Genomic DNA, 144,179 nt, shown 5'->3' on the forward strand with positions numbered 1-144,179 from the left:
TGGGTGTCTGCCAAGTCAGCTGCCAGACGTCGGAGTTTCAACGTATCCATGCCCAGGGAAGTAAGACGTTCAGAATATAGCAAATGCCTGATGGAGGGTATTCTTTTGGTTGCACATCGCTGAACAGTTTCCAGACGATTAATATCCTGGGCAAGATAGGGATTCCAGACAAGTGATGCAAATTCCAGGTGAGGCTGCACCATAGCTATATAAAGCCTCAGATATATAAAGCCCAGAGAGTGGCTCACAAAGGACTTGGTAAGTGATGCCAAGACACCCTCACTCTATTTGACAAGATCAGGAATGATGAGATCCTCTGGAAACATCTTCACTGATAGAAATTTATGTTGGTCGGGACATGTGTACAGGATGGGCATCAAAAGACCTACCCACCCCACCAGACAAATCCTTTACTCCCAACAATGTAAGGGGAAAATAAATCAGGGAAAACCTAGACTGGGATTCAAAGGTACTGAAAAAAGGAATATGGGGACAGTGACAAGTGACTGAAGACCTGACAAGCCAAGTGAGATTGTAGTTATGGCTGGTGGTGGTGTTTCGGAACTGGCATCCATGCCAGTGGAACGTTAAAAAGCACCGACTACACTCTTGGAGTGGTTGGCATTGGGAAGGGCATCCAACTGTAGAAACCATACCGAGTCAGAATGGAACTTGGTGCAGCTCCCCAGTTTACTGGTTTTCAAACAGCCCAACCCATGAAGAAGAAGAAGAAGAAGAAGAAGGTGGTGGTGGTGGTGGAGGAGGGGTCGGAGGAAGAGGGGGCAGGAGTGAGGAGAGGAGGGGGTGTGAGGAGGAGGTGTGAGGAGGAAGAGGAGGAGGAAGAGGAGGCGGAGGGGGATGTGGTGGTGGAGGGGTGATGTGGTGGTGGAGGGGTGATGTGGTGGTGGGGGGGGCTGTTAGAAGGTGGAGGGGGGAGAGGAGGGTGGGGGCCTGAGGAGAGGAGGAGGAGGAGGAGGAGGAGTGGAAAGGAATTGATCAGAAGAAATGGCAAACTCGAGCAAAAAAAAACTGACCAGCATGGAGAAAGCTTATCAAGTCCTGCCAAAGCCATGAACAGTCATAATCACAATGATTGACTGCAGATCAATAGAGAGCGTTCAGATTATGCTGTCAAATGTACCACTTGTCTATTCTCATTAATTTGAATCAATCATCTCATAGCTTTGAGACTTCGATGATGTGATTGCTTATTCTGAGAATGATATTGTAGGGTAGGTGCAGAATGTTTAGGTATTCCCAATCATCTCTTTCATGATCATCATCACCATCATCATTTAACGTCTGCTTTCCATGCTAGCATGGGTTGGACGACTTTGACTGAGGACTGGCAAACCAGATGGCGCACCAGGATCAAATCTGATCTGGCAGAGTTTCTACAGCTGGATGCCCTTCCTAACGCCAACCACTCCGAGAGTGTAGTGGGTGCTTTTACGTGCCACCGGCATGAGGGCCAATCAAGCAGTAATGGCAACAGCCACGCTCAAATGGTGTTTTTTACATGCCACCAGCACAGGAGCTAGTCCAGCGGCACTGGCAACGACGTCGCTCGAATGTTTTTTTTCATATGCCACCGGCACAAGTGCCAGTAAGGCGACGCTGGTAATGATCATGCTCAAATGGTGCGTTTTACGTGCCACCGGCACGGAATGGAAATAAATGAAAGGAAAATATTAAACTGTTTTTTTACTTACAGTCCATGATTTTCCAAGTCCTTTCGCTGATTTGCAAGCACTCTTCCTTGCCCCTTCATCAACAAGGTTGCAAAGTATAACAGTCCTTCCTTTGACTGGACGCAGGTTATGGTTAGTAGCAAGCTTCATGGCCTTGTCAAGTGCTGCTTTGTAGGTATCTAAATTCTCCTTTGTATAATTAGTCCTGAAAGTAAAATATGCCAGCGGAAATGTTGAAAGGAAGATAAAGATTAAAATAATAAAAGACTATATTAAATGAAAAAAAAAAGGCATTGGAGGGACCATGCATTTACTGCATGCAGATAAATTTTTTTTGCAAATTATAGTGAGGCTTACAATGCTTTGCTTACCCAGGCTTTTTAATTGAACTGAATTGTTTCTTTTTTTTTAAGTATCACCATTATAAATGAAATTAAGAAATCAAATCTCTCTCTATATAAAGCTGAAGTTGTCTGTGTGTGGCAGGCTTGGTAGCCTTCAACTAACACTATCTCCTCCGAGACCCTGCGGCGCAAGTTGACCAAAATTGAGAGTATGATAGAAGAAGGCTTGCTCTTCCTTCCATAGAAAAAATTCAAATCAGACCATGTTAACACCAAAAGTTATTTACATCAAGAAGGTGCATTTTTTCTATGAAAATCCCTATTTTTTACGATTTTTTGACTACTGTGTCGCCATTTTTCAGTGTATTTCAACAAGAAAAATGTTCACTTAAAGAAGATAACAAGCTACATAATGCAAAATTTTTACTTTTCAAAAATTCTAATTCTAAAGGGTCGAAACAAACCTGAGCAACGCCAGGTGATACTGCTAGTTCTAAATAAATGAAACCCTCGAATCCATCTCTGTACATACATACACACACACACACACGTACAGTCACATGTCTATATGTATTTATGTATGTACGCACATTTGTCTACGTACATAGGTACACCATGATCTATACACATGCAGATGAGGGTCAATTCACATGAAAAAGAAAGTGAACAAAAATAATATGACCACTTGCTTATCGGGAAATTTGTAAGTTCGACTTTATTTTTTGTTTAAGATAATCAAACCAAATGTTCATCATTTTTGAGCCACTTGCCCAATGAGTATTTCTGCCAAATTTGGTGAAAATCCATTCAGCCGTTTTCCAGTAATTTTGCAAACACTCAGATAAACAGACAAAGACAAGTGATTACAATACCCTGCTTTCGTTTACACATGCAGGGTAATTAATTAATTAAAACTGAATAGAAAACTTATTAACAAATAATTACATATTTAACTCTTTAGCATTCAAACTGGTCGTATCAGGCCTAAATATTCTACCAGCTTTGTGTTTAAACTGGCCAGGTTTGGCCTCTTACACCTATCCTACAATGTTATTCTAAAAATAAACAATCACATCGTTGATATCTCAAAGCAATGGAGATAATTCATGATTAATTCAAAACAATGTGAATAAATAAGCAATACATTTGACAAAGTAATCTGAATGCTAAAGGGTTAAAAATATACAGTGTGTGTTTGTGTGTGTGTGTGTGTGTGTGTAAAGAGCTAAAAAGGCATAAAAAAAAATAAAACCAGAAGAGAGAGAAAAAAACAAAAATAATTTACTTACAAATACTTTTTCCGTTTTTTTTCAGGTGATACTCCTGTAAATTAAGAAAAAAAGTTTTTCACCATATGAAATCATCATTGACATCATCATATTTAACATCTGCTTTTCCATGCTGTCATGAGTTGGACAGTTTGACAGGAACTATAAAACTAGAAGATTGGGGGTGGAGGGGGGAAGGTGGTGGTGGTGAAGGCAGAGGAGGAGGGAGGATGTGAGGTGAGGAGGAGGAGGAAGACGAAAAGGTAGAGGAGGGGGAAGAGGAGGGGGAAGAGGAAGAGGAGGAGGGGTGAAGAGAGAAGGAGGGGAAGGGGTGGAAGGGAGGAGGGGTGAAGAAGAGGGGGGAGAAGAGGAGGAGGGTGACGAAGAGGAGGAGGGGTGAAGAAGAGGAGGAGGGGTGAAGAAGAGGAGGAGGGGTGAAGAAGAGGAGGAGGGGTGAAGAAGAGGAGGAGGGGGGTGAAGAAGAGGAAGAAGAAGAAGAGGAGGGGAAGGAGGAGGAAGAAGGAGGGAGGAGGACCAAGCCAGATTGAACATGCTGGCAGAAAATTATTTCCCTATGCAATCAAGACACACAGGAAGACCTAAGTTCAAGTAGGTTTGTTACAAGACTTCTGATCTGAAGTACAAGTTACAATCTTTGTCGAGATGTTTCTTACTGCGGTAACCCTATCCATGAGTCATGGTTTCTTCCCCACTTTTCATTCACCAGACTCAGAGGCCCTAGCAAAACTCACAGGCATAAGCTTATAGGGTGCAGGCAAAGTTGTGTGGTTAAGAAGATTGCTTTGCAACCATGTGGTTACAGGTTCAGTTCCACTGCACAGCACCATGGGCAAGTGTTTTTTACTATGGCCTCAGACTAAACAATGCCTTGTGAATAAATTTGATAGATGGAAACTGTGAGGAAGCCCAATGTATGTGTGTGTGTGTGTATGTATGTGTGTGTGTATGTGTATGTATGTGTGCATGTCTTTGTGGTTGTGTTTATCCACTATCACCACTTGGTAACCAGTGTTGGTTTGTTTGCATCTCCATAACTTTACAATTCAGTAAAAGAAACCAAACAGACAGGAACCAGACTTAAAATAAGAACAGGGGTTATCTTACAATCCTATATTTAAGAGATGAGGAATTATGTACATTATTTACATTAAATGGATATTTGTCCTCATCTTGTTTGTTGTTAACACAATGTTTCGGCTGATATACCCGCCAGCCTTCATCAGGTGTCTTGGGAAAATTTCGAACCTGGGTTCTCATTCCTAAGATATTTTTTGATGTTATTCAATAAAGCCATGGGCATGTGGCCTAGTGGTTAAGAGCACGGGCCACTAACCCCAAGATTCCGAGTTCAATTCCAGGCAGTGACCTGAATAATAATAATAATTATTATTATTGTTGTTGTTGTTGTTCAGGTCACTGCTTGGAATCAAACTTGGAATCTTAGGGTTAGTAGTCCGTGCTCTTAACCACTACGCCATATGACCATGGGCATATCCATCAAATGTAAATAATGTAAATAAGGAGTTGTCTTGTAAAACTAAAACCCTTCAAAGCAATGCCCCAGCATGGCCACAGTCCAATGACCGAAATAAGTAAAACAACAAAAGATTAAAGCTTACCATCTTCTGCTTTATCCAAATCCTTTCCATTTGTTCTAAGACAGCATAAGCACTGAAGGGTTGTCTTGTAAAACTAAAACCCTTCAAGCATGCCCCAGCATGGCCACAGTCCAATGCCATGACCGACATAAAGTTTAAACCACCAAAAGATTAAAGCTTACCATCTTCTGCTTATATCCAAATCCTTTTCCATTTGTTCTAAGACAGCATAAGCACTGAAGAACTGCGTTGGAAGCTGCTTACTGTGGATCACGTTATTCTAAAATAAAAACAGAAAAAAAAAGGGAAATTCCATTATTTTATGTGTTGCATCATCATCATCATCATCATCATCGTTTAACGTCCGCTTTCCATGCTAGCATGAGTTGGACGATTTTGACTGAGGGCTGGCGAACCAGATGGCTGCACCAGGCTCCAATCTTGAAATGGTAGAGTTTCTACAGCTGGATGCCCTTCCTAATGCCAACCACTCCGAGAGTATAGCAGGTGCTTTTATGTGCCACCGGCACGAGGGCCAGTCGGATGGTACTGGCAACAGCCACGCTCAAATGGTGTTTTTTACGTGCCACCTGCACAGGAGCCAGTCCAGCGGCACTGGCAACAACCTTGCTCGAATGTTTTTTCACGTGCCACCGGCACGCTCGAATGGTGCTTTTTACGTGCCACCGGCACGAAGCCAGTTAGCTCCTCTGGCAATGATCATGCTCACCCAAAACTATTATTATAATAGTTTTGGGTTTCTCAAGGACTCCTGTGCAGGTGACATTAGTCACTCTAGTGGATATTTAAAATGGTGCACAGAGAGTGTAGGTGGAACCTCTTCAGGAGGCATGAACAGGAGATATCAATAACAAAAAAAAAATTAATATTATGACAGAATTTCACAAAACAAAGAAGAATTTTAAAAACAACAAAGAAAAACAGATAACATTAAAATACAATAAAATGAAATAAAAATACCTCATCAGACAACTTTTGCAGTACGAGCCGTGTGTGTTTGCTCGAGATCTCTGCTGTAATCAAATTTCTGATATTCCTCAGCGTAGCCATATATGGTAATTTTCTATGATCTAATGAAATTTAAGAAGAAAGAGAAGATTGTTAATATATATATATACTGCTGAGACCCCCTTCGATCATGACTGACCATGGGATTGCACCTAGAAAGTTAACCTCTGAGGCACAAGTCCAGGCAAGGTTGTTTATGGAAGACCAGCAGTCGCCCATGCATACCAGCCTCCCCTTTCCATGCCACCGATGTTATCCAAAGGAGAGGCAAAGGGGGCGATACAGCTTGGCACCGGTGGCGTCGCAACTCATTTCTGCAGCTGAGTGAACTGGAGCAATGTGAAATAAAGCATCTTGCTCAAGAACACAACACGCAGCCCGGTCCGGGATTCGAACTCACAACCTCATGATAATAAGATCAACACTCTAACCACTGAGCCATGTGACTTCACATATATATATATATATATAAAACATTGCCATTTTAATGTCCACTTTTCCATGCTTTCATGAATCAGACAGAGTTTATTGAGGCAAATATTCTGTGGTTGATTCCCTTCTTGTTGTCAACCCTAACCTGTGCGTATATTTCTGTGTGTGTGTATGTGTGCACGCATATGCACATGCATGTGGGTGCATTTCTGTGTAGCTTTGTTTTGACATGATGCAATGATTGCAAATGAGCATCACCATCATACAAGCAATGGTTTTTGCTTCTAGTTTTCCATGGAAGACATGTCTGACCATGGGTGGATATTACCTTGCTTGAAAACAGGTGAGTGTTGGCAACAGCAAGGGTATCCAGCCATAGAATATCTGCTTCAGTGAATTCTGTCTGACCCATGCCAACATGGAAAAGTGGCATTTAATAATTTTGGCACTAGGAAGGACCTCTAGCCAAAGAAACCATGCCAAAACAGACATTTGGGGCCTGAGCAGCTCTCCGGCTGGCCAACCCCTGCCAAACTGTTCAACCCATGCCAACATGTCTTGTTCCTTCTCAAGCCATGCCTGTCTCATAAGGGCCGGTTTCCCAGTTTCCTTGGTGTATAGGTCCCCCACCTGGACAGGACGCCAATCCATTGCAGGTGAGCTGCAAAATGCAGGAGGAAAGAGTGAAAGTTGTGGCAAAAGTATCAGCAGAAGTTCACCATTAAGCTTCTGCCAGAGCCGCATGGAGCTTAGGTCATAAACACACACATCACCTGGTCTGAGATTCGAACCCGCAATCCCTCAACCGCAAGTCCGCTGCTCTAACCACTAGGCCATGTGCCTTCACAACTAAATGCGCCCTTTTAAAGCCTAGCCAGGCTCATGGGCCCGGTTTCCCGGTTTCTGTGGCGTATGTGTTCCCCAGCTGGACAGGACGCCAGTCCATCGCAGCGTTACTCATTTTTGCCAGCTGAGTGGACAGGAGCAACGTGAAATGAAGTGTTTTGCTCAAGAACACAACGCGTCGCCCGGTCCAGGAATCGAAACCACAATCTTACGATCATGATGCTGACACCCTAACCACTAACCAACGCACCTCCACACCATGCCAACATGGAAAAAGTGATGTTAAATGGTGGAGGTGATGTTGGCAATATAAATGAAAAGATGATCAAGCAATTTGTTCCCAGGTTAGAGAACAAACAGACCAGCAAACTTCAAAATACTCACCTATCAGGGATTGCCAAACACTAGCCTTGTTGCCATGTGAGGAAACTTGGGTCTCCCATGTTTCTGGGACTGGCAGTTTCATCCTCTTGCCAGCTCTTTTTTCATCAAAAGTACCATCCAATCGTGATTTATAAAATTCTTCAAGACTTTCTGGATACCTGAAAGAAAACAATAAGCAGAATATGAATATCCTGTTTAAAATGTTCCTGAAATGGTAAAAGAATAAAATGACTATGGATACTTTCAAAGGTTGTAGAATGGACATCATTGCTTTGGAGGTCTCTTCATTTTAATGGAAAATGAAAAGGGAGAGCAAGGAGAAATTAAAGAAGGAAATTAAAATTTTTAATATTATTTTTTATTTTATGTACCCAGGCCTATACCCTATTTTTTTTAGGAAGGGTTAGCCACAAGAAGACACACACCAGGCATTCCATTCGTTTCCTAGCTCAAAGAGGTGAACCCTGTTCTATGCTCGGGTCAAGGCATAGAACGCAACCCCCAATACTAGCAGCAGGGCCTGACAGCATATCCTGGTTCCATACTTCTTTAAGCAATATCAAATTCACTCATCCATCCACAAACACTGTGCGTGTGTGTGCAAAAGCACTATCCGAATCATGGCCGAAGCCAGTGCCGCCTCGACTGGCTTCCGTGCCGGTGGCACGTAAAATGCACCAATCCGACCGTGGCCGATGCCAGCCTCGCCTGGCACCAGTGCAGGTGGCACGTAAAAAGCACCCACTACACTCACGGAGTGGTTGGCGTTAGGAAGGGCATCCAGCTGTAGAAACATTGCCAGATAAGACCGGAGCCTGGTGCAACCTTCTGGCTTCCCAGCTCTCCGGTCGAACCATCCAACCCATGCTAGCATGGAGAACGGACGTTAAACGATGATGATATGATGTATATATATATATATATATATATATATATATATATATATATATATATATACGACAGGCTTCTTTCAGTTTCTGCCTATCAAATCCACTCACAAGGCTTTGGTCAGTCTGAGGCTATAGTAGAAGACATTTGGCCAAGGTTCCAGGCAGTGGGGCTGAACCTGGAACCATGTGATTGGGAAGCGAGCTTCTTACCACACAGCCACACCTGCACCTAATGGTAACACACTTTTAACACCATCATTGTGAGGTCAAGGTAAATAGACTGTAAAGTGCACACACACACAGTTGTCATGCTCAAACTATTAATATTCTCATAATGATGAACATATGAACATTTACATTATTTACATTATTTACATTCGACGGATATTTTTTCTCGTCTTGTTTGTTGTTAACACAATATTTCAGCTGATATACCCTCCAACTTTCTTCAGGTGTCATGGAGAAATTTCAAATGTAAATAATGTAAATAATGTACATAATTCCTCATCTCTTAGATATAGAACTATATGAAAATTTAATTTTCTTTAATTAATTAAATACATATGGAAAAAAAAAAAAAAAATGCTACTAACTTTTTACCAATTAGACACATTACATGATTAATTGGTTTGGCAATGTGAAGTTGTCTCACAAGCTGTTTCAGTGTGTACATCCGAGTACCATTCCTTTTGTGCATTTCACATCTGGTTGTCTGCAAAATTTATAAAACAAAAGCATATATACATATATCTATATAGATACACATATAATAATAATGAAATTATTGTATACAGTGCTCAGGTGCACCACAACTTGTCAAAAGTGTGTATAAAGCATATGCAGTAATGTACAAATGTCTGGAAAGTGAACAGTGTATGAATCAGATACATGCTTGCGTGTGTATGGAGGGGAGAAAATCAAGTGTAGTGTTGACGAATCTCAGGAAGCATGGAAGTTTTGAAGGATGCAGTGCTCCGACAACTAACAACTGATGCCGGCAGTTTGTTCCATGCACACATAAATCTTACTTGTGTAAATCTATAGATTCTAGCCATCACAAGAGTAAAACACAATGTAAGTTTATTAATGTTAATTCGATATATCTATTTCTATTTCTTTACTACTCACAAGGGGCTAAACACAGACGGGACAAACAAGGACAGACAAACGGATTGAGTTGATTACATCGACCCCAGTGTGTAACTGGTACTTATTTAATCGACCCCAAAAGGATGAAAAGCAAAGTCGATCTCGGTGGAATTTGAACTCAGAACATAACGGCAGATGAAATACTGCTAAGCATTTCGCTTGGCATGCTAACGTTTCTGCCAGATATCAGAGCTGTAAAGAGCGAGTATGTTTATACAAATTTTTACTCACTGTGGACATAAAAAGAGCATTCAGCTGAACCTTAATTTTTTTTTTTATTATTTTCCAATGGATTTTAATTAATTTACACATAAAATGATAGGATCTACCTCTCTTTAGCATAACACTGTTAATGCATTGATTACATTGCGCTAGTGCCAGGTAAAAAACACTGAGTCAACTCTGCAGAGTGGTTGGTGTTACGAAGGGCATTGAGCCGTAAAAACCTTGCCAAAACAGACACAGTAACCTCAGGTAGTCTTCTACCAGGCCAGCTCCTGTCAACCGTCCTACCCATGGATGCATAGAAGATGGACATTAAATTATGATGATGATGATGATGATATATAAACAGCTATGTACAATATAAAACCATAAAAGGAAATTTTAATTATCACTAATTGTGACTGACGGTGCTGAATAGCACCTATATTGCTAGAAATAGAAGTTAAAACAAGTGCACATATACATACATAGACAGGGGAGATAACCGCCCCTAAGCAAAGTTGGAAAACCACTGGACTAGACTAGTTTCATCTGTTAATTGCAGACTTGTCAGCAGTGTCTGTCCCCATTGCTTAGATGGTTAGCTAAAATCCTCTGCCTGTATATCTCTCTCTATATAAACGGCAGTTTGTCTGTGTGTGTTTCTGTGTGTCTGTTTGCTTGTACCCTCACCCTGACCACGGCTTTCAACCGATTCTGATGAAACTTGACACACACATAGCCCAATGTCATAATTCAAAACTAACGCAGCGAAAATTTTGAAAAGTTCCCCCAGTTCTGAAAAAAATCGATAAATTCGACATGGGGTCGAGAATCAGAAACACAAACCACAGACTGTCATGGGGACGCAACTCGACCTTTTTTAACTCAAAAAAAAATTTACCATCATTTTTTTCCATTTTTTTGCTATTTTTTGGCTATAACTCTCTAAAAATGCTTTATAGTTATTTCCCTTACAAACCTGAGCAACGCCGGGCGATACTGCTAGTATATATATATATATATATATATATCTTTTATTTTATTTGCTTCAGTTACCTGACTGTGGCCATGCTGGAGCACTGCATTTAGTCAAACACATCGACACCAGGACTTATTCTTTGTCAGCCTAGTACTTATTCTATCGCTCTCTTTTATCGAACCGCTAAGTTACAGGGACGTAAACACACCAGCATCGGTTGTCAAGCGTTTGTGGTCGAGGGATCATGGGTTCAAATCTCAGACCCGGCGATGTGTGTTTATGAGCGAAACACCTAAGCTCCACGCGGCTCTGGCAGAAGGTAATGGCGAAGTTCTGCTGACTCTTTCACCACAACTTTCTCTCACTCTTTCCTCCTGCATCGCAGCTTACCTGCGACGGACTGGCGTCCCATCCAGGTGGGGAACCTATATGCCAAGGATATATGAGCCAGGGATGGCTCGAGAAGGAACAAACTTCATCAGATCACCAGAATGTGTACATATACACACACATAGGCATAGGAGTGGCTGTGTGGTAAGTAGCTTGTTTATCAACCACATGGTTCCGGGTTCATCCCACTGTGTGGCACCTTGGGCAAGTGTCTTCTACTATAGCCTCGGGCCAACCAAAGCCTTGTGAGTAGATTTGGCAGGTGGAAACTGAAAGAAGCCCGTATATGTTTATATATGTGCGTGTGTATATGTTTGTGTGTCTGTGCTTGTCCCCCCAACATCGCTGGGACAAACCGATGCTGGTGTGTTTACGTCCCCGTAACTTAGCGGTTCAGCAAAAGAGACCGATAGAATAAGTACTAGGCTTACAAAGAATAAGTCCTGGAGTCAATTTGCTCGACTAAAGGCGGTGCTCCAGCATGGCCACAGTCAAATGACTGCAACAAGTAAAAGAGTAAAAGAGTAAAGAGAGAGTACATGTATAAAAAGGAGTAAATTCTCAAATGTTCTACTACTTAGAACCATACCTTATCAGGATATCCATCCGTGTTCTCTTTGTCCTCATCCTGATCTGTATTCTTTGATTTCTTGTCTTTCTTGTCTTTGTTGTATTTTGCTGAAACAGAAATGACATTGAAGAGAATAAATAAATATGCTATAGAAATGTAAAGAAATAAACTCTGCCATGGACACTAAACTCTGCTTGCGAAGACCTGTTGAGGCAAGTGAAATCGAAATCGAATTCGATGACTGGCATCCGTGCTAGTGGAGCGCTAAGAACACCATCCGAACATGATCGTTACCAGAGCAGCAAACTGGCTTCTGTGCAGGTGGCATGTAAAAAACACCATTTGAGTGTGGTTGTTAGCAGCGTCACCTTACTGGCACATGAAAAAAACATTCAAGCGATGTCGTTGCCAGTGCTGCTGGACTGGCTCGTGTGCAGGTGGCACATAAAAAACACCATTTGCAAGCGTGGCCATTGCCAGTACTGCCAGACTGGCCCTCGTGCTGGTGGCACATAAAAGCACCCACTACACTCTCAGAGTGGTTGACATTATGAAGGGCATCCAGCTGCAGAAATTCTGCCAGATCAGATTGGAGCCTGGTGCAGCCATCTGGTTCGCCAGTCCTCAATCAAATCATCCAACCCATGCTAGCATGGAAAGCGGACGTTAAATGATGATGATGATGAGGAGGAGGAATAAATGGAAACACTCGGGTATCTACAACAGTTCTCTTATGTTTATTACAACAATAACATTGTCAATATTGTTATAGGTGATCATCATCATCATTATCATCGTTTAACGTCTGTTTTCCATGCAGCATGGGTTGGACAGTTTGACCGGGCTCTAGGAAGCCAGGAGGCTGCACCAGGCTCCAGTCTGATCTGGCAGTTTTTCTACAGCTGGATGCCCTTCCTAACGCCAACCACTCCGTGAGTGTAGTGGGTGCTTTTTATGTGCCACCGGCACAGGAGCCAGATGAGGCTGGCAAACGGCCACGATTGGTTGGTGCTTTTATGTGTCACCAACACGGACACCAGTCAGGCGGCACTGGCAACTGCCACGTTCAGATGGTGTTTTTATGGCATGGGGGTCTTAACTACAATTTCCATTTGATTTTCGTTTTGATGTTGGTGTTAATGTACTTGACTCAATAGGTCTCCTATGTGAGGGAATTAATTATTCCTGTAAGCACTAATGAGGTTGCTATGCAGCTTGCAAGACTATGAACCCGAAGATGATGGCTTTATACTAGGAGACAAAGGGTTACAGTATGAGCGGAGCCTAAGCAGAACAGAGGAGCTGCATATCTACTCAGATTTCAGAAATAAGGACAGGAATGATTGGGTGTAGCTGGAAAGAGATGAAAAATAGGGGTGGTGAAATATGAGAGAGAACCCTCAAAGGACAAGATGGATAAAAGTGAGAGGGACAAAGTGACCAGGAGTGTGGGTGGGTGGTTGAGGATTGCAAAAGAGTTTGGGGGAGTGAGAAATGGGGAATGGGTGAGATGAGAGGAGCCAGGCAACCACTGTAAAGATTGGGTAGGATTCAAAGACGAATGAGGTGAATAGGGAAATGACCTAATCCTTTACTACCCACAAGGGGCTAAACACAGAGAGGACAAACAAGGACAGACAAATGGATTAAGTCGATTATATCGACCCCAGTGCGTAACTGGTACTTATTTAATCGACCCCAAAAGGATGAAAGGCAAAGTCAACCTCGGCGGAATTTGAACTCAGAATGTAGCAGCTGACCAATAATGCATCAGTTGAGAGAGGTGGGGAAATAAGAGATGAATGACAGAGCAGAGCAGCAGAATGGTAATGATAGTGCAGTAGACAGGAGAGACATAAAATATAAGAAAAATAATTACTCTAACAAATAAGACTGACATAGCTGCCGTTATTGTTTACATAATACAGGTACTCTAATAATTATATAAATAGTTAAGAAATATGTTCTCACCAAGTTGGTATTCATCAAAATCAGCGAATTTTTCAACCATTACTTTTCGTAAGGCAGATGGTAAAACACCAATAATAAAAGGCTTATTCAGAGTTTGGTACTAGAAATAAAGGGAATCAAAATAAATAGTTACTGTTGATTTATGAACACAAAAATGCTTCATAGTTACTATTAATTCATTAATTGTTTTCATTATTCATAGTATTCACAGCCTATTCAGGTAGGCATAGGAGTGGCTGTGTGGTAAGTAGCTTGGTTCTGGGTTAAGTCCCACTGTGTGGCACCTTTGGCAAATGTCTTCTACTATAGCCTTGGGCCGACCAAAGCCTTGTGAGTGGATTTGGTAGACGGAAACTGTAAGAAGCCCATCGTATGTATGTATGTATGTGTATATATATATATATACATATGTGCGTGTGTGTGTGTGTGTGTGTGTGTGTGCGCGTGTGTGTGTGCGCGTGTGTCTGTGTGTGCGCGTGTCTGTGTGTGTGTGTGTGTATGTTTGTGTGTCTGTGTTTGTCCCCCCACAACATCGCTTGACAACCGATGCTGGTGTGTTTATGTTCCTGTAACTTAGCAGTTCGGCAAAAGAGACCGATAGAATAAGCACTAAGCTTACAAAGAATAAGTCCTGGGGTCGACTTGCTCGACTAAAGGCAGTGCTCCAGCATGGCCACAGTCAAATGACTGAAACAAGTAAAAGAGTATAGAAATACAGTGAAGTTTGTGTGTTTCAGTGAAAAAGATGAAGACTAAAACAGGTCCATGAGAGAAATGCAGAAAAAGAAAAACATGAGAAATAATAGGCACAGGAGCAGCTGTGTGGTAAGAAGCTTGCTTCCCAACTACATGGTTCCAGGTTCAGACCCATTCCATGGCACTTTGGGTAAGTGTCTTCTAATATAGCCTCGAGCAGACCAAAGCCTTGTGAATGGATTTGGAAGACAGAAGCTGAAAGAAGCCCATTGTACGTGTGTGTGTGTATATATATATATATCGGTGGCACATAAAATACACCAATCCGACCGTGGCCGTTGCCAGCCTCGCCTGGCACCTGTGCAGGTGGCACGTAAAAAGCACCCACTACACTCACGGAGTGGTTGGCGTTAGGAAGGGCATCCAGCTGTAGAAACATTGCCAGATAAGACTGGAGCCTGGTGCAGCCTTCTGGCTTCCCAGATCCCCGGTCGAACCGTCCAACCCATGCTAGCATGGAGAACGGACGTTAAACGATGATGATGATATATATATATATATATATATATATATATATATATATATATATATATATATTTACAATTGAGGATAAAATCTTTATAAGAAATTATCAGTAGTTAGCGTGAAAAACTTCGTAAGAGAAAAAATCTGTAAATTTTTCCACTTTGAAAATATTTATTTATTATATTGAGGGTACTACTATTCGTAGATACCACACGCTAAGAGGGACCAATGCGGTCAAAACTATTAAAATAACAATAAATGTTGTTTATTTTTGTTTATTTTAGTAGTTTTGACCGCATTGGTCCCTCTTAGCGTGTGGTATCTACGAATAGTAGTACCCTCAATATAATATATCATCATCATCATTATCATCATCATCGTTTAGCGTCCGTTTTCCATGCTAGCATGGGTTGGACGGTTCAACTGGGGTCTGTGAAGCCAGAAGGCTTCATCAGGCCCAGTCAGATCTGGCAGTGTTTCTACGGCTGGATGCCCTTCCTAACGCCAACCACTCCGTGAGTGTAGTGGGTGCTTTTTACGTGCCACCCGCACAGGTGCCAGACAGAGCTGGAAAACGGCCATGAACGGATGGTGCTTTTTATGTGCCACCGGCACGGGGGCCAGGCGAGGCTGGCAACAGACACGAACGGATGGTGCTTTTTACATGCCACCGGCACGAGGCCAGTCGGGGCGGCGCTGGCAACGGTCGCGAACGGATGGTTCTCTTACATGCCACCGGCACTGGTAACACATCTGCAATTTCCATTTTGTTTTTCGATTTGGCATGCAAGATTCTTTATGCGAGTTCGTGTGTTGAAGCATATTCTGTTGTGTCTGGGGAGAGTCATTTTCTTTTCGTGCCTTATAATTTAACACACTCACCAGTAAAATTTCCACTTATTTCTTATTTTTATTTCCTAAAATTTTCGTTGTGTCTTGCAAGCTTTTCAATAGTCTTGACTCTCTTGAAAATGTTGCAAGACACAACGAAAATTTTAGGAAAATAAAAATAAGAAATAAGTGGAAATTTTACTGGTGAGTGTGTTAAATTATAAGGCACGAAAAGAAAATGACTCTCCCCAGACACAACAGTGTATATATATATATATATATATATATATATATATATATATTTAATAAAGAGAATGAAGAATTTGAACATTCAAACTTTATGTTCATTTCCAGTTAGTTTTTTCATAATAATTGTCCAACACGTGTTTTGATCACACTAACTGCATATTGTTGTATGCTTATATGCTTATATGCAGTGATTTATGCATTATTAGTACAATCTCTTCAGGGTATATAAGTACTCAGAGAAATTCGGTACCTGCCTGGATATTATATACTCCTTCTTACTCTGTGTGTGTGTGTGTGCGTGTGTGTGTGTGTGTGCGTGTTTGTGTGCATGGACATGTGTGTGTGCATGCGTGTGTCTTTGCTTTTGTGTTTGTTCCCCATCACCGCTTGACTACCGGTTTTGGTATGTTTACATCCATGCCATTTAGCAGTTCAGCAAAAGAGACTGATAGAATAAGTACCAGGCTTATAAAAAGAAAATAAGTATGGGATTGATTCATTCAATAAAAATTCTTCAAAGCATTTCCCCAATATAGCCACAGTCTAATGCCTGAAACAAGTAAGAGAAAAGCGCTTTTAAAATGAAAGAGAAATTAACCCTTTCGTTACTGTATTTCTGTTGAGATGCTCTGTGATTCTTTCAATTAATTTTAAATATAACAAAGAATTTAGTAAAATAACTTAGTTATCATTAAGATAGTGTTAGGAACATAAATTGTGACAAAGGTTTGGTGGAAGATTTTAATTCAAAACATATGAAAACAAGACATTTATACTGAAAGCAAGAGCTGGTTTCAGCCGGGTTGGTAATGAAAGAGAAATTAAAATATGGAAAATAAATGTAACTTACAGCACAGAATTCAGCAACTTCGATCCAGTCGGATGGTAACACCACAGTTCTCTTGTAGTATTTCTTCAAAAAATTCCGACAGTCAGAGTGCATAGATGCGAAAGCAAGAAGATAGTTGCTCGCACTACGGATATTGAGTTGCAGACGTGAATATAGTGCCACCTGGTGGTATTTTGAAACCAAAAGTTAGATTTTAGAGAATCATAAGAGAATATTTACCATACATATTATTAAAATATCTATATAGGTTTTATTTATGCCGGTGGCACGTAAGAGAACCATCCGAACGTGGCCGTTGCCAGCACCGCCCAGACTGGCCTCCGTGCCGGTGGCACGTAAGAAGCACCATCCAATTGTGGCTGTTGCCAGCCTCGCCTGGCCTCCGTGCCGGTGGCGTGTAAAAAGCACCATCTTATCGTGACCGTTTACCAGCCTCATCTGGCACATAAAAAGCACCCACTACACTCACAGAGTGGTTGGCGTTAGGAAGGGCATCCAGCTGTAGAAACATTGCCAGATCAGACTGGGCCTGGTGCAGCCTTCTGGCTTCGCAGACCCCAGTTGAACCGTCCAACCATGGAAAGCGGATGTTAAACGATGATGATGATTTAAAAGCAGCAGAAATATAACAAAAGCTGTTACTCAGAGTTTCACATTTCCGTTCCTCAGACAGTTTTGTTAAAATAGAACAGAAATAACGATATGATCAAACCAGTTAAAGGATACACCTTTAGAAATGGATTTGTTTCATTGGTCCTTTCAAATAACAGTCTTAAGCATGCGATAAATAAAGCATATTACTCTACCTCTGGTATTTGAGTACTCTTTTTTCCACTTGTTTCACATTTATGTGCTTACTCCGGAATATATATATATATAGGTGCAGGAGAAGCTGTGTGGTAAGTAGCTTGCTTACCAACCACATGGTTCTGGGTTCAGTCCCACTGTGTGACACCTTGAACAAGTGTCATCTATTATAGCCTCGGGCCGACCAAAGCCTTGTGAGTGGATTTGGTAGACGGAAACTGAAAGACATTTGCTGTGTGTGTGTGCGTGTATGTCTGTGTGTCTGTGTTTGTCCCCCCACCATTTCTTGACAACCAATGCTGGTGTGTTTACGTCTCCATAACTTAGCAGTTTGGCAAAAGACACCAATAGACTAAGTACTAGGCTTACAAAAAAATAAGTCCTGGGGTAAATCTGTTCAACTAAAAGTGGTGCTGCAGCATAGCCACAGTCAAATGACTGAAACAAATAAAAGAATAAAATAGTATATATTTTCTTCATTTTAATGTCTACTTCTCTATGTTTGCATGGGTCAGATGGAGTTTATTAAGACCGATTTTTCTACGGCTGGATGCCCTACCTGTCACCAACTCTCACCTGTTTCCAAGCAAGGTAATGCTTCACCATGGCCAGACAGGTTCTAGCTGAATAATGGAAATGAACGACACTGCTTATCTACATATGTATACACACAGGTGTGTGTGTGTGTGTGTTCTCAAAGAAGTCTCACCTTCAAAATAAATTCTGGGTCCACTTCAGCAATTTGCGTGCACAACTTTTCGATGAAGAGCTTTTCCTCACAATCAGAACTCTTGAACCTTGGTGAGGAAAGTAAAACTGCACCCATCACTCGAAGAAGTTTCTCCTGGAATATTTGAAATGTATAAACGTAAAATGTTAATTCAAAAGAGAAATTCTAATACTCGGTTAAAAGATAAAGTGTTCAATTATTGTTGTATGAATGCCCCCAGACGATGAAGTAGACTAGCCCTATACCTAGATATAGAGAGATGCTAGCACAGTAGTAGCAGTCGAAGTAGTAGAAGCGTAGTAGGGAGTCGAGAGTAGAGTTTAGTAGAAGGCGTCTGAACGTGCGACATAACAGTGGCAATGAGGATGAGATAGAACACACAGACACTGTGTAGTATTGTGATATAACAGTGGCGATAAGGTTTCGAATAGTACCAAAAGAGAAGAGTAGAGAGTAGGAGCAGAGCAGAGTAGTGTTGAGTTGAAGGCATCCGAATGTGTGACATAACAATTATGTATAATAAACCAGTGAGGGATACTACCTGCATAAAAGAACAACAGTTAAGTTAATAAAATGCACTAAAAAAATTCTAATTAAAATAATTACACTTTGAAAAAAAAACATCAGCTCAATGTCTAATATCATTTTAATAATTTTGGCAAAGATGGGAGACAACTCTAGGCATATTTAAGCCTTATTATACCTCCACAGTGAAGTAAAGATTTTGCAGAATTTTCCATATAGTGAATCACTATGTAGGTAAATAATACTGTAAATGAGCTGATATGAAAATAAGAAGCTTGCTTCCAAACCACACAGTTTCAAGTTCAGTTCCATTGCCTGTACAGGCAATGTCAAGTTGATGGAGGGAGTAAGCTAATACCAAGCCCAAACATTTGATAACTGTAAACAAATTCACCTGTGCAGGTTGTTCAGCAAGAAATTGCAAAACTGACATTCCCATCTCAGCCTCAAGAGACTACAATTAACACACAGCCAGACAGGGCAGTGCTTTGTGTTCTTGAGCAAATCACTTCATTTCTCATTACTCTGTGATTATCAGACACCTGACATGTACCACACCATGCACCCATACAGGTAGCTGTTCAAGAATTTGGACCTGGAGATCTCCATTTCCAGCGACTTCAAGGGCCACCTCCCAGTGGTGTTGGGCGTCAACGAAGAGCCCTCGACTACGACAAGACGACCAAAGTTTTTTTTCTTTTTCCCCAAGGTCTGGGGTCTCCTGCCCCTAAGCCCTAGACCATCACCTAATCACCCTTACCCGTCTTGTTGCTTAACAACAACAACAACAACAACCCATACAGGTAATGTTGATTTGATGGAAGAAGCGAGCTCATGTACAGCACATTCAATCACTATAACCAAAATCATCTGTGTGGTTCCATCAGCAAGAAAACTGCAGAATTGTCGGATCTTTACCTTTCAACCGACAGATTTAGAAAATAATTTTTTGTAACTAAACACTTTCAAACTTCAGACACTGGTAGAATGTGTCATATAAAACGGAGTGGTTGGCATTAGGAAGAGCATCCAGCTGTAGAAACACTGCCAGATCAGTCTGGGCCTGGTGCAGCCTCCTGACTTCCCAGACCCCAGTCGAACCGTCCAACCCATGCTAGCATGGAAAGCGGACGCTAAATGATGATGATGATGATGAAAACATCTTTTACTCTTAGCATTTTTGAGAAAAACTTATATTTAGGAAGTAATTTCACGTTAAAGTAAGTCCTATTTCGGTAATTTCAACCAATCAATGATGTGTATTCAGCTGAATAAAATTACTGCCATTGTTTGTCAATAAGAACTTCCGGCAGTGTATTTTTCATTTGTCACTGTTATTTATGACAACCCTTAACCCTAAAACCCTAACCCTAACCCTAAAACCTTAACCCTAACCCTAACACCCTAAAACGATAACTCAGGATGGTGAGCTGGCAGATTTGTTAGCAAGTTGGAATTTCATGTGGCTTTACATTGTGAGTTCAAACTCCACCAAAGTCAACTCTACCTGTTATACTTTCACTGGAGTTGATGCAATCGACTATCCTCCATCCCCTCCCCCCAACGTCTCCTAAAATTTCAGGCCTCATGCCAATAATAAAAATGGATTATTAAGTAAAGAATATTTACCTTTAACTGTTGAATATCTTTAAATGAGGACTCCTCACAGATTTCTGGTTCAGTGTCTTCTTGAGTAAATTTCAGTTTCTTCAGATAGTCATCTTTCTTGTTATCTCTTTCATAATTATCATCATCATCTTTGTCCATTTCTTCGTCAAAGACCAGTTCTTCATATTCATTCGAATACTGTTCGCTCACACTTTCCTTCTGTCTTTTCCTGACCACTTTACCTCTTAAATCCTTGAGTCCTGTTAAACTCCTTCTTTGTACCTTATTGAATCTCACTGGTGGTCTACATAAAAACAATTTAAATAAAAAACAATTAAATATTTCCATCAAATAACATCAAGCCAAGTGCTTCGTTTTGTTTCATTATGGCCACAGAAGACTAATGTGTTTGGGTTTCCTGTCATAGTTGTTAGGGCTTAAATAATCATACACAGGAGTGGCTATGTGGTAAGTAGCTTGCTTACCAATTACATGGTTCAGGATTCAGTCTGCTGAGATCCTAAACTCGGAGTTTTATCATGGCTACCGAATAATTATCAATTATTACATTTACAAATATATATACATCACACCACACTACACTACACCATACATTACACATCACATCACAACACATCACCCACAGCACACTGCCCATACACCCATCTACACATATATACACATATCACATCACAACACACCACCCATACACCCATCCCCACATCTCCACACCCACACATACATACACACACACGTCGAGACCACCAGCCCTCTTTCACACGCACATACATACTCTCTTATACACACACGCACCTTTGTGTTGGGGGCACCTTCGTTTTGGAAGTCACTTGACCCTGTTATCTCCCCTACTGTCCTTCTCGCGTCTGACCACTGTCCGAAGTCAGGACGCCATGATAGATTGTTAGCTCCTATGCGCATTTTTTTCTCTCCTTGTTTTTTTCTGTGTATCTTTCTGTCGAAGAGCGTAGGCTCGAAACATAAAAGACTTTTTCTATTTCTATTCCTGAGCACTATACTAATACATTTGTTTGTTTGTACTCCACCTGCCTTTGTCTTTTGTTTATTTTCGTAAACCTTCCCATTATATATATATATATATATATATGATGGGCTTCTTTCAGTTTCCATCTACCAAATCCACTCACAAGGCTTTGGTCGGTCCAAGGCTATAGTAGAAGACACTTGCCCAAGGTGCCACGCAGTGGGACTGAACCCAGATCTATGTGGTTGGGAAGCAAGCTTCTTACCACACAGCCATGTCTATACTTATACCTTATTTTCAGATATAACATATACATTACCTTATTATTTAGTGTGTTCTTCATTTTTAAGACAGCAGGTTATTATCTGAGTAAATTTTGGCAGCCATTTTTTGAAGATGAGAAGTCCACACAAAGACTCCTTTGTTGACATGTGTATGTTTAAATGTGTGTATATGTATGGTATGTGTGTATATATGTAAAGGCAGCGAGCTGGCAGAAGCATTAGCACGCCGGGTGAAATGCTTAGCAGTATTTCGTTTGCCGCGACGTTCTGAGTTCAAATTCCGCCGAGGTCGACTTTGCCTTTCATCCTTTCAGGGTCGATTAATCAACTTAATCCGTTTGTCTGTCCTTGTTTGTCCCCTCTATGTTTAGCCCCTTGTAGGTAATAAAGAAACAGATATTTCGTCTGCCGTTACGTTGTGAGTTCAAATTCTGCCGAGGTCGACTTTGCTTTTCATTCTTTCAGGGTCGATTATATAAGTACCAGTTATGCACTGGGGTCGATATAATCGACTTAATCCGTTTGTCTGTCCTTGTTCATCCCCTCTGTGTTTAGCCCCTCGTGGGTAGTAAAGAAATAGGTATGTGTATATATGTATATGAATTTAAGTGTGTGTAAGCATGTATATACAAACCTCTGTATGGGTCTGCATCGCTTCAAAGGACGCACAACCCTTGGCTTTGGTTTCTGCTGTGGTTTCCACACATGGGATGGTTGTGTTTCCATATCATCAGGTTCAATAGAGAATGGCATGACAGTGGAAGGCTCATTTTTCAGAAGAGTATTTTCCAAAGACAGACTTGGAATAGTTAGATTGCACGACAGATGTGCTTCATTCTCCAGATTCTTTAATAAGTTTTCATGTAATTTGGTTATTCTGTGATCAGAACCATAGTGTAAAGATGGCTTCTGTAATAAGGGATCCGTCAGATATTCTGTAACAAGAAATATTTCACAAAATTTTCAAACTAACATTACATTCAATCACATGATTAAATCATATAAATAATAATATATTAATAATATGGGGAGTGAGGAGGCACAGTGGCCCAGTGGTTAGGGCAGCGGACTCATGGTCGGAGGGTAGCGGTTTCAATTCCCAGACCAGGCATTGTGGCTGTTTATTGAGCAAAAACATCTCAAAGCACCATGAGGCTCCGGCAGGGGAACGGGGTGGCGACCCCTGTTGTATTCTTTTGCCACAACTTTCTCTCCCTCTCTCTTCCTGTTTCTTGAGTAACGCTGCGATGGACTGGCGTCCCGTCCAGCTGGGGGGAATACATACACCACAGAAACCAGGAAACCGGGCCCATGAGCCTGGCTAGGCTTGAAAAGGGCGAAAAAAAAAGAAAAAATATGGGAAGTACCCTGGTGGCCAGTAAACGTAGGGGAGATTATCAATTCTAGTTAATATTTGGTAGGATTAGAAGTTGGAATTTGAAATCAAGGAACAAGGAAAAAGGAAAAAGATACACATAATGTATATCTTTTATTTTTCCTTGCTCGAAAAGAGGATTTTAAAACTTCCAGTCTGAGGTAATTGCGTATTGAGCCATTTCATTCTTATTAGAAATCGTCAGCATGACAGAACTCAAAGTAAAAAAGAAATTAAGCATTTTACATAACAAGGCATTTAATAATTATACTGATTCCTAATTTTGGTATAAAGCCAAAATTAATTTAATCCCAGGAAGAGGTGGAGGGTGTATAGGAGGAAAAGGAGGAAGAAGGTTGTAGAGGAAGGGGGATTGAGGGGGAGGAGGAAGAAGACAGAGGAGGTAGAAGAGGAGTTAGCAGTGGGGGGTTGTTGTTTGTTGTTGGTGGTGGTGGTGGTGGTAGCGGAGGAGGAGGATAGCATGGAAGCTGCAAGTGTGAGCCTGGGTGAAGCTAAGAAATGGGTGCCAATCTCAATGGTAGCAGAAGATATTTGAGGAGATTGACAATTTCATCAATTTCTTACCTGAAGGAATTTCCAAGTCAGACTCCAAATTTCCCAGCAAAGGCATCTTGAATTTATTTTCTTTTTCTTTTTACCTTTTTCTGCAAAAGATACATATTTCCATACACTGTAAATTATCAACATGATTATTATTATTAGTATAAATTGACCAATTCTGAGGATACACCTGTAGTATAAAAAGGTATTATAAAAGGAGAAAGGGGCTCTCTACCCCACTTTTGACCAAGCTCCTGTGGCTTTTATGGGTTTTTCCATGAGTAACCTTTTGAAGCGCCTCCCTCTATTGGGAATTTCAATTGTTATATTTTCGTTGTTATCTCTGGAATTTTTACACTGTTTTTTTGCAAACGGACAAAACCCTTTGTAACTTTCGTCCTGTGTTTTGTCCCTTCATGTTTTAATTAATTTCTGTCAGCCCTTGTGGCCAATAAACGAATTAATTATTATTATTATTATTATTATATAAGAATACTGGACAAAATGCTTAGTGGCATTTTTGCTAACTTCACGTTCTAAGTTCAAATTCTATCAAGGTTAACTTTGCCTTTCATCCTTTTCAGGGGTCAATAAAATAAGTATCAGATGAACACTGGGGTCGATGTAATTGACTTATCCCCTACCCCGAAATTGCTGGCCTTGTGGCAAAATTTGAAACCATTATCATTATTAACCCTTTTGTTTCCATATTTCTGTTGAGGTGCTCTGTGTTTCTTTCACTTAATTTTAAATATAAAACATTTAGTAAAATAACCTAGTTTTAAGAACATAAATTGTGTCTAAGGTTTGGTGGAAGATTTTAATTCAGAACTTTTGAAAACAAGACATTTGTACTACAGATCCAGAGGCGGTTCCAGTCAGGTTGGTATCAAAAGGGTTAAAAGTATCATGGCGACTCTTACCCTTTTGTTACCATATTTCTGTTTAGGTGCCCTGTGTTTCTTTCAATTAATTTTAAATATAACAAAGAATTAAGTAAAATAACCTAGTTATTATTATTAAGCTAGTGTTAGGAACATAAATTGTGTCTAAGGTTTAGTGGAAGGTTTTAATTCAGAACTTTTGAAAACAAGACATTTGTACTACAGATCCAGAGGAGGTTCCAGTCAGGTTGGTATCAAAAGGGTTAAAAGTATCATGGCGACTCTTACCCTTTTGTTACCATATTTCTGTTTAGGTGCCCTGTGTTTCTTTCAATTAATTTTAAATATAACAAAGAATTAAGTAAAATAACCTAGTTATTATTATTAAGCTAGTGTTAGGAACATAAATTGTGTCTAAGGTTTAGTGGAAGGTTTTAATTCAGAACTTTTGAAAACAAGACATTTGTACTACAGATCCAGAGGCGGTTCCAGTCAGGTTGGTATCAAAAGGGTTAAAAGTATCATGGCGACTTTTACCCTTTTGTTACCATATTTCTGTTGAGGTGCTCTGTGTTTCTTTCAATTAATTTTAAATATAACAAAGAATTTAGTAAAATAACTTAGTTATCATTAAGCTAGTTTTAAGAACATAAATTGTGTCTAAGGTTTAGTGGAAGATTTTAATTCAGAACTTTTGAAAACAAGACATTTGTACTACAGAGCCAGAGGCAAGTCCAGTCAGGTTGGTATCAAAAGGGTTAAAAGTATCATGGTGACTCTTACCCTTTTGTTACCATATTTCTGTTTAGGTGCTCTGTGTTTCTTTCAATTAATTTTAAATATAACAAAGAATTTAGTAAAATAACTTAGTTATCATTAAGCTAGTTTTAAGAACATAAATTGTGACTAAGGTTTGGTGGAAGATTTTAATTCAGAACTTTTGAAAACAAGACATTTGTACCATAGAGCCATATATAAAATAAATTTTATATATAACAAAGAATTGAGTAAAAATAACTTAGTTATCATTAAGCTTTTGAACATGAATTGTGACTAAGGTTTGGAAGATTTTAATTCAGAACTCTTGACAACAAAACCTTTGTACTACAGAGCCAGTGCTAGTGTTAGGAACATAAATTGTGACTAAGGTTTGGAAGATTTTGATTCAGAACTTTTGAAAACAAGACATTTGTACCACACAGCTAGAAGCAGTTTCGGACAGGTTGGTATCAAAAGGGTTAAGAATTGTTTCTCTATTATATATTTTAACCCTTTTGTTACCATATTTCTGTTGAGATGCTGTGTTTCTTTCAATTAATTTTATATATAACAAAGAATTGAGTAAAAATAACTTAGTTATCATTAAACTTTTGAACATAAATTGTGACTAAGGTTTGGAAGATTTTAATTCAGAACTTTTGAAAACAAGACATTTGTACCACACAGCCAGAAGTAGTTTCAGGCAGGTTGGTATCAAAAGGGTTAAGAATTGTTTCTCTATTATATATTTTAACCCTTTTGTTACCATATTTCTGTTGAGATGCTGTGTTTCTTTCAATTAATTTTATATATAACAAAGAATTGAGTAAAAATAACTTAGTTATCATTAAACTTTTGAACATAAATTGCGACTAAGGTTTGGAAGATTTTAATTCAGAACTCTTGAAACAAGACTTTTGTACTACAGAGCCAGTGCTAGTGTTAGGAACATAAATTGTGGCTAAGGTTTGTGGCAGATTTTAATTCAGAATTTTTGAAAACATGCTAAGTGGAATTTCTCTCTGCTCTTTTCAATCAGAGTTCAAAAACTGGCAAAATTAGCTTTGTCTTTTATCCTTTGAAGGACAATAAAATCAGAAGACTCATCGAGCCAAGCGAAATCGTAGTTCCGTATTTTCTCTCCTTGTTTCTTTCTTTGTTCCTTTCTGTAGAAGAGCATAGGCTCAAAACGTTAAAGACTTTTTCACTTCCTGAGCGTTAAACTAATACATCTGTTTGTTGTCTACACCACCTGTCTTCAGCTTTTGTTGGGTTTTTTTTGTGAATTCTCCCTATATATATATATATATATATATATATATATGGCGTTAGGAAGGGCATCCAGCTGTAGAAACATTGCCAAATAAGACTGGAGCTTGGTGCAGCCTTCTGGCTTCCCAGATCCCCGGACTTCACCTAGCAAAATATTTTATTTGCTAAAAAATGTCTGAAACCATTAGTCCAGGTGTTGGATGGTAAATGTTTATATTTTTCATTCATTTCGAAATTTTATCCCTAATAGTGGTTTGGAATTTAACTGTTCTCTCTAGCATGCAAGGAATCCTATGATGGATGCCTCTTAAGTGTTTAAATGTACACTGTATATATATATATATATATATATATATAGTGAGAATTTACAAAAAAAAAAGACAAAGACAGGTGTGTAAACAACAAACGGATGTATTAGTTTAACGCTCGAGAAGTGATAAAGTTTTTTACACTTCGAGCCTAAGCTCTTCCGCAGAAAGGAACACAAAAATAAACAGGGAGAGAAAATAGAAAAAGGTTTAGTGGCTAACATTGTCACTTTGTAATATTGCACATTCTAAAACACTTGTATAACATTAATTTCTTTTAACCCATGCTTTTCAAATTCCTTAATCCCCTTCCCAGACCAAGATGGTAAGTGATACCCGACAGGGTTCTTGGCTGTTCCAACGCCTTAGCCTCGCCATCGCCCGCGATAATGCTGTTAGTGTTTTTGGCTTGCTTCAGTAGGTTCCGTTGAACCTTGTGGTGTGCAGACAATTAAAGTGTGGTACTACTTGAGAACAGTGGTCCCGGTGCGCGCACTCACGTAGTCGCGCATCCGCACTAGCTAGTCATGACTAGTCGATCCATACTTTGTGTTTTTGTGTGTTATTTACTTTTACTCTTTTACTTGTTTTAGTCATTTGACTGCAGCCATGCTGGAGCACCACCTTTAATCAAGCAACTCGACCCGGGACTTTGTAAGCCCAGTACTAATTCTATCGGTCTCTATTGCCGAACCGCTAAGTTACGGGGACAGAAACACACCAGCATCGGTTATCAAGCAATACTAGGGGGACAAACACAGACACACAAACACACACGCACATATATATATATATATATATATATATATATATATATATACATATATACGACGGGCTTCTTTCAGTTTCCGTCTACCAAATCCACTCACAAAGCTTTGGTCGGCCCGAGGCTATAGTAGAAGACACTTGCGCAAGATGCCACGCAGTGGGACTGAACCCGGAACCATGTGGTTGGTTAGCAAGCTACTTACCACACAGCCACTCCTGCGCCTATGCTATGTATGTAATTAATAAATTTTAGCATGATTTTATAATTAAAAGAAAAAAATGTAGACAATGATAATATATAAATGAAACTGCCACTCATGAAAAAAAAATTCTTATAAATTTCATTTTCGTTCTCGCCATCCACTCCCATCATCATCATTTTTATCTTTTCACTCGTTTTTCTTTCTTGCCACTAAAAAACGTCAAAATCGGAATCGAAATTGAACCAATCCTATGACTGGCACCCGGCAGATGCCAGGACCCCTGGACTGGTGGCACATAAAAAGCACTATCCGAATCGTGGCCGATGCCAGCTCCGCCTCGACTGGCTTCTGTGCTGGTGGCACATAAAATGCACCAATCCGACCGTGGCCGTTGCCAGCCTCACCCAGCTTCTGTGCCGGTGACACGTAAAATGCACCAATCCGAACGTGGCCGATGCCAGTGCCGCCTCGACCGGCTTCCGTGCCAGTGGCACGAAAATTGCACCAATCCGACCGTGGCCGTTGCCAGCCTCGCCTGGCACCTGTGCAGGTGGCACGTAAAAAGCACCCACTACACTCACGGAGTGGTTGGTGTTATGAAGGGCATCCAGCAGTAGAAACACTGCCAGATCAGACTGGAGCCTGGTGCAGCCTTCTGGCTTCCCAGATCCCCAGTCGAACCGTCCAACCCATGCTAGCATGGAGAACGGACGTTAAACGATGATGATGATGATGATGATACGTAAATCAAATGAATTTATTAAGCCACTCGTGGTTGCTGGAGCTGCTAAAAATAACAGCTGAACCATATTGCGCATTTATCACACATATACACACACACACAGACCACCCAATACCATCAAAGTTTTGGTGTTTTGATGGTGAAGTTGAACAATTCATGGCAGTAAGGCTTTTTTTTTTTTTTGGCCATTACAAGATGTACAGAGGAGGTTAACTTTGCCTTTCACCCTTTGCAGATTGATAAAAAAAATACCAGTAGATCATTGGTGGTCGATATAACTGGCTATACCGCACCTGCTCCTAAAATTGCTGGTCTTGTGCCAAAAAGTTGAAACTTTTAGACAAAGTACAGATCAAAATAAATAGAAATACCTATATAATTCCAATCAAATTGGATTATATATCCTATTTTTTCCATTTCCCAGACAAGACAAAATTATCCTTCTCATCAAGACATTAGCGATCAGCTGTTATCCTTCAGTCGAGAAATTCACTATTTCTTGTCAAGATTTCTATCCACTCCAAAGTAATATTCAGTTTAAAAAAACTTAGAGATAAAGCAATTAAGAAGTAAAATATGCCGTTAGAAAAAGTTGGTGCGACCACCTGTTGTTGCTGTGATAAAGAGAGGGGGAAACGACAGTATGTGTGTGTGGTCACTATATTTTTCCTTCAATATTCTGTAATCTTTTCTACATTTCTGACAAGTGAAATAAAATGATTTTATACGAGTGGCTGTGTGGTAAGTAGCTTGCTAACCAGCCACACGGTTCCGGGTTCAGTCCCACTGCATGGCACCTTGGGCAAGTGTCTTCTGTTATAGCCTCGGGCCAACCAAAGCCTTGTGAGTGGATTTGGTAGACGGAAACTGAAAAAAGCCTGTCGTATATATGTTTATATATATGTATGTATATGTGTGTGTATGTTTGTGTTTGTCCCTCTAGCATTGCTTGACAACCGATGCTGGTGTGTTTACGTCCCCGTCACTTAGCGGTTCGGCAAAAAAGACCGATAAAATAAGTACTGGGCTTACAAAGAATAAGTCCTGGGGTCGATTTGCTCGACTAAAAGGCGGTGCTCCAGCATGGCCGCAGTCAAATGACTGAAACAAGTAAAACAGTATACATCTTTGTCTTATTTTCTATAATAGCTCGTTATTAAAACGCAAGAAAAGTTTTAAGGTTTCGTTTCCTATATTTAGTAGAGATACTAAATAACATTTCGCTGTTTCAGTTTTTTTTTTTTTTGTTATTTTACTTCCATCCCACTGGTGCTCTAAAATGCTATTTAACCTCTGGCAGAATCGCTAGCACGCCAGGCGAAATGCTTAGCGGTATTTCGTCCGTCGCTACGTTCTGAGTTCAAATTCCGCCGAGGTCGACTTTGCCTTTCATCCTTTCGGGGTCGATAAATTAAGTACCAGTTACGCACTCTGGTCGATGTAATCGACTTAATACCTATGTCTGTCCTTGTTTGTCCCCTCTATGTTTAGCCCCTTGTGGGTAATAAAGAAATAGGTATTTCGTTTGTCGCTACGTTCTGAGTTCAAATTCAGCCGAGGTCGACTTTGCCTTTCATCCTTTCGGGGTCGATAAATTAAGTACCAGTTACGCACTCTGGTCGATGTAATCGACTTAATACCTATGTCTGTCCTTGTTTGTCCCCTCTATGTTTAGCCCCTTGTTGGCAGTTAAGAAATATATTTAGCCTCAATACTTCCTAACTGACCACATTTTGGCATGTTTATCTAGATTAATCAATAACCCTAGATTTACCAGAGTCGTGGAGAATTTCTAAATATTTTCTACTCGTTCACAAGAACACAATAGTATGAAAATCATGGTTGAATAAGCCAACATTTTTTCAATAGATCGATATAAAACCATAAAGCAATGAGGGCTTCATGACTGATAAACCTGTCTCTCTCTTCAGTATGCTTTGTTTACAGAAACTCACGCTTCCGTTAATAGTATCTAGCATGATGCTAACCTGATACAGACCGATTTTATTGGTTTTGTTTTATTAATAATGCAGCAGTAGCCGCCCCAGGATTGGACATTCTATCGATGATGAATTATACTCAACAATCAATACTGCATACACACAATGTGAGTATTTATAACTGCTTGTAACTATGTTGGTTTTCTTCTGTGGTAATTAAGGCGGCGAGCTGGCAGAAACGTTAGCACGCCGGTATTTCGTCTGCGTTACGTTGTGAGTTCGAATTCCGCCGAGGTCGACTTTGCCTTTCATCCTTTCGGGGTCGATAAATTAAGTACCAGTTACGCACTGGGGTTGATGTAATCGATTTAATACCTATGTCTGTCCTTGTTTGTCCCCTCTGTGTTTAGCCCCTTGTGTTTGAACTCAGAACGTAGCGACAAACGAAATACCTATTTCTTTATTAATAAAGAAATAGGTAATTATTTACGGTATACACAACCAACGTGTTCTGAGTAGAATATAAGATTAAATATCTGTTTCTTTATTACCCACAAGGGGCTAAACGTAGAGGGGACAAACAAGGACAGACAAACGGATTAAGTCGATTACATCGACTCCAGTGCGTAACTGGTACTTGATTTATCGACCCCGAAAGGATGAAAGGCAAAGTCGACCTCGGTGGAATTTAAACTCAGAACGGCTACGCATTTCGCCCGGCGTGCTAACGGTTCTGCCAGCTCGCCGCCTTACAAGATTAAATATCGGGCCCTCAGTAGTTTTTGAGGTTAAAATTGGGTCCTCACAAGTTTATCATTAACTGTCATATCCCCATTAGCAAATGAAATTAATATAATATAATACGGGTTCTCAGTAATATTTAAGGTTAATATCGGGCTCTCACTAATATATCAAGTTTATACTGGGCCCTCGGTGGAATACGAAGTTAATATCTTCTCTGCAAATTCGGTTCTGTTTAAACGGACTGGACTTATCAGACAGTTATTCACACTGCACTTTCATCCTTCAAACGTCGATAACTATGATGTACATTTAAACTTATAAGTACTTTAAGAAAATAGGTCGATATATGTTACGGTATATGTAATTTGAAATAAACTCACTTTCTAGTCGAAAGTCAGGTTCACCTAAAAACAATCCTACGACGATCGTATAATTAATAATCTTTTATTTCCACATAATTTGAACTCACAGTAGAGTAAATAAACTGTGAAGTAAGTAATATTTACTGTAAAACCTCGGACCTAGTTTTTGTTCCACGGTTGAAAGATTTTTACAAATGCCAACGAGAAAGGAATGTTACACAATCACATTTTAACTCTTATAATAAACTTTATGCATTGTAACTGCACTAAACTCAGACATACATACATACAGCTTCAATAAAAGTTTATTTCAATGGATAGAGTAATTTGATAGTATTTTTAGTTAATCACAAGACTACCCGTCCATTTCCATCTGATATAAACAAGATAACAGTTAATGTATTGCTGGCCGTCAGCCAAAATTACTGCAGCTTATTTTGGTCTGACACCAAAGTGTTAAAAACTTGGTGCAAAGCTCTAAAAGCAGATATTATAAAGAATATTACATAGAAGGAGTGTATATTTTTACCTCATAATTTTAAACACTGCTAAGAAAAAAACCATTGTTCTATATATATATATGTATATATATATATATATATAAATTAGAGATAAAACCACTATTATGCAACTCAAACAGTGATAGACATAAACCAATACTTAAGTAACCTATATATATATATATATATATATATATAAAATATATAACTTATAACTAGATCTCAAAAAGTATAAAATGAATGATAAATATATAATTATATATATATATATATATATATATATATATATATATATATATATTGATAAACAAAAAAATTGTCCAAACTAGTTTCTTCAAGACTATGAATAGTTTTCTGAACATTTATAAAGAGAAAGTCTTACAGCTGTTTTATATATCCCATCATCAGAGACGGTGCGAGAAAATGTTTTAAGTAATAGTTATTATAGAGAAGATATGAAATACAGAGTGAAGTGGAGGAATGCAAACAGACGTGAGATACGTAAGGATATATACACTTACACGTGTGTGTGTATACATACACTAGTCAGTCTGCTTTTCGGCGTGCCGTATCCGACACACCCTTACTGGGTCAGCGCAGTCAGTGCTTGTGCAACGAAATTACGCAATGATATAAAAATAATGATGATGATTTTAGCAGTGGCACCGGACAACACATTTGCCAGGATGCTGTTGTCAGTTAGATCGTCCTCGATACTTAATTGGTATTTTATTTTATCTATCCTAGAAGGATTAAAAAGCAAAGTTCACTTCGGTGCAATTTGAACTCGTAACGTAAAACAGCTGTAATGACAATAATTTACAAATAAAAAGTATTTTCTTGGGGATAAATCTACAATTGAATAAGATGGTTTGAATAATGTTTATGTTTTTGTCGAGTGAATTAGTTGACTTCAAATAAGAACTAAAACTTCTTTAAGGAAATGAACTAGAAGCAGTAGTGTTAAAACCTTGAGGTGGAAAGATAAATCCAGTATATGGCCGTATCGAACCTGTTAAGCATATAAGAAAGAGTTTGATTCTTTTCGACTTATCACATATTCGTCCATAAACCCATAACGCCTCTCAAGTTCTTTTAATATTCTATTAACCCTAAAGCCACGTCTAGACTGGTCTTCTACGATAAGCATGCAGATTAAACTTTTTCTTCTTCTTTGGTACCTTTATTTACCTATATTAACTACTACTATTTGTTGATTTAATAACCTGTTGTCAGTGTAAAAAAAAAAAACGAATAGAACACCGTCTCCACACTTAGAAATTGATACTTAAAACCATGTCAAACGCAGTGGTTTTTATTTAGTTCCCGGTCATCCCTGATTATAAAGACAGTTTAACCATGACAACTCCGTTTTTGTTTTTCTCTTTAATATTACACACCTAGAATTACATTACACAACGTATCTCTATCTTTTCAAAACAGCAGAGTGTAATATAAAGAGGATTTAACTGTTATTTCTAGCAGGACGTATCAAGTACCGATTAGAAGTAACGCCGCAAAATTATTAGTTCGCAATTTGATTTGTTTTGATTTTTTTTTCCTTCACGGATGAAACAAACCATGGAGATCACGAGTTAAATATATGTATATATAACAAGTAAAGAGTAAATATATATATAAAGTAATAACAAACCTGGCGTAGTTAATTAATCCAACATAGTCTCTGAAAGCAGTGTTTATGTTACAAGTATGTATGTTTCCGTAATACGGCTTAAGAGCTACAGTTGCTAGCACAAAGTAGCTAACAGAAAGTGAATCACTAACTAAACGATTGGTAGAGAAGTTGTTTTTCTTTTTTGTTATTAATATCTATTTTAGTAAAGGGAAGATAATTAACCAAAATTGAAGCCGGCAGAATTAATTGATCTATTTAAAAAAATCAAAGAATATTTTTTTTCTTTCTTTAATTATAAAGTTATTGATTGTGAGAAAGTGGGGTGGGATGAGAAATGGTTCAGAAAGAGGGTTAAAATTTCATAATCACAGTTGCGTGTTATTGCGTGGGCTTGGCCGCTCCTTCTTCCTTAAACTTAACATACTTTCGACTACATCTAACACCCATATATTAACCCAATGCTGTACTGTGTGCCAGATACAATAAACAGGACATCTTTGCGTGGTTTCCATGCATCATTTACGATACACGTCCCAATTTGGATCTTGTTAAATTTCTTCCAACCACTTGAAGTTTCACTTAATTATTTTTACGTAACTTTAAATGCTTCTAATTTCTTTATTAATTTCTAAAAAAAAAATAAATGCGATTTTCGTCATGGCATGCAAAATTATATCGGAACTATATTTTTTTGAAAATATTTTGGTGAAAAATTGAAATACTCCAAGTGGTTGAAAGAAATTTAACAAGATCCTCCAATTTTTTCCAACCACATGAATAACTTGAGATTTATGAAAGGAAAGCCTTCATAACTCAGAACGTATAAAACAAAGGCTAAGTCTAAAAATAAGTTTGGATGTTTAGGACAAACTTATGAAAACACTTTGGACAGACAAAGGAGTGATTCATAATTGAAGGGGGGGAAATGTTTCGTTAATGAAGATGTGAAAAAAATGTCTATGGAAAATAGTTTAGAAACAAAGTTATGATTTGGCATCGCATGGGGTTTTGGCCGCTCCTTTTTTGAATCTGATATAACTCTTTTACTCTTTTAGTTGTTTCAGTCATTTGACTGTGGCCATGCTGGAACACCGCCTTTAGTCGAGCAAATCGACCCCAGGACTTATTCTTTGTAAGCCTAGTACTTATGCTATCGGTATGTTTTGCCGAACCGCTAAGTTACAGAGACGTAAATACACCAGCATCGGTTGTCAAGCGATGTTGGGGAACAAACACAGACACACACACACACACACATATATATATATATATATATATATATATATATATATATATATATATATATATATATACGACGGGTTTCTTTCAGTTTCCGTCTACCAAATCCACTCACAAGGCTTTGGTCGACCCGAGGTAAATAGTAGAAGACACTTGCCTAAGGTGCCATGCAGTGGGACTGAACCCGGAACCATGTGTTTGGTTAGCAAGCTGCTTACCACACAGCCACTCCTAACTCCAACAAAAGCAGACAGACATATATTAAGTGGCTACCCAGAGCGGTCGCCAAATTGATGCCCCCTCACCCCACCTTCAATACACCGTATTTGATGATTCAAAAACAAAATGTTTCCAAAAAAAAAAAATTACACCAAGTTCACTGTACGAAGTTGGGCTTCCCATAAACTTTAACTCTCTAAAAACTTGAATACGCGCTACTTAAATTAAGATGCGTCTAAAATGCCATCAAAATACGGTACATAAAGTAACAACCTTATACAGAAGGCAAATTGCACCATTTCCGTCAGCACCACCTTCCTTCCTTAAACGCCACATACCTTTCACTACAGCAGTACCACTCCTCTCCATGTACGTAGCATCCCTTCCACTACAATTAACTCTTGAATATAATGTGGAAGCACTGTACAGTTCACACACACCGCGTTACCCCATTTAACTATTATTTCAGAAAAGGAATGAACACACCACAAAAAGAATGCTTAAATCATTTTATTTTCAGCTATCAGTATTAATTTCAAATTCGAGGGATGATATAACTCAATTACATCGAACCTGGTGTTCAATTGGTACTGATTCTATAGACCCTGAAAGGACCAAGGCTAAAAGCATTTTGTCCAGCATGCTAATGAAAGGGCCAGCTCAACATACATACCATAAAAAAGTGATTAAATCCTTTTTTTTTAATTTTTTTTTTTTAGCCATGAATATTAATGTATAATTCTCACTTGTTTTTCAACTTTTCTGAGGTTAATGAACAAAATACCAGTGATATGGTGGTGGGAATTTAATTGGTGGCCACTACATTCTTTCCCTACAAATTTGTGGCTTTGTGTCAGTGTGAGATGTCAACATTTTAAACTTTAAGAAAGTTATTGGATCTTTTCGGTTTGAACGGCAGTTTTTAACATAATTTCCTGGTAACTAAAAAATTTTAAACTTCGTATACTGGTAGAATGTGTTTATAAAACATCTTTTTCTCTTGGCTTTATTGAGAAAAGTCTATGGTTTGTAAGATATTTGTTGTTTTTTTTCTTCAATTTCTGCAATTTCAACCAATCAATGATGTCCATTGAGGTAAAAAAAACATTCTGTGCAGTATGAATATGTCCCTCATTTAAGAAACAGATTGGGTTTATTTACATTTCTGAAGAAAAAAAAGATACCCTTTCCCCCACCCCTAACTAACTCTAACCAACCCTAACACTAAAACAGATTGAAATGCAATAGATCGATACTAGGGTCATAATTATGGGTGACAATTTCATATGACACCGCTAGAAAAAACTGCCGTTCAAACCAAAAAGATCCAAGTTATATATTGGTAATGTGTGTGTGTTTCACTTGCGGAGGGCAGTGCCCTTGGCCTCCATAACCCCTCTGAAGTCAATGTGATCAATACTATTTATAATCTTCATCTGGAATACAATAAAGTTTGACATATGTAATATATTGAGTTCAAAAACATTGATCAGTTGTGATTATCCAGCTAATTAGTAGACACTCCTGGATACACGGTGAGATTTGGTTGTTATTCCTAGCAGCTTGAGTGACCGTTAGAGCAGGCCTGGCCAACTCAAATTACATTGTGGGCCACTTTAATCACAAAGTTTTTTTGAGGGCCGTTTGTCTACTTTATACACAAATAGTCAAGTAATCAAATTACAGAATCAAGAATTTTTCATACTTTTTGTTTGTTTAAAATTATAAAATTGTAGGCTATTGCTTTATTGCCAATTTTCATTACAATCTTTAATTTTTGATAAAATTTTTTAAATGTTTATCTAGGAGTAGCTGTGTGGTAAGTAGCTTGCTTACCAACCACATGGTTCCGAGTTCAGTCCCACTGCATGGCACCTTGGGCAAGTGTCTTCTACCATAGCCTCAGGCCGACCAAAGCCTTGTGAGTGGATCTGGTAGATGGAAACTGAAAGAAGCCCATAGTGTATATGTATATATATGTTTGTGTGTCTGTGATTGTCCCCCCAACATCGCTTGACAACCAGTGCTGGTCTGTTTACATCTCGGTAACTTCGTGGTTCGACAAAAGAGACTGATAGAATAAGTACTAGGCTTCCAAAGAATAAGTCCTGGAGTCAATTTGCTCAACTAAAGGTGATGCTCCAGTATGGCCGCAGTCAAATGATTGAAACAAGTAAAAGAGTGAATAAACCCATTTGAAGAAAGTATTGAGCAGGCCAAAAGATAAGTCTACAGGTCACATGTGGCCCGCAGGCCTCAGGTTGGTCAGCACTGATGTAGAATCTTCTTGGTTGTTCAACATGCGTATGCATATCGTGAGGGAGATGTGAATTGTAACATTTTTCTCAGGGCAATTTATCAATTGTTTTTTTCTTCTCTATAAGACGGGTCCTGTTTGAAACATTAGAACCCTACATAACACTGGTTTTCTTATTCTTCTTCTTCAAGCAGCCACAACTAAGATAATGATGATGCTGATAATCATCGACTGAGTGATTGATAACATTTTGAATTTTCTAGTTTCAGTTTTTGTAATACAAGAGCAGACAACTCAATATGTCAAGCAAGCAAACTAGCCTAACTAAACCTCGTTTTTTTGTTGTTGTTGTTGTTGTTGTTATTTTGTTTTTTCTTTTTGTGGTTGGACAATGTTAAATTGGTAATAAAATACAAAAATTTCCAGTACTGTAGTTGTGAACAAACTCGTAACCAAAAGGCAAAAACAAGAACAAGATGATAGTTAAGGAAGGAGATTTAAAAATCATAAAATCACAAATTATTGCAAATATTTTGAATTTTATTACAAAAGAAAGAAAAAAAAAGGAAAATGGAGTTATGGAGACTTGCAAACAGTTTTTCTCTCATATCTTTACATAAAGAAATAAAATGTTGTTTTTTTTTTTTTTGCTAAACCAATTAACTAAATAAAAAAAGCTCAGAAACGGCCAAAACTATGACATAGAAATAATTTTATGCTTATGTTTATGTAGAGTTTGACAGTTTTTAAGCAATGTTAAATAATCTCTTTTTACATAGAAAATTAGAAACTAAATTTAAATTTCTCATTAGAGATCTCTGTATTTTTTTTTTTGCTTTCAATTATATATATATATATATTTAATATCCCTTAAATGGTTATTTAACACCTAGCTAAATTATATATATATATATATATATATCAGGAATTACAATTCAATTCTTAAATGTATTTTGGGGGGTTCCAATTATATTTCTTTATATGCATGTATATATAGACACACGTGTGTGTGTATATATATCTATCTATATATATATATATATATATATATATATGACAAATATGTACTGATCCTATCTAAGTGATTTAAACAATGCATGAACTGAGTGAGTTAATATCTAATATCTGCATGGAATGAGTTAAATAGTGTAAGATTAACTTGAACTCTCTCTTGGAAAGTAAAGAAAAAGCTTGTCACCCCATCTACTAAAAGCAAATCAAAGGAGGGAAGACTTAATAAAGCATGCATAAGAAGTGTGGTTCACTTCAGAATTGAGACATGAGCTGTGAATACAGAGTATCAGATGATATTGGGGAATAATGAGTTGAGCGTGATCTGTTGGCAAGTTGAACTGAGTGCAAACGAAGAAGGAATGTAATTAGGTTTTAAAGGTGGTGGTAGCTAATTATACTTTTCAGGGATTGGTGTGTGGTGTGAATGAATGATGCAAATCTAGTGACTGAGGGTACAATGAGTTGGTGGAAGAAGGTGCCTATCGAAGAAGCAAACCAAGGAATTGGATGACAAGAGAATTGTGTTTCAGAGAAGAGAAGTGATATAGGTATGTGAAAGTCCACTGCTTGCATAGAAAAGCTGATAATACTTTTCAGCGGAGGTGTCCAAGCATGGCCGCGGACTAAAACATTTTTAAGGATTTATATATATATATAATAATTTTTTGCGTAATGAGATAAAAAGCCAAGGCTGTATAGATATTAGACCATTATCTATCTATAAATGCTCTAACATCTATACAGCCTTTGTTTTTTATCTCATTACGCAAAAAATTCTTATATACACACGCTGACATAGAACCAACCCTTTATTCGCAATATTACCGAATCTGGAACTTAACTATGGTCTGTCTATAGCACTTATTCAGCATTACCTGACACCTATGGGTCTCAATGACACCATTATCCCTTTTATATATATATATATATATATAGGTAGATATATATAAAAAGGAAGAAAATGGAGATTGTGAAGTTAATAAGAGTTTATTATCAACAACAAATTGATTATTATGCCTTACAGCTGTTTCGATTATACACAGTAAATTAATTGAATATTAAAGTCATACTTCTGAGCAGAAACTCTTCAGAGGGAAAAAAATATACCCTTAGATGTTTTGTATGTTTGTTTATAGATTCATCATAGCAGACAAATCTATAAACATACAAAATATCTAAGAGTATATTGTTTATCCTCTGAAGAGATTATTTTCAGAAATATGAACTTAATATTCAATTAATTCTGTGTATAATCGAAACAGCTGTAAAGGATAATAATCAATTTGTTGTTGATAATAAACTCATTAACTTCACAATCTCTACTGTCTTCTTTTATATGAATATAAACTACAGTTTATATACATACCTATTTAAGGAAATCAATTCCTCCCAAAATGTTAGGTATTGAACCAGTATTTCCTTGGCTGACACCATCCCTTCATGAGGCTAACATAACCTCTAATCTAAATAGATAGATAGATCATATAAAGTCCATTTTCCATGCTGGTATCGGTTGGACGGTTATATATATGTATGTGTGTGGCAACCAGACAAACAATGAAGAATTATATTCTTACATAACTTTATGTAAGAATATAATTCTTCCTTCTTTATCGCATTGCTGTTATACTCCGTGATTAATGTACCAACCTATTGAAGCTGCCCCGCTAATTTATTAAAATAAGTGACCCATTACCTGTTTTGGTGTTTATTATTTTTTTAAAATCCAAATGAGGACTTAATTAAAAAAAATTGTGTATGGTTTGTAAGCAGTCAAAAGAAAGTTTGCTATTTAGCAAGAGAAAAACACCAAATAAAATTGATGCATTGTTATTATCATTATTATTATTATTATTATAACATGTACCACAGTGTTTCCTTCACTAAAATCTCAATCAGAAATAAATATCCATATATTTGAGAAATTTTCTCTTTTCTTCCTCTTCCTCCTTGTTCTTTTTCTTCTTCTTCTTCATAATCATCTCACTCAGATATGTCTGGTAATTTTCCATAACAGTATCACCTCCATGAATGAAAAATAATGGCAATATTGACAGTTGTAAAAAAAAAAAAAAGAATTATTTTTTTTCTTTTAATAGAGGCTAACTTCCTGATTCTTTCATATTCGCCGTTTTTGAGTGCTTATGTACAGAACTGCAAATATAAGAAAAGTAAACAAAAAGAAAAAAAAAACATTTAGATTGATACTGACAAGCAACAAGGAGAAATATGGAAATATATTCATCAGAAGAAAGTCTGCAGAAATCATATCAATTAAGCCCATTGTCATTGTTTAATATCTGTATATATATATATATCTGCGTATATGTATATATACACTCACGGTGTGGTACTACACTCACGGTGTGGTACTACACTCACGGATTGGTTGGCGTTAGGAAGGGCATCCAGCAGTAGAAACACTGCCAGATCAGACTGGAAGCCTGGTGCAGCCTCCTGGCTTCCCAGACCCCAGTTGAACCGTCCAACCCATGCTAGCATGGAGAACGGACGTTAAACGATGATGATGATGATGATATATATATGTGTGTGTGTGTTTGTGTGTCTGTTTTTGTTCCCCCCAACGTCACTTGACAACCAGTGCTGGTGTGTTTACGTCTCCGTAACTTAGAGGTTCAGCAAAAGCGACCGATAGAATATGAGTGAAACAAGTAAAAGAGTAAATAAACTCATTTCAAGAAAGTATCGAGCAGGCCAAAAGATAAAGGTCTAGAGGCCACATGTGGCCCGCAGGCCTCAGGTTGGTCAGCCCTGATGTAGAATCTTCTTGGTTGTTCAACATACGTATACATATCGTTCCATGCTGGCATGAGTTGAATAGCTTGACAGAATCAGACAAGCCAGAGGGAGGGCTAAGTTGGATTCCATTGCTTGATTTGGCAAGATTCTATGGCTGGATGCCCTTCCAAACAAAACCCACTTAACAGCATCATAGATAAATGCAGTCCCAATAAACAAGGTATTTACTAGCAAATCAAAATTTTAAAAATGAATTATTTATGTAAAGAAACCAGTTAGTTTATTTCATGGGTATTTCATTATTACCAATATATTCATTTCATGCCTTTACATTCTCAGTTCAAATTCTGCCAACGTCTACCGTGCCTTTCATCCATTTGGAGGTCAACGAAATAAGTACCTGTTAAGCACTGGGGTCAACATAATTGATTAGCTCCTCTCCCAAAATTCTCAGCCTTGAGCTTGTTGTAGAAAGGATTATTACAACTATCATCATCATCGTTTAACGTCCGTTTTCCATGCTAGCATGGGTTGGACGGTTCAACCGGGGTCTGGGAAGCTAGGAGGCTGCTCCAGGCTCCAGTCTGATCTGGCAGTGTTTCTACAGCTGGATGCCCTTCCTAACGCCAACCACTCCGTGAGTGTAGTGGGTGCTTTTTACGTGCCACCGGTACAGGTGCCAGGGAAGGCTGGCAACGGCCACGATCGGTTGGTGCTTTTTACGTGCCACCGACACGAAAGCCAATCAAGGCGGCGCTGGCATCGGCCACGTTTGGATGGTGCTTTTTATGTGCCACCAGCACAAGTATCACAACTACAATTTCCATTTGATTTTTTGATGTTGATGTACTTGACTCAATAGGTCTCCTCAAGCACAGCAGGTTGCCCTACGATCCAAGGTAAGCACAGCAGGCCATCCTGCAATCCAAGGTACTTTGGATGGGCTGGGGCTTCTATGTGAAGCTGGTGCAGGAAACAGCCATGAACTCACGTTATTTGTTGGGTCTTTGCTGTCACAGAATATCTCTAGAGGTCTCGGTCTTTCGTCATTGCCTCTGTGAGGCGCAACGTTCAAAGGTCATGCTTGACCACCTCATCCCATGTCTTCCTGGGTCTATCTACCCCAGATTCCTTCAACTGTTTGGGAGTGGTATATTTAGTGTTAATAACAAGGCAGAACCAAGACAAATTGTTCTTATGCATTAACATATATTTGGACAAGGGTCCTCATCATTGTTCTTATAGTATCAACATTTTGGCCATTATGTTATCCAATGCCTGTTGTATCAGGTAATGTTCTTAGAATTTTGAACCAAACCATTCATTAAATCCATAGGGATTTATTGTCGACACTTGAGACATTCTTATGTTATTTATTCCACTTGTGATATTGTTTCCGTGTTCCATTTGAACCAGAGTTTATATTAGATTGACTGACCCAAGGATTGAACTCACATCCACCAGTTAAACTATTACACTATAATCATCGCTTATATTCACCATCCCATTGTGTCATCCATCACAAGGTATAAACCTAGTCATGGTATAGCGGCTTGTGTGCCTCAATGACCCTACGAGATCCTAGGGGTCAGAACCTTTCCTATTATCTCTATTTCTTTACTACCCACAAGGGGCTAAACATAGAGGGGACAAACAAAGACAGACAAACGGATTAAGTCGATTACATCGACCCTGGTGCGTATCTGGTACTTAATTTATCGACCCCGAAAGGATGAAAGGCAAAGTCGACCTTGGCGGAATTTGAACTCAGAACGTAACGGCAGACAAAATACGGCTACGCATTTCTCCCGGCATGCTAATGTTTCTGCCAGCTCGCCGCCTTTCCTATTATCATGTACTTGTCCATTATGTAACAGTACAACCTGTAGTCAACTAGTCTAGGGAGAGGCCTTCAAAATTTATGGCTACTAACCTCCTCTTGAATCAAACAAATCTTGATCTAGGAAAAACACAACAGCTAAAGTTCAATTTTAATTCATGACTATGATATCTTTAATCTTGCTCTTCTGCTCGAGAGCTTATGATTTAAGCAAATGAGGAAAGACTATTAGGCCATTTAGTCTACTAGAAACAACAACCAAATCTGTCTAAAATTACATCCTACCCTTTACATTTGATCATAGGCCTGCCCAATCAGAATTGAACTGACCTGTGGTTAAACAACAACAAAATAAATAACTGACTGTACCATTATTTCCACGGATGAAAGCATCACCGTATCTGTTCTTCAGTTGACCATTTACATATTCCTCTGTCTGCTCCAGAGCGATATTCATGTAACCATCCAGACAAGCCAAAACACCTGAAATATAATTACATACCTTTTTGATGATAAATTCTACATGTGAGCAAATAAAATAAAATAAAAAATAATGTAAATTTTGTTAGAGACATTATCAGCACCGTCTTCATTTTCATGTTTACCTCTCCCTGTTAACACAGACTGGACAGGCTGTCATGTTCCAAGTCAACTTTTAATTATTTTACCCTCTCTTCAATAGGCCAAGAACCACATTCTCACTTGTACATTTTTATTTCTTTATTGCCCACAAGGGACTAAACATAGAGGAGAGAAACAAGGACAGACAAAGGGATTAAGCCGATTATATCGACCCCACTGCGTAACTGGTACTTAATTTATCGACCCAGAAAGGATGAAAGGGTAAGTCGACCTTGGCAGAATTTGAACTCAGAACGTAGCGACAGACGAAATACTGCTACACATTTCGCCTGGCATGCTAACGTTTCTTATTTCTTTATTGCCCACAAGGGGCTAAATATAGAGGGGACAAACAAGGACAGACAAACGGATTAAGTTGATTACATCGACCCCAGTATGCAACTGGTACTTAATTTATCGACCCCGAAAGGATGAATGGCAAAGTCGACCTCAGCAGAATTTAAACTCAGAACGTAACAGCAGACGAAATACCACTAAGCATTTCACCTGGCATGCTAATGTTTCTGCCAGCTCGCCGCCTTCTCACTTGTACATTCTGTTTTATGGTCTGTACTGGATGCATTCTAATCTAACACCAGAGAGGCTGTCTTGTTTCCAACAAGACTAAAGAATTGTTTCTTCTTTACATTGGTGGTACGTGAAACATTCGAGCAAGGTCGTCGCCAGTGCCGCTGGGCTGGCTCCTGTGCAGGTGGCACATAAAAAGCACCATTTGGGCATGGCTATTGCCAGTACCACCAAACTGGCCCTCTTGCCGGTGGCACGTAAAAGCACCCACTACACTCTTGGATTGGTTGGTGTTAGGAAAGGCATCCAGCTGTAGAAACTCTGCCAGATCAGATTGGAGCCTGGTGCAGCCATCTGGTTTGCCAGACCTCAATAAAATCGTCCAACCGATGCTAGTATGGAAAACGAACGTTAAATGATGATGATGATGATGATGATGATGATTATCTCCTTTATTTGTTCACTAGTATCAAAGAGTTCTCATTAGATGATGGTAAGTAATTTCACACAAAAAGATAGACAAATGCATTCCTTTTACTTTTCTCTTATTTTACATATTTATTTCATTTGTTAGACTAAACAGTTTTATGCTTAGATACTCTCTTTACTCCTGAACCCTTTACTGTGCTGCATGGAATGGAGCTAATTTTTTTTATTCAACAAAGCAAAATGAAGAAAGCAGAATTAGGTACCTTACTCAGAGATACATAATGACAGCAGTAAGATCTGAGCAATGTGGAATTCAGAACTAATTTTACAGCCATCATATCTCATCTTTAAGTTTACAGTTGTCCTTGTTCCTCATTTATAATGGCATAACAACTATATTTTCCTTCCTCTAAAACAATTTTGGAGCTATAACCTCTTAAACAGAGATCATGTTCTCTCTAGGGATTATAAACCAAAATTATTTTAGATCAAATCTAGAAATAGTTTGTTGTTTCTTGGGAGGGTCATTGTGCCAATAATAAACATACACACTGGTTCTATTTCGTTTCTTTATTATTCATAATTTGGAGCCTGGTGTAGCCATCTGGTTCGCCAGTCCTCAGTCAAATTGTTCAACCCATGCTAGCATGGAAAGTGGACATTAAACGATGATGATGATGAGTTAACTATTTAACCAATTGACTAATTGGTTGATTGATTAATCAATCAGTCAGTTAGGTTTGTCAAAAACCTTTCATCAACACTTGCAGCCTCTTCAATGACATGCCCTCTCTACTTCAGGTCAGCTTCAGGTCTGTCTGTCACCTAATTTTAGATTCTATCATCATCATCATCATTTAACGTCCGTTTTCCATGCTAGCATGGGTTGGACGGTTCAACCGGGGTCTGGGAAGTCAGGAGGCTGCACCAGTCTCTAGTCTGATCTGGCAGTGTTTCTACAGCTGGATGCCCTTCCTAACGCCAGCCACTTCGTGAGTGTAGTGGGTGCTTTTTATGTGCCACATGCACAGGTGCCAGACGAGGCTGGCAAATGGCCACGATCGGTGGGTGCTTTTACGTGTCACTGACACAGACGCCAGTCAGGCAGCGCTGGCAACTGTCACGTTCGGACGGTGCTTTTAACGTGTCACTGGCACAGGTATATTTATATAAATTTTGATTAAAATGTTGAAATTTCATCACAAATTTCTCATCCACAATTTTAAGCATTTATAAGCTAATGAGTTTCATAAAGGCATACAAATTCAGTATAATAATAAATCTATATAGGAATCTTTTTACAAACCTCGATAATCCACACCAGAGTTCAATTTCACCACTACAGGACGCCCAATAATTTGCTTTAAAAAATCACTTGGTGTTTGCTTTCGACCAGACATTCTGAAAATAAACACATATATAAAAAAAATTAAAATATTAAATATCCAGATTGCTATAAAAATCCTATCAACATTGGCAATTATGTTTGAGGCCCCAAAACATCATAACCATTACTTACAAGTAAGTATGACTTGGTAGCAGGTACCGTCATCATCATCATCCTCATTTAACGTCCACTTTCCATTCTAGCATGGGTTGGACGATTTGACTGAGGACTGGCTAACCAGATGGCTGCACCAGGCTCCAATCTTGATCTGGCAGAGTTTCTACAGCTGGATGCCCTTCCTAACGCCAACCACTCCGAGAGTGTAGTGGGTGCTTTTACATGCCACCAGCATGAGGGCCAGTCAGGCAGTACTGGCAACGGCCCCACTCAAATGATGTTTTTTACATGCCACCTGCACAGGAGCCAGTCCAGCGGCACTGGCAACGACCTCAGTCGAAGCCATTTAGCCGCTCTGGCAACGATCACACTCAGATAGTGTTCTTAGCGCTCCACTAGCACAGGTACCGTGCTAGTAATTGAAAGAAACACAGAGCATCTCAACAGAAATACAGTAACGAAAGGATTAAATTATCGCACTCTTCCATATCCAGTTCGCTGATAATTCAACACCCTTAGTGCTCGAAGTCGTTTCCAATGTATATCGTCACCCTTAGCTTGTAACATAATTCTCCAAGGACCCATGGTTTAGATTAAGCTCATACATTTTATTTTCCTCATTTGTCAACTAACAAACTATTCAACATTGTAAACATCGTTATTTTCCGGATAAATAAATAATTGCTTTTTTGCTTTCGCCAAAAGAGAAAGAAATAAACAAACACTCTAAGGTACTTTTTGGAAAACAAAAGTATTTAATCAAAGCCTCGTGAATTTAACCGCTCGCTTTATACATGATTTTAATATAACATTTCTAAAGACTGTTGATCATAAACAGACATGCTAATGATGAAATTAGAATATCTTTACTTACCTCCTGTATTAAAACTGTAAACTATAATTAACAGGAATCACGTTGAGAACATATAAACAATAAGACAAGTCGATGTGATACTCAATTAGACTCAAACTCGAAAGTTACCGGGTTGAAGTTCTGGTCTTACAAAAGGCAAAATGTGAGGAGGAGTAAATTCCGTTTCGCTTAAAACAAAATCATAATTATAAAAATAAGAAAAACGTGGAAATTTTACCGGTGAGTGTGTTACATTATAAGGCACAAAAAGAAAATGACTCTCCCCAGAACACATTTAGAATATGCTTCAACACACGAACTCATATAAAGAATCTTGCAAACCAAATCCAAAAATGAAATATAATTATAACATTATTTATAAATGCAATTAATTTTTATTATCATTGAAAATGTTTTTAATTCTAAAATTATTGTAAACTATTTTGGCGAATAAAATTAGTTTATTAAATAATTTTTTTTTATTTATCAAAAGATATTTAATTCAGGTTTAGGTTTCTCGTCAGTGTCTTTCGTTTCAGCTATTACATTATCTGATTTATATGTTCGTTACTTCACCGGTTATTGTTGAGAGTTATTCCCTCTTTACGTATCCCTTTGTAATTAGATTCAAAATAAACGAACTGACTCTTCGATACGATTTCTGTATCAATTAGAATTCTCTCGCAACAAATATTCACTATAAGTAGCTCTAAGTTACTTATTTCTGGTACTACTTGAGAACAGTGGTCCCGGTGCGCGCATCGGCGCTAGCTAGTCGTGACTAGTCGATCCTACAACGACTACCTAGCAAAGTAAATAAAAAACAAAATAAATAATTTTTTTACACAAAGTAAATAATTTTTTTAAAACAAAGTAAATAAAACAAAAACACAGTAAGGATCGACTAGTCACGACTAGCTTGTGCGAATGCGCGCACCGGGACGACTCTTCTTAAGTAGTACCAGTGAAGACATTCTTTCTCTGAAAGTTCCACCCTCAAAAGACCAAAAAAAAAAATCAAGTGATCAGATTGACCTCACTTTTTCTCATATCAGAGATAACATCGTGTAATGTAGTCATTTTTTGCTTTTCAAAGTGAGTCTAAAATTGTATGTTTATCAGAAAAGGCACATTTTATATGGTATTTTCAAACCATCACCCCAAATGCCGAGCATTCCTATAGAATGGAGTCAGAAATTACCTAGTTCTCCAAAAATCGTAATTTCTTTAGATGTTTCAAGCATCGTTGATTACGATTCTGAAAGAAATTGTGTTGGTACCGTTCCCCAACCATTGTGACTCTTCTCTTATGCCCCCCGCTCCTTTTTTCTAGATCTGTGTTTTAAGTATGTAAGGTGTAACAATGCGTGACCACACATCATTGACAACAGATCAGGCAATTAGCAAATTGGGCTGGTCGGCTGTGTCCCCATCCACTGTACAGCCCAGATTTGGTGCCTTCCAACTTCAACTTGGTTCGGTTCAATGAAAGAAAGTCTTCTGCGACATCGATTTTATGACACAGATGAGGTAAAACTGGACACAACAGTGCACACGGGAATTTTTTCAAAGAGGAATCGAGAATGCATTTCAAAGATTGTGAAAATGAATCACATGTGATGGAGATTATGCTGACGAGTAATTTCTATGTATAAAAGGGTTACTTTGCTAATATGGGCAATTTAAATTGCCGAAATCTGTAAATAAAGGTGTTTAACCTGCTTTTACATTGCTTGTGTGTCACATGGTTTGATGGGTCATACATACTGTTGAAGTTCCGCGTTGTTTCCTAATATAAAAACCAAGTCACCATATTAAGTTTCCCATGAGTTACATTTTTTTTTTTACATAAAGACATGGATATTAAACGTCAAGAATGTTAAGCCAGGAATATATCTGTGCACAGTTAAAAGGATCTTTTCTGAAAAGATCCTTTGGTTAGGTGTAAGGTCGCTGTATTTTCGTGTTGGCGAGAGGCGGGGTAACTTCTGTGTACGTTGTAGACAAGGGGATTCTTTTTTACCCGAGGTCATGGCTTATCAAGAAACCTCTGCATTCGTCAACCTTCTCTCAAACATCAGTCTTGGTTGTCTCGTGCGTCTACATGTATGACCGTATTTTGGTGGGAAACTGCACGGAAATTTCCATTCAAATTACGCGATTACACGACAGCATCTCTCATATGATTAGTCGGAGTACATGAGGAAATCATCTGACATTTTGTGTCTGCTTTCTTGTTACTAAGTTGCATTGCTGGATAAAGAGTTTAATTTTATAGAAGTATTCTAGTAAGAAGAGAAGAGATGCTCGAGATGGTCTATAGTCCATCTCAAGCATCTCTTCTCTCCTTATAGGCACTGATTCGCAGTAGCCATTGGAAAATAAGTCCCTTGTGGTCAGGAAATCGTGGAGGAAAATAGCAACTTCCCTTTTTTCGGTTTGTGCAGTCTGTGCTACTAAGGGTAAAGTCTTTATTTTTGGCCTCTGTGCCTAAGTGACGACTGGGGTTACATTCAGTGCAGAAGTAAGGGACTGGGTGTAGTTTGGCAATTCAGCCCTTAATGTTTGGAATTTTTGAGCGCTGATATCTTGTACATTTAGCAGAATTGTCGTAGTCCACAACGTTAACCATACCACCTGAACAAATAGACCCAACAACACTAACATATTCCCCCACGGATGCCTCCATCTGCTTCATTGACAAAAACGAGATAGCTCACAGGCTTTCTTCAGTAGTTAAAATCTTTAAAAACAACAAGGGGGACTTTGTTTCTTCATCAAATTACTTTTCTACTCTAGGCACAAGGCCCGAAACTTTTGGTGAGGTGGCCAGTCGATTAGATCGGCCCTAGTACGTAACTGGTACTTAATTTATCGATCCTGAAAGGATGGAAGGCAAAGTCAACCTCGGCAGAATTTGAACTCAGAATGTAAAGACAGACGAAAGGCCACCTCTTATTACATCAATATAATGAGTGATGGAACATTGTTAATGTTTTTAATATTGCACTGGGACAGCTCTGATGGAGCAGACCAATATTTGAATAAACCAGACGTAGATTATGATCAGCAGATCTGTTGTTCCAGATGCACCATATTATTTACTGCTGTTACACATTCATATCTATGTGTATACGTATGTATGAAAGCATCCCCACTATTGGCACTATTTGTTAGTAAACAGTATGAGCTGCGTCTAAGGCGGATACGCACAACGTGTATCACTCTGCTGTATATTGACAGTTCGTAACAGGTTAAGCCAAATAAACACGTAAAACAATAACAATGCCTTCTTTGAGTTGTCTATCATCCCATCACGAACGAAAGAATGCATAACAACTACCTATATGAAGACTATGAATTTCAAGGTAAACGCCTGCTGTGTGACCGTCTGCACACGTAGCCACTCCGCTGATAATGTAGCTGTTTCTTTGTGTCATTCACATTGATGGGTCAGTACAGCAACAGTACAGTCTGAGAAGTCTTTTCTGGATTATCTTTGTCAGATTCTGTATGACTTAAAACAGAGTTCTCTTGGTTAGAGAATGGTTGGCAGCTGGTGTCACTCTAGTCATAGTTGCATAACCAAATATAGTTGCAATCGTTACTTTTTTCTCTCTGAATGCGAAGGAAACAGAACAGCAATGGTATAACAAAGGTTGGTGTTACTGTAACGGTTGGTCTTTGTACTAAGATAGACAACAGGTTTGATGAGGTTGAATTTAATGGAGAGCGGATATGTAACGATGTTGTTTTTGATGGTGGTACGGTATTGGTTAAGGCAGCGAGCTGGCAGAATCGTTAGTACGCCGGGCGAAATGCTTAGCGGTATTTCGTCTGCCGCTACGTTCTGAGTTCGAATTCCGTCGCGGTCGACTTTGCCTTTCATCCTTTCGAGGTCGATTAAACAAGTACCAGTTACGCACTGGGGTCGATATAATCGACTTAATCCGTTTGTCTGTCCTTGTTTGTCCTCTCTGTGTTTAGCCCCTTGTGGGTAGTAAAGAAATAGGTATAGTATTGGTTAGGGGTAAGCTACTTAACCGAGCGTCTAGCTCCTGGGAGGTAGACAAAGGGATAGTCATGTTGTACAAAATAGTGGCAAATTTGGTGATTCTGTTTTATTCGTGCGGGTCTGGGGCAATTGTTTCTTTAGGGAAGTTATCCCTGGTTAATTTGGTGGGAACATCTACTAAGATGTACTGTTGGATCGAGATGAAGGAAAATGTGATAGCTTCTTTCAAGTAGTAGTAGATGAGGATGAGTATATACAGTTTCGGTTGCCATGGTAGTAGGTGTGATAACTGAAGGGTGGAGACGATAGGCAGTAGCAGCAGTGAATCGACGGACACGCCTGAGTTCAATGAGGTCAGTATGTTGCTTCTACTGTCGTTGTTGCTGCTGATGAATTGCACCAAACAAATAGATTGAATGGAGTTTTCCGTATGCTTTTTTTTTTTACGCTGTCTGCTTTAGTTTATTTTCAATTTGTTTTGCTGATTGACTTTTCTAAGTAGGACAATTTTGATAGCAATGCCGGCACACATGGTAGAGACGTAACCCAATACCTCCCCACCATAATTTTAATAATTCTTTTTCTTTTTTTTACAGAAACCAACATTTACAGCTATGGAAATTCCGATTCTGAAAAAAAAAAAAAAAAAAAAAAGGCAAAAAATCGCAACTGTCAAGGGTAGCCTGTTTGAAGGCCGTAGAATCAGGCGGTTTTTTTCTTCTTTTTTTTTGAAAAATTGAAATTTTACAAACAATTTTTTTTTAAAGAAATAATCTCCATATTTTTCTATGCATTTCGCCAAAAAATGATTTCTGCAACAAGTGAAAAATGAAGAAATGGGTGGGGGATTGAAATTTTGAAGTTGCGATTTTTGCCAATTTTCTTTTTCAGAATCGGAATCTCCATAGCCGAAAACGTGGGTTTCCGTAAAAATAAATAAATAACGTAGGAGGGTGGGCTACGTCTCCGCCGTGTGCGTCACAATGTCAATATGTATATGTCTCACGAAGGCGGCGAGCTGGCAGAAATTTTAGCACGCCGGGCGAAATGTGTAGCCGTATTTCATCCTAAGTTCAAATTCCGCCGAGGTCGACTTTGCCTTTCATCCTTTCGGGGTCGATAAATTAAGTACCAGTTACGCACCGGGGTTGATGTAATTGACTTAATACCTATGTCTGTCCTTGTTTGTCCCTTCTGTGTTTAGCCCGTTGTGAGTTGTAAAGAAATAGGTATTTCGTCTGCCGTTACGTTCTGAGTTAAAATTCCGCCGAGGTCGACTTTACCTTTCATCCTTTCGGGGTCGATTAAATAAGTACCAGTTACGCACTGAGATCGATATAATCGACTTAAATCCGTTTGTCTGTCCTTGTTTGTCCTCCCTGTGTTTAGCTCCTTGTGGGCAGTAAAGAAATGAATATGTATATGTCCCAACACTTCTATTAGTATATATATTGCATTATGTGGGTATGAGTGTAAATACACACACAGTCTGATGACAGCAAGTAAGCCAAAACTTCAAAGTCACTGTCAGTCTTTTCCCTGTAAAAATAAATATGGCATTCAACTGAAAAGCATTGAGTGATCTTTCAGTTTAATGTTCATTTGGGATCTTTTCTGTTCAGCTGCCACTTTTCAATTTCTTCAATTTTTATTCCAATTGAGTTCATATTTGGTGTATTTGTGTAGTTTTGTAAAGTAATCACTGATTTGAAATTAATTTTTGCCATAAATCAATAAATAAATAATTGATAGCTTTTAAAGTTTGCAAATTTTGGGTAATTTTAGCCAAATACTCCAAATTTAGAAATTTTCACTAAATTTCAAAATTTCTACAGGTGTAGTCAAACAGAAAAAAATCAGAATTGTCTGTTTGATAACTACTAGTGTTGACGTTACAATCTCAAGACAGCAGTTGTAAGAATTTACATCACCCATTGATGACAACTACAATTCAGCCCACACAGCAATGACTACTATCATTACTTTATTGCCCACAAGGGGCTAAACACATAGGGGACAAACAAGGACAGACAAAGGGATTAAGTCGATTACATCGACCCCAGTGTGTAACTGTTGCATAATTTATCGATCCCGAGAGGATGAAAGGCAAAGTCGACCTCGGCAGAATTTGAACACAGAACGTAAAGGCAGACAAAATACTGCTAAGTGTTTCGGCGTGCTAACATTTCTTATTTCTTTATTGCCCACAAGGGACTAAAAATAGAGGGGACAAACAAGGACAGACAAATGGATCAAGTTGATTACACTGACCCCAGTGTGTAACTGGTACTTAATTTATCAACCTCGAAAGGATGAAAGGCAAAGTCGACCTCGGCGGAATTTGAACACAGAACGTAACGGCAGATGAAATACCTATTTCTTTACTACCTACAAGGGGCTAAACACAGAGGGAACAAACAAGGACAGACACACGGATTAAGCCGATTACATTGACCCCAGTGCGTAACTGGTACTTAATTTATCGACCCTGAAAGGATGAAAGGCAAAGTCAAGCTCAGAGGAATTTGAATTGAGAACGTAGCGGCAGATGAAATACCGCTAAGCATTTCGCCCAGAGTGCTAACGTTTCTGCCAGCTCGCTACCTACCATCATTACTGACACATCTTACACAAATTGCCAAACTGTGTAACTTGCAAATATCACTTCTATCCATTGGTTGTAAAGACGACACATTGTTTTGTTAATGGTAATAAATATTTTGTATTTGGTGCTTCACACAGACTTCTTGTATACCCCTCTCTTAACCACAGTACATCTTTGTGACAACCAAATACAAAATATAATTATCTTACTCAGGTGACCCCAAAAGAACATTATGCATCTCTGCAACACATCAAGCAAGATTAAAAACATGGTCGACATGACAGTATGTCAAGAACACTACACAGCTCCTCAACATCCTAAACAAATTCAAAAATACTCTTTTACTTGTTTCAGTCATTTGACTGTGGCCATGCTGGAGCACCACCTTTAGTCGAGCAAATCGACCCCAGGACTTATTCTTTGTAAGCCTAGTACTTACTCTATCAGTCTCTTTTGCCGAACTGCTAATTTACGGGGATGTAAATACACCAGCATTGGTTGTCAAGCGATGTTGGGGGGACAAACACAGACACACAAACATATATATATATATATGTACATATACATATATACGATGGGCTTCTTTCAGTTTCCGTCTACCAAATCTACCCCCAAGGCTTTAGCTGGCCCGAGGCTATAGTAGAAGACACTTGCTCAAGGTGCCACGCAGTGGGGCTGAGCCTGGAACCATGTTAGTTCGTAAGCAAGCTACTTACCACACAGCCACTCCTACACCTATACTGCCAATGTCAATCAAACTGTTTCTGAGAATCTCTTTTCTATGCTAAATTTTTCTGTCATCGTAGCCTCACCCAAATTGCCACCAGTCCCACTGTAGATACACTGATGATGTGTCTCAAATGGCAAAATAGCCTTCTACACAGTCTTTCAACAACATCAAGTGATTTCAAAACACCACTGAAATGTCAATATGCCACCACAAACACAACCAGTAAGTTCCTTACCATCTTGTTCTCTTTGTTGCTTATCTTCAAAACAGACTCAGTCAGCATCAACTGCCTAAAAACAGCTTACTTTGGGTCTCAAACAACATTAACCATACCACCTGAACAAATGGACACAACAACACTAACTCAAACTCCACCTGTCTAACACCCATGGACATGTTTACAAAGTCAGAAAACAGCACAGCTCCCATGACTTTCGGAAACATTTTTTCACGCTAAGAGTTACTGAAGCATGGAACAAACTGCCAGCATCAGTTGTTAGTTGTCGGAGCACTGCATCCTTCAAAACTTCCGTGCTTCCTGAGATTCACCAACACTACACCTGATTTTCTCCTCTCCATACACACGCTGCCAACCACTTTAGCCTTCATCACCATCCTTACTATCCGCTCCTCATCCATCCTCTCCATTCGTCTATCCAATTTGGTTGTTAGTTTTTCTTTCATTCCTGCTCATGTTTGCACCTCCTCATTCCTCATCCTGTCCATCCGTGTCACACCAACCACAGCCCTCATACATCTCATCTCAAACCCATCTAGTCCACAATAATAAGACAAAATAATATTTAACAGCAGTAAATTTTAGATGAAAAAAAAATTAAACTTTATTGAAAAAGAATTCACACATATATAAATATATATATACAATATTAACATTTGAATAGGAAATTAAGAAATTAGGATTCTTACTTTATTGCTTTACCTGTAAGCAGTAATAAAAACAAAGCATTTGGAAGATATTTTATTTTGATATTATAAAGAAGGGGTGGACTGTGATACAAAGGAAAATTATATCTGTTATGGCATTACAACACTTACTTGGTATTCAGTTGTGCCATTGTGGAAGGACAAAGAACAGCGGCTATATTTGAGGCTTCTAAAATAGCCTTCTAAACAGAATGATACACAAGGGGTAGTGGAGGTTATACAATGTGAACCTGATCATTGTTAAGTGTTTACAAGACATTCCAGTCTAATGATAGCCATGCATTTGTCTTGTTGGTAAGTAGAAAGATAGGCTAACCAACAAGAGAGCTCTCTACATAGTTGTTCATTCTTGACCCATTAGGAAAAGAAAAAGAAAAAAAAAAAAGACAGGATTGTCGTGGGTGGAATGTCATTCCTAATGAAGACTGACCAGTAGGAGCAGAGACTGGGTTGAATGACAATCACATGCAGGAGAAAAAAAAAAATTAAAATGGAAAATGGCTGCAGGAAGTAATTGGATTTAGATAAATAAATTAATGCTGATTTGAAGAATGATGTAAGCAAAAAAACAAAATAATATTATTAATAAATAAAATTTTCCTTTTGGTGGGAAAAAGAAAGTAAAAATCTAACGGTAATTGTGACCATCTAAGAAAAAGGGAAGTAACTTAAAGAAATTAAAAATGAATCTCTTTAAATTAATTTGCAAGCTTTTGATTAGGTGACAAGCATATATATATATATATATATACACACACACACACACAGATACACACACACATGCACAAACACACAGATACACACACACACACTTTATTTGGGAATTAAGGTTACCACTGGTTTCATGTTAAGGAGATGAACACCATTTTTCTGTGATAGGCTTGAATAATTGTTGAGATATTCTTTAACATGAAACCAAAGCAAACCTTAATTCATAAATAAAGAATCTTTATCCACCAATACAGTGTTGAGTACTCATTCACATTGTTTGAGATATATATATATATATATATATATAGCTCCAAGAAAGTTAGACGTTCTGAATTCAACCAACTAAGGGATAATATCTATCCAATATACTGCTGGTAGAATACCCAATTATTACTACACAAGTGTTTTTATTTTATTGCATTGCAATTACATTACCGAGTGTACTAAATGGGTGAAGGTAAAGAGATATTTTACCATTAATTTATATAGCAACAAGAAAATGGAGTGTATCAATAGGTAGTTCATCAACTTTTAGACATTATATTATGTTAACTTATTTATTTATTTACTAAACTGATAATTACAATAATATACATACATATATCATATTAAGCATTACATACAAGATATAAAATATAATAATATATAAGGATACCAGTAATTATTACAAAATAGCATTCCCAATTTATATTCATGTATGTTATTTTGTAATAATTACTGGTATCCTTATATATTAATATATTTTATACCTTATATGTAAAGCATAATGTTATACATGTATGTATATTATTGTAATTGTCAGTTTAGTAAATAAATAAGTTAACATAATATAATGTCTAAAAGTTGATGAAACAACTATTGATCCCCTCCATTTTCTTATTGATATATATATATGTATATATATATGACTAGTATAATTTGTGTAATAAAAAAAAAAACATCTTTATTGAGCTAAAAGGAAGCGATTCAAGTGTGCTATTGGCATGAATTAAGATGAGTTAAGAGGTGATGTGCTGTATGGCTTGAAATTTTTTTCATCTCCAAGAAAGAAAGAAAAAAATCCTGACCATTATATTTGTTAGTGACGCTCATAGAACTGGGAAGATAATTGTAAGAAATTAAGATCAAAATTTATTTAAATGCAGAGTATAAAATCTTTGGTAAAAAAAAAAAAAAGAACAAAAGAGGTTTTTTCAAGACAACCTAAGAAGCTTGGCATTTTGGCATTTCAAGCCAAGGACCAATCTAATGGTGGGGAAACCATCATAAGAATATTGGTCCTTTATGAAGCACTGCATATTTTATGCTCATCACCAAGATCATTGGAAAACAGAATTATTAGCTCCATTTCCAAAATGATGTTGGCACTGCCATAGAGACATATAATACATCACAGTTCAGATAAGTTCTCAGCTGAGCAGGTTAAAAAAAAAAAAAGGGTGGAGAAAACCCCACTGGGGCTGAAATAAGAAGTCCTCCTTTACAAGGGTTTTTTTCTTTCTTTTTTTTCTCACAAGCCACCAGCTTTTGATGACCATTTTAAAAGCAGGGTCAGCAGGACTTTACTGGTTGTTTCTTTGTTTCAAAACTTCTCAGTCAACTAATATTGAGTCACTCTCATCTGGCAAGAAAAAGGAAAACAAGAAAATTAAATATCATCATCATCATTTACCATTTGGGATTGGAAAGAAGGTGCATGTATTATCGAATGCACATATATTGGGTCGTCCGGAAAGTTCGTGCCGATTTTTAAAGGTCAGATAAAGGTCAATAAATACTTGCCATTACATTTTTAATCAAACAAATATGAACCATTTTGTAGCACAATGCGTCTCCATCTTTCCTTTAACTTGAAAATACCCTCTTCCCAGAATTGAGGAGGTTTCATGGCAAAGAATCCATCAAAGTATCTTTTTACGTCATCCAAGGAATTGAAATTTTTCCCATTAAAACTATTCTGCAGAGACCTGAATAAGCGGAAATCCGAAGGAACAATATCTGGTGAATATGGAGGGTGGGGTAACACATCCCAACCGAGCTGCAGCAATTTTTGTCTGGTTCCCAAAGCACCAAGTGCCGAAAATGAACTTTCTTATCTTCCATTTTAAAGGGTTACAGAATTAACACAGGTGATAGGAACATAAACCTTCTTCTATGAAAAGATAGCTTAAACTGTGCTCTAAATGGAGGTGTAGTCAAATCCTATTTTATGGACTCAACCATGCTCTAAAATAAGTCGAAATGTAAGCTACTGTAAATCGGCACGAACTTTCCGGACAATCCAATACAATATATATGCTTTGCTTGTTTGCTGGTTGGCTGCGAATAGATGCAGAGGAGATGACTCTCTCAAAGTGTTGGATGTTAAAACAACTGAAAGTCAGCCAAAGGCAAGTGAAACAACTCACCCCAAGTCCCTTTCAAGAGCGATGGACATTGATATTTCACCATTCTTGTGGCTTATCAACATCATGTACCTGAACCGAACCTGATGCAAATTGAATAGCCTATTTGTAAAATAGTGTAAAAACCATCTGCTGGTATGCCCCGATGATGTTTGCATAGGAATAAATTCAAATATGAATAAGAAGCTTGCGAAGGACCTGTTGGGGCAAGTGAAATCGAAATTGAACCAAATTCGATGACTGGCACCCGTGCCAGTGGAGCGCTAACAGCTCCATCCAAGCGGGATCACTGCCAGAGCAGCTGTCTGGCCCGTGAAGAGCACCATTTGAGCGTAATCATTGTCAGTGTCGCCTCACTGGCACTTGTGCCAGAGGCACGTGAACAAAACATTCAAGCGAGGTCGTTGCCAGTGCTGCTGGACTGACTCCTGTGCAGGTGGAACGTAAAAAACACCATTTTCGAGCGTGGCCGCTGCCAGTACCGTCTAACTGGCCCTCGTGCCGGTGGCACTTTAAAAGCACCCACTACACTCTTGGAGTGGTTGGCATTAGGAAGGGCATCCAGCTGTAGAAACTCTGCCAGATCAGATTGGAGCCTGGTGTAGCCATCTGGTTCGCCAGCCCTCAGTCAAAATTGTCCAACCCATGCTAGCATGGAAAGCGGATGTTAAACGATGATGAGGAGGATGATGATGCATGAGTGTTGTAACATTATTGAATTCCTCTAAGGGATTATCAGCAGACCTCTCACCCTGATTAAAATAACAGGGATCAATTTTGTGTGTCAAACTGTTGGCGAGTCAAATGAGACTCAAATTCATATTAGAGAATAAAAACTAAATACTTAGATGCATTTTGAGAGAAAAGAAAAAAAATCTCACCTTCTAGTGGTTTATCAGACAGTGATAAACGAAAACTTCTTTGTTCAGAACAAGTGGGGGTGGTTTCCACGGAGCCAGGCAATGATACTGAAAGAGAAGATTTTAAATTGAGGATTAATCAGAAGGTAGCAGCAGAGTTTCATTAACTCTTTAGCATTTAAACCAGCCAAGATATTCTACCTATTTAATGCTCAAATGGACCAGATCCAGCCTCTCATATCCACCCAGCAATGTCATTCTAATAATAAATAATATGTGCCAATCTCTGTGGAGGGAACCTGTGGAAGAAGTAGACCCAGGAAGACATGGGACAAGGTGGTGAAGCATTATTTTTGAGCATTAGGCCTCATGGAGGCAATGGCAAGTGACCAAGACCTTTGGCAATATGATGAGCTTGAGAAGACTCATCAAGCCAAGTGAAATCGTAGTTGTGGCCGATGCAGGTGTCACGTAACAGGCACCAGTGCCAGTGGCACATACAAAGCACCCTTCAAATGTTGGGTCTCATGGAGGCAATGTTAAGTGACTGAGACCTTTGGTGTGATCTGCTGTGCTTGAGAAGACTCATCAAGCCAAGTGAAATCGTAATTGTGGTCAATGCTGGTGTCATATAAAAAGCACCCATTACACTCTTGGTGTGGTTGGCATTAGGAAAGGCATCCAGCTGTAGAAACCACGCCGAGTCAGATTGGAACCTGGTGCAGCTATCCAGTTTATCAATTTCAGTCAAACCGTTTAACCCATGCCAACATAGAAAGCAGACGCTAAATGATGATGATGACGATCAATTCACAACAGTGTGAATAAACAAACATTAGATCTGACAGAGTAGTCTGAATGTTGAAAAGTTGAAGGTTTATTTCTGGGGACAAATATTTAAAACCCTCCACAGCTGTTGTTGCGTTGTTTAGCCTCTTTCAAACAATCAAACTATGACCATATTCTTTTCTATGCTAAGCACAAGGCCCAAAGTTTTGGGGGAGGAGGCCAGTCAATTAGATCAACCCCAGTACACAACTGGTACTTAATTTATCGACCCCAAAAGGATGAAAGGCAAAGTCGACCTCCATGGAACTTGAACTTAGAGCGTAAAGACAAACGAAATACCGCTAAGCATTTTGTCCAGCGTGCTAATATTTCTGCCAGCTTGCCGCCTTTAAATATTTTTATAGTTCATTCATTCATCCATTTTTGATGCAATTGGCATGAAGATCATCAAAATATAATGTAAAACAAACTTGCTACAACTATACATACATAGTAAGCAAAATACATACACACAAATACACTTTTACTTCTTTCAGTCATTTGACTGTGGCCATGCTAAAGCACTGCCTTTAGTCGATCGAGCAAATCGACCCCAGGACTTATTCTTTGTAAGCCTAGTACTTATTCTATTGGTCTCTTTTGCAGAACCGCAAAGTTATGGGGATGTAAACACACCAGCATCGGTTGTCAAGCGATGTTAGGGGGACAAACACAGACACACACATATATATATATATATATGTGTGTGTGTGTGTGTTTTGTATATAGACACATATATACGATGGGCTCCTTTCAGTTTCTGTCTACCAAATCCACTCACAAAGCTTTGGTTGGCCCGAGGCTATAGTAGAAGACACATGCCCAAGGTGCCACGCAGTGGAACTGAACCCGGAACCATGTGGTTCGTAAGCAAGCTACTACCACACAGCCACTCCTACGCCTTTATATAAACATACAAAAACTTTCTCAACAAATTCTGTCTGATCCCATGCAAGCATGGCAACACAAAGGGGCATCACACAACGATATTGGTGGATATAATTTTCGTGTATATGTATTTATAGGCGTTAGGAAGGGCATCCAACTATAGAAACCATGGCAAAGCTGACACAGCTCAATGCAGTTCTGCAGCCCACTGGATCTTGTCAAACCGTCCAACCCAAGTCAGCATAGAAAACGAATGCTAAATGATGATAAAGACGATAATGTATATATACAGAAATACATTTAATGTAAACATCATAAATGTTCCATTAATGTCATTGTCCATTTAGCTTCGTTTTCAAAAATAAATCTCTTACATCCAAGAAATTTCTAAGAGCAAATGTTTTGGCACAACAATTATTTTCCCAAGCCAACCCCCTTGCTTGCGAAGACATGTTGGGGCAAGCGAAATCGAAATCGAATTGAACCAGCCAGGATCCCTGGTCTGGTGGTACGTAAAAAAGCACTATCCGACTCGTGGCCGATGCCAGCGCCGCCTCCACTGGCTTCCGTGCCGGTGGCACGTAAAATACACCAATCTGACCGTACAACAGGCACCCATGCCAACCCCCTTGCTTGCAAAGACATGTTGGGGCAAGCGAAATCGAAATCGAATTGAACCAGCCAGGATCCCTGGTCTGGTGGTACGTAAAAGCACCATCCGACTCGTGGCCGATGCCAGCACCGCCTCGTCTGGCTTCCGTGCCGGTGGCACATAAAATACACCAATCCGACTGTGGCCGTTGCCAGCCTCGCCTGGCACCTGTGCAGGTGGCACATAAAAAGCACCCACTACACTCACGGAGTGGTTGGCGTAGGAAGGGCATCCAGCTGTAGAAACACTGCCAGATAAGACTGGAGCCTGGTGCAGCCTTCTGGCTTCCCAGATCCCCGGTCGAACCGTCCAACCCATGCTAGCATGGAGAACGGACGTTAAACGATGATGATGATGATCATTGTTTAACGTCCGTTTTTCCATGCTGGCATGAGTTGGATGGTTTGACCGAGGTCTGGCAAACCAGATGGCTGCACCAGGCTCCAATCTGATCTGGCAATGTTTCAACAGCTGGATGCCCTTCCTGACGCCAACCACTTCATGAGTGTAGTGGGTGCTTTTTATGTGCCACCGGTAGAGGAGCCAGTCAGGTGAGCCTGGCATCGATCACGTTCAGATAGTGCTTTTTATGTGCCATATTTATTAACTTATGTTCTATAGTTAGAAGCACAACACAAGTTTTGCATTCATGGCAACTTGACCACACTGAATGTATGACTCAAACAGAATATGAAAATTTACAGAAACATCAAACCCAAATTGACACAAAAGAACTAATTGGATTTACAGTTCTAAATTCCTTTTTAACTTATTCTCTGTTAAAAATAAGGCTGTGTGATAAGTAGCTTGCTTACCAACCACATGGTTCTGGGTTCGGTCTCACTGCGTGGCACCTTGGGCAAGTGTCTCCTACTATAGCCGCGGCCCGACCAAAGCCTTGTGAGTGGATTTGGCAGACGGAAACTGAAAGAAGCCCGTCGTGTGTATATGTGTGTGTGTGTGTATGTTTGTGTGTCTGTGTCCCCCACCCAACATCGCTTGACAACCGATGCTGGTGTGTTTACATCCCCATAACTTAGCAGTTTGGCAAAAGAGACCGACAGAATAAGTACTAGGCTTACAAACAATAAGTCCTGCGGTCGATTTGTTCGACTAAAGGCGGTGCTCCAGCATGGGGTCAACCAAATGATTGAAACAAGTAAAAGAATATTCATGTGTGTGTGTTTGTCCCATCACCACTTGATAAATGGCATTAGTTTGTTTCTGTCCTTGCATGTTAGTGGGTCATTAACAGCACTAGCATTCCATCAGATATGACGACGAGGGTTCCAGTTGATCTGATCATCAGAACAGCCTGCTCATGAAGTTAACATGCAAGAGGCTGCGCACTCCACAAATGCATGTACACTTAACGTAGTTCTCAGGGAGAGTCAGTGTGACACAGAGTGTGGCATGGCTGGCCCTTTGAAATACAGGTACTATTCATTCTTGCCAGCTGAATGAACTTGGAGCAATGTGAAAAAAGTGTCTTGCTCAAGGACACAATGCGATACCGAGAATTGAACTCACAACCTTATAATTGTGGTCTGAATACCCTAACCACTAAACCATGTGGCTTCACTAATAGGGACCAACGGAATAGGTATCAGACATTAATAAAAAAAAAAAAAAAGCACTAGGATTGATTGGTCAACTTTAAGGTGATGTCCCCAGCATGACACCAGTCAAATGACTGCAAAAAAAATAAATAAAATGAAATAAAAAAGAAAGGAAAGAAGGAAGGAAGAGAAAGAAGAACCCAGGCTGTCACAGGCAAATGGGTTTTAAATATTTTTTATGCTATTTTCTGTGTGTGTGTGTGTGAGAGAGAGAATGTGTAAAAGTTATGAACTTACTTTGGGAATTAGTTTGACAAAAATCTCGGTCTCCTGAATGGCCAATCAGATTAAGATCTTTCTTTAGAGGGATGTAATAATCTGATTGGTCAATCTCTTCACCGCTACTATTTGGGCTGCTAGGTTGGTCAAAACGGATGCTGGCATCATCCAAAATACAATCAAAGGGCTCAGCGTTTTCAGAAGAAGCTAATGAAGTGCATTTATTGTTTGGTAAGGTAAACAGTTCGGTCAAGTCATTTGGGCTGACCGATAGCAGTTTAAAAGATGAATTTGATCGGTTGATTTTGGATTGTGTAGTTGGAGTTTCGAGCAATGGAGAAGGTAGAAAGGATGCACTTGAATCAGCAGAACCAGATGAGACATGCGTTGGATTAAGCAAAGGAGAAGAACTTGGATCAGCACAATTTAAAGAATTTGGTGACAGCAGCGGAAATATGTCACTTTTAGATTCTTCTATGCCACTGTCTGGAAAAATAAAAAAAATTAAAACAATAAATAAATAAAGTGAAATTCCTCTCAGTGCTTATACCATTCCCCTGTTCTAAAACCTGAAGAAATATTAATTTCAAATTTTGGCACAAGGCCTGCAATTTTGCGGAGGGGGTAAATTGATTACATCAGCTCCAGTATTTAGGCGGTACTTATTTAAAATAAAATAAATGCGCCCTTTCAAAGCCAAGCCAGGCTCATGGGCCTGGCTTCCTGGTTTCTATGGTGTATGTGTTCCCCAGCTGGATGGGACGCTAGTCCATCGCAGCGTTACTCATTTTTGCCAGCTGAGTAGACTGGAGCAACGTGAAGTGAAGCATTTTGCAAAAGAACACAATGCATTGCCTGATCCAGGAATCGAAACCACAATCTTATGATCATGATGTCGACACCTTAACCACTAAGCCATGCGCCTCCACAGTACTTATTTTATTGACCCTGAAAAGATGAAAGGTAAAGTCTGTCTTGGTGGAATTTGAACTCAGAACGTAAAGACGGATAAAATGCCACCTAAGCATTTTACCCAGTGTGCTAAATATTAAAACCAAAATTAACAAAATAATTTAACTAAGTAGTTTACTGATAACTCAGCAGTTTGGCAAAAGAGACTGACATAATAAATACCAAAATCATCATTTAACATTTCTATGCAGGGCCAGCTCAAGGTACCAGCAACTCAGACAGTTTCCTGGGGTGCCATGTGCTAGGGGGCACCAAAGAGGGCGTGACAAAGACAAGGAAATTGCCACGACTGTCAGCTTGTACACGCCGAAGTTCAGCTTGCCTACGGTGCCAGCATCCCTAGGGCTGGCCCTGTTTCCATGTGGGCATGGGATTGACTACTTTGGTATTTCATCATCATCATCATCATCGTTTAACGTCCGCTTTCCATGCTGGCATGGGTTGGACGATTTGACTGAGGACTGGCGAACCAGATGGCTGCACCAGGCTCCAATCTGATCTGGCAGAGTTTCTACAGCTGGATGCCCTTCCTAATGCCAACCACTCCGAGAGTGTAGTGGGTGCTTTTACGTGCCACCGACACGAGGGTCAGTCAGGTGGTATTGGCAACGGCCACACTCAAATGGTGTCTTTTACGTGCCCCCTGCACATGATCAGTCCAGTGGCACTGGCAACGACCTCGCATGAATGTTTTTCACGTGCCACCGGCACAAGTGCCAGTAAGGCGACGCTAGTAACAATCACATTTGAATGGTGCTTTTTACGTGCCACTAGCACTTAAAAATAATAAACACTAAGGTCAATTTGTTTGATTAAAATCCTCCAAGGCAGTGCCCCAGTATGGCCAGAGTCCAGTGACTGAATGCAAAAATATTACTCTACATAAATGATCAGTTGTCTGAATGCATTTGTTGAGCTAATCACTTAAGTTCAAATCCTGCCAAACAATGCCTTTCGTCCCTCCAGGGGTCAATGAAATGAAATACCACTCAAATACTGGGGTGAATGTAATCAACTGTATCCCTCCCATTCAGAACTGCTGGCCTAGTATCTTAATCAGAAACCATTATGTGCTACATGTGTGTGTGTGTGTGTGTGTGTGTTTGTGTGTGCGTGAATCAATTTCTTTGGGTTTCATTTTAGTCTTACTTGTTTCAGTCATTTGACTGTGGCCATGCTGGAGCACTGCCTTTAGTCAAGCAAATCGACCCCAGGACTTATTCTTTGTAAGCCTAGTACTTATTCTATCGGACTCTTTTGACGAACCACTAAGTTTTCTGACTTTGTAAACATGTCCACGGGTGTTAGACAGGTGGAGTTTGAAAAGGTGCTCAGAGTTATTGTTTGTAAGATGGTTAATAATTTTATGGGTGTCTGCCAAGTCAGCTGCCAGACGTCGGAGTTTCAATGTGTCCATGCCCAGGGAAGTAAGGCGTTCAGAATATGGCAAATGCCTGATGGAGGGTAATCTCTTGGTTGCACGTCGCTGAACGGCTTCCAGAGGATTAATATCCTGGGCAAGATAGGGGTTCCAAACCGGTGATGCAAATTCCAGGTGAGGTCGTACCATAGCTATATAAAGCCGCAGATAGATAGCTGGAGAGCGGCTCACAAAGGACCAGGTGAGTGATGCCAAGACACCCTCAGCCTTCTTGGCAATTTTAGCGATGTGTTTTGTCAAACGCAAATCGCTGTTGACAATAACACCCAGGTCACGTTCACAAGAAGACTTTTTGAGATTAGTGTTGTGGAGGGAGTAAGTAGACACTGGGTTTTTCCTCCCAAAATGCATGGTGGTACATTTGTCCATAGCCAGCTTGAGTTGCCAGTACATGATCCACTGCTGCATTGTGTCCAGGTTTGATTGCGATAGAGAACTATAGTGTACAGGATCTGACCTCTTTATTTCCAGGTACAGCTTGATGTCATCTGCATATTTCAGCACTGAGGCATTCTTTAAGTTGGCATCTATGTCATTAACATATGCAACAAATAAAAGGGGGCCAAGAACAGATCCCTGTGGTACACCAGATGTCATCTCATAGGGTGAAGAGTGCTGTCCTAGAACTGTGACAACCTCTTTTCAGCCAATAATGAAGGACTTCAACTAGTTATAGAGATCATCTCTTACACCCATCGCAGAGAGTTTCACCATAAGTCTTTTGTGTGGCACAGAATTAAAAGCCTTAGCAAAGTCCAGGTAAATGACATCCACTCAGGATCCACGATCAGTGATTTTGGTAATGTCCTCAAGAAACTCGATGAGTTGATTACAGCTGCTGGAGATAGGAATAAAACCAAATTGTGATGGCTGGATGAGGCTGTGAGACTTCCAGAAATTCCAGAGGGTTTCCCTGACACAGGATTCCATCAGTTTGGTGATGCAGCTAGTAAGACTAATGGGGCGATACTTGACAGGTGATGCGCGGTCACCTTTTTTGAACAGAGGGATAACACTGGCAGTTTTCCACTCTGGAGTAATGCCGTTGCCAAGACAGAATTGGAAGAATAGTGAAAGTTGGTTTAGAAGAAAGTACCCAGCGCATTTGAGAAGTAGGTATGTAACACCATCGAGACCAGGAGTGGTATAGTTGCGTTTATTCTTAAGGTGGCATTGTAGCATTGCTGGTGTAAATTTCATAGTAGTTATGGAGTCTGGTGTCAGAGGTGATGGAGATGGAACATTTTGATCTTTGACAGTAAAGATGCCTGCATAGCATCCAGCAATGATTTCTGCACATTCTTTGGGATTGCCAGTAATCTGCCCTGCGTGGGGTTTGCGAAGGGGACCAACTGGAGAATGAGGTTTCTGCTTTGAGTGCACATACTTCCAGAACACTTTGCTGTCAGGATTGGTTGCAAATGCGTTGTTCAAATTCAAGCACTGCCTTTTTTGTCACCTGCTTGAGGTGGTTGGCTGACCTATTGCGCTTTTTCCTGTTGCTCTCTTATTTGTGCAATTTGTATTCCTGTTCAGCATTACGGCGTTCTTTCCTGGCAAGTCGGACTGCTGCAGTCTCCCAAATTGCACTACTGGGTGGTTTTTTGTGCTTGCGTGGTACCGATGCCGCACATATTGAATTTAGAATGTTCTGGAGTATAGTGTTCACATCTCCAGAGGCATAAAATACGAGCCAGTTTGGGCATCACAGCTTAGTACAATAAGAGCTCCAGTCCACTTTATTCCAGTCAAAGCGGGCAGTTTGAAGATGGTTGTAGTTTTTCTTACAACCAATCAATGGTATCACTGCTTGGAACTGCTTGAATGCTCCGAATGGTGCTCGAAAAATAAGCGGTGTTACCTTAGTTTAGTGGTAGTGAACAACTGACACTGTAGTACATCTCCAGCTTTAGAAGCTGTACAAAAACAATAAAATAATAATAATACCTTTAGGCAACATTAGCTTCTGGTGTTTTGGTGGCTTTACTGGACTGCGAGCTAATTTGTCTTTTGATTGGAAAGCATCCATAGCTGTAAAGAAAAGAAATAAATTAAAAATTATCGTTTGCATTTTATGTTTGTTTTTCTACGCTGGTATGGGTTGGACAGTTTTCCTGAGTCAGATTGCCCTTCTTGCAGTCAAACCTTTAGTCACGACTAATAACACACAGGGGATGCGGCGTACCTATTCTAGAACTGGGACACTACAAAGTAACTTAAAAAGGAAACCAAAGAAATAAAAACAAAAAATATTGTGGATCCACAGTAGTTTTCTGAGGGCCCCTGAAAAAATTTTGCTTTCGATATATGTATTGGTATGTATTGCAAGAAACAGCTAGGTTTCTTTCTCTAACATTTTTACATAGTTCAACCTACATAAGTTCCCTCTCTCTCTTTCGGAGAGGCACTGAGCAGCTATACGCACACATATACACACGGCAGTAACTTCCACCTACCGAATTCAATCACAGGTTAATGTGTGAAAAACAAAATAGGAATTTTGGAAGAAGCATCTATAAAACTAGTTTTTAAACATTGAATGGCTATGGGGACCCACCAGAATAAAATAGTAATCAGAGGGGTCCATAGATGAAAAATGGCTGAAATACATCATCATCATCGTTTAACGTCCGTTCTCCATGCTAGCATGGGTTGGACAGTTCGACTGGGGATCTGGGAAGCCAGAAGGCTGCACTAGGCTCCAGTCTTATCTGGCAATGTTTCTACAGCTGGATGCCCTTGGTCTAGAATTATGCTTAGTTGGTTGGCCGCCTGCTGTAAATAATTCTGCTCAGTCAAAGCCAACTGGCCTATAGCTACAAAACAATACCATTATTATAACAGAGAGGCAAGTGAAATCAAAATCAAATTCGATGACTGCCATCCATGCTAGCGGGGTGCAAAGAGCACCATACGAGGGTGATCGTTGACAGAGCAGCTATCCGGCTTCCGTGCCAGTGGCACATAAAAAGCCACCTTTTAAGTGTGATCGTTACCAGGATCGCCTTACTGGCACCTGTGCTGGTGGCATGTGTAAAAAGATTCGAGCGAGGTCTTTGCCAGTATCGCCTGACTGGCTCTGTGCTGGTGGCACGTAAAAAGCACCCACTACTTTCTTGGAGTGGTTGGTGTTAGGAAGGGCATCCAGCTGTAGAAACTCTGCCGGATCAAGATTGGAGCCTGGTGCGGCCGTCTGGTTCGCCAGCCCTCAGTCAAAATCGTCCAACCCATGCTAGCATGGAAAGCGGACGTTAAACGATGATGATGATGAGTGTTAGTAAGGAAATGTTAATGGTATACATACACAAAGCTTCTGTAACATCTTGAAGGTCAGCATTTCCACCAGTTTTGTAACAATCGACGACCTGTAACGAAATAAACAAAACAGATGACTTCTACCACCACCACCACCTACACAATTACAATTTGTTCAATCGTAGTGACAAGCCAGTATAATATTTAACGTTTTATCTACAATGGGAGTCCCTAGTAACTCACCATGCTATATTCCTAAGATACCATGGGGATCACTGGTGATTCTCAATGGTGACGATTTTTTTTGCAGTGGTTTAAACTACATCATCATCATCATCGTTTAACGTCCGTTTTCCGTGATAGCATGGGTTGGACGGTTCGACCGGGGTCTGGGAAGCCAGGAGGCCACACCAGGCTCCAGTCTGATCAGGCAGTGTTTCTACAGCTGGATGCCCTTCCTAACGCCAACCACTTCGTGAGTGTAGTGGGTGCTTTTTACGTGCCACCGCCACAGGTGCCAGGGGGGATCTGGCAGTGGCCACTCAAGGCGGCGCTGGCATCGGCCACGTTTGGATGGTGCCTTTTATGTGCCACCGGCACAGGTACCTCAGCTACAATTTCCATTTGATATTTATTTTGATGTTGATGTACTTGACTCAATAGGTCTCCTCAAGTACAGCAGGTGACATGCCACATTTTAGGAAATATACAAAAAAATGTTTCTTTGTATTTCTCAGAGGGGTTTCAATTTGAATCAATTAAGCTGGAGACATGGAATTCATCAAAAGATGAAGGGTCATGTTTAATATGAGAAGGGTGCAAGTTATGGTGGTTGCTATCATTGGAGCATTGCATTCCATAAGATAATTTTTGTGAAAAAGAAACCATTAAGACTCATACAATAATATAATCTGTAGAAAAAAAATTATAAAAGTGTTGTGTCTGGAGAGAGTCATTTTCTTTTTGTGCCTTATTATGTAACACACTCACCGGAAAAATTTCCACTATTTTTCTTATTTCTATTGTCCTAAAATTTTCGTTGTGTCTTGCAACCTTTTCAATAGTTTTGACTCTTTGAGAGTCAAAACTATTGAAAAGGTTGCAAGACGCAACGAAAATTTTAGGACAATAGAAATAAGAAAAATAGTGGAAATTTTTCCGGTGAGTGTGTTACATAATAAGGCACAAAAAGAAAATGACTCTCTCCAGACACAATAGTATATGCTTCAACACATGAACTCATATAAGGAATCTTGCAAACCAAATCCAAAAACGAAATTATAAAAGAAAATCGATAAATGGAAGTAAATGGACACTTTAACACATTTTGATATGTGCACCACTAGTGGTTTTTTAGGCACAGACTATAATATTTGCTATGTACTATAGGAACCACCAGTGATACCCATGCTATAAATCAATGTGGTAGTTTATATAGTGAACCAGAACATTCATCATTGAACATCCAAGTTCCATGCTGGCATGTGTTGGACAGTTTGACAAGGATCCAATGAGTTAAAGACTGTATCGTACTCTAGTGTCTGCTTTGGCATGGTTTCTAGAGATTGATGCCTTTCTTAATACCAAGCACTTTACATTGTGTACTGGGTGCATTTCTCACACCACTGGCATCATTGAAGTTACCATACAGTTTGCAAGTCAACAAACCCAGGAGGAAGGATATATATATATATATATATATCCTAATTTACACTAATTTACTAGTAAGAACTTGTAACTTTGGGAATTGATGTGATAGTTTATTTTTTAGAATGACATTGTAGGATAGGTGTGAGAGGCTGGATCTAGCTGGTTTTAATATAAAACAGGTAGAATATTTGGGTTGGATTTGGGTGGTTTAAATTAACTTACAGATGATACATAGTCTTTCATAGCCTTTTCATGACTGAGTTTTGCAGGGACCTTAATTCGAGTTGGTCTTCTTAATGAAGATGCCTTTGTGTTGTCAGTATTCTGAAATAGATGAAAAATATATAACAACAACGATAACAATAATGATAATAATAATAATAATAATAATAATGATGATAATAAAAATAATAATAATAATTATAAATTACCCTGATGCAGTACTAGGCAGTGGCTCGCATGGCTTCTCATCTTAACTGATTGGAAGTGCTATCATGTGTAAAAGATGGGCTACAGCAAATATTCTGCTCAATACCACAGATCTGCTCGTCAGTTGTTTGACCTTAACCAGTAGAGCATGTCCCTTAGTGGCTGACAATATGTGCATCTCTGATCAGGAGCAGAAGTAGTAGGGGAGTATCATAGTCGTGTGTTGAGAAGGATTCTTTGGGGTTTGAATCAAACTTCTTAACCACCACGGCCACCCCTGCAAACTTCTTAACCACCACAACCACCCCTGCAAACTTCTTAACCATCACGGCCACCCCTGCCCCTAAGCACAATCATTACAACAATTAACAATAAGACATGGGATCAATTATACCTTTTTGTTGACATCTTTATTGGTTTGGTTAATTGAACAATGAGCATCAAGAGAAAACTGACTGCTTGTTGGGTCGCTAAGTTTCAAAGATGGTTTAGTATGCTTGGTATTCTGTTTGGTAGCTTTCAAGGTGATAAGATCTTCAGAGAGCCTGCAATAAAGTTTAATAGGTATTTAAAAAACAAAACTTTGCATTTCAAGTTAAAAGTCATTTGAACCTTTAAGCATTTAAACCAGATACATCTGGCTGAAATATTTTACCTGTTTTACGCTTATACTGGCCATATCTGGCTTTTCACACTAACCCTACAATATCATTCTAAAAATGTAACAGTCATCTCGTCAAAATCTCGAAGCCACAAGATGATGCATGATTAATTTAAAACAATGAGAATAAATAAGCATTTTGTCCACTCTGCTGGGTGGTTGGTGTTAGGAAGGGCATTCAACTAGCCATAAAAACCATGCCAAAACAAGACACAGAAGTGCATATACATATATACAATGGGCTTCTTTCAGTTTCCGCCTACCAAATCCACTCACAAGGCTTTGGTTGGCCTGAGGCTATAGTAGAAGACACTTGCCCAAGGTGCCATACAGTAGGACTGAACCCAGAACCATGTGGTTGGTAAGCAAGCTACTTACCACACAGTGGGACTGAACCCGGAACCATGTGGTTCATAAGCAAGCTACTTACCACACAGTCACTCCTGCGCCTATAATTAATTGATAAATGATAATGAAAGAAAAAGATGGTAATGGTGATGAAGTGAAATGGAAAACACTCATCTGGTTAACTAACCATAGCTGGTGAGTGAATTTGAACTAATAACCTTTAGGATAGTAATTTAATGCTTTAATTGGCCTCTACACTATAGACAAATAATAATAATAATCCTTTATGCTATAGGCACAAGGTCTGGATTTTTTTGGTGGGGAGGGGGACAATCGATGACATCGACCCTGGTACTTGACTGGTACTTAATTTATTGACCCTGAAAGGTTGAAAGGCAAAGTCAACCTTGGCAGAATTTGAACTCAGAGCATAGCAACAGACAAAATACCATTAAGCATTTCACCCGGCATGCTAACGATTCTGCCACCTTACCATGTCTGACATCGTCATCGTTTAACGTCCGCTTTCCATGCTAGCATGGGTTGGACGAATGACTGAGGGCTGGCGAACCAGATGGCCGCACCAGGTTTCAATCTTGATCTGGCAGAGTTTCTGCAGCTGGATGCCCTTCCTAACGACATAATAGTAAGAAGAAGAATACAATATTTACATGCTATTTTTCTTAACTGTATCAATCAGATTTATTGGTTTCTGTTCTGTACAATTCTGAACAGCAATAGTAGCAGCTTCCAGAATCTTCTTAGCTTCTTCTTCAGAATTTAGAACTAAAGTCGATATAGTAAAAAAAAAAAAAAAGATAAACAAAATAGTTAAGACAAGCAACAATATAAGAAAACCAAAATACAAAATTAGAAAAAAAAAAAAGGTTTTACATTAAAGCATCAAGATTAATCTCAGTGTAATTGTAGAAATTAAATTTTCAGCAATGTATTGATTAAATTATTGACTTTATGGCTATACACTCGACTTACTTATTAATTACTGGTAGGAACACTGCATTTTGTTATGCAACTATAATATACTATTATGTTAAAGGCTTATAAGTCAACACTGTGTCCTACCTGTGTTAGCAGTGCAATATAATCACTTTTTTAGAGCTGTTGAGGCAAGTGAAATCGAAATCAAATTCGATGACTGGCATCCATGCTAGTGAAACGCTAAGAGTACCATATGAGTGAGATCGTTGCCAGAGCAACAAGCTGGCCTTCGTGCCGATGGCACGTTAAACACACCATTCGAGCATGATCGTTACCTGCATCGCCTTACTAGCACTTGTGCTGGTGGCACGTGAAAAAAACATTTGAGCGAGATTGTTGCCAGTGCCGCTGGACTGGCTTCTGTGCAGGTGGCACATAAAAAGCACCATTTGCTTGTGGCCGTTACCAGTACCACCTGACTGGCCCTCATGCCGGTGGCACGTAAAAGCACTCATTACACTTTCGGAGTGGTTGGCGTTGGGAAGGGGATCCAATCTGCCAGATCAGATTGGAGTCTGGTGCAGCCATCTGGTTCGCCAGACCTCAGTCAAATCGTCCAACCCATGCTAGCATGGAAAGTGGACGTTAAACGGTGATGATGACCACTACAGATATTCTATAGAAATTAAAGCCAGCACTGAAAGTTACATTTCATATCTGAATATGTCAATGTAAACAATGCGATCAAAGAAAGAGAAATAGGTAACTGGTGTACATGCATATTTCAAGAGTTATTATTCTTTCTTCAGTACCAAATTGAACCCATTAACCATCCATGTACAGATAACTTTAAAAATACTGCGGAGGCCAGTATGGACTATCCTTGCAGATTGGGACCATCAGTTCCCGACCTTCAAAACTATCTACAAAGTTCTCTACAGCCCCTCCCTTGAGATAAGACCACATATTCTTCATTATTTTCACTGGGAGGGGCCACAGCCTCCTCTGCCGGTGGCACAATTCCCACCAACTAAGTTTCAGGACATGCCAGCAGAGCATTGCAAACCACCGGCACTGTCCCATTCTTCTTACCATATAACCATACTTGCTACATGACATTGGTAATTAAGTTATTATAATTACCCAATATTGACCCTTTTAGCATTAAAACCAGCCATATCCAGCCCAAATATTCTACCTGTTTTGTGTTCAAGCTAGCCAGATCCAGCCTCTCACACCTACTCTACAATGTCATTCTAAAAATAAACTGTCACAGCATCAAAATCTTGAAGACAATGTAAGATTAATTCAAAATAATGTGAATAAATAAGTATTATATTTGACAGAAATCTGAATGCTAAATAGTTAAGAGTGGAGGCGCAATGACCCAGTGGTTAGGGCAGCGAAAACACCTAAAAGCTCCACAAGGCTCCGCCAGGTGGCGACCCCTGTTGTACTCTTTCACCCCAACTTTCTCTCACTCTTTCTTCCTGTTTCTTGAGTAACGCTCAGATGGACTGGCGTCCTGTCCAGCTTGTGGAAAACAAATATGCCATAGAAACCGGGAAACCAGGCCCATGAGCCTGGCTAGGCTTGAAAAGGGCGCATAAATAAAAAAAAAAAGGTTAAGAAATAGTTTGAGATATGCCAAGTATGAAATTATTATGACAAAAAAACAAGAAGCTATAAAGCAAGCAAGACAAAACAGCCATTTATCTAGCAAACCCACTTGTCGTAGAATCTAAAATAGATTTTCCAGATTGTGATAGATGCTCTTTCTTTCCAGGCATCAACAAAAAATTCTCGGGTGGTGGTGAATGTGGAATCATGACCTGAAAGAAAGAAAGAAAAAAAATAACTAAAATTAAATCGCAAAAACATCTTTGAAAATAGTATAACTTACACTGAAATAATCCTTTCTACTATAGGTACAGTGGAAGCACATGGCCTAGTGGTTAGAGCAGCAGACTTGCAGTGGAGGGATCGCAGGTTCGAATTTCAGACCGGGTGATGTGTGTGTTTATGAGCGAAACACCTAAGCTTCATGCAGCTCCGGCAGAAGGTAATGGCGAACTTCTGCTGACTCTTTTGCCACAACTTTCTCTCACTCTTTCCTCCTGCATCTAGCAGCTCACCTGCGATGGACCGGCGTCCAGTCCAGGTCGGGAAACTATATGCCAAGGAAACCGGGAAACCAGCCCTTATGAGCCAGGCATGGCTTGAGAAGGAACAAACAAAACAACTATAGGTACAAGGCCTGAAATCTTGAGGGAGGGGCCAGTCGCAGTACGCAACTGGTACTTAATTTATCGACCCTGAGAGGATGAAAGGCAAAGTCAACCTTGGCGGAATTTGAACTTTGAATATAACAATGGGCGAAATACCGCTAAGTGTTTTGTCCAGCAAGCTAATGATTCTGCCAGCTTGGAACTGAAATAATGACAAAAAATATGAGAAGAATCTAATTTGTGAGAACTATGAGGTGTAGACATGTCCGCAACCATGTGATTCCAGGTTCATTTCTATGCCATGGCACCTTGGGCAAGTGTCTTCTATTATGACCATGGGCTAATCAAAGACCTGCAAGTGGATTTCAAAGATGAAGCTAAAAGAAGTACATCATAACCACATTGTTTCTCTACAGCAATAAACCTGTTCTGACCTCTTCTCTCATATTTTAACTTCCTCATCTCCTACCATAAAACAACTGTCCTCTCAATTGTAGCCACCCCACTCAGTTGAAAAGGATCTCAATCTTATAAGCTGCATGACAACCTCACTAATGGTGGTGCCACAAAAAACACCCCCCAAAAAAACAACTACAAAAACACTAAGTACACATGATAAAGTGATTAGTCATTAGGAAGGGCAATCCAGTTGTAGAAACCATGCCAAAGCAGATACTGGAGCATAGCGCAGCCCTCAAACTTGATGGTGGTGATCCAACAGGGAGTCAGTCTGATGAACGAAACCCCCTAAAAGAATAACCTGGATGCCCTTCCTAACACTAACAACCCAGCAGAATGGACTTAGTGGTTTTTATGTGGCACAAGCACAGGCGAGGTCAGTTTTGGCAAGGTTTTTACAGCTGGACGCCCTTCTGAACGCCAACCACTTTATAGTATGGATTGGGTGTTTTTAAGTAGCAACTGCACTGACAGGGTCACCAAAAACTTACAAGACCCGCCCCCCCAAAAAAAAACAAATGTTAAACTGACGATAATAAAATCAATCTTTATCTTTTACTTGTTTTAGTCATGTGTGACTGTGGCCTTGCTGGAGCACCATAGCCAAGGGTTTAGTTAAGCAAATCAACCCCAGTGCTTACTTTCTAAGTTTAGTATTTATTCTATCAGTCTCTTTTGTTGAACCAAGTTACAGGAACATAAACAAACCAACACAGGTTGTCTAGCAGTGATGGGTGGGCAATCACAAACAACACATGATAGGCTTCCACACTCAGTTTCTGATCACCAAATTCACTTAGACAGGTATTGGTTGGCCCAGGGCTATAGTAGCAGACACTTGGCCAAGGTGCCATGCATTGGGACTGAACCCGAAACTATGTGGTTACAAAATGAGCTTCTAAACCACATAGCCATGCCTGAAACAGTAAAGGTAAACCATTACTCACCAAAGTCTTAGCGTCCACTTTATCACAATTATCACTAAGTTTTTCAGTCAGATAGTGCACAGAATCCTTTGACTCCTCTAAGACATCTGTTATTTCTTGTCTGAAAGTTAAGAAAAAAATTTAATGAGAAAACAAGAAATAAGCAAAAAAAAAAAAAAAAAAAAACTTACCCCCAAAAACTATAAAGAAAATAAAAGATAAAGTATTATAGCTTTAGTTCTTGTTTAAGCCTTTAACATTTAAACCAGCCATATCCAGTGCAAATATCCCACCTGCTTTTAAGTTAAACCTGGATAGATCCACCTTTCACACTTACTCTACAATGGTTACTGTGTCACGCAAATGGCACATGTGTCAGTGGCACATAAAAGCACCTGTCACACACTCAGAGTGGTTAGCGTTAGGAAGGGCATCCAGCCATAGAAACCATGCCAAATCAGACTGGAATCTGGTGCAGCTTTCCAGTTTGCCAGCCCTGGTCAAACCATCCAACCCATGCCAATAATGGATAACAGATGCTAAATGATGATGACGATGATGTTGTTAGAAAGTTATATAACAGTACAAAATGCTGAATGATCTAGATACATTTTTAAGCATGGGAATTTTATAATCACATATGTTTTACAAAAGCTGAAAAATTATTAGCTTTTGGTAGGCTAAATCCAACATACTTAAGCACTAAACTACTGATACAGCTAAAAGCATCAAGTCAGCAACACTTATGTAAATGCATCGTACAATCTACCTTTCACTCTGAGCGAGAGGCCCTTTGTCAGCAGTAGAGGTAGGAGCTTTCTGAACTTTGCCCAGGCTATTCTTATTCTAGTGGTAATGCTCTCTGAATATCTACCCCCACTACAGACTTGGTCACCTATGTAGCGGAAGCTATCAACAACATCTAGTTTCTCTCCTGGCATGTGATGGAATCTGTTTTCTGAACATCTGTGGTGTTTATTGCTCCTGTGCATCTGCCGCACATGAAAGCTATCTTCCTGGTTAACCTTCCTTTGATGTTACTGCACCTCTTATGCATCCACATCTTACACTGGGTACATCTTATTTCTTTATTGCCCACAAGGGGCTAAACACAGAGGGGATAAACAAGGACAGACAAGGGGATTAAGTCAATTACATCGACCCCAGTGCGTAACTGGTACTTAATTTATCAACCCCGAAAAGATGAAAGGCAAAGTTGACCTTGGCGAAATTTGAACTCAGAACGTAACGGCAGATGAAATCCCGCTAAGTATTTTGCCCGGTGTGCTAACGTTTCTGCCAGCTCGCCACCTTATGGAGTTTTATTCTCCACATAAATAGATTTTGAATTCTAAGAATCTATGATTTTCTTCCTTTCAAATCAAGCTGGTAACATTGGTGTAAATAGATATATTTTGGGATGACTGATTAAAATAGTTCTCCGAAAAAGTGTTCTAGAAGAATGGCAAACAAAAAGATGTGACACTGATTTGATTAAAAAGTTAAGAGAATCGAAAGAAACTACAGCAGAAAAAATTAGAGAACTGCATGGAGTAAAATCAAAAAGTGTGTAAACAAAAAAATTAAAAAAAAAACCCAAAAAACATACCTCATGGATTCAATGTTTTCAAGGTATTTACTGTGATTTTTGGACAGCGTTTCAAACTCACTGATGGTTTCTTTACAGTCAGAGACATTTACTAAATTGGAAAATAATCATATTGAAGGCTATGTTATTTTACACTTTCTCTGTTAATTCAAAATTAAAAAATTCATCTAGGTTCATTTGTATGAATATCATTAATTTTTAAACATGCATAAAGTTCAAAGCAAAATTACTAATTCTTACAAATTATTTAAGGGATGATGATGATGATGATGATGATTCTGTACCTATTTCATCATGTTAGAGCAGGTGGAATAAATATCTCAGGAGAAATTTTATGCCTTCTAAGTTGATTGGTGAAGATGCGTAGCCTGGAGGTTAGGGTTCTGCACTCGCAATCATAAGATTGCAGTTTCAATTCCTGGGCTGGGCAGTGCTTTGTGTTGTATTCTTGAGCAAAACACTTCATTTCACATTGCTTCACTTCAATCACTCATAAATGATTAACCCTGTGACAGACTGGGGTCCCTTTGTTGCCTTAATTGCTTATATGCCATGGAAACTGGGTAAAAGTCCCTTTTAGTCATAGGACCAACAATCCAACATACCTCCATCATCAGCTGCCCCGTGGATATCATTAGAGAGAGACATTATACATACATGTACATTATCAGTCATTTGACTGTGGCCATACTAGAGCACCACCTTTAGTCGAACAAACATGCCAGGACTTATTTTATCAGTCTCTTGACGAACTGCTAAATTATTGGAACGTAAACACACCAACATTGGTTGTCAAGCGATGGTAGGGGGACAAACACAATTCCCCCCCCCCATATATATATATACACAACGGGCTTTTTTCAGTTTCCATCTACTAAATCCACCCACAATGCTTTGGTCAACTTGAGGCTCTAATAGAAGTCACTTGCCCAAGGTGCTACACAGTGGGACTGAACCTGGAACCATGTGGTTGGGAAGCAAGCTTCTTACCACACAGCCATGCCTGCACCATATACACACACACACACACACACACATATAAAAAGAGAGAGAGAGAGTGACATATTGCATACATGTACATTATATATATATATATATATATATATATATCTCATCATCATCATCGTTTAACGTCCGTTTTCCGCGCTAGCACGGGTTGGATGGTTCGACCGGGGTCTGGGAAGCCAGGGGCTGCACCAGGCTCCAGTCTGATCTGGCAGAGTTTCTACAGCTGGATGCCCTTCCTAACGCCAACCACTCCGTGAGTGTAGTGGGTGCTTTTTACGTGCCACCTGCACAGGTGCCAGGGGGGTCCGGCATCGGCCACAATCGGTTGGAGCTTGAGAGAGAGAGAGAGTCATCATCATCATCATTTAACATATTATACAAACATGTATATTATACATAAAATTATCTCTTACCAGATTGCAATTTTTCATGATACATCTGTAAACTGAAGTTGGAGAGTTTAATTAAACTGAAAAGAGAGATAGAAAAATGAATAAGCTAAAGCCTCAGAAGGTCAGCAAAAAATTTAACTAATACTGTACAAGGTACTAATATTTAAAACATAGACCAAAATGTCAACAGCACAGCAGAGAATTCAACAATCTTAACAATACCATGGAATCATTTATGATCAGAACTAAAACAACAGCAACTAATAACTTCTTTATCATTTAAAACTTTATATATTAGAATATTACATACTGCATTTGATGGTATAAAAGATGTTACTTAATTTCAGGATAAAAAAGTTTGGATCTTTACTTTTTGACCGAGAGATTAAAAAAATAATTTTTTGTAACTAAACACTTTCAAACTTCAAACACTGGTAGAATGTGTCATATAAAACATCTTTTAGTGTGTGTGTGTATATATATCACGTGACCGACCAGACCATCAGATATTGTTACACATCGCTGGTCACAATGCGTTCGCATTGTTTTAGCCTTCGAATGACGCCACCCCGCTGGTTAAGCGAGCAGGCCAACAGAAGAAAGAGTGGGAGAAAGAGTGGTGAAAGAGTACAGCAGGAATCACCACCCTCTGCCGGAGCCTCGTGGAGCTTTTTAGGTTTTTTCGCTCAATAAACACTCACAACGCCCAGTCTGGGAATCGAAACCGCAATCCTACGACCGCAAGTCCGCTGCCCTAACCACTAGGCCATTGCGCCTCCACGTGTATATATGTATATATACACACAAACACACAAATATATAAAGACACTACGCTCATTATTATATTAGGAGATGTCAAAAACATTGCCTTACCTAACAATATCCAGTTTTCCTCTTTTGTAGAGACTCTCAACTTTCTCCTAAAATATTAAAAAGAAAACAAAATAAAAAACCCCGAGGAATACACAAATTCAAAAAAATTAAAATTATCCACAAAAAAACTATTTTAAAAATCACATATTGCACAAATAATCATCTTTTGTATATTTTATCCTTCTCATCACCATTTTTACATCTGCTTTGGATTGGATTAGCCTTCTTAACCCTTTCCATGCAAAATTAAATTTCATAATTATTTCAGTAACTATTTCTACTCTAGGTACAAGGCCTTGAAAATTTTATGGGGAAGGGGACTGGTCGTTTATAGCGACCCCAGTGTGTAACTGGTAATTATTTCATCAACCCCGAAAGGATGAAAGGCAAAGTCAACTCAGAACGTAGCGGTAGATGAAATACCTATTTCTTTACTACCCACAAGGGGCTAAACACAGAAGGGACAAACAAGGACAAATCGATTATATCGACCCCAGTGTGTAACTGGTACTTATTTAATTGACCTCGAAAGGATGAAAGGCAAAGTCGACCACGGCGGAATTTGAACTCAGAACGTAGCGGCAGACAAAATACAGCTAAGCATTTCACCCGGCGTGCTAACGTTTCTGCCAGCTTGATGCCTTAATTATTTCAGTAATGATGTTAAAATATCTACCAAACAATAAAATTTGTAATTTTCTGTAAATCATGTTGCCTCAATAAACTTTATATATTTTAATGAAAAAAATAAGTTGCAACTATGACATTCCTTAACAAATGATAGATAGGGATATAAAACTGATTTTTACAGTTAAGGATAATTAAATTTTGAGTGGATTTAATTTTTCAGCATCCTGAAGGGTATTCAACTGCAGAAACAATGCCAAAGTAGACATTGGAGGTACGATGTAGTTCTTGGACCCATCGGATCCTGTGAAACCATTCCAACCCATGGAACATGGACATTAATTGATGACAATGAGGATACGGAAATCTCACAAAAACAATGGATTATTAAAAATATAAAATATATATATATACTAGCAGAATTGCCCGGCGTTGCTCGGGGCTGAATTGCTTGAAAGTACTGTTAATGATTGCACTGAATTATGATGATTATTCAGGCAAATATTGATATAAGCTTACGGAGGGAGATAAGGACTTAACGATCAAACGTGTGCCATTGCATTGTTTTGGGAGAACCAAATTTCTGATGAGCATTATAGGGGCACCAACTTTAAGTTTGAGAAAGTGTGGTGGTAGTCCGGGGTGCTCAAAGGAATTGAGTACCTCTATTGGATAGTTGATGACGTCCTCTGGGTCAGGAGTTGTATCGATAGACTGATATACATAGACTTCCCCAGGAATGAGTTTTAGCATTTCATCATTAATATGGTGAACAGTTTTATTCCTCGGGGCCAGTATAGCCTTTTTGCCAATCCAATCCATATTCTGATAATTAGCTTGTAGATCTGGGAACACTGCATCTCTGAGATCAGAAGGCGTCTTAACAATGGTACAAATGGAATCGATGGCAATATTACCATTTTCATCCCCTGGTATTTTGCCTTCGCCAAGTGCAAGGAGGGTGTGAGGAAATGCTGTTGATGTGATATTACGTCGCATATGAGCACGCATATTGGTGTGAAGTTTGAGAGTTACTTCCGTTTATTTTATAAAATATGCATTAAAATGGAAAAAAATGATGGTAAATTATTTGTAAAATCATAGACTCATCGTAGACGCGCGCTAATACCCAGAAGGGCTCGATATGAATCACGACTATAAGATACCCGGTTTTGGTTAAACTGCATCGCAAAATGTGGGAGTAGTTAGGAATCTAAATCGGAGTAGACAGACACACAACCTTTCTTTTATATATAAATATTTTCGTGCTAAAAAACTTTGTATGGAGTGAATGGTTACCTCTATGGAAATATATACACACACGTTATGCATACATGTGTGCATAGATGAATATATAAATACATTTATATATCTATATACACTTTTGGGCGATCTCTGTGCTACTTAGAGATAACTTTAGATCTTATTTTCGTCCTAAAAAACTTTGTGCGGAGTGAATGGTTACGTGTATGGAAATATATACACACACATTATACATACATCTGTGTATAGATGAATATATAAATACATTTAAATATCTATATACACTTTTGGGCGATCTTTCTGCTACTTGGATATAGGGGCGATGTTTCGCTTGTTGTAGCACACGTTTCCGTCGATTTCCGTAAAAAATGTAAACACTGAATCGGCCATACATACATACATACATACACACACACACACATACATACACACACACATACATGCATACATACATACATATACACATATACCGAGTAAAAAAATTCAGTTATCTCTCTCTTTCACACATTACTCTCTCTGTCTCTTCACACACACTAACAGAAGCACTTCACTTACACAACATACTGTCTGTCTCCCACACTCCATCAAACACACACACACACACACATGTACATCAATGCGTCCCATGCACGGTAACTTCAAAAGAACTTCCCTTGTCATACAATCGCTTTCTCTTAGTCTCTTTCGCTCTCATTACTTATGTAAAAAAAATAAAAGTTTTTTACGGAAATCGACGGAAACCTGTGCTACGACAAGCGAAACATTGCCGATATAGGTCTTATATTCGTCCTAAAAAACTTTCCTGTCACACACGCACGCACACGCACGCACACACACACACACCCTCACACTCGCACGTTAGCTTACAATTTTATTTATATATTTGCGTGTCTATGTGTGTAAAGAGGAAGTGGCAGACTGAAAGAGTCACTCACTACAAAAGGTGAATTACTTTCATTTTATTTGTTGCACACTGTGTGTGTGTGCGTGTGCGTGTGGTGTAAACCACATTAAGAAAAGCATTTGACACACACACCAGAATGTGAGTTTTCTGTAAATTTTGCTTAATTGGAGTTTAAATTTTAAAAAGTGGACCTAGCAAAACCCGATGCATTCTACTCTTAAAAATGCTAAGTAAATTGTAATTGAAGAAATCCTATATTGTAGATTTCTATAACTGACAAAGGGAGGCAGATAAAATCTGCCTTTTATAATAAGAGATATAAAGTGAGATAGGGGTTCTGAGTGTAACCCATTACCTCAATACATCTGACTAATATGAGCATAATGAGATACTCTTATCTACAGGCTGAAACAGCTGTAAGATCCATTATATATGTATTATTCTTATGGTATTATTTTACTTATTGATGTATATTGTTTTAATCTGTATTATTCTGTTGGATTTGGATGTTCCTATTTAATCTAAATAATTAGTTAATAAATTATATGAATTGGTATAATCTGGTAGTTGATGATTGAAAGAAATCTATTCCTCCATTTTCTTATTTTGTATTATATATATATATATATATAAATATGTTTACCTCTTGAATTTCTTTCTCTTTAACCTGAAGCAGCTGGTCTGGAATACAGGCATTAATTAACTGCATATCAAGTTTGTGTTTACTCTCAAAGCTTTTGATGACGGACTGGATTGTCTCTCTGTCAGCATTCTGGGACTGTATCTGATGAAGTATGTCTTTCCACTGGTGTTTGATCTGATGAGAAGAAAACAGGTTTTGATTTTAGAAAATATGAAAAAGAATTAAGATGAAAATAGTGGTAGTGATAAGGAATTGGAAAGGAAACCCAATCACATTTTAAAACTTAACAACCATAAAAGCAAGCAGAGTTGCAAAGAAAACAGATAAAACATGCCGAAGCAGGGAGTTGTGGGGTCAAATACAGTATAGGACACTTACCCAATATAAAACTTCATTTCTTGATTCATCTGTACCATCACAATTTTCTTTAGTGCTGGGTAAAAATTCAAGTAATTCAACAAGATATATAAATAGGTATTTCTGAATATTCATAGTTAGAAACAATGAGATATATTCTACACAGAGCAAACATGCAAGTATATATGGATCAGAACTAGAGGAGAAATTTCAGGTGTGGAAACAAGGATTAGAATCAAAGGGCCTTAGAGTCAACCTAGCTAAAACCAAAGTCCTAATAAGTAGGAAGGCAGGCAAACCACAAATCCCTTCAGGTAGATGGCCCTGCTCGATCTGTAGAAAAGGCGTAAGTAGAAACTCTATAAAATGTACCCATAAGAGGTGCAGCAATATCAAAGGAAGGCTAACTGGGAAGATAGTTTTTGTTTGTGGCAAGATGCTCAGGAGCAATAAATAACACTGAAAATGTGCAGAGAACAACTTCTGTCACATTCCAGGGAGAAAAACTAGAAGTAGTTGATAGCTTCCGTTACCTAGGTGACCAAGTCAGTAGCAGGGGTGAGTGCTTTGAAAGTGTAGCTGCTAGAATAAGAATAGCCTGGGCAAAGTTCAGAGAGCTCCTACCTCTGCTGGTGACAAAGGGCCTCTCACGCAGAGTAAAAGGTAGACTGTATGATGCATGTTTATGAACAGCCATCTGGCTCACCAGTCCCCAGTCAAACCCATGCCAGCATGGAAAGTGGACGTTAAATGATGATGATGATGAATAGATCCTGAGAACTTTCAGAACAAGAGAGCAGGAAACTATGCTGGTTGCATAGAGGGCATTTGCCTCAGTTGTGTGGGTTACTGCTCTCAACTAAGTCTGCCCACATCATCATCATTGTTCAACATCCGCTTTCCATGCTGGCATGGGTTGGACAGTTTGACCGGGGACTGGCAAGCCAAGAGGCTGCGCCAGGCTCCAGTCTGATCTGGCAAGGTTTCTACAGCTGGATGCCCTTCCTAATGCCAACCACTCCAAGAGTGTAGTGGGTACTTTTTACATGCCACCGGCACGAGAGCCAGTCAGGTGGGGGGTGGTATCAACCACGTTCAGATGGTACTTTTTACATGCCACTGGCACAGGGAGCCATTCCGGCGGTACTGTCAACAACCTACATATGAATGGTACTTATTGCATGCCACCAGCAAGGGAGCCAGTGACCACAACTACAATTTCCATTTGGTTGTGATCTGATTTGATTTTGTGTCAAATTAATAGCATAACTTGAAGCAGTTCGGCAGTACCACACCAAGAAGATTGCATCAATAGAACAGCTGAGCTACAAGGAGAGACTGAAAGAACTACAACTCTCCACCCAGGAGTGAAGACAGGAGAGGTGTGCAGTGATATACATATGGAAGATCCTGGATGGGTTGGCACCTGACTTTGGCATCAAGAGCTATACAAGACACAGAACTGGAGCCGTTCAAGAATTTGGACCTGGAGATCTCCATTTCCAGCGACTTTGAGGGCCACCTCCTAGTGGTGCCGGGCATCAACAAAGAGCCCGCCCTTGACTACAAGACAACCAAAGTTTTTTTTTTTTTCCAAGATCTGGGGTCTCCCGCCCCTAAGCCCTAGACCATCACCTAATCACCCTTACCTGTCTTGGTGCTTAACAACAACAGAACTGGACATCACTATATGGTTCCGAAGGTCCCAGCCATCCTATCTATAGTGAGGGCTGTATTGCAATAGCTTGGGATTCAAGGGCCCATGGCTGTGTAATACCATGCCAAAACACCTGAGAGATCTGCATGGAGTTGAAATGGATGCTTTCAGGAAACAACTTAACCTCCTGCTGTCAAAGGCCCCAGATGAGCTTACATTATGGCAAGAAACTTGAAAGAGGGCAGGAATATCAAACTCACTCCTTCACATAAGAAGGGTGATAATACTAACAGTGCCCCAGTATGGCCACAGCCTTTGCACTGAAATGCTTAAAAGAATCAAAGAATATACATATTTTTAGACAGACAGACAATCACTCACTTGTTTTCTTTTAATGCATCCTTTAGACTTGAATTCATGCGGTTTATTTTTTTGAACTGGATTTTGTATTCTTCTGTGAGTTTCCTTGGGAAAGAAAAAAAAAAAATTCATGAATTTCAGTACAATCTGTTAGTTTAGTGGAACATTTTGGCTGTTTACTCAGAATTAGTGCAAGATAGAATATATCTGGAGGTTGGAATCATCATCATCATCATCGTTTAATATCCGTTTTCCATGCTAGCATGGGTTGGACAGTACGACCGGGGTCTGGGAAACCAGGAGGCTGCACCAGGCTCCAGTCTGATCTGGCAGTGTTTCTACAGCTTGGTGCTCTTCCTAACGCCAACCACTCTGTGAGTGTAGTGGGTGCTTTTTATGTGCCAGGGGAGGCTGGCAACGGCCACGATCGGTTGGTGCTTTTTATGTGCCACCGGCACGGAAGCCAGTCAAAGCGGCGCTGGCATCAGCCACGTTCGGATGGTGCTTTTTACGTGCCACCAGCACAGGTATCACAACTACAATGTCCATTTGATTTTTATTTTGATGTTGATGTACTTGACTCAATAGGTCTCCTCAAGCACAGCAGGTTGCCCTTCGATCCCAGGTAAGCACAGCAGGTCGTAACTTTAAATTAAATCTATGGCAAATAGCTATATTGGACATGTACCATATATAACCTAAAACTATATCTGCTGTGATATACTCCCACTTTGAGGAAAGTTCTGAACAATGAGACACCATGGGCCTCTACATGGTCACTCGACATGCTAGAAATAGCCACAAAATTTCCTTTACCCTTTTAACACCAACTTACTTGAAATTGCCCCTAGATCTATGATGCAAATTCCCTGCTTTAAAGTGATCGAAATTAAAATCTTCCCTCAAAATTCCATATCAATTTATGTTTTAAACACCATGTAAATAATGAGACAGTTTTTTTCAATAAAATTTTTATCATTTTCAAAGTTTACTGAAACAAAGCAGTGAATTTCAACAAAAATATGGTAACCAAAATGTTAAATTCAGAGACTGCATCTAAAAAATTTTTTCGAAATGGAAGACACATTGGATGGAATAGTACTAGGTATACTATGCCTAAGGAAAGTAGACGAAGACACTTTTTCACTAGTGTAGCTAGAGTGTGTGCCACCCAGGGCAGCCTTTCAGTTTGTTGCCCCTGGGCCCCCACAAAACATACAAAATCCCTACAGCAGACCTAAAAGTGGTGCTGCCCAGGGCAGACTGCACCCTCCACTCCCTTCTAGCTGCACTAGTTCAACTTTTACAACTAGAATGCTTTTGCTCTTATGCCTGTTTGATGAGAGCTGACAAGAAGCTAAACTGCAAGATGATGCTCAGTTCAGCTTCTCTTGAGTTTGTGCTTATATTGTGTCTATGTAGATCAGAGATGAGAATCATTTCACCGGAGATATTTAAGTAGCAGTTGTATACTGTCAACTTAATGTGACAGTCCCATGAAGGGAATCACACCACCGCTATTTAGCCCTAGGAAGCATCAACGCTTCCTGTCGGCCCTGACACATTTCCTGTGTCCTTATGTTTACAAGGGGGAGACAAGCACCCCCAACAACTAGGCCTGCATCCAGAGACATGTTTCTGAGTCTTGCTCATCATCAGTCTGGAGCAGCAAAGCCTGCAGCTGAAGATACCTGTCTAGACTTGGTAAACATATATATATATATATATATTTTCAATGAAGTATATTCACTGATCACCAAAATTAGAAATGTTAAATTTCTAAATATCTCAAAGAGATATAAGCAGTGGTGGAACGATAGAGCAGTTGTATACTGTCAACTTAATGTGACAGTCCCATGGAGGGAATCACACCACTGCTATTTAGGCCTAGGAAGCATCAACGCTTCCTGTCGGCCTTGACACATTTCCTGTGTCCTTATGTTTACAAAGGGGAGACAAGCACCCCCACCTAGCTAAGCCTGCATCCAGAGACTAGTTTCTGAGTCTTGCTTGTCATCAGTCTGGAGTAGCATGGCTTGCTAGCTGGCTGCAGATGCTTGTCTAGGCCTTGTAAACATATAATAATTCCAGTGGAATAAATAAGTAGCGTTAACCTAATATTGTATGGAAATGTCCAACTGTAAGCTTTCATGAGCCAATGAGGGCACTAACTTGGAAAAGCATGATGGTTCATTCCTTAAAACATAGAGAACAACCACAGATGTGTGGGTAAGAAGTTTGCTTCGCAAACCACAGTTACTAGTTCAGTTTCACTGTGTGGTACTTTGGGCAAGTACCTTCTACTATAGGTTCAGACAGAGCTGTGCCTTGTCAATGAATTTACTTGATGGGAACTTTGTGGAAGCCTGTCATATGCATGTGTATATGTGTGCATGTGTGTGATCATCATCGTCATTTAACATTTCTTTTTCCATGTTGGCATGGGTTGGATGGTTTGACAGGAGCCATACCAGGTTCCATTGTCTGTTTTGGTATGGATTCTACAGCTGGATGCCCTTTCTAATGCCAACCACTCGACAGTGTGTACTAGATGCGATGTGTGTGTTTAGAGAGAGAGAGATAGAGTGAGGAATTGATAAAAACTATACACAAGGCACAGGAGTGGCTGTGTGGTTGTGGTAAGTAGCTTGCCTACTAACCACATGGCTCTGGGTTCAGTCCCACTGCGTGGTACCTTGGGCAAGTGTCTTCTACTATAGCCACAGGCCGACCAAAGCTTTGTGAGTGGATTTGGTAGACGGAAACTGAAAGAAGCCCGTCGTATATATGTATATATATGAGTGTGTGAGTTTGTCCCCCCAACATCGCTTGACAACCGATGCTGGTGTATTTACATCCCCGTAACATAGTGGGTTGGCAAAAGAGACCAATACAGTAAGAATAAGTCCTGGGGTCAATTTCCTTGACTAAAGGCAGTGCTCCAGCATGGCCACAGTCAAATGACTGAAACAAGTAAAAGAGTACAAGAAAATACTAGAGCTGTACAACTTAACAGATATGAGATGTTCAGGAGCTGAATATAAAGGGAGAGAGAGATTCCTAACACATTTAATGTAGAATCTAGGTGGTCAAAGATGGATTATTCAGATAACATGACAACGATAATGAGGAATGGAAGCGAATATAAGCTTACTTTGTAGCCTCTTGCCATTTCCAGTAGAGTTTTAGATTCTCATCAATGCTCACCAACAATGACTGGACATTTTTGATTGTGGCACATTTCAGGATCTTCGGAATGTGGGCTGCTTGAGGAAGTGAGGGCTTCAGTGTTGGACATCTAAGATAACCATCTTTGATATTACCTACAGCAATAGATACAACAACAGAAAAAAAAATAATATATATTAAAGAACAGATATAAAGAAATAAGAACGCCTTACTTCCCTGGGCATGGATACATTGAAACTCTGACGTCTGGCAGCTGACTTGGCAGACACCCATAAAATTATCAACCATCTTACTAACAATAACTCTGAGCACCTTTTCAAACTCTACCTGTCTAACACCCGTGGACATGTTTACAAAGTTAGAAAACAGCACAGCTCCCATGACTTTCGGAAACATTTTTTCACGCTAAGAGTTGCTGAAGTATGGAACAAACTGCCGGCATCAGTTGTTAGTTGTCGGAGCACTGCATCCTTCAAAACTTCCATGCTTCCTGAGATTTGCCAACACTACACCTGATTTTCTCCCCTCCAAACACACGCAAGCATGTATCTGACTCATACACTGTTCACTTTCCAGACATTTGTACATTACTGCATATGCTTTATACGCACTTTTGACAAGTTGTAGTGCACCTGAGCACTGTATACAATAATTTCATTATTATTATTATTATTATTATTATTATTATAAGAACAAAAATAATTAAAGGATCTGCAATTCATTAAGGGTCATAGAAGATGACAGTTGTCATCATCTTTAATAAAAAATGCAAAATTTTGTTTGTCTGTTGGAGACGCCTGTACCTCTGTCTACATATATATACTCTACATATGTATATTATGCCATTTTGGAATCAGGATAATCCTGGGACTGAAAATCTGCCCTTCATTTGGTTCTTGAACATCCAGCATTGGGATCAGATCTTGATGAGGGTCTGTTATATGCTAACAGTTGAAAATTCAAATTTTAAAAGAACTCCAAAAATTTGTGAACATACAAGTTTTTCCTTTAAACTGAATTTAAAGTAATACCATATTGTCAGGCTTCCAATAAATGCTTTATCATTACTGCCCTCTTTAATTTGGGGCTGCAGGAGTCAGGTTAAAAGTCTGCACAGAGTGTCGCTTTTAAGCTAGTAACCATTGTTTTAACGTCTACTTTTTCTAGCTCACATGTGTAGAATGGAATCTGTTAAGTCAGGTTTTCTACAACTGGATGCCCTTCCTGTCAATTTTCACCTGTTTCCAAGCAAGGTCATATTTCTCCATAGTTAGACAAGTTTTTCACGGAAGACTTGAAAGGAACGATTTTGCTTGTATGATGATGATGCACATCCAACAACTATTACATGCTGTCTAGACCAGGGTACACACACACACAAAGTGTGGCTCTCAAAGACACAAATGATGACTCTGAAGAGTACAGTTACTGAAACACTGTGACCATAATAAAAAGACAAAAAAAAAGATATGTCTGAACGTATCAGCATATAATTTAGATAATCCCGCATCTCAATAACTGAAGCAAAATCTTGTAAGTTAAGACTAGATTAAGCTATGTTACAGAAAAAAAAAATCAGTGAAGAAGTAGCTATACAATAAATATAAAGAGAAAAAAAAATTTTTATTACATTCTTTTTTCAGTGTTTTGAGTAAAACATATCTGGACAAGTAGAAGAGGAATTGCTCAAATTTGTAACCTCCAGGTGACAGGAACAGAGATGGGAACACGGAATTAAATCCTGCTTCTGGATCCTCCTGGGAAATAGAAATAGATGAAAGACAAATTTATTTGGTTAGATATGATGGATTCTCTAGTTATATATGTCCCTGGAGAAGGACATCATGCTCGGAATGGTCAGTGGCAAGAGAATAAGATGCCGACCAAGAACCCACTGGCTTGACACCATCAGGAGTGAAACCGGAATGGACATGGCCAATCTGAAGGAAGCGGCCCAGGATAGAACTGACTGGAGGACACTGATCCAACGAGTGAACGAGAGTCAACTTCGACTGAGTGGATAGAGAGAGATATGTACCATTTGTATTAACTTAAATGGAGATGAAAATATATATACATATATATATATATAATTAAGGGTTAAGCAACAAGTTGCTTCACCACATACCAAAAATTTAGAAATAGCAGCCAAAAGACAGCTCATTTCTTTTTACTACAGATATGACTCCACAGATAACAATATTTGTAACTCACATAGGCAAAAAGAAGAAAAATAACGAAATCAAACAGTCTTCGATTAATTATGGACACGTTTCTGGATTAGAATTATACAAATTCATTTCCATCCTCAACATAATATTTCGAGAATTTATAAATTTGCAAATGCTATGAACCTACCCTTTGCATCCCGATCAAGCGGGATGCAAAGGCATGGGTTTGATAGGAGCTGGCCAGGTAGAAGTCTGCACCAGACTTCTATGACTGTCTTGGCAGGATTTTTACAGCTGGATACCCTTCCTTACACCAACCACCCAGCAGAGTGGATTAAATATATATATGTGTGTGTGTGTGATTGTTCCCCTTACTGCTTGACAACTGCAGTTGGTTTGTTTATGTCCCAATAACTTAGTGGTTCAGCAAAAGGGGCCAACAGGATAAATACCAAGGGTTTATTTATTCACCTAAATCAGCATGGTTGCAATCCAATGACTGAAAACTAGTAAAAGATAAGACTAAGCAGACGAATTATGGTGAAAAATCAAAGAAAAACTTGAACCTACCTGTGCAATTTTGTTTAGCCAGTTGCAAAGTTCCTTTCTGAAGTATTGTTCTTGCTTCTTGTCAAAGACTGGCCAGAATCCTCTGCAAGAAAGAAAAAACATGGTCCTTGGGATGGAAAAAGAGGAATTGTTGAAGCAAACATTTCCATAGCCAAATTATTTTTCTTAGCTTTACTGTGTGGGAACCAAGTATACTGTTTTGATGTATGTCCACTTGAGACAGGGGAACTTGTCTTCTGACAGAGAGGTCATCATATGATGATCATCATTGTTTAATGCCCACTTTCCATATTAGCATGGGTTGGACGATTTGACAGAGGACTGGTTAGGAAGGGCACCCAGCTGTAGAAACTCTGCCAGATCAGATTGGAGCCTGGTGCAGCCATCTGGTTCACCAGTCCTCAGTCAAATCATCCAACCCATGCTAGCATGGAAAGTGGAAGTTAAACGATGATGATAATGATTTCTTTACAATAAACACAAGGAGTTGCAAACATGCAATGTAAAAACAAGACACACACCCTTCAAGAATACTGAGGCAGATGTTGTGTAACTCCTGCTAGATCAACCCTAACTGAGAGACCCTTTTATCAAAAGGCATTCCAGCCAATAACCTTTCTGTCCTTTTACTGGACATTGCATTGTTGGACTACATTAACGTGTTGCTCCCATTTCAAGAAGAAAGAGTGTGATGAGAGAGAGAGATCAGGCTGCTACTTCTAGCAGGGTGAACACCATAAAGGTACTCCCAGCCAGCTTGAAATGAGGAAAATGAAAGCAAGAGAGAGAGAAAGACTTCCAGATGATTTACATCAATAGTTCTCAAGAGGGGTTCACATGACCCTTGGGGGCCCAGATAAGATTTTGTTGTTAAAATTTACATGCAACAAATTGGTTATACTTCTATAATACAAAAGAGATTTCATAATTTTTTATACAAATCCTAATAATATTTAATGATAAAAATATAATAGGATTTTATCTAAGCATCAAATGGCTATAGGGGTCCAGCTGAGTAAAAAAGGAATCATAAAGGGTCCATAGGCAAAAAAAAAAAAAATGTTGATTTATAGTTTTAGGAATAATAACTGTTTGCACAAAGTGTTTGAGTGAAATGAGGAAGAAAAAGGGAGAGGAGGAAGAGCAAGGAAAAGAAGGAAGAGGTGGTGCCAGAAACAGGTGAACTGAGTGGTGCGGGGGTAAATCTAGGAGTGAAACAAAATATATATATATATATATATAAAAGTAGGAAAAATGTGTTTTCATACCTGAATCTTGTTTTAGCTTCTTCAGGGTCCAGCTTCTCCATTAGAAAATAAAGGATTGGGAGGGCTCCTTTGTTGTTGGGTACAGCAAACATATTTCTGAAATGATAATAATCTCTTTTGTGAGTCACAGGGGCATAGATGAGGGGGACATCACAAGGACAGGCAACAATTTGTGTGGGGATTTATATAAGGGATAGGGCATCCAGCTATAGAAACCTTGCCAGTACAGACTGAAGCCTGATTGCTGCCTCCTGGATTACCAGTCCTCAGTCAAACCATCCAACCCATGCCAGCACGGAAAGCAGACATTAAACAATGATGATGATGATGCTAGGGTGAAAGAAGTGGAAAAGATAGTGAAATGTGACAGCAAAAGTATATACAGTATACAAATGCAGCCTCCTGGCTTCCCAGACCCCGGTCAAACTGTCCAACCCATGCTAGCATGGAAAACAGACATTAAACGATGATGATGATGCAAGTGTGTGATAAAATGAATGATGCAGTCCTTCTGATACAGGAGAAACTGGATCGCATGACCAGTGGAGCACATCCTTTCTACCGGAAACGGAAAAGTAAATACTCCAGTCCAGCCAAATGTGGATTGGGGCAAGGTACTAAGGAGGCAACGTGAGCAGGTGTCACCTCTGCTTGACCTTTCAGAGATAATTTTCTCTCAGCCCATTTCTAAGTGAGATTGGCCATCCTGCATGTAACCTCGTCCCAGTTCTTCTCCACTGGGAAGTCGGGGCCAAACCAGACATCGAGCAATTTCACCATTTCACCTGTCCATCGACCTGCTGTGTTGTTTGTTGACATAGAATTGCCTCTGCAGTTGCTAAGCTGCAAGGGAGATCAACAACCTGAACATCTGCGGTGTCTGACACTATTATTGTGATGTCATCTGCATATGCCAAAACAAATCTCCCACATCCCAGTTTGAAAGGATGCCCCTTAAGAGATCTAGCTTCCGCAGCAATGGCTCAAGTGCCAGAATGTATAGAAGAGATGACAGAGGACACTCCTGACAGATTGAGTGTCAGACATGAAACAAGTCTTGAGAGGTGGCCATTTACTTTTAACACCAAGTGCCAGTGTGCATTGTTGCAATCCAGCCACTGAAAATGGGCCTGAAACCAGCTGCTTTTAGGACAACTGTCAAGAAGCGATGGTTGACCCTATCATGATCCAAACTGATCCAAGGCCCACTAATACCAGAATTGCTACCCATTCCCTCTATGGTGTAATGCGTGAGGTAGAGGTTGCCGTAGATGGATCTACTGAGGATAGCACATGTTTGAGCTTCTCTGATCAAACCATCCAACCTCTTAAAATTTTAGCTAAAGTAATATTGGTTTTAAATTTTGACACAAGGGTAGCAATTGCCAGGACAGGGGTTAAGACGATTACATCAACCCCAGTGCTCGACTGGTACACCACACATTCTCTTCCAATTAAGTTTTATATATATCATCATCATCATCGTTTAACATCCGTTTTCCATGCTAGCATGGGTTGGACAGTTCAACTGGGGTCTGGGAAGCCAGAAGGCTGCGCCAGGCCCAGTCTGATCTGGCAGTGTTTCTACAGCTGGATGCCCTTCCTAATGCCAACCACTCCGTGAGTGTAGTGGGTGCGTTTACGTGTCACTGACACGGACGCCGGTCAGGCGACGCTAGTGTAAATATTTGTGTGTCTGTGTTTGTCCCCCCAACCTTCACTTGATAACTGATGTTGGTGTGTTTACATCCCTGTAACTTAGCAGTTCGTCAAAAAGAGACCAATAGAATAAGTCCTGGGGTCAATTTGTTCAACTAAAGGCAGGGCTCCAATATGGCCACTGTCAAATGGCTGATGTAAGTAGCTTGCTAACCAACCACATGGTCCCAGCTTCACTCCCACTGTGTGGCATCTTGGGCAAGTGTCTTCTGCTATAGCCCCAGGCCAACCAATGCCTTGTGAGTGGATTTGGTAGACGGAAACTGAAAGAAGCCTGTTGTATATATGTGTATGTGTATATATATATATATATATATATATATGTATGTGTGTGTGTGTGTGTGTGTGTGTTTGTTCCCCTAGCATTGCCTGACAACCGATGCTGGTGTGTTTACGTCCCCGTCACTTAGCGGTTCGGCAAAAGAGACCGATAGAATAAGTACTGGGCTTACAAAGAATAAGTCCCGGGGTCGATTTGCTCGACTAAAGGCGGTGCTCCAGCATGGCCGCAGTCAAATGACTGAAACAAGTAAAAGAGTAAAAGAGAGAGTAAAGAGTATATACTAAAAATTACTATACTTACTCATTGTATTGTAAATGGTCTTTCTTTTCTTGAGCTTCTCGATCAAAGCCCAACAGTAAAATATTGGTGAAAAACGACTGGCGTAGTCTTTGCTGCTGTTCATTCACTCTCAATTTCTTGATTGCACTTGGCTCCTTTGAAATTAAGAAATGGAATTATTTATGATTATGCTACTACACATGGTACACACTAAGTTATTGTAGATGTTGAACAAGTGTTGTCAGCTCTGTTTGAGCAGATCTATACCATAGAAGTAATTTTTTTCTTTTTAACCCTTTCGTTATTGTATTTATTTTGAGATGCACTGTGTTTCTTTCAATTACTTTAAATATAACAAAGAATTTAGTAAAATAACTTAGTTATCATTCAAGTAGTGTTAGGATCATAAATTATGACTAAGGTTTGGTGGAAGATTTTAGTTCAAAACTTATGGAAACAAGACATTTGTAATACAGAGGCAGTTTCTGCAGGGTTGTTATCGAAAGAGTTAAGAATTGTTTCTCTATTATATATTTTAACCCTTTTTGTTACCATATTTCCGTTGAGATGCTCTGTGTTTCTTTCAATTAATTTTAAATATAACAAAGAATTTAGTAAAATAACCTAGTTATCATTAAGCTAGTGTTAGGAACATAAATTGTGACTAAGGTTTGGTAGAAGATTTTAATTCAAAACTTATGAAAACAAGACATTTATACTTAAGAGCCAGAGCTAGTTTCAGCCGGGTTGGTAATGAAAGGATTGAAGGACTGAATATCATGGTGTGGAGGAAAACAAGACGATGATAATGAGTTCTAGAGAGTAGCTGTTCAAGGAAAGAAGCTATTAGAATAAAAGGGTTTATGAATAACAGGAAACTCAACAGAGAAATGATGCACCAAGGAAGAGAAGTGGGTTTCAGGCGGGTTGCCTTGATGCACCAAGGAAGAGAGCCGGTTTCAGCTGGGTTGGTAAAAAAAGGGTTAAGCATTCAGATTACTTTGTCAAATGTAATGCTTGTATATTCACATTGTTTTGAATTAATCATGCTTTATCTCCATAGCTTTGAGATGTCAATGATGCAATTGTTTACTTTAGGAATTTTAATGTAGGGTAGGTGCAAGGGGCCAGATCTGGTTAGTTGCAAGATAAAACAAAGCAGAATATTTTGGCTGGATATGACCAGATTAAATGCTAAAGGGTTAAACTTTTAGCCAAGGGGAAGGCACATGACCTAGTGTTTAGTGTTGTCTTCTCATCATCATTTAACGTCCGCTTTCCATGCTGGCATGGGTTGGATGGCTCAACTGAGGACTGGCAAGCCAAGAGGCAGCACCAGGCTCCAATCTGACCTGGCAAGGTGTCTACAACTGGATGCCCTTCCTAATGCCAACCACTCCGAGAGTGTAGTGGCTGCTTTTAAGACTGTGAGTTCAATTTCTGAACCAGGCAGTGCATAGTGTTCATGAGCAAAACACTTCGTCTCACATCAGTTTAATCTATTCAGCTGTAAGTGAGTAACCCTACAAGACATTGGTATCCTGTTCAGGAAAAATGGCGTGACCCCAGTCACTTATATGCTGTAAAAACTGGGTAAAACTAGCCTTATGGGTCCCAGGATTAGAGACAATAATGTTTAGGGCTTGATGGTGATAATGATGGGAGCAGTGCCTCTGAGATTGGTGGGGAAGGAGGTATCTCCAAAGTGGTAACATGGCCAGAATCCTTGCAACAGAGAGGACACCACCAAAGACATCTGATGGCAGTGCTGAACTGGGAAGTGGTTGTCTGTTATTCAAATAGGTCATGGCAAGATTTAAATTCAGAGTGCAAAGAGCTGGAACAAATACCACAAGGTATCTGCTTTAATGTTCTTACAGTGATATTGATCCACAGTCTTGGATTGATACTGTTTTATTGATCCCAAAACTATGAAAAGGAAAGCTGACCTCAGTGAGAATTGAACACAGAACACTAAGTTGGAACAGATACAACAAAGTATTCTATCCAACACTCTAACAACCCTGCCTACTTGACTGACTAAAGTATTTGCTTGGTTTATCCAACCAAGACCATCTCCGTCTTTCTTAAGGACATCTTATTCTAAGATTTAAGACTTAAAATATAGCACCAGTTTTAAACTTGATAGCAAAGAGGGTTTACTTTTTTTTAGGGGAGAGAGAGAGAGGCAGCATATGAATTACGTGCTTCACTGAATAGATCAATCAGCAACATGTGATTGATATTGATTTGACATATTCTAAATTAACGACAAAGTAGCAGTCAGATGACATGCATAGGAAGATTTATATAGATATTTATATTTCATTTATATTTCATACCATTTATATATATACTAGTACTATGGCCTGGCGTTGCCGGGTCATAGTATTAGTGCATGCATATATAGCTGCGTGCATGCACACATACACGCAAGTACTGTCCAAATCTCCGATCACTCACATACAGCTAGCTGGCATTCAATCGGCATATCAAGTTTTGGGCATTTTGATTGGGTTTTAGACAGAAAATTCACAAAAAAGTCACTTCTATTGATTTTTTTAATGGCTTTGCGGGGTGACTGGGGAAATGTAAAGATGTGCATGACCACCCTTGGATGGTTTTGAATGACCATAGAAAGTGCGAGCCCTCTAACTGAAAAATTGTGGATTTGTATAAAGGACACGCACGCAGACATTTTGCCGTTTATATATTTAGAGATTTCGTACCATTTTCAGACGTCTTCAAGCCGATCAAATAAAACATCACAATGTAATGCTATGAGTAAAATAGTTCATACCACAGTGAAAGTACTGTAGCACCCACTTGCTTTAACATATTAATACATTCCCATTCAGAATGAAGATGAATGGCTCAATGGTTAGAGCATCAAGCTCACAATCATGAGGTAGCGAGTTTGATTCCCGGGCCGGGCTGCGTGTTGTGTTCTTGAGCAAGACACTTTTATTGCATGTTGCTCCAGTTCACTCAGCTGTAGAAATGAGTTGCAATGTCACTGGTGCCAAACTGTATTGGCATTTGCCTTTCCCTTGGATAACATCAGTGGCATAGAGAAGGGAGGCTGGTAAGCATGGGTAAATGCTGGTTGTTGATAAACAATCTTGCCCAGCAGGGAAATTTTCTAGGAGCAATCCCATGGTCATTCATGGCTGAAGGGTGTCTTTTTACATTCCCATTATTATAGGTAACTTCAATGGTTGGAGCAGCTTAATGAAAAAATGGGTTCTTTCTTTCTTTTGTATGTGTAGGGAACTTCATACCAAACCAGGCTATTTTCAAGGACTATAGGTTGTGATTTCAGAAAAATTTGGTTGCTATTTCTAGCAGATGAACCAGCCATGTAAATATAGATAGGACAATAGCTGAGATTTGAGCAAGATACGGTGACCATTTGTACCAGGATTATATTATCCAATATCTCACTTTCAAGATAGCAGGCCAACAGAAGCAGCAGAACCACTTTATCTTAATTTGTCCTTTCTTATCTAAAACAGTGAGTGATTTGAGGGTGATACAGCTACTGTTTGCAGCAGGTGTACTATCATGTAAACATACATAAGGCAGCATGCTGTGATTTGAAGGTGATCTGGAAGATCCTAGGCATAAACAGGATATGCAATTTTGTTTCAATTTGTCTACCTAGTTTCATTAAACACAAGCTTGCAAACACACACATTTCACACTCTCTTTGTTTTAATGTCCTCTACTGCATGCTTGCATGGGTTGGGTGGAGTTAACTGAGTTTGATTTTCTATGGCTGGATACCCTTCCTGTCAATAACACTCACCTTTTTCTAAGTATCCTTTATCTTTTACTCGCTTCAGTTAGTTGACTGTGGCCATGCTGGGGCACCACCTTGAAGGGTTTTAGTCAAACAAATCGACTTCAGAACTTATTTTTTTCAAGCCTAGTACGTATTTCAACAGTATCTTTTGCCAAACCGCTAAGTTACAGGGACATAAACACCAATACCAGTTGCCAAGTGGTGGTGGGGAACAAGCACAGACAGTAGCTGTGTGGTAAGAAGCTTGCTTCCCAACCACATGGTTCTGGGTTCAGTCCCACTGCATGGCACCTTGGGCTGGAGTCTTCTATAGCCCCAGGCTGACCAAAGCCTTGCAAGTGGATTTGGTAGATGGGAGCTAAAAGAAACCTGTTGTATGTTTGTGTGTCTGTGTTTGTCTTCCACCACCACTTGATAACTGGTGTTGGTGCATTTACATCTCTGTGACTTAACAGTCCAGCAAAAAAATGTCCAATGGAATAAGTACCAAGTTTAAGAAAATAATTATAGAAATGGAAATTGTAGTTGTGATACCTGTGCCGGTGGCACGTAAAAAGCACCATCTGAACGTGACCAATGCCAGCACTGCCTTGACTGGCACCTGTGCCGGTGGCACGTAAAAAGCACCAACAGATTGTGGCCATTACCAGCCTCCCCTCGAACCTGTGCTGGTGGCACGTAAAAAGCACCCACTTCACTCACGGAGTGGTTGGTGTTAGGAAAGGCATCCAGCCGTAGAAACACTGCCAGATCAGACTGGAGCCTGGTGCAGCCTTCTGGCTTCCCAGATCCCCGGTCGAACCGTCCAACCCATGCTAGCATGGAAAACTGATGTTAAACGATGATGATGATGAAGTTGCTGTATTTGACTAAAATTCATCACGGTGCTACGCCACATGGCCACAGTCTAATACTGAAACAATTAAAAGGAAAAAGATAAAGGAACTAGTTTTGTCTTTATTAATTTACCGTTTTATATGTAAGTCAACGCAAAGGTTCTTACATAAATCCATCTTTTGTCTTTTGCTTGTTTCAGTAATTTGATTGTGGCCATACTGGAACACTGCCATGAAGGGTTTACATCATCATCATCATCATTTAACGTCCGCTTTCCATGCTAGCATGGGTTGGACGATTTGACTCATGGAGTGGTTGGCATTAGAAAGGGCATCCAGCTGTAGAAACACTGCCAGATCAGACTGGAGCCTGGAGCAGCCTCCTGGCTTCCCAAACCCCGGCCGAACTGTCCAACTCATGCTAGCATGGAAAATGGACGTTAAATGATGATGATAATACTTATTCTATCAGTCTCTTATGGTGAACAGCTAGTTTATGGGGATGTAAACAAACTAACACTGGTTACCAAGCAGTGGGGGAGGGCAAACAAAAACACACACATCAGCTGGTATTTGCTTGGTTATGACGACAAGGGTTCCAGTTGATTGGTTGAATGGAACAGCTTGCTAAGGAAAATAACGTGCAAGTGGCTGAGCACTCCACAGACATGCGTACCCTTAATAAGGTCCTCAAGGAGATCCAGCATGACATGGAATGTGACAAGGGTACCCATGTCTGTAGACTGCTCAGTCAGTTGATGTGTGCTTTTGTGTTTGTCCTCCACTGCTTGGTAACCAGTATTGGTTTATTTACATCCCCATAAATTAACAGTTCCAAGTAGGAGACTGATAGAATAAATACCAGAGTTTAAAATTAAAAAATAAATACAAGAGTCAACTGAATTACAGGTACAACTCATTTTTACCAGCTGGGCAGACTGGTGCAATGTGAAATAAAGAGTCTTGCTCAAGGACATAATGAACCACTGAGAATTGAACTCACAACTTTATGATCATGAGCCAAATTCTCTAACCACTAAGCCATGTGCCTACATATATGTATATACACAATAGGCTTCCACAAAGTTTAGGTTTACCAAATTCAGTCACAAAGTTGTGGTTGGCCCAAGGCTATAAGAGAAGACACTTGCCCGTGGTACTGCACAGTAGAACTGAACACAGGACTGCATGATTGGAAAACAAGCTTCTTAACCACATATCCATGCTGAATACTTTAAGAATGGGAGGTTTTGCATATAAGAATCAAGAGTAGTTTCAGGTGGGTTATAAAAAAAAAAAAAACGGTTATTCTCATCATTATGGGAATGCCTTGAAAAGTTCATGGGCAAAGCACTTTCTCTACTAACTTTTTTTGGATCTTTTCCTTTTGAATGGCAGACAATTTTTAGTTAACTAAACACTTTAAAACTTCGTATACTGGTAGAATGTGTCAAAATAAAACATTTTTTTCTCTTGGCTTTCTTGAGAAAATTGTAATTTGTTTGTTTAACGTAGTTTAATTTTTCGAATGTTAACCAATCCTATGCTCTCTTTTGAGCTAAAATCATTTGCTGCGTCTAAAACTGAAACAACATCCAGTAACTAACCCTCCCCCTCCCCCTAGAGGGTGAGGGTTAGTTACAGGATGTTGTCTCAGTTTTAGACGCAGCAAATGTCGTTTACCTAAATGGAGGTAATCGATTGGTTAAAATTGCTGAAATGCTTGGATTTTCAGACAAGTTATATTACATACTATAGAATTTTCTCAATAAAACCAAGAGAAAATGATGTTTTATAAACACATTCTACCAGTATACGAAGTTTAAAAGTGTTTAGTTAACTAGAAATTGTGTTGACATCTGCTGTTCAAAAGGAAAAGATCCCCCTTTTTTTATGTAGCTCACATGAAAGTAATGCTTTCAGAGCTGCAAAACTAACAGCATTAATTGACGGAACAAGGAAAGCAAGAACATAACAGGAGTTCTCAAAATGTAGGTTAAAAACAGGCAATCTTCTGTGACATATTCTCTCTAAATGTCATATGAGAAGCAAGTTATATGACAAATTCATGTAAGAAGTATGATTCAATGAAAGCTGAAAAATAGAGCAGATGGCCAATACAGAATACTGAAAAATAACAACTTGCCTTTGTTGCTAATGAATATTTTTTTCTAACAAGCTCACTGACTAAATGTGAACCAGCCACGACTATGATTTCACGTGGCTTAACAGGTCTTCATAGACACAGCACATCGTCCAACACTAGAATGGTGCTTTTTACGTGCCAGTTACGTGACACTAGCATCAGACACAATTACAATCTCACTTGGCTTGAAGGGTCTTCTCAAGCATGGCATATCAGCAAAGGTCTCGGTCACTTGTCATCACCTCCGTGAGGCCCAACATTTGAAGATCGTGCTTCACCACCTTGTCCTATGTCTTCCTGGGTATAGCTCTTCCATAGGTTCCCTCCACCATTAGAGTGCAATACTTCTTCACTCAGCTGTCCTCATATGATACATCACATGACCATACCAGCGCAGTCATCTCTCTTGCACAAGTTGACAAACAAGTTGTCTGGAGCTCGTTGTGTAAAAGAAAAGTAGTTCTTCCGTGGTCACCAAACTCATTAACTACAGTTTGACAAAGAAAAATGGTACGTTAAACTCAAAGCTCACCCATAATAATTGTGGCAACAGCTGAGTATGTATGGGAAGCAGAGAGTATGGGACAATCTGCATTCAGGTGCCATTTAAACTCTTTCCTTGATCATTCTAATCAATTTTCAAGGTGTTGCCTACTTTCTGCTTGTGCAAAATTCTTGGGGTACTGGATTGATACTCTGCCTGTGGTCAACATTGGAGGTCTACTCAATCTTGATGAGCTCTGCATCTCCATCGCACTCAGAGTGGGAGCTGACATCAGTAGGGGACTGAGATGTCACTGTGGTAGGCCCCTTGATCCCTCAGGTTTTCATGGCCATTTCATTCATAACACCAAGCTAAACCTGATCATTAAGTGGGCCCTGGCTCAGATTAACATCCCCTCAGTTCTGGAGCTAGTGGGATTATCCAGAAGTGATGGAAAGAGACTAGATGGTCTTACCCTTTGTCTCTGTATTAGAGGCAGGCGTCTGTGACTCTTTTTGCTCTTTCCCACATCCTAAATGTTGCGCTAAATGGGAGGATCACTACTTCCATAGCTGAACAACAAAACCCTGAAGATGGGACCACTAACCACAAAGTTCTTGTCATCACTGGCAGTTCACCTTGCCGAGATGATAGGGGGTACCTGTGAGGGTGCAAGGCTGTTCCATTGCCTTGGCCTCACCATTGCCCATGGTAATGCTGTGAGCATTGGTTCCATTGAGCCTTGTGGTGTGCAACCAACTGAAGCATTTGGTGTTGCCTTGGTGTTTTTTTTTCCTTTCTCTTTTGTAAAACTATATTAGTTTTCAAAATAATGACAGCAATTAGAATTCAATAAAAAATCAAAAATGATACTAGAACATCTCGTTTATTATTTTTATCATAATTGGCCATCACTTGCCTTAGGTATCAGACATGTCAGATTCGTTCATTACTTTCCGTGAGTCATTTTGTGCATGAATGCATGTGTTGTCAACTGTAAGCACATGAAATATTATCACTAATACAGCTTTTTCGATGTTGATCTCATTTTCTTGGAAATTTACGGATTTTACATACACAAATGAAGCATGTAAGAACGAACTCTAGCCGCATACACGTAAATACACAAAAATGCATGTATGCATTCATAACTCACATATTGTAAATATGCAAAGCTTTTTTCAAATTTAAAATGAAACATTGCTTTTGTTATCTACATTCCACACACATACATACAAAAAAAAATATGTATATGTATGCACGGTCTATATCAGGGGTCACCAAATATTTTTCATGGTGGGTCAGATAATGATGAGAGAATGATGAGTGCGGGCCACATAACTATTTTGGCCAATACAGTACAGTGCATACACAAAAAATAAAGATAACCGACATATTTATTTACCAAAAAGTTATCAAAGAAAGCTACGTTAGCAATAAGGTAGTTATATGATCCCCCAGTGTGCACATATCCGAATCTCACAAACTAAGCAGCAAAAAAGGTTTGTGAGATTTGTGAAACTGGTGTTTAGCTTTTAAGATATCATCAATATTTGCTTTGGAATTGCTGCATCCAACCAAGAGAACTGCGTTCGATGTGCTGACTTCACATACTTCAATTTTGAAAATGTTTGCTTATAGACATAAGTTGTTCCAAACACTGATGCCATATACCAGAGGAAAATGAACTCTCATTGCAAGTACTTACACAAAAGGTACAACGCGACGGCGGGCCAGATGAACTGACCTCGCGACCCGTAATTTGGCGACCCCAGGTCTTTTACGAAAGATAATGGGTGCGCGTGTGTGTGTGTGAATACAAATACATAAAACAGAACACGCTCGCACATACACACACGTACACCCATTAGCTTTCATATACAAGTACATACATAAATATACACACACACACACGCGCGCGGGTGCCCGTTTCTTTCCTCTTCCTCTTCGACACGTCATGAAACCAAAAGTAAATAAATAAAACGGCGACATTATTATTTAACTTGTGTAAACCATGATGCATCACATTGCCAGCAGAACATATGGAAGCACACCAGCGGTTCATGGATAAAAAAAAAGGGCGATCTTTCGTCTCTAGTAGACCTTTCCGTCGATTTCCGTAAAAAACTTCTATTTTTACATATGGGCTTGCGGTCCCCCATACCCCATCAAACACACACACACACATGTACATCAATGCTCCCATGCACGGTAACTTCAAAAGAACTTCCCTCGTCATACAATCGCTTTCTCTTAGTCTCTTTCGCTCTCATTACTTCAAAAGTTCCCGCAAGCCCATATGTAAAAAAAAAAAATTTTTTTACGGAAATCGACGAAAAGGTCTACTAGAGACGAAAGATTGCCAAAAAAAGTTGCGAATACTTTACCAAAAGTTCCAAGGGCTATCTATATCACGATGTAGGACTAAGAGAGGTTGCGTTCAGAATTAAAGAGAAGCTGAGAATGTAATAACTTAAGCCAACGCAACTGCCCTTTTAAGTCAATATATATATATATATATATATATATATATATATAGGCGAAACTTCGCCTATATATATATATACATACCACTATTTAATAAGATCCTTCTATGATATACTTCTATCTAGTCTCGCCTATAGATATTGAGTGTTTCAATATACATATGTGTGTATGTGTGTAATGACAAAATATTTTCTAGGGAGGCCATAAATCAACAGGTTTGGGATCTGGCGATACGCTAAGCGTTTTATGGACGAAACCCAGGGTAATCCCATAAACCGGCCTTATCTAAATCTATCGATCTGTGTGTATGTATACATATGCGGAGTAGATGAAACAGGGACAACTGAAGAAGGGGAATATTCCTTGTGTTGTATGTGTTGTACTCTGTTTTTTCGTTGTTTGAAAAAAAGTTCGTTTCCATGTTTTTGTTTTTATGTTTTCGTTTCTCATTGTGTTCAACGTTTTTTTGATGTCCTGTACCCATATATGCATATATATATATATACATATAGATGTAGGTATGTACATATATGTATATATATATATAAAATATTAGGGAATAAATCCAAACTTACAGGCAAAAATCAGATTTAGGATTAAATCCAATTTTATAGTATAAATATATTATATTAAATTAGAGATAAAACCACTATTAGGCAAATCAAACAATGAACACCAGAAAGCAACCACGTATATATAATAGACAAGTTAAATTAATGGCCATTACATATAATTCCTTTCTTATAGCAAATTTGTATGTGTGTAGAGATGAAATCTTGAAGTCTGAACTCAAAATAATAGAATTTACTAAATGCGAACCCCCACTACAAGCTTTCGTTGTTTTCTGCAAATAAATAAAAATGCTAAATAATACACACACATACATGTATACTGACAGATAGATTCATATTTGAATAATTAACTTGTGAGTCAGCTGCTTGAATCATCATAAGCGCGCACAAATACAGGGTTTGGCACTGAAGACGTCGTCATTAATACAATTCCATCTTGTCTGAGCACCAGAAAACAACCACGTATAATAAAATAAGAAATTCATGTAAAGGTGGAAAGACGAAAATCGAGTGTTGCTAGGGTTGTTTAGCTCCCGAGTCAATTCTGATAGACTAGATATATGATCAAAATGAACTTCTGCCGTAAATTATACGAGGGATAATACAACATAATTACCAACAGCCTTTATGTTTCAATTCAAAGTTGTTTACCACGAAACGGTTAAATAGAAGTTGTGTTAATTAGGGTCTATTTCTTCTGTTCATTTATTCTATTGACTATGAATTAAACAGCATTCTGCCTTCTCAAATTTACCAAATTTCATATCAATCACAACCATAACATTGTTATAAGACAACACATTTGGCTTCGACCCATCCGTGACCCATCTTTAATTAACTTTGGAGACTCAGATTAAGGAGTATTTCTTTAATTCTTTTTTTGTGTGTATGTGTGTGTGGAAGGAATTAGAGATTTAGCTGCTGTCTTTTGCAATTCAAGACTCCGTCGTTAGCTCAAAACTAAATGTTTGTTGCTTCCCCCGCTAAGAAAATTTGAAGAATTTCCAGAAAGAAAGAAAAAGGGTCAATTAGCAAAAAAAAAAACAGATAAAAAACAACAAAAAAACCCAAAAGTTTCCAGACACACCGAGGTGTGATTAACAATAAATTGACACCCCCATCATATTATCCAACATAGTAATTTACTTACAGCCGTGGGTCCATTTCGCAATAAGTCAGGCGCTGTCTTCGTTTTTGAAGACATTCTTTCAACTGCAAAAGTAATCCGACAGTTAAAATATCCGCCACTAAAACTACCCGGATGTACGTATTTATTTACAGCAGTAGATACGTATTTTTAGCTTTTTTTTTTAATTTATTCAAGTATAAAAAAAAAAGGAAAAGGAATTAAGTTAAATCAAATTAGATAAGAAATAATTAAAAGGTTTAGTTAATTTCTGAAATATATTCTTATTTGACGAAAATTATGGGAAAAAATATCGATGTAAAGCAAAAAAATACTTTTGACATTTGTTGGCTCAGATAATGTAATGGCTGTGAAAGATTAAATTGTCTTCTCACTACTGTATTTGTTTACATATATAATGCTAGAAATATAATGCAAGATATCTGGGTCAAAATTGAGGATAACATCGTACCTGAACCTTTAAAAAAAAAACCCAGAAAAATACATAAATTATATTTATTTTAAGGTACAAAAACTGGTGGTCGCATTATATTTGAATATATTTGAGATAGCCCAAAATTTCGTGCAATTTATTAAATATGTATATATACATATGATGTAGATATTTATTGATGGTGAATAAAATAAATAATTTGCTCCGGAGAAGAAAAATGTTTTATATGATGTACGTAAAGTCGGCTAAGATTTGGCTTCCAAAGTATTTGTATCTCAATATCAACAACGATGACCTCGGTCAAATCTGTTTCGCGGCTCAGCTGTCTTTGCCGAAGTAAGTTCCTTGTTTTTTTGTCTCCACATATACACCACAGACATGTATATATACTTACACTCACACACACAAGCACTAAACCCCGGGTGTGCGGTATTCTTTACCTTCGTTGCATAATTACATAATTGTGGTCTTCGACTTTGTTTCCTCATAACTCAGTGAAAATACGTATTTTTTAAAATGAAATTTTTAAAAAATACTTTTCAGAATGGCATAGATTACGATTATATAGGATTTTAATGCGAAAAAATAATTGGTAGACGTACACACACACACACACACTCACACACATACATACTAACACATAAATATTATTCTCTATAAATTTAGACTTCTAATAACAAACCTGTGTTGGTTTTTAAGAGGGAAAATGGTATTTGAGAACGATTTCCTGCACTGCAACATGAAAATAAATATACCGTCAATTACATAACAGAAATAAACAAGGATAAGACATCTTCAAACATGATACACCTAAACCACATGTTCTCTGAAACAAACTCAACTTCAGACAACTATACAAGGAAATAACAAGAAGGAAATCATAGAAAACCAGAAAACTGGAAAATATTTGTATCCAACGTAACCCCCGCCTCCAACTAATAACGAAACAATATATCGATAATGCTCAATAATTTTGGTAAATTAAATCAGAAAATTGGACAAAAGGGAGAACACAATTGAAAAAAAATCAAGACGATCTTTCGTTACGAGAACACACGACTGCTAGTTACAAACCATGTGTGTTTATATACATTTGTGAAGATGATCGTTGTTACTAGTACCGTAAGATGGCCAAAATTAAAAAGGAAAAAACCAAAACAATTCACCACCTTAGGATGAAAAGTTGGGGGCGCTGGGAAACCTCTATAAGGGCTATTGAGGCACGCCTGTAGAGTTGCCACGGGTGATGACGAGGCTGATGCACTGGAACAGCCAAGCGCCCTCACAAGCCTCAACAATATATTATAACAATAACAACATCCACAACATCGAATGATGCATCAATACCATATTTTTATTGAAATATCCTGTCTTTGTTTTAATTGATTTTGAAAATAATGAAGAATTTAGTAAGATAACTATGTCATTATCAAGCTTGTGTTTGGAATATATATTAGCACGACATTTTGAAGGTAACCCTTTTGATGCCACCCGCTTGAAAACGTTATTGGTTCTATGATACAAATTTTACATCAAAATTTCATGTTTCATGTTAATTTATATTTCAAACAGCAGCTTGATAACGACTAAGTTATTTTACTAAATTTTTTTCGTTATTTTCAAAATTAATAGAAATAAATGCTGTATATAATAACAAAAGATCTCTGGAAAATCATCAAGCAGAAACTATGCTATTAGGTTAAATAAAAAAAAAAAAAATTACCGAAAATTACGCGCCTTTCACCTTGACCAAGATTTTGTCCCATTCCTTCTATCCTACACTGAAATAGAAGCAGGGAGAGCTAAACACTGAAAATCATTTGTATATAGCAACAAAAGGGTATCTCTCGAAAATCATCTAGCAGAAACTACGCTATTAGGTAACCCCCCCCCAAAAAAAAAAACAGTGTAAATTATGCACCTTTCACCTTGACCCAAGATTTTGTCCCATTCCTTCTATCATACACTGAAAAAGAAGCAGGGAAATCTAAACACTGAAAAGCCCCATGACCAAATAAAATCACAAATCGTATATACCTAAAGCACCTTGCACATTACAACGCTTAACAATACCAACATCATTTCAAACATGTCATCATCATCATCATCGTTTAGCGTCCGTTTTCCATGCTAGCATGGGTTGGACGGTTCAACTGGGGTCTGGGAAGCCAGAAGGCTTCATCAGGCCCAGTCAGATCTGGCAGTGTTTCTACGGCTGGATGCCCTTCCTAACGCCAACCGCTCCGTGAGTGTAGTGGGTGCTTTTTACATGCCACCCGCACAGGTGCCAGACAGAGCTGGCAAACGGCCACGAACGGATGGTGCTTTTTATGTGCCACCGGCACGGGGGCCAGGCGAGGCTGTTGAAATATTCTGCAGTAAGTGTCCAAGGTTGTTTGTATCATTGTTACTTGACCTGCCTTACCTAGCAGCTGAATCACCCACAAATCACAATGGATAATATAAGCCAGTGTTTAGATCTCCCTGCTTCTTTTTCAGTGTAGGTTAGAAGGAATGGGACAAAATCTTGATCAAAGTGAAAGGTGTGTAATTTTTGCTGTTTTTTTTTTTTAACCTAATAGCATAGTTTCTGCTTGATGATTTTCGAGGAATACCCTTCTGTTTCTAGCAGATGAAGCATTACTTATCCAATATTCAGTGTCTCAAAGGCAGAAACGTTAGCGTGCTGGGTGACATGCTTAGCAGTATTTCGCGTCTGTCTTTACGTTCTGAGTTCAAATTCCACCGAGGCCGACTTTGCCTTTCATCCTTTCAGGGTCGATAAATTAAGTACCAGTTGCATACTGGGGTTGATCTAATCGACTGACCCCCTTCCCAAGAATTTTGGGCCTTGTGCCTAGAACAGAAAAGAATATTTAGTGTCTTGGAGTAGCATGTCTTCTCTGTCATTGTATGGCATGTATATATCAAAGTCTAAATAAAAACAATTCAGAAGATTAGAATATTTATTAAACCTTGCCAGCGCTTGAAAAGAAGATATAGAAACATCTACATTGTAGGTGCAGGAGTGGCTGTGTGGTAAGTATCTTGCTTACCAACCACATGGTTCTGGGTTCAGTCCCACTGCATGGCACCTTGGGCAAGTGTCTTCTACTACAGCCTTGGGCCGACCAAAGCCTTGTGAGTGGATTTGGTAAACGGAAACTGAAAAGAAGCCCGTCGTATATATGTATATGTGAGTTTGTGTGTCTGTGTTTGTCCCCTCAACATCACTTGACAACCGATGCTGGTGTGTTTACGTCCCTGTAACCTAGCGGTTCGGCAAAAGAGACTGATAGAATAAATACTAGGCTTAAAAAGAATAAGTCCTGGGGTTGATTTGCTTGACTAAAGGTGATGCTCCAGCATGGCCACAGTCAAATGACTGAAACAAGTAAAAGAGTAAAAAGAGTATTGCCTCTTGACCAGCTAGAAATAGCAACCAGATCTTCATATCATACCCATCCATTGTTAAAAAAATGGAAGGATCCAATAGATAATTTTATCTTAGAAACATTGGAAGAGGATGATCACTGCCAGGATGCTTTTCATCGTACGGTCTGCTCAGTCAGGGTTGTCAATTGATGTTGAGGGGACAAACACAGACATACAAACTCACATATACATATACATACACATATATATGACGGGCTTCTTTTCAGTTTCCGTTTACCAAATCCACTCACAAGGCTTTGGTCGGCCCGAGGCTATAGTGGAAGACACTTGCCCAAGGTGCCACGCAGTGGGACTGAACCCAGAACCATGTGGTTGGTAAGCAAGCTACTTACCACACAGCCACTCCTGCGCCTACATAAGTAATAACAGCTACAGAAATAATTATGTATATATCTTTTTGGGTTTTTTTCCTCCTTTTACTTGTTTCCATGGCCGTGCTGGGGCACTACCTTGAAGAGTTTTTAGTCAAATGAATTGACCTCTGTACTTTTTTTTTTAAGCTTGGTACCTATTTTATTGGTCTCGTTTTGCCAAATTGCTAATTTATATGTTTTCATTAAATGTAAGAGTGCAATATAAGGAAGACTTGGCTGCTAATTGTAGCAGGTCTAACAACCACAGAGAAGTACATCAGTAATTCTTGGGAGCCAAAATTATTTTTGGTGGCACGTAAACGCACCCACTACACTCTCGGAGTGGTTGGCGTTAGGAAGGACATCCAGCTGTAGAAACTCTGCCAGATTGGAGTCTGGTGCAGCCATCTGGTTCGCCAGTCCTCAGTCAAATCGTCCAACCCATGCTAGCATGGAAAGTGGATGTTAAACAATGATGATGATTTATTGAAATGAGAAGTCAATGGGTGGAAGTAGATGCATTGAGAATTACACATAAGCAATAATCGAGGGATCACAGGTTCGAATCTCAGACTGGGCGATGTGTATGTTTATGAGCGAAACACCTAAGTTCCACACAGCTCCAGCAGAAGGTAATGGTGAACTTCTGCTAACTCTTTTTGCCATAACTTTCTCTCACTCTTTCCTCCTGCATCTAGCAGCTCACCTGCGATGGACCAGCGCCCTGTCCAATAAAACTGGGAAACTGGCCCTTATGCACCAAGCCTGGCTCTAGAAGGACCAAACAACAATAATCCTTTCTACTATAGGCACAAGACCTGAAATTTTGGGGGAGGGGGCCAGTTGATTAAGTTGACCCCAGTATGCAACTGGTACTTAATTTATTGACCTTGAAAGGATGAAAGGCAAAGTCAACCTCAGTGGAATTTGAACTCAGAATGTAAAGATAAATGAAATACCATTAAGCATTTCGCCCGGCATGCTAACGATTCTACCAGCTTGCCACCTTAACACATAGGCAATAAGGCAGTCATAGGATTAAATCCTAACAGTCGTTATTGTGTTGAATAGAATTCTTTTGGTATTTGTTTCGAGGGGGTAAATATCTACAAGAAAAAATGGAAACATGATATCTTGAGACATCATGAGGCAACGATTGAAAAAGGGTGAAAGAAGATAAGTTGCTGTAAGAAGCAACTATCTGCCATAGTTGTAAAAGAATGGCAATTCTGTTTAACTGTTTCATTATCATATTTCTAATGAAATTCACTGCATTCATTTCAATTAATTGTGAAAATAATGAAGAATTTAGCAAAATGATTTTGCCCTCAGTATGCTGGTATTTGGAATATAAATTAACTGGAAATTTTGATGAAATATTTTAATTTAGGTCACTTTAAAACAGGAAATTTGCATCATAGAATCAGGGGTGGCCAGGTTAGTATCAAAAGAGTTGTGACGCGCAAAACGCCCCCCCCCCGTCCAGTGGATGGTGCTGAGTTGTCAAACATTTAAACCATACTTTCTCAAAACAATTTGTCCGACTGTCCCATAGGCCTCCCCTTTGAGAAACACTAATTTAACCTAAATTTGAGACACCAGCAAAATAAGAAATAAAGATAGACTTTTTTTCTATTCCAAAGAATGCTTTATCGATTGCATTCTCACCTGGAATCGATTTTTGTAATTTTTTCAAAACTTATACACGCCCTGATACCGTTGGTATCTACATATCAAATTTGAGCGCAATCAGATGGAGGATGCCCATGATACTAGAAGACACACACACAGATAGACAGAACAGATTTAATATAATAGATTTGGTGGTTAGTGTATGTGGCTCATGATCGTAAGGTCATGAGTTTGATTCCTAGTGACGTGTTGTGTCCTTGAGCAAAACACTTTACTTCACATTGCTTCAGTCCACTCAGCTGGCAAAAATGAGTAGTACTTGTATTTCAAAGGGCCAGCGTTGTCACACACTGTGTCACGCTGAATCTCCTGAAGAACTATGAGAGGTGTTCATTAAAGATTTCCCCTGACCCACTTCCTGTTATTGCAGGAAACGGAACTTGTGCAGGTATAATCATACATGTCACTGGCACAGGGGCCAGAGGAGATGGCATCGACCAAGTTCAGATGGTGCTTTTTACATGCTACCTGCATGAGGTTCACAACTACAATTTCCATTTGATTTGATTTTTGTATTGCTGATGTTGATGTCTTGACTCAATAGGTCTGCCTCATGCACGGCATGTCACCCTACGATCCAAGGTACTTTTCAGTGGGCTGGTTATGCGAGCACTGTTATGGTTGATGGATGATATTCATGAAATCTTCATTGTGATAAGTGATATGTGAACAGTCCACATGTAGATTTACTTCTGAAATGAATGAATTTGCCAACCGGTATTTTCAAATGGGTTTTGGGGTCCAGTTACTGCAGAGTCACATGTTGAATCTGGTGGCAAAATGGTCAGTCCTAAAATGTGAAAATTTGTGGAACTTGCCAATTGGATAAAAGATTTCCCCTGACCCACTTCCTGTTATTGCAGGAAACGGAACTTGTGCAGGTATAATCATACATGTCACTGGCACAGGGGCCAGAGGAGATGGCATCGACCAAGTTCAGATGGTGCTTTTTACATGCTACCTGCATGAGGTTCACAACTACAATTTCCATTTGATTTGATTTTGATATTGCTGATGTTGATGTACTTGACTCAATAGGTCTCCTCATGCACGGCATGTCACCCTACGATCCAAGGTACTTTTCAGTGGGCTGGTTATGCGACACTGTTATGGGTTGATGATGATATTCAAGAAAGCTTCATTGTGATAAGTGATATGTGAAAGTCACATGTAGATTTACTTCTGAATGAATGAATTTGCCAAACCGGGTTATTGCATGGGTTTTGGGGGTCCAGTTACTGCAGAGTCACAAACTGTTGAATCTGTGTGGCAAAATGGTCAAGTCATAAAATGTGAAAATTTGTGGAACTTGCCAATTGGAATTAAATACCATGGAAATTAGTATATTTTATTCTTATAATTAATTATATTCGTTTACAGTATTGGTCCTTACTTTTATAATTAAACACGGATAGACTGGGTAATGGCAGTCTAAGCACTGCTTACTTGATTATAGGTTGTCTCAAGGTTGATGTGGGACTAAAGAACAGCATTCTCTTTTTATTGGAATCTATATCAGAAATTCTGATTTTTGGCATTATAAAGGTTATTTGAATAAACGAATATTGATTAAAAAAATTTATAGGAGATTTTAAAAGAATATTTCTCGATAAGTGCCCTAAATCTCTGGGGTTTCAGCTCATTAATTTTTTATTTTTTTGGTTCAGGAAATTTGACAAATGGTTAAGAGTACTCTCCCTTGATACAAGACTGTGATGCTTAACTATAACTTGAGTTTAAAAAATTGTTTTATCTTTGAAGATGTATTTTTATCAACGTTGCTGCGTTTTGTTTTCACCAATAAGGTTTCAATATTTTTAAAATTTGGGAAACGTATTTCAGCAATTTACATTAATTTTTATTGATTTGCATGAAAAATTAGTTTTAAAAGTACTGTATGTGATGGCAAAAATGATATACTTCCTAAATAAGGTTGCAAAAAGATCACCCAGGGTCCTAAATGCCAAGTTGAAGCTCCCATAAGTTTTAATGCATTTAAATCCTTTTGTTCTGAATATTGTTGTTGGCATCCTTTTGTATCGGGAGACAATGGAGTTGCGCATAAAATAATCTAGTCCGGCTTTTATATTTCATGTCCTAATACATCTCCTGCTGTGGCTGTGTAGTCCTATCCTGGAAACCCCCCCCCCTCTGGCAGGTGCCGCAAATGTAGCGCATCCCTGAGTAGGTCATCGGATATGCCAGGGCCCATGGTCCTGACGTTCCAGCTTGCTAACCGCAGGACTGGTGGTTTCTTGTCTTTTGATTGTTTGCCTGGCGCAGAGGTTGCAGGCCATTTTTCAAGTCAAACTCTTAGCTCCAAGCACCCAATGAAGCAGGTGACATGTGGCTTAGGGTTAATTGTCTTTGCTTAAACCTCTTCAATCTTTAATCATTGGATTGTGGCCATGTTGGAGCAATTCCTTGAAGAGGAATTGCTCCAGCATGGCCACAATCCAATGATTAAAACAAATCGAAGATAAAAGAGTAAAATATCTTTCCTTTTTTTTCTTTTGTTTTTCATTACAGGTTTTCTTGGCCATTCTTCTTCAAGAATTCCTTCATGTGCTGCAGTACCATTTCGAGGGCATTCACATGACTCCTCTCATACACCTAAAAAGGGAAAGACCCCAACCGGAAAACTTGATGATCCTTGGTCTGACCTCACTGTAGATCAACAGCCCTCTGTTGAATATAAACCTCTAGAGAAGTTTCCTGATAACACCAACCCACAGACAGGGGAAATTGATGGACCACGTGGACCTGAGCCCACTAGATATGGCGATTGGGAAAGAAAAGGACGTGTAACAGACTTTTAATTAGTAATAATTGGTGTGGAGACTTAATATTTTTAATTGATAGTGGAAGCAAAAAAAAAATTATTTAAAAAAATAAAGGACATTGTTATATTGGTTTATTCATTGGTTAGTACAACTCCCTTAATTTATTGTTGTTTGCAATAAAACTTTGTTTTTAAGAAATGATTAAACATTCTCAGGAAGATTTAGCATAATAAAAACAATATGTGACTATTCAGCTAAACCTGTTTCTTCTTTTTTTTCTTCTTGTTTCAGTCATATGACTATAGCCATGCTGGAGCACTGCTTTTAGTCAAACAAATCGACCCCCAGTTAAAAAACTATATTGTTTTTCAGTGATTATTTATTTCAATTGTGGCTGGTTTGTTTTGATTCTTCCAGACATTTAACATTTGAAAATTAGCTCAGGTTTAGCCAAGCAAATGAATGAACCCATGTCTAGCTATCTGCTATGGGAATTATACTCTACATGGAGGCGCAATGGCCCAGTGGTTAGGGCAGCGGACTCGCAGTCATAGTATCGCGGTTTCAATTCCCAGACCGGGCGTTGTGAGTGTTTATTGAGCGAAAACACCTAAAAGCTCCACGAGGCTCCGGTAGGGGATGGTGGTGATTCCTGCTGTACTCTTTCACCACAACTTTCTCTCACTCTTACTTCCTGTTTCTGTTGTACCTGTATTTCAAAGGGCCGTCCTTGTCACTCTTTGTGTCACGCTGAATATTCCCGAGAACTACATTAAGGGTACCCGTGTCTGTGGAGTGCTCAGCCACTTACACGTTAATTTCACGAGCAGGCTGTTCTGTTGATTTGGATCAACCGGAACCCTCGTCGTCGTAACCGACGGAGTGCTTCCACACTATACTCTACATTTAGTTCAGTTCTAAGCTTGGCTGTGTGGTTAAGAAGTTCATTGTGCAACTCTGTGAATTTGGGTTCAGTTCCACTATGTAGCACCATCAGAAGTTTTTTTTTTTTTCACTATTGAAAATGTAACACATTGTCTAGTCCAAGAATTGAAACCACAATCTTCCAGTCATGATTTCAATACCCTAATCACTAAGCTATGTGCCTCAGGAAGTGGCTACTGAGAATCAAACCCAGTACTTCTCAAATTCTGAATAAGTGCTCTGTGCCATTAAGCTAAGTGACCTCTGATGCTACTCACCAATTTTGATACTACCAAGTATGATGCTATTCAATTTTCCCCCCAATAATTGTTTTGTATTACATACCTTGTGTTACATATGAGTAAATATTGTAGCTCAGTTCTAATTCCCTTAGGAGGAGCACTCTGTCGGTTACGACGATGAGGGTTCCAGTTTTCGCTCGCTAAACATTCAGAACGCCCGGTCTGGAAATCGAAACCGCGATCCTAAGACCGCTGCCCTAACTATTGGGCCAATTAAGCCTCCACACTCCACAAACACGTGTACCTTTGACATTGTTCTCAGGGAGATTCAGTGTGGCTCAGCATGAAAGGCTGTCCCTTTCAAATACAAGTACAACTCATTTTTGCCAGCTGAGTAGACTGGAGCAACGTGAAATAAAGTGTCTTGCTCAAGGACACAACGTGTCGGCAGGAATCGAACTCACAACCTTATGATTGTAAGCCGAATGCCTTAACCACTAAGCCACGCGTCTTCACATTCTAATTCACATATAGCATTGAAGTAGGAAAAAAAAAAATTACGTAGTAACAACTCGGATCTAGCAATACAGATAAACTAGTTTTCCTTTATTTGATGTCGGTATCATACTCTGCAATGGATAATAATAATAATAATAATAATAATTGTGTACAGTGCTCAGGTGCACTACAACTCATCTAAAGTGTATATATAATCAGGTGTAGTTTCGGCGGATTTCGGAAAGCATGAGGGCCTTAAAGGATGCAGTGTCATGGCAGTCAACAACTGACGCAGGCAGTTTATTCCATGCTTCAGCAACTCTGAGCGTGAAAAAATGTTTCCGAAAGTCATGGGAGCTGTGTTGTTTTCTGACTTTGTAGGCATGTCCACGTGTGTTAGACACATGGAGATCAAAAAGGTGTTCAGTGTTGTTGTTGGTGAGGTGGTTGATAACTTTGTGGGTGTTTACCAAGTCCGTCGCCAAGTGTTTACCAAGTCCGTCGAGCATTGAAGTAGGAAAAAGAACGTTTAAGAATAACATTACCCAGTGTTCAACTGGTACTTATTTATCGACCCCGAAAAGAAAAAAAGGCAAAGTCGACCTTGGCGGAATTTGAACTCGGAACCAAAAAGACGAACGGAATGCCACTAAGCATTTTGCCCAACGTGCTAGCGATTCTTTCAGCTCACTACCTTGACGAAGAAAATAATTATTTCTTCTCTAGGCGCAAGGCCGTAAAAAGTTTTTTGGGAAAGGGGGCTAGTCGATTACATCGACCCCAGTGCGTAACTGGTACTTATTTCCTCGACCCCGAAAGGATGAAAAGCAAAGTCGATCGCCGCGGAATTTGAACTCAGAATATAAAGACAGACGAAATATCGCTAAGCATTTTGCCCGGCGTGCTAACGATTCTTATTTCTTTATTGCCCACAAGGGGCTAAACATAGAGGGGACAAACAAGGACAGACAAAGGGATTAGGTCGATTACATCTACCCCAGGGCGTGACAGGTACTTAATTTATCAGCCCCGAAAGGATGAAAGGCAAAGTCGAACTCGGAACGTAACGGCAGACGAAATACTGCTAAGCATTATCGCCCGGCGAGCTAAGGATTCTGCCAGCTCGCCACCTTAACGAAGAAAATAATAATGTTTAGAGTATATATTAGGTTTTGATGCTAACAGCAAGAGAAATAGCAGGTAAATTGATATTAGTATAAGGAGCATCATAAAGTTGATTAAAAAAACTTGAGTGAATTCAAACGCTACAAGTAATTATGTTCGGTTAATATGGGAAGTAACTCCAGGCAGTAGGGGAGACAACTTTTGACATACTAAAAGAGATCCGCACGTTCGCGTCTACACACATCTTTATATATAAAAGTAAGGTTGTGTGTCTGTCTCCTACGATTTAGATTCCTAACTACTCCCACATTTTGCGGTGCAGTTTAACCAAAACCGGGTATCTTATAGTCGTGATTCATATCGAGCCCTTCTGGGTATTAGCGCGCGTCTACGATGAGTCTACGATTTAAAGAATAATTTACCATCATTTTTTTCCATTTTAATGCATATTTTTTTTAATATAAGGGAAGTAACTCTCTAAAAATGTCTATGATGAGTCGACGATTTAAAAAAAAATTTACCATCATATTTTTTCCATTTTTAATGCATTTTTTTGCTATCTTTTGGCTATAACTCTCTAAAAATGCTTTATAGTTATTTCCCTTACAAACCCGAGCAACGCCGGGCGATACTGCTAGTTACGTATAAAATACATGCATGCGTATGTACGTATATATCAGAATAAACCTTTCAATTTGTAGTTAATTTAGAAAATGTAATACTTCATTATTATCCACACTGATGCACCAGAGCTTACTGTGACATCATTTGGGTAAATAGACAAGTATGTTAGTAGTGAGGTAGGTAAGAAGGTAAATAGATGAATACAGACAAACAATAACTCTGAGCACCTTTTCAAACTCCACCTCGTACAAACAATAACTCTGAGCACCTTTTCAAACTCCACCCATCTAACACCCGTGGACATATTTACAAAGTAAGAAAACAGCACAGCTCCCATGACTTCAGGAAACATTTTTTCACGCCGAGAGTTGCTGAAGCATGGAACAAACTGCCGGCATCAGTTGTTAGTTGTCGGAGCACTGCATCCTTCAAGACTTCCATGCTTCCTGAGATTCGCCAACACTACACTTGATTTTCTCCCCTCCATACACACACAAACATGTATCTGACTCATACTTTGTTCGCTTTCCAGACATTTGTACATTACTGCATGTGCTTTATATGCACTTTCTGACAAGTTGTGGTGCACCTGAGCACTGTATACAATAATTTCATTATTATTATTTTTATTATTAGACATAGGTGTGTGTGTGTTGGTGAGTGTGTGCGCGCGCACGTTTGTTTTTATGTCCAAGTTCGACGAAGGCAAGCAGGCTGACACTTCGGAGTCACTGTCACCTCTCTTGGTGTAAAACGTGTATGCGCGTGCATATGGCTATATATATGCGTGTGTGTATGTGTCTGTTTGTGTGTGTGTGTGTGTGTGTGTGTGTGTGCGTGTGCGAAGGCGTATGACTCAGTGGTTAAGGTGTTGCATTCACGATTACGAGATCGTGGGTTCGATTCCCAGACCAGGCGTTGCGTTGTATTCTTGAGCGAAGCACTTCAATTCTTGTTGCTCTGCGATCACTTCGGCATCTGACATGTGGCACCCCGTTGCACCTGTACAGGTAATGTCAATTTGATGGAGAGAGTGAGCTTATGTCTACACAAATATTTGATCACTATAAACGAATCATCTGTGTGGTTTTTCGGTAAGAAATTTAATTCTTTATTAGCCACTAGGGCCCAACACAGAGCGACAATAGAGGACAGACAAGAACAATTAGGGGTCTACAACAGGGTTAAATGGACGAATGGAAGAACAATACGAAAAGAAATAACAAAATAAAAATTAGACATGGCGTAATGATGAGACAACAAGATGAGGACAAATATCCGTCAAATGTAAATAATATACATAATTCCTCATCTCTTAAATACCTATTTCTTTACTACCCACAAGGGGCTAAACACAGAGGGGACAAACAAGGACAGACAAAGGGATTAAGTCGATTACATCGACCCCCAGTGCGTAACTGGTATTAAATTTATCGACCCTGAAAGGATGAAAGGCAAAGTCGACCTCGGCAGAATTTGAACTCGGAACGTAATGACAGACGAAATACGGCAACACATTTCGCCCGGCGTGCTAACGTTTCGCCCAGCTCGCCGCCTTCATCTCTTAAATATAGAACTGGATTCATTCTAGTATGTCTGGGGTGGCATGAGTTGTAGGGTAGATATTGCTTGGAGTCTGTGGGCTTATAGAACATGTCAGTTTCTACTTTGCTGTAGGATTTCTTAATGAGGATCTCGAGGAATGGAAGTTGTTGATGGCTATATAGATTCCATTAACTGCCAGGGGGTTATGTTAGAGTTAGTGGATAGCTTCCGTTATCTAGGTGACCAAGTTAGTAGCAGAGGTCGATGCTCCGAGAGCGTAGCTGCGAGAATAAGATTAGGCTGGGAAAAGTTCAGAGAGCTCATTTCTTCTGGCGAGAAAGAACCTCTGTCTCAGAGTGAAAGGCAGATTTTATGATACCTGTATGCGAACAGCTATGCTACATAGCAGTAAAACATTAGCTGTGACAGCCGAGGACATGCGTAGGCTTGAAAGAAATGAAACCAGTATGTTTCGCTGGATGTGCAATGTCAGTGTGCATGTTCGACAGTGTGTAAGCATCTTGAGAGAAAAGTTAGGCATAAGAGGCATCAGATGTGGTGTGCAAGAGAGACGACCGCGCTGCTATGGTCATGGGATGCGTATGGATGAGGACAGCTGTGTAAAGAAGTGCCGATGTCTAACTGTGGAGAGACCCTGGGAAAGTGGGAGACCCAGGAAGATATGGAACGAAGCGGTGAAGTATGATCTTCTAACTTTGGGCCTCACAGAGGCAATGACTTGTGACCGAGACCTCTGGCGATGTGTTGTGCTTGAGAAGACCCGTCAAGCCAAGTGAAATCGTAGTCGTGGCTGATGCTGGAGCCACGCAACTGGCACCCGTGCCAGTGGAACGTAAGAAGCACCTCTCGAGCATTGGGCCTCACGGAGGCAAAGTGGCTGAGCTCCTTTCGAGTGTTGGGCCTCACGTAGGTAATGACCGAGATCTTTAGCATTATGTCATGCTTGAGAAGAAAACCCATCAAGCCGAGCAAAATCGCAGTCGTGGCAGATACCTATTTCTTTACTACCCACAAGGGGCTAAACACAGAGAGGACAAACAAGGACAGACAAACGGATTAAGTCGATTATATCGACCCCAGTGCGTAACTGGTACTTATTTAATCGTTACAGGCGGCGAGCTGGCAGAAACATTAGCAGCCGGGTGAAATGCGTAGCCGTATTTCGTCTGCCGTTACGTTCTGAGTTCAAATTCCGCCGAGGTTGACTTTGCCTTTCATCCTTTCGGGGTCGATAAATTAAGTACCAGTTACGCACTGGGGTCAATGTAATCGACTTAATCAGTTTGTCTGTCCTTGTTTGTCCTCTCTGTGTTTAGCCCCTTGTGGGTAGTAAAGAAATAGGTACTTATTTAATCGACCCCAAAAGGATAAAGGCAAAGTCGACTTCGGCGGAATTTGAACTCAGAACGTAACGGCAGACGAAATACGGCTACGTATTTCGCCCGGCGTGTTAACGTTTCGGCCAGCTCGCCGCCTTTAAGTCGTGGCAGATACCGGCGTCACGCAAATGGTATCTGTGCCGGTGGTACGTAAAAGCAACCATTACACTCTCGGAGTGGTTGGTGTTAGGAAGGACATCCAGCCATAGAAACCATGCCAAATCAGACCGCAGTCTGCTGCAGCCTTCCAGCTTGCCAGCTCTGGTCAAACCGTCCAATCCATGCCAGCATGGACAACAGACGGTAAATGACGATGATGATGATGATGATGATGATAACAATAATAATATATATATATATATATATATCAGTCGCCATGATAGATTGTTAGCCACTACACACATTTTTTCTCTCCTTTTTTCTCTCCTTGTTTTTTCTGTGTCCCTTTCTGTAGAAGAGCGTGGGCTCGAAACGTAAAAGACTTTTTCTATTCCTGAGCGTTATACTAATACATCTGTTTGTTTTGTACACCACCTGTCTTCGTCTTTTTTTTTCGTAAACTCTCCCTATATATATATATATATATAGTCACAAACATATATACGCGCGCACGAATTTCTTCGTAAGTGTAGGGAAAATGTGTATTTTGAAAGGAAATGAAATATAAATAAAAAAAAAACTTCTTTATCCCCTTCGTATTTTTTGTAACTGCGATAAGTACACGTTGGAAAAGGGCCAGTAGCTCCCTTCGGAGGGCCGCTAGTGACTCGAGACCACTTCCATTGCTTTCGTCGTGGCATATTACACAAGAATTAGGTTTTAGTTTTTAGAAAGATGCTGTGATCTTTCTTGCTATAAATTGACAGACTGACACAAACACACATACACAGACACATTCATCTCTATTATATAGATATATTCTCTGTACATTTTCAACTTCATTTCTTCTGTTTCTCCATTTGTTTGGGTTAATAACAATTTATATATGTAAATATATATGTGTGTGACCGCGTGTGTACCGTTGGCGATTTTTTTTCCCTCTGTCTTCCCTTCTCTGGATCTTTCCTTCTCTCCTATGTTTCCGACGAAGAGCTCCGCTCGAAACGTTAAACCCTCCTTCTTTCCTTCTTTCCTGAGCGTCCAATAATACTATATTTGTTCCACGTCCTCGTGCTGTTGTGTTTTTTTGTGCTTTCTTGTTTGGATTAACTTTATATATATATATATATATATATAGGTTTCAGGCCTTGTGCTATCAGCATGCAAAGCTAAATGCAATACCCAATAAATACACTGGACCCGGAGGGATTGCAATCCCAGAGGCATAGTCAGTGCGAGACCTAGTTATTTACATGAGCAATGATGCAACCTTTCATGTGCATGTTGTTAAATTGGCAATGAAATGTAGGCGGCTGACCGGATGGATTCTTAGAGCTTTTAGAACAAGAGACCAAGAAACCATGATGGTCTTCTGGAGGACACTTGTCCTAAGCCACTTTGACTATTGCTCTCAGCTATGGTTACCAACCAGTGTCAAATTAATTTCAGAACTTGAGGCAATCCAACGAAGCTACACGAAGAAGATAGCCTCTATGCAGCATATAAGCTATTGGGAAAGACTCAAGACATTAAGACTCTATTCCTTAGAGCGTAGGCGAGAAAGATATGCTATAATATACATCTGGAAGATCCTGGAAGGACTTATCCCAAACTTTTGGCATCGAGAGTTACACAAATACTAGAACTGGGCGCCACTGCATAGTGCCAAGGACTCCAAATTTGTCATCAAGATACTGCAATAGCCTGGGCTTCAGAGGTCCACAGCTCTTCAATATGCTCCCGAAGAACCTGAGAGACCTGCATGGGGTGGATGTAGGTGTCTTCAAAATAAAGCTGGACCTCTTCCTGTCAGGTGTCCCAGATGAACTAACTTCGCGGCAGGAGGTGCAGATGAGGGCAGCTGCATCAAACTCTCTCATGCACCAAATGTCAGTTGCTAAAAAGCATTCGCGAAGTAAAATTATGTAGCAACATCAAATGGCGGTGCCCCAGCATGGCCACAGCCCGTGAGCTGAAACTATATGAAAAAATATATATATATATACACACACTCACGTGTATGTGTGTGTGAGTAAATCTATCTGTCTGTCTAGTTATCTCTTTCTCTCTTTCCTTATCCCCGCGCCTCCCTCTTCTCTCTCTGCCCGCCCCCCTCTCTCTCTCTCTCTATATATATAATATATAAAAGAAAGATGGACAAGAGAGAGAGAGGGAGGAGAAAAACTGTTAGAAGAAAAAGAAGCGTGATATCTAGAGACAATGACTGAAAAGTGTTGGAGGAAGCACCCTACCACCACCACCACCACCAGTAGTAGTAGTAGTAGTAGTAGTAGTAGTTATAATAATGATAATAATAATAATAATGATAATAATAATAATAATAATAATAATAATAATAAGAAGAAGAAGAAGAAGAAGAAGAAGAAGAAGAAGAAGAAGAAGAAGAAGAAAAGGAAAAAGAAGAAGAAAAGGAAGAAGAAGAAAACAACAACAACAGCAACACAAACAACAACAACAATAACTTGCATAATTGAACGTTGCTGTCAAAAGAATAAGCGAGAAACATATCTTGGGTATTTTGGCAAAGATAACCTTGTCTAAAGCAGAACAATACTTCATTTAACATTGACAATTGTAATCTAAGCATATAACAAGGACACCAGTAATAACATTAATAGCAAAAACAATAACATTGAGTGAGGTAGAGGCAATGAGTTTAACGTATGATAAACCACTTGCATGTTCGGAATGCAGTCCTGAATAAGGTGGAGTTAGGAATGTCGTCGACGTTAGAGTGGCGGATTTTGTTAATCGCAAAATCGGTTGTTCAACGAACGACCACTAATTTAAATGGAGGCTTGACTATCGTCTTAAAAAAAATAACAGCTACATGAGTAACGACGAGCGAAAAAAAACAACAACAACAGCAAGGAGGAGGAGAAGAAGAAGAAGAAAAAAAGAAAAAGAAAACAAAAGAAAAGAAAGAAAAAGAAAAATAAAAAGAAAAAAGAAGAAGGAGGAGGAGGAGGAGGAGGAGGAGGAGGAGGAGGAGGAGGAATAATAATAATAATAATAATATTAATAATGATAATAATGATGTCATTCAGAACCCAGAGCAAATACTTGCTTGGCTGACTGAAGGAACCACCTACCTATTACCTAAAACCGAAGACACAAAAAACCCAAAGAATTACCGGCCAATAACATGTCTCAACACCACCTACAAAATCCTCACATCCATAATAACGGAGAGAATGTACGCTTTCCTTGAACAAAATTATATCCTTCCACAAGCTCAAAAAGGTTGTAAAAGAAACTCTTATGGGTGCAAAGACCAATTGCTCATAAACAGAATGATTGTAGAGAATTGCCGGAGCAAAAACAAAAACCTGAGTATGGCATGGATAGACTACAGGAAAGCGTATGACAGTGTCCCACATAAATGGATACTCAAGGCCCTTGAGATATACAAGATCTCTCCTGTCGTCTCAAAATTCTTAGATAATAGCATGACCATGTGGAACACACGTCTCTTTCTAAGCCATAGTAATGGGATGAGCCAGTCCAACAGCATCAACATCAAACGAGGCATCTTTCAAGGTGACTCCCTCTCTCCATTACTTTTTTGCATGGCACTGATCCCACTCTCAAACGAATTGGATAGTACCAGATACGGGTACAAAGTTTTTAGTAAGTTAATAAACCACCTTTTCTATATGGACGACCTAAAGCTGTTTGCCAGGAATGACCAAGAGCTAGAAGGGCTGCTAACAACTGTTAAAGAGTTTAGCAATGATATCGGGATGGATTTTGGCCTTGATAAGTGTGCTAAAGCAACTTTTGTAAGAGGCAAGCTCAGGCAAACAGCTTCTGTTAAATTAGATATTGACACTACCATCAAGGAACTTGACCCACAGGAAAGTTACAAATACCTAGGAATCAACGAAGGAGATGGTATACATCATGCTACTATGAAGGAAAAAATAAGAAAGGAATACTATAGGAGAATAAGGCTTGTACTAAAGACTGAACTCAACTCCAAAAATTGCATTGAGGCCATTAACACCCTGGCACTTCCAGTAGTCCAGTACAGTTTTAACATCATTAACTGGAACCTTACGGAACTCCAACGCTTGGACAGGAAGACAAGAAAGTTACTGACATCCAAGAGCATGCACCACCCTAAGGCAGATGTAGACCGCTTGTACCTACCTAGAAGCAGCGGGGGGAGAGGAATGATGCAATTAGAGCTGTGCTATAAGACCTCTACTGTAGGAATGAACAGGTACCTATCTAGTACAAAGGACTGGATGCTGCGACTTGTGTGCGAACACGAAAGCAGCAAAAAGCTACATTCTATTGTCAAGGAAGCTTATAAGTTCGAAAGGGAACTAGACATTAACCTTGAATCAGATGAAGAGCCGGAAACCACTGCTACCAAGCAAGCAAAGCGAATCAAGCAGACTGTAAAAAAGAACGGGCAGAATCAAATTGAGAGGCGGTGGAGCCAGAAGCCCCTGCATGGACAATATATTCTTCGAAGCCAAAATCCTGATGTAGACCAAGCAACAACCCATCAGTGGCTGAAGAGCTCTGGATTGAAAGCAGAGACTGAAGGTTTCATAATGGCAGCACAAGATCAAAGCTTGTTTACCAGAAATTACCAGGCTAACGTTCTCCGAAACGGTACTGACCCTAAATGCAGATTCTGCGACACATTTGACGAAACGATAGACCATCTCGTTTCGGGATGTCCTGTGCTGACACCAAACGAATACAAAAATCGCCACGATAGGGTAGGACAGTATATACATTGGAAGATATGTAAACACTACAAATCCGACACTCCTGCTAACTTGTATGAACACCATCCTCAGCCAGTTGTTGAAGGTAAAGATGTCACCATCCTCTGGGATTTTCCAGTCAACACTGACAGAACGATCAAGGCTAATCGACCAGACATAATTGTTAAAGACAGGGAAGAAAATACCTGCAGACTAATAGAAGTAAGCGTCCCCACTGATAAAAATGTATCTGTCAAGGAATTTGACAAACTTAGTAAATATAAGGACCTGGAAATCGAAATACAGAGGATGTGGAATCTTAAAACAAAAACTGTTCCTGTTATTGTAGGTGCCCTAGGTATGATAAAAAAGGGATGTCAGAAACACATAGACAATATCCCTGGAAAACCATGTCTCAAGGAAATCCAAAAGATTGTGCTAACAAGTACTGCCCACATCCTTAGAAAAACCCTATCAATGTAAATGTTTGTGTTTGCATTAAATGGAGATATATCTCTACTTCCCCTCCCCAAGCTTTCAGCTATATTTCAACAACTCTTAACCTTCACTTGCCCTAGGGCGCTGGGTGTGCCCCGGCAAGTGATTGCATCAAACATGCAGATTAAAAGTAAATGACAATGATAATAATAATAATAATATAACTTAAAAAAAAAATGAACGAACTATTGAGTTTGGTTTAATGGCCTACCAATGTATACTATGAGTTTCTTTGCCCTAGGAGTCGGGAAGACAGTCGGCAAGAAATGGAAGCAAATTTGAAAGAAGAAAAAAAGTAATAATAATAATAATGATATAATAATAATAATAATAATAATAATAATAATAATAATAATAATAATAATAATATAATAATAATAATAATAATAATAATAATAATAATAATGATAATGATAATAATAATAATAATAATAATAATAATAATAATAAATACAACACTACAATTTGTGATGCCTGTTTCGAATATCGTCCTGGATAAGATGGACTTAGTAATATCTACATTACGACGACGCAGTGGTGATCTCATTCTCGCTCACAACATCATAAGCGAAAAGTGTAACCTCTCGAAAGAGCTGTTCTTCACTCCTGCTCCAGAACGTGGGCTGCGGGGTCATTCAGAAAAGCTCTATCTACGACGATTTCATCCCAATCGAAGGAGAGGGGCTTTCTCCGTCCGGGTTGCGGATCCGTGGAATAAGCTGCCGGACGAAATAGTGAAGATGCCGACGACCTCTCGGTTCAAAGTCTCTCTTGACAAGAAATGGCCTGAACTCTTTGTATGGCCACCCTCCCTGTACATAACTCCCTGTCCCCCTACATGGCCTTGCTTTTACTTTTTGAGCTAATAAAAATTGAATTGAATTGAACTGAATTGAATTGAATTAGAGTGGTGGATTTGTTAATCGCAAAATCAGTTGTTCAAACGACCACTAATTTAAATGGAGGCTTGACTATCGTCCTAAAAAACAACTACATGAGCAATGACGAGGAAAAAAAAAAACAGCAAATAGAAGAAGAAGAATAAATTCAACACTATAATTTGAGATGTTTGTTTCGAATATCGTCCTGGATAAGATGGAGTTTGGGATCTTTTCGGTTTGAACGGCAGTTTTTTAAAAATAATTTCCGCGTAACTAAACACTTTTAAACTTCGTATACTGGTAGAATGTGTTTATAAAACATCTTTTTCTCTTGGCTTTATTGAGAAAATTCTATAGTTTGTAAGATATTTGTTGTTGTTTTTTTCTTCAATTTCTGCAATTTCAACCAATCACTGACGTCTATTGAGGTAAAAAAACACATTCTGTGCCGTATGAATATGTCCCTCGTTTAAGAAACAGATTGGGTTTATTTACATTTGTGAAGAAAAAAAGATACCCTAACTAACCCTAACCCTAAAACAGATTGAAATGCAATAGATCGATTCTAGGGTCATAATTATGGGTGACAATTTCATATGACACCGCTAGAAAAAACTGCCGTTCAAACCGAAAAGATCCAAAAAACAAGAAGAAGAAGAAGAATAAAAACAACACTACAATTTGAGATGCTTGTTTCGAATGTCGTCCTGGATAAGATTGTCTACATTAGGGTGGTGGATTTTGTTAATCGCAAAATCGGTTGTTCAAAAGACCCCTAATTTAAATGGAAGCTTGACTACGGGCCTAAAAAAACAAAAACAAACAAAAAAACATGAGCAACGGCGATAACAACAGCAGCAGTGGAGGCGCAATGGCCCAATGGTTAGACCAGCGAACTCGCGGTCGGAGGATCGCGGTTTCGATTCCCAGACCGGGCGTTGTGTGTGTTTATTGAGCGAAAACACCTAAAGCTCCACGAGGCTCCGACAGGGGGTGGTGGCGACCCCTGTTGTACTCTTTCGCTTCGACTTTCTCTCACTCTTTCTTCCTGTTTCTTATCCCCGACTTCCTACGCAACCACTGAGCCTGGATGCACATTCATCCATCCGTCGATGCTCTCGGTGTCGGGGGTTGACCTGCTTTCTCTTCTGCAGGTCTTACGAATAGCAAAGGACCACGTTTCGGACTTCTCCCACTCTGGGACGAAGTCTGCTTCGCTCAACAGCAGCAGCAAGAACAATGATAATAATAAATACAGCACAATTTGAGATGCTTGTTAGGAGTGTCGTCTTGAATAAGGTGAAGATATGTATGGGTCAACATGCAATTTACTGTAGTAAAGAAAGTGAAAGTAAATTGTCCTGATAAAAATGAAAGTAAATTGCGACAGAAACCACGACTTTATGACTGAGAGCCCAGTTGCCTAACGATTAGGATACGCGCATTCTTAGCAGAGCGGTTGTACGAGGGAAAGTCAAAAATTATCCGCACTTTCGTCATGACATATCTTTATTGTTGTCACACTGCCTTCTGCGCATGCGTGCTTATAGTTGGTATAATTGTGGTCACGTGATCGAAGTTCGAGCCGGTCGCGCTATTTTTCTTTCTGGCTTTACAGTGTAAGCATGGCCGTTCCACTAGCAATGTGCAACAAAGAAGAACAAAGAGTAGTGATCCGATTTTTCTGGTCGGAAGGTGTGTGTCAGGTGCTGGAATTCATCGGAGGCTTTTAGCATAATATGAAGACAGTGAACTACCTATTTCTTTATTACCCACAAGGAGCTAAACATAGAGGGGACAAACAAGGACAGACATAGGTATTAAGTCGATTACATCGACCCCCAGTGTGTAACTGGTACTTAATTTATCGATCCCGAAAGGATGAAAGGCAAAGTCAACCTCGGCGGAATTTGAACTCACAACGTAACGACAAGCGAAAAACCTATTTCTTTATTACCCACAAGGGGCTAAACACAGAGAGGACAAACAAGGACAGACACACGGATTAAGTCGATTATATCGATCCCAGTGCGTAACTGGTATTTGTTTAATCGACCCCGAAAGGATGAAAGGCAAAGTCAACCTCAGCGGAATTTGAACTCAGAACGTAACGGCGTGCTAACGTATCTGCCAGCTCGCCGCCTTCAGTGAACTACCGCGTAGAAGTGTGTATGGGTGGATCGAAAATTTTAAAAGTGGCCGGACAAGCGTGACGCACGAGGAGGGAGCAGGGCACCCGTAAACCTCCACCGCTGACGAGAAGATTCAGCAAGTTCGAGTTCACCATTACCATCTCTCGGATCACTGTTCTTTGTTCTTCTTTGGCGTACATTGCAAGTCGAGCGGCCATGCTTATATTGTAAAACCTGACAGAAAAAATGGTGCGATCAGGCTCAAACTTCGATCACGTGATCACGGTAGTACCAACTATAAGCACGCATGCGCAGAAGGCAGTGCGACAATAATAAAGATATGGAGAGAGTGCGGATAATTTTTGACTTCTCCATATTTTTTTTTTAAATATGCGGAAAAATACGGAGATTATGATTCTAAAAAACAAAATTTTTTACAAGAATTTTTTTTTTCTAAATATGCGGAAAAATACGGACATCATGATTCGGACAAAAATTTCAAACATTTCTGTACTTACGGTTACGGTTTTAGAGTTAGGGTTAGGGTCTTTGGGTTAGTGTTGGGGTAAAAAGTCAAAATTGAAGTTGGTGGGGAAAGGGGGGAATTTCACAATGCCGATTTTCGGCAATTTTCCGGAACATCTGTATCCGAAAAACGGGGATTTTTGGCAAAAAAAAAAAATACAAAGACAAACAAATTTCGGAGAAAAAAAGGGGGGGGGTGACGGACGGAAGTCTTTCCAGGTTTTGTGTATTGTAGAAGTATTATTAATTTTATTGCAGATAAATTTTAACAACAAAATCTTATAAAGACCCCCAAGGGCCATATGGACGGACCCTAGTGGAGAACCGCTGGTTTACAGGAACATCGGATAGGGGCCATTAAAGGACCTAAGTGTCTCAACCCTCGAACACATCGTAGTGGTGGTGAAGGTAATAGCAGTTATGCGATGGCTGACGTCCTCTAACAAAACACAGTAAAGTCTTACTGTGTTTTGTTGGAGAATGGATATCTGAGTTCCTTGGACCTTTCTTCATATATATACTGGAGAATATGACCTTGGAAAATTTCCAACGTTTCGTTATACAGCAACCTGTGACACAAAGTAAATGGGAATAAATTATTAGGATAATCTCTCTAAATATATAAAGCTGAAGTTTTCTGTGTATGGCAGGTTTGGTAGCCTTCAACTAACACTATCTCCTCCGAGACCCAGCGGCGCAAGTTGACCAAAATCGAAAGTATGATAGAAGGCTTGCTTTTCCTTCCTTAGAAAAAAAATTCAAATCGGACCATGTTAACACCAAAAATTATTTACATCAGAAAGGTGCTTTTTTTTCTATGAAAATCCCTATTTTTTACGATATTTTGACTGCTGTGCCGCCATTTTTCAGTGTATTTCAACCAGAAAAATGTTCACTTAAAGAGCATAACAAGCTACATAATGCACATTTTTTACTTTTCAAAAATTCCAATTCTAAAGGGCGAAACAAACCCGAGCAACGCTGGGCGATACTGCTAGTTGTTGAAAAAAATTATTACGATAATTTTTTCAGTTTTGTTTTTGCAGTTTGCTCGTTTTTTGTTTTTTTTATTATTTAATGTGTTTTGTCAGAGGAGGGCAGATGGTTATGGGATACGAAACCCTAACATCTCAGCTGCTTTCTCCCAGCACCACGTTGGCTACCTACCCCACGTGATCAGCTATTTGCACTCTCTTGGGAATACACTACGTACACTTCACCTTTACACATTCACTCACACACACACACTGATACACACACATTTATACACACACACATACACACACTTTTACACACGCACGCAATCCATCCTTATATACACACACGCACATACAAACATACTTATACACCAACACACACACACAAACACATACACTTATGCACACGCACGCACACCCACCCTTACACACACTTGTATACACACACTTTTATACACACACTTATATACACACACACACATACACTTATACACATACACACACGCACACCTACCGTTACACACACATACGCAGACACACCCGCACATACCCTTACACACACATGCATACACACTTATACACATACACACACACTTATACACGCATACACACACTTATACACACACACACACATACACATACTCTCTCTCTCTCTCTCTCTCTCTCTCTCTCTCCCCGTTTTCCAATACACCCAGTTGACCGCTACGATGCTCTGATGAAGAGGCAGCGATGATAGAGTGGTGGAGGTGGTGGTGGTGAGAGTAGAAGTAATGGTCGTGGTGGTGGCTTCTTTGCCTTTATCTATTGTATTTTATTTATATTTATTTCCCTCATTTATGTTTCTCCATGGGAATTGGGAAAAAAAAAAGAGAACAGCAACAACAACAACAACAACAACAACAACGACATCCCAAATCTGACAAAATAGAAAGGGTGAAGATAGAGGTGAAGGTGTTGTTGTTGTTGGTGGTGGTAGTGGTAGTGGTGGCGGTGGTTATGTTCATGGTTGTTGTTTTTTGCGGTGGTGGTGGTGGTGGTGGCGGGGGTAGAGGCGGAGGCGGTGGCTGTGGTGATGGTGGTGGTGGTGGTACCCGTGGGGGTGCCCAATGATTGCGTTGTTGCTGTTGTTGCTGTTGTTGCTGTTGGTGCTGGTGGTGGCGGTGATGGCGGAGGCGGTGATGGCGGAGGCGGTGGCGGTGGTGGTGGTGGTGGTGGTGGTGGTGGCAGTGGTGGCGCTGGTGGTGCCCAATGATTGTGTTGTTGTTACTGATGGTAGTGGTGGTGGTAGTGGTGATGGCGGTGGAGGTGGTGGTGCCCGTGACAGTGCCCATGATTGTGTTGTTGTTTGTGGTGGTGGTAGCCCTGGTTGTTGTTGCTGTTGGTGGTGGTGGTCGTGGAGGGAAGGGGGCTAAATTAAATGATATGTAGGCATTGTCATCGAGATTTGGTCTTTAACCTCTAAATAAGTCCTTTGGAGGAGCGAGATACAGGGGATGTGGGGGGAGGTGGTGTGGGAGGGTCAGATGAAGGGGATGATGAGAAAGGCATTGTTTTTCATGTACGGGTAAAGGGACGTAGGGGTGGATTACTGAGGTGAAAAACAGCGAGTTGATAGGGCACCCCACCCTCCGGCACATTTTTAGGGATGTTGAGATCAGAGATGGGGGCAGTGGGGGAAGGAGATACGGATGAGATGTGATGTGATGAATATGAAGAGAGGGAGAGAGAGGAGGAGAGGGCGAGAGAGAAAGAGGGAGGGAGACGGAGAGAGAGACAGAGCCAGAGAGTGAGAGAGCTAGAGGGAGAGAGAGAGAGAGAGAGAGAGAGAGTCAGAGGTGTATGGGATACGTAGTGACGATCTGATCAAATATAACATATTCAGGGGGCATGTGGCTTAGTGGTTAGGGGTGTTGGATTCATGATCGTAAGATTGTGGTTTCGATTCGTGGACCGAGCGACGCGTTGTGTTCTTGAGTAAATACTTCATTTCACGTTTCTCCAGTCCTTTCAGCTGGCAAAAATGAGTAATCCTGCGACGGACTAGCGTCCCCTCCAGGTGGGGAATATATACCACATAGAAACCGAGAAACCGGGCGTTATGAGTAGGTATGACTCGGTGAGGGACTTTCCTAGGATCTCTTCAGTTCGGATAGAGGCTATAGTAGAAGACACTTGCCCAAGGTGCTACGCAGTGGGACTGAACTCGGAACCATGTGGTTGGTAAGCAAGCTACTTACCACACAGCCACTCCTACGCCTAAACTATTGATTCCAGTATATGACTGGTACCCCGTTGTTTCGACTTCAAAAAAGTGAAAGTGAAAGGCAGAGTTGATCCCTGGCCCAAGTTTGAATCTGGCGAGCTGGCAGAAACGTTAGCAAGCCGGGCGAAATGCTTTGTGATATTTCGTCCGCCGCTGCGTTCTGAGTTCAAATTCCGCCGAGGTCGACTTTGCCTTTCATCCTTTCGGGGTCGATAAATTAAGTACCAGTTACGCACGGGGGTCGATGTAATCGACTTGATCCGTTTGTCTGTCCTTGTTTGTCCCCTCTATGCTTAGCCCCTTGTGGACAATAAAGAAATAAGTATGTCAGGTTTTCTGTTTAGATACTTTTTGCGCCTGCTATTTTATAATTCTATGCATGGGCGTAGGAGTGGTTGTGTGGTAAGTAGCTTGCTTACCAACCACATGGTCCGGGGTTCAGTCCCACTGCGTCGCCACTGCGTGGCACCTTGGGCAAGTGTCTTCTACTATAGCTTCGGGCCGACCAGAGCCTTGTGAGTCGATTTGTTAGACGGAAACTGGAAGAGGCCCGTCGTATATGTATATATATGTGTGTATGTGTATGTGTGTGTATATGTTTGTCTGTGTTTGTCCACCCTACCATCGCTTGACAACCGATGCTGGTGTGTTCGCGTCCCCGTAATTTGGTGGTTCGGCAAAGGAGACCGATGGAAGAAGTACTAGGCTTACAAAGAATAAGCTCTGGGGTCGATTTGCTCGACTAAAAGGCGGTGCTCCGGCATGGCCGCAGTCAAATTATTGAAACAAATAAAGAGTAAAGAGTATGCGTGAAACATTAGTAGAGAAAACACTTTAATTTCACTTCTTATCATAGGGCGGATGAGAGGGGGGGTTGTTCATTTATTTATTTGAAAAACTGAAATTTTACAATAAATTTTTGAGAAACAGAATCTCCGTATTTTTCTACGTATTTCGCCCCCCGAGTTTTTTTTTAAATGTGAAAATTTAAGAAATTTTTTTCGTTGCAGATTCGGAATCTCGGCCCTGTGTTCCGGTAAAATAAAATAAAAAATCCCATAGGCGCAGGAGTGGCTGTGTGATAAGTAGCTTGTTTACCAACCACATGGTTCCGGGTTCAGTCCCACTGCGTGGCACCTTGGGCAAGTGTCTTCTACTATTGCCTCGGGCCGACCAAAGCCTTGTGAGTGGATTTAGTAGACGGAAACTGAAAGAAGCCCGTCGTATATATGTATATATATATATATATGCGCGTGTGTGTTTGTCCCCCTAGCATTGCTTGACAACCGATGCTGGTGTGTTTATGTCCCCGTTACTTAGCGGTTCGGCAAACAAAGACCGATAGAATAAGTACTGGGCTTACAAAAGAATAAGTCCCGGGGTCGAGTTGCTCGACTAAAGGCGGTGCTCCAGCATGACCACAGTCAAATGACTGAAACAAGTAAAAGAGTAAAGAGTAAAGAGGGTACGTACGGTCCATGATCTTTACCTCAGCCGACGGAACGAATAATGCCAGACTCGTCGACATGTCACTGTTTAGATAAAAAGTTAATTTATTTATAGATTAATTAAACATTAATCAATGTCATCTTTGCAGGTATATTTTCTTACCTGACTCCCATGTCACAGGCTTCACTAGCGCACGCACACACACACACAAACTATCTCAATCAACTACTTATCGTGAATAAAAGGGCAAGAACTACTACTACTACTACTACTACTACTACTACTACTACTACAGCGACGGCGGCTACGGCCGCTACCACCACCACCACCGCCACTACTACAACTGCTACTACTACTACTACTACTACTACTACTACTACAACTGCTGCTGCTGCTGCTACTACTACTACTATTACTACTACTACTACTACAACTGCTGCTGCTACTACTACTACTACTACTACTACTATAACAACTGCTGCTGCTACTACTACTACTACTACAACAACTGCTGCTGCTACTACTACTACTACTACTACTACTACTGCTACTACAACTGCTGCTGCTGCTACTACTACTACTACAACAACTGCTGCTGCTACTAGTACTACTACTACAACTGCTGCTGCTGCTACTACTACTACTGCTGCTGCTGCTACTACTACTACTACTACTACTACTACTACTACTACTGCTACTACTGCTGCTGCTGCTACCGCTGAGTCGTAATGTTTCTAATTTAGGCACAAAGGCCAGTAGTTCAGAGGCAAAAAAGGTTAGTCAAACTATTGATCCCAGTATATGACTGGTACCCCGTTGTTTCGACTTCAAAAAGGTGAAAGGCAGAGTTGATCCCTGGCCCAAGTTTGAATCGAGGACGTAGAGATCCGGAAGAGATAACACAAAGCATTTTATCCGACACTCTGCCACAGAACCATTGGATTGCGTTGTAATAGCAAAAATGGTTTTATTGGTCACAAGGGCACACCGATAAAGACCATTGCAAAGACACAAAGCGCAAAACAGATCACCCAGCACTAGGCTAAAGGATGCCGTACTACTCTTATGGTGAACATTTGTTTTCATTTTTCTAGATTATTGCTCCCAACTGTGGTCGCCACAAATCGTTAAACTAAAAACGGAAGTCGAGGCAATCGAACGCCTCTCCACAAAGAAGATTGATGATACAATGCAACAAATGAGCTACTAGGAGAGGCTAAACAAATTGATACTCTTCCCCCCAAAAGGGATGACACGAAAGATATGCAGTTGTATGTATGTATGTATGTATGTATGTATGTATGTATGTTGTATGTATGTAGTATGTATATATATATATTAATAATATATATATATATATATAATATATATATATATATATATATATATATATATATATATTATTATATAATTAGGGCTTAGTAAAAATAAATTACTTTGCCACATACTGAACTTTCTAGAAATAGCAGCCAAAAAAGTTTTTTAGCCATTTCCACTACTTAAAGAAAATTCTCTCAGATAATTTTACTCAAATAACTCACGAAGGTATGGAGGTAAAAAAGAAAAAATATCACAAGTACAAAGATTATTGAGAATGTTGAGCTGACATAAGAAATGTTGAGCTGACGAAAGAAAATGCTGAGTTTTATTGGCTAATCTAGAAACGTTAACGTTCTCAAATAATCTTTGTACTTGTGATATTTTTCTGTTTTTACCTCCATACCTTCGTGAGTTATTTTGAGTAAACATTATCTGAGAGAAATTTTCTTTAAGTAGTGGAAATGGCTAAAAAAACTTTTTGGGCTGCTATTTCTAGAAAGTTCAGTATGTGGCAAAGTAATTTATTTACTAAGCCCTAATTATATAAGAATATTGGAATTCGCCTTAAAGGTCCTTTACATACTGAATACTTGGTGAAATTGATTAATAACTAATTAATTTTACCCTCAATTGTTGATATATATTTTACTTAAAGAAAATTTCTCTCAGATAATGTTTACTCAAAATAACTCACGAAGGTATGGAGGTAAAAACAGAAAAATATCACAAGTACAAAGATTATTTGAGAACGTTAACGTTTTTATATTAGCCAAATAAACTCAGCATTTCTTTCGTCAGCTCAACATTTCTTATTTTGGATTTGGAAGCACTAAAAAGAAAGAACATACCCTTTGGCGACTTATCACCTCAGATGACCCGTTCAGACTGCCAGTACCAACAAATTCAAAATGTGCAAGCGAAGATTTCCTACTCTCCCCTTCCACCCACGTGGGTTATCTAGCAAACATTATATTTTAACGGTGAGAACCGAGGCAATATGACAGAGAGAAATGAATTATAATATCAACAATTAAGGGTAAAATTAATTAGTTATTAATCAATTTCACCATATATGTATGGAAGATCCATATATATATGGAAGATCCTGAAAGATCTGGCTTTCAACTTTGGGATTGACAACTATAACAACCACCGAACTGGACGCCACCTGATAGTGCCAAAGGATTGTGGGACAAAACCCCCATAGGTCCGAGGGGATTTAGTCATGGGGGCTTTGACCTGGGGGATTTTGTACTAGAGGTGTTTTGTCTGGACCCCGAACCGAGGATCCCACTCTATTCCTCGAGAGTAAGGACCCAGTTCTGCAATACCTTCAGTTTCAAGGTTCCACAACACTCTGCCAAACAACCCCAGGGATTTGTGACGTGTAAATATGGATGTGTTCAAAGAACATTTGAACAAATTTTTATCTGAGGAATCAGAAGAACCCACATTGCGGCAGAAAACACAAAGAAGAGCAGATGTGTTAAACTCGCTGCTTCACCAGAAACTGTTTTGTAGAGAGGGCCGGGAAGAGAGTGTGAAATAAAAACCCGCCATTCGAAAGGTGTCACTCCAGCTGAAAACAGTAAAAGTATGAGTAAAGTCTATCTATCTATCTATCTATCTATCTATCTATCTATCTATCTATCTATCTATCTATCTATCTATCTATCTATCTATCTATCTATCTATCTATCTATCTGTCTGTCTGTCTGTCTGTCTGTCTGTCTGTCTGTCAGTTTGTCTGTCTGTCTGTCTGTCTGTCTGTCTATCTATCTATCTATCTATCTATCTATCTATCTATCTATCTATCTATCTATCTATCTATCTATCTGTCTGTCTGTCTGTCTGTCTGTCTGTCTTTTTGTCTGTCTGTCTGTCAGTTTGTCTGTCTGTCTGTCTGTCTGTCTGTCTGTCTGTCTATCTATCTATCTACTATCTATCTCGCTATGTATGTATTATGTCTGTCTGCCTGTCTGTCTGTCTGTCTGTCTGTATGTATGTATGCATGCATGCATGTATGTATGTATGTATGTATGTATGTATGTATGTATGTATGCATGCACGTATGTATGTATGTATGTATGTATCTATCTATCTATACACAAACACACACGCATATACACACATACACACATACATACATACATACATACATACATACATACATACATACATACATAAATGCATACATATTGATATGTGCGTGCGTGCAGAGAGAGGAGGAGAAGACGGAGAGACAGAGAAAGAGGAGAGGGAGAGAGAGAGGAAGGAGAGACAGAAAAGCGAGAGAGATTGTGCATTTGAAAGTTTGCCGTTCTATTGTTTATTGTCAACACGCCTTTCATATCCAGTGACCAAATGAATGCCCCTTGGAGATAAGTAAAAGTTTTTTTTTTTCAACTCAGAAGCTTTTCAGCTGTCAAAGTGGAAGCATGCAACACTAACATGTCATCACATGTTGCAGTAACAATAACAAAACCAACAACTATTTATGAACAAGAGAGATATTATGTAGTCGTCCAACCTGCTAAAAAAACCTGTTGTTAAAGTGTACAGTACCCTCTTAAAAACTGCAGGTTACATTGGATTGTGTACTCTTAGGTACACTGTGACACTATGTCCTTTTTACTTTAGTTGTTTTAGTCACTGGACTGTCGCTATGCTAGGGCTCCGCCTTGAAGTATTTAGTCTAGGGCTGGCCAACCTGAGGCCCGCGGGCTGCATGCGACTCGCAGACTTTTATCGGATCTTTACCTTTTGACCGACAGATTAAAAAAATATTTTTTTTAACTAAACACTTTCGAACTTCGTATACTTGTAGAGTGTGTCACATAAAACATCTTTTACTCTTGGCGTTGTTGAGAAAATTCTGTATTTTGGAAGTTATTTCTTGTTAAAGTTGTCGTATTTCGGTAGTTTCAACCAATCAATGACGGGTATTCAGCTGAATAAAATTACTGCCGTTGTTTGTCAACTACAACTATCGCCGTCTGGTGTATTTTTCATTTGTCACTGTTATTTATGACATCGTTCGTGCGTTCTGTACTAGGTTTAGAGGTAAAGGGGGTTTGCTTGGGGTTAGGGTTATCGGGTTTTAGGGTTAGGGAGTGGTAGGGCTAGGTCTTTAGAGTTAGGGTTTTAGGGTTAGGGGTTGAGGTTTTAGGGTTCACGGTTTTTGAATTCCCGTACTAGTATAGTATGCAGTCTACCACGTTCTCAAACAGTATATATTTCTTTACTACCCACAAGAGGCTAAACATCGAGGGGACAAACAAGGACATACAAACGGATTAAGTCGATTACATCTACCCCAGTGCGTAACTGGTACTTAATTTATCGACCCCGAAAGGATGAAAAGCAAAGACGACCTCGGCGCAATTTGAGCTCAGAACGTAACGGCAGACGAAATACGGCTACGCATTTCACCCGGCGTGCTAACGGTTCTGTCAGCTCGCCGCCTTCATACGTTGTAAACAGTATAGCCAAGGTTATCTACTTTCATCGTTCAATTAATAAAGGAAACCAATTCTTCCAAGATACGGACATTAACAACAAATAAAACTGCAAGCTGAGCCTAAGTGAGATTTTAGAACTAATACCATTTTTTTCATGGATATACTCATGACCACAGCAGTGATTCCAAAAGGAAAATCTAAAAATACAATAAGTGACTTGTATAATATGTGCCGCGAGGTGTGTGGAGCCATGGTTTATTATGAACGATGAGGGGAAGATGGTTGGAACAAATGATAACCCCATTGAGATCGAGGACGCAAAATTTGCTGGTCGACGACGAAAACACAATTGAGGAAGAAAGCTTGGATGGCAACAAGCTCCTCTCATCCAAGGCAGTGATGCAGAACAACGAAACAACAGGAACCATGAACGTAGAATTGATCGGACGTGGGTCTTTGGTCTCAAACAAGGCTCAGACTGTCGATACTTTTGCGTGGAACGACGTGATGGAAACAGTCTGATCTTAATTATTGAAAGAGAAAGTGAAAAAAGGCTCATTCAGATAGGTGGCCCATGTATTGTGCAAAACAAAGAAAGCCAAAATAGTGAAAAATCTACATCAGCCAAACAAATGAAAAAAAAAAGAAAATGAATCTGTTATTATTATGAAGGTAGCCACACTAGGAGGACGCTGTGGTGGTAAGTAGCTTGCTTACCAACCACATGGTTCCGGGTTCAATCACACTGCGTGGTACCTTGGGCAAGTGTCTTCTACTATAGCCTTGGGCCGACCAAAGCCTTGTGAGTAAATTTGGTAGACGGAAACTGAAAGAAGCTTGTCGTATATATGTAGTTTATATATGAATGTTTGTGTCTGTGTTTGTCCCACCAACATCGCTTGACAACCGATGCTGGTGTGCTTACGTCTCGTACCTTAGCGGTTCTGCAAAAGGGACCGATAGAATACAAAGAATAAGTCCTGGGGTCAATTTGCTCGACGAAAGGCGGTGCTTCAGCACGGCCGCACTCATATGACTGAAACAAGTAAAAGAGTAAAAGAGTAAAAATAGCGTAAATCGAATAAAATCATATGTACAGTGTGAGTGTATAAATCACGGTAACTTGGGTGAGGAAACCCACCCCCATAATTCCAAAATTAACTCGACCATGAAGCGGCGCGCAGAGCAGCATTTTCTCCTATTATATTCCCCGGTCTAATAAGGCGGCGAGCTGGCAGAAACGTTAGAACGCTGGGCGCGAAACGCGTAGCCGTATTTCGTATGTCGTTACGTTCCGAGTTCAAAATTCCGCCGAAGTTCGACTTTGGCTTTCATCACTTTCTGGGTTCGACTAAATAAGTACCAGTTACGCACTGGGGTCAATATAATCGACTTTATCCCTCTTCTGTCCTTGTTTGTCCCCTCTGTGTTAAGCCCCTTGTGGGTAGTAAAGAAATATATATTCCCCGGTTCTACAGATGAATATCGGGAAGATGGCCCCTACCTTTGAGGTATTCTCGGCACGTATGACATCAAACTGGCCCCGTTGAAAAGCACTCGGGTTTTTTTTTTGGGTTTTTTTTTTTTAGGTCTCTGTAGAAGAAAACAGGTAGCAAATTGGAAGATACCATAAAACCAAGACCTTAAATTAGCAAAAAGCAAAATAATAAGAAGGAAGAAGTTTTTATAAGGACTATGGTAAGTACAGGCGATATGCATTTTATCACATATAGTGATTATCGTACGCAGAGAATATATTGTTCAAATAATGGTGATAAAGATGTCGAAGTGCTTAAACGAGCCTTATGTGACATCATGCGACAAACAATGCAGAACGAAAAGCTTTTCTATAATAACGAAAATAATAATAATACTCATTGTTATAGGAGATAAACGTGTATGTGTTTGTGTGTGTATGAGTCTGTGTTTGTGTGCGTCACTCGATAATGTCTTTGTCACTCAATAAAGTCTTTATTATTAGTTTTTTTGTGTTCTTTCGTTCTTCGGTTGATTTTTGATGGCTTCTTTATGAGTAAGAAACAATGCGAGGCAGAAATAGAGAGGGACAGAGAGGCAGACGTACTCAGTCACAAACAAACAGAGAAAAATCAACAAGAAAGAGGAGGAAGAGCTTTCGTAAAAAGAAGGGAAGAAATATATATATGTAAAGTCAAAGATGAAAAGACATGAAACGGCAGGATGGCGGATGAAAGAGAGATGATAGAAAGAGCTGAGGAGGAGGAGAAGAGAAATACAAAGTGAAGGAAACGTCCAGGAATAAACAACGAGAAATCAAAACCCGAAGAACACGTGTATGAGTAACGTGTATTTGTCACTGTTTGCACTCGGTTTAATCGGCTGTTTATTAGCTTATAATATGAAGGAGGAAAAGGGCAAGAAGGTTTGATCAAACAAATCCACCAATAAAATTCATATAAAGAAATATCTACAGTATTTATTATCCCACGTTGATAAAATCAATATGGCGATATGTATGTTTGCGCGCGTACGTATTTATATTTGTGTGTTGCGTTAATTTCATGCATGTATACCCAAGACCTCCGCTGACGTTGCTCTCTTCCCCATCGACATATTGCATCCTATCTTTTCTACAAAAGTCATGCAACCCCCACACATTTTCTGTCTTTCTCTGTTATACTCTGCTCTATCTTTATTTCGCCTTCTTTTACCTGTAATCTTTCCTTTCTTTCACCTGTACACCATTATATCATCTTATTTCTTCATTGCCTATAAGGGGTTAAACATAGAGGGGACAAACAAGGACAGATAAACAGATTAAGACGATTATATCGACCTCAGTACGTAACTGGTACTTATTTAATCGACTCCGAAAAGATGAAAGGCAAAGTCGACCTCGGCGGAATTTGAACTCAAACGTAGCAGCAGACGAAATACTTATTTCTTTATTACCCACAAGGGGCTAAACATAGAGAGGACAAACAAGGACAGAAAAACGGACTAAGCCGATTATATCGACCCCAATGCGTAACAGGTACTTAATTTATCGACCCCGAAAGGATGAAAGGCAAAGTCGATCTCGGCAGAATTTGAACTTAGGACGCAGCGGTGGATGAAATAACGCAAAGCATTTCGCCCGGCGTGC

At 39.5% G+C, this 144,179-nt stretch overlaps 4 protein-coding genes across 5 annotated transcripts in view; 1 reads left to right on the forward strand and 3 right to left on the reverse strand.

The window, feature by feature from the left end:
• Positions 1–4,988, reverse strand: part of LOC115209281 (telomerase protein component 1) — an 82,709-nt gene extending 77,721 nt beyond the window's left edge. Inside the window, exons 1-3 of the mRNA XM_036501641.1 lie at positions 4,944–4,988; positions 3,325–3,358; positions 1,713–1,896 (exon numbers count right to left, since the gene is read on the reverse strand). Of these exons, the coding sequence (XP_036357534.1) occupies positions 1,713–1,841 (129 nt within the window). The 5' untranslated portion in view covers positions 1,842–1,896; positions 3,325–3,358; positions 4,944–4,988. The remainder of the gene's footprint in view (positions 1–1,712; positions 1,897–3,324; positions 3,359–4,943) is intronic.
• A 34,998-nt stretch (positions 4,989–39,986) lies between these two features.
• LOC115209726 (U6 snRNA-associated Sm-like protein LSm6) lies at positions 39,987–47,368 on the reverse strand. Its single transcript, XM_029778224.2, has 4 exons — positions 47,218–47,368; positions 46,146–46,240; positions 43,631–43,744; positions 39,987–40,815 (listed from the first exon to the last, which is right to left on the reverse strand). Exons 2-4 carry the CDS (start codon positions 46,237–46,239, stop codon positions 40,781–40,783), a joined length of 243 nt encoding a protein of 80 aa, XP_029634084.1. The 5' UTR covers position 46,240; positions 47,218–47,368; the 3' UTR covers positions 39,987–40,780.
• A 10,006-nt stretch (positions 47,369–57,374) lies between these two features.
• On the reverse strand, positions 57,375–107,741 carry LOC115209829 (HAUS augmin-like complex subunit 6). 2 transcript variants are annotated; one of them, XM_029778391.2, is made up of 22 exons: positions 107,634–107,741; positions 96,175–96,308; positions 93,873–93,968; positions 92,605–92,686; positions 91,494–91,620; positions 89,829–89,997; positions 86,696–86,779; positions 84,679–84,733; positions 84,301–84,474; positions 80,864–80,910; positions 80,012–80,067; positions 78,591–78,681; positions 77,003–77,102; positions 75,098–75,200; positions 73,101–73,215; positions 71,815–71,965; positions 71,214–71,315; positions 69,391–69,451; positions 68,034–68,117; positions 63,692–64,159; positions 59,489–59,575; positions 57,375–57,823 (listed from the first exon to the last, which is right to left on the reverse strand). In XM_029778391.2, exons 1-22 carry the CDS (start codon positions 107,685–107,687, stop codon positions 57,795–57,797), a joined length of 2,469 nt encoding a protein of 822 aa, XP_029634251.1. In that variant the 5' UTR covers positions 107,688–107,741; the 3' UTR covers positions 57,375–57,794. The 2 variants fall into 2 exon arrangements, with proteins under 2 accessions (XP_029634251.1, XP_036356782.1); XM_036500889.1 differs by lacking the exon at positions 63,692–64,159.
• A 517-nt stretch (positions 107,742–108,258) lies between these two features.
• Positions 108,259–116,492, forward strand: LOC115209831 (succinate dehydrogenase assembly factor 4, mitochondrial). Its single transcript, XM_029778394.2, has 2 exons — positions 108,259–108,399; positions 116,094–116,492. The coding sequence occupies exons 1-2, from the start codon at positions 108,354–108,356 to the stop codon at positions 116,381–116,383; spliced, it is 336 nt and encodes a 111-aa protein (XP_029634254.1). The 5' UTR covers positions 108,259–108,353; the 3' UTR covers positions 116,384–116,492.
• Positions 116,493–144,179: the final 27,687 nt, after the last annotated feature.

This window comes from Octopus sinensis, linkage group LG3, assembly GCF_006345805.1.
Source record: "Octopus sinensis linkage group LG3, ASM634580v1, whole genome shotgun sequence".
Classification (NCBI taxonomy): domain Eukaryota; kingdom Metazoa; phylum Mollusca; class Cephalopoda; order Octopoda; family Octopodidae; genus Octopus; species Octopus sinensis.

Excerpts from the sequence above, each read along its gene's own strand:
- LOC115209829 (XM_029778391.2), bottom strand. The coding sequence starts at position 107,687 with ATGTCTTCAAAAACGAAGACAGCGCCTGACTTATTGCGAAATGGACCC. Across the intron at positions 78,682-80,011 it reads TCATGAAAAATTGCAATCTG|TAAATGTCTCTGACTGTAAA; the intron begins GTAAGAGATAAT and ends TTTCCAATTTAG. Across the intron at positions 75,201-77,002 it reads AAGTGGACGCTAAGACTTTG|GTCATGATTCCACATTCACC; the intron begins GTGAGTAATGGT and ends TCTTTCTTTCAG.
- LOC115209726 (XM_029778224.2), bottom strand. The coding sequence starts at position 46,239 with ATGTCTGGTCGAAAGCAAACACCAAGTGATTTTTTAAAGCAAATTATT. Across the intron at positions 43,745-46,145 it reads CTCTGGTGTGGATTATCGAG|GTGTTTTGGCTTGTCTGGAT; the intron begins GTTTGTAAAAAG and ends ATTATATTTCAG. Across the intron at positions 40,816-43,630 it reads TTTCATCCGTGGAAATAATG|TTCTGTACATAAGCACTCAA; the intron begins GTACAGTCAGTT and ends TTATATTTGCAG.
- LOC115209831 (XM_029778394.2), top strand. The coding sequence starts at position 108,354 with ATGACCTCGGTCAAATCTGTTTCGCGGCTCAGCTGTCTTTGCCGAA. Across the intron at positions 108,400-116,093 it reads GCTCAGCTGTCTTTGCCGAA|GTTTTCTTGGCCATTCTTCT; the intron begins GTAAGTTCCTTG and ends TTTTCATTACAG.